At 45.2% G+C, this 144,179-nt stretch overlaps 1 protein-coding gene across 1 annotated transcript; it reads right to left on the reverse strand.

The window, feature by feature from the left end:
• Positions 1-2,125: 2,125 nt before the first annotated feature.
• On the reverse strand, positions 2,126-115,297 carry Slc12a8 (solute carrier family 12 member 8). The gene is made up of 12 exons (XM_048346800.1): positions 115,197-115,297; positions 107,578-107,769; positions 105,797-106,028; positions 60,914-61,027; positions 51,163-51,250; positions 50,147-50,234; positions 35,526-36,168; positions 15,967-16,061; positions 14,759-14,876; positions 7,089-7,149; positions 2,390-2,563; positions 2,126-2,331 (listed from the first exon to the last, which is right to left on the reverse strand). The coding sequence occupies exons 1-11, from the start codon at positions 115,245-115,247 to the stop codon at positions 2,401-2,403; spliced, it is 1,845 nt and encodes a 614-aa protein (XP_048202757.1). The 5' UTR covers positions 115,248-115,297; the 3' UTR covers positions 2,126-2,331; positions 2,390-2,400.
• Positions 115,298-144,179: the final 28,882 nt, after the last annotated feature.

Below are 144,179 nucleotides of genomic sequence, written 5' to 3' on the forward strand. Positions count from 1 at the left end.
CTGTCTGTCTGTCCCAATGGTCTCTGGAGCTGTGACTGCTCGTTCCATCTTAGCTGCCATGGGACATTCCATTCTGAGTGGGTTCTAGCCAGGGTCCACTTGATACTGAACTGCTAGACATTCTCACGTATGAGCAAACCACAGTCAGTGCCCATTCAGTGCTAACCTGTGGTTATAGGAAACAGGGACCAGGAGATACATACCTCTTGAGACAGGAATTGCATCCATCACTCCTAGGTGGCTGCTAGCCAACCCCTTATACCCCCTGGCCTTGTTCCTGTCGTCTCATTCCTATTCATCACTAAAATGGTAGCCTATGGCATCTGCTTTCTGGGGAATCCAGGCTAAGGCCTGATTAATAGTACATTTCTACAATCTAGTTGGGATTACATGAAGACTTCTGAACCTCATTAAAGGTTCAGCCTCTTTAAGCATCTGCTCTCACACTGGACCTGTGAGCTAGTCACTTTACTGAGTATAGGGCTTGAGTTCCACAACAGACTGTGCTACATAGAGAGAATGTGTTTCAAAGTAAAACAAGACCCGAGAGTGTGGCTCTAGTAGCAGAATGCTTGTCGAACGAGCAGTAGGCCCTGTGTTCAAACCCTGCATAGCCAAAAAAAAAAAAAACACTGTCCTTGGTCTTTCATGAATATAGTCTCGCTTGTTTATTATTGTGAGACAGGACGTCCCTGTTCTTCAAACTGGCCAAGCTGGCATTGAACTCATGATCCTCCTGCTTCAGCCTCCCGAGGCATGTACCATCACATACAACTCAGATTGTGTTCTTGTGTTTCTATTTCCCACATGCCTATTGCCAGCTCAAAGTTTGAGTTCTTTAAATTGTGTCTAATTATACCTAGAACTCTGTTAATTAACTGGAGCATCTTTGTTTTCCTGAAGGTTATGATATAGCTGACTCCTTACCATGACCATCCCAACTCTCAGTCACTCTAAGACCCTTCCATCTAGCAAATCAGTGTTTTGTAAATGTGGTCCAATGACAGCCAGCATCAAATCACCTGTGACACTTGTCCATCCCAAATTTTAAGAGACCCAGGGGAAAGTCAATTTAAATACGTGTGCCAGGTGATGTGAACACATCACCTTAAGAGAAGCTCTGAAACAGAAGAAATATGCAGAAGTAACCCATCAGTCCATTCTTCCCTAGCCCAGTGGTGAAACCCAACTTGGGTCAGGAGCTGAACTTATGAGGGAAGCCATTGTCCAGTCCCCCAGGCTTGGAGGCTTGTAATGAATGTCAGGCTGTGCTCACAGAGGAACCAAGAATCCTGTCCCCTCATGTCATTCATGCCACAAATGGCTGCAGAGGTGTTCAGGGAGTCAGAGTTGAAGAACCTGAGTTCACCATTAGGCAATTGACAGTAACAGGTTTTTAGTGATTAAAAAACAACAAATACCTGCACCCTTTGATCCTATGATTCCACTTTCGGAAATTATTCCTAAAGATACAGTTTACAACTGTACACATGTACATTGCAAAACTCACTATAATAGCAAAGATCAAAAAGAATTCAATTGCCCATCATGGTAGAAATGGTAAAATCGATCATGGTACATCCATACATGGGGAAAGCTACAAAAATGTCTCCAAGACTTTTAAAAAAGAAAAAAAATGTGTAGAACATACATATAACAGGTGACTGCTGTGTGTATAAAAGAAACAGTGGGATTCCATGTTCCATATACATTCATAAAGAAATGCCAGCTGGGTACTTGTGGCTCACATCTGTAATCTTAGCTACTCAGGAGACTCAGATCTGAGGCTCACAGTTTAAAACTAGCCCAGGCAGAAAACTCTATGAGACTCTTATCTCCAGTTAGACACCAAAAAGCTGGAAGTGGCACTGTGACTCAAGTGGTAGAGCACTAGCCTTGAGCACACAAGCTCAGGGACAGTGCCCACGCCCTGAGTTCAGGCCCCAGGACTGAACAAAAGAAAGTCTAGACCTGTGAAGGAGAGCAACGGTCTCCTCCATAGCAGAGATGGACACTGAGCAGGGACGGGAGAGCGCTGTTCACTCTATCGGTGGCAATACTTGGGGGCTTGGAACCATGTGAGTGAATTACCAAATTAATATACAATAAAATGTAAACCAAGCATTTATTGTGGCCCTCTGCACAAACAAGCTGGCTCTGGTTCTGCATGGGTGGTCATCCTGGAGTCCCAGATGGAGCTCTGCAGGCGAGGCGCCACGAGGAAGAAGCCACTGCCACTCGGAAGGCCACCTGCCCTAGGATGGACGTGGCACTGCAGAGCAGGGGCAATTTCTGCTGTCTAGCGAGCCAGTGGGAGGACATGCCGTGGAGTTTCTTATGGAGTAGAAGCAGCCACCAAAGGTTCTCTGAAGTGCTTCCTCCATGTGTCCAGGGCAGCTTCTAGAAAGGAGGCATCAGCTGTTCCCGACTCACGAGGGAGGAGTGGTGGTAGCGGTCCCGAGAGGCAAAGTCTGCATTCTCCTGGGTGAGCTGAGTCGTCGCCATGTCAACCCTGGCCAGGGACGGTGCCAAAATGATCTGCTCCCGGGGGGCCCGCCCAGTCCTTCAGTAAGACAGGACAAGGGAGAGGGGCACAACAGTTGGGACACACATCACCTGTATCCAGGCCACATGTGCTCGTTACAATCCTGAATCAATTATGGAGATCTACATGTGCAAAAGTCTGTGGTCTCCGCTGAGTGGGGGAAACAGAGTATCAAGGCACAAGGGGAGAGAAGCAGGAAAGTACAAAACTGTCCCTCATGATAGGAGATACCCACAAAAGAGAGTGTGTCCCTTTCAAATGGTGTCATTTGGGGGCTCAATGGCCTGGCTTTACCTTTTTTTTTTTTGGTCAAATGAGATAACAGAATGAAGTTGGAGAATTGAGAAGAGTGGAAGGTTCAAGTTCCAGTACTGGCACATGTACACACACACACACACACACACACACACACACACACACACAGATTCATTGGAAAGCAAGTTGAATGAGGAATGATCTCTAGAGAGGTGAGATTTACTTAGCAAGTAGCTAAGAGGAAATGTGTAAAAGCTTTGGATGCCAAAGTAGCCTCAAGACAAAGTTTAAGTCCCAGTATAGATGCCATTGTCCCTTCAGTCTCTGCCCATGGCTGGAATGCACCAGTAAAGACAAAAATTAGGAATCCGTGAGACACACTGGAGTAAGGAAAGCCCAGGCCAACAGCCGAGGAAGCTACAGAAGACAGATCTGACCCCATCCCTGTCCCTAATTAGCGTAGTGAGTAGCCTCCAGAAAACACTTTATCTCTAGTGCCTCTATTTTCTCACCTTCCCACAGCCCTTTCAGGCTGTATCTTGTATCTTGTACCTTGTATCTTGTACCTTGTATCTTGTCCTTAAGTCTTTCTCTGAGGCAGGGATCTCCTCATAAAATCTTTACGAGACTCAGTTATCAGTGACTCAAGCCTGCAATTCTAGCTACTTACAAGGCAGAGATTGGGGATGGTAGTTCAAGGTCAGCCTGGATATAAAATTTGCAAGATTCCATCTTGACCAATGCCTGGGTACAGTAGTGAGCACCTGTCATTCCAGAGACAAAGTCAAGCACCAATAAGAGGATCATAGTCCAGGCTACCTGGGTATAAAGCAAGACCCATCTAGAAAATATCCAACACAGAAAGATAGAGCAGCTCAAGATATAGAGGCCCTGAGTTCAAACCCCAATAATTCCACCACCATCAAAACTGGCTATTGTGCTCATACTAAGGTTTAGTTGCTCAAATCAGGAATGTATTTGAGAGTTGTAAAAAAGTACAAATCTAATGTCATAATTGTGTCAGAAAAAGTTTCTAAAACAGAAACTTCACTGATTTACTGAAAGATGTCTGTCTATATTGAAGCCTGAATCACATGGCTAAGGTAGTATAGTCATTTGTTGAGACCATACCTAAATTACTTAGATTAAGAAGTCTAAAAACTGAATGAACTGCTATATGGGTTGAGCCTTCAAAAAGTAAAAATGACCAAACTGCCATAAATATATATATGTATATATTTCTTCTTGTTGTTGTTGTTTCATTTGTGCCAGTCCTGGGGCTTGAACTCAGAGGCTAGATGCTGTCCTTGAGCTTTTTTACTCAAGACTAGCACTCTACCAGTAGAGTCACAGCTCCATTTCCAGATTTTTGGAGATTAATTGGAGATAACAGTCTCAGAGAGTTTTCTGCCTGGGCTGGCTTTGAAACACAATCCTTAGATCTCAGCTTCTTGGTAACTAGGATTCCAGGCTTGAGCCACCTGTGCCTGGCTAAAAAATATATATATATGTAATATATATAATATAATATATATATATTATCAGTGCTTTTTCGGGGAGGAAGCCTTTATACTTTTTCAAGGACTAGAGTTGAGATAGGTCATACTGTGTGTCCCAGGAGAGCCTAGAACTCCCTGCTTCAGCTCAGGTGATAGGATGACAGGTATATCCCACCACACTTGGGTTTTTCATTTTTAAAAAAGTGAAATCATATACCCTCTGGGTTTAGGGAAATGAGTACTTCATTTTCTACAATAGTTTAAGAATCTTCATCTGGGAATTGCTAGGGCTTCAGGAAAAGAAAGCCTTCTCAAGGTCAGGGTTAAGGTCATTTAGTAACTGGAAGCTGCAGGTGTAGAAGAGGACATACATTGACAAATGCTCTGCTCAAACATGTGACTACCTTGTTTTCTCTTGGTTTTGAAGGACATTTGGAGCTGTTGCGGGGGTGGGGTGGGAATCTCCACCCTATAAGACAGAAAAAAGAAGCTACCAATTTTTATTTTTAAAGGAGTCACCATTACCTGGTTCTTTCTCCTCCTGATAAAGCATCATAAAGTAAGGAGCAAGTGTGATGTTAGCCACGGCTCCACCACCCACATCAGTAGCCCAGAGACTGACATTGTGCTCTGAGAGATGTGGACTGAATTTTGTTGCAACTACAGGACTGGGTTTACCTAAGAATGCTCTTTTCCTACTCTCATCTTCCTTCCACATAGCACTGCAGTGGGGCCTGAGGAGAAGGAAGTCCCAGGAACTCAGGTACCATGGAAGGAGAAGTGGTCAACCAAGGCCTACTTTTAGATTGTATAACCAGAAATGACTGAAGATGCGCTTGCAAACCAGACACCATCAAGTATCACCATATCCTATTTGCAGCTCAAAAACTGCAGTCATCTTCTATGGAGTGTATTCTCCAATTAAATTCTGCTTTCCCTCAGGAGTAGATGGATGAGGACAAGAAATTAGTATGGGTGTGTCATCACCTGAGTCACCAACCTCAGGACTCAGGCAGAATGAATGACAGGCAGAGAGGCCACCCCTACCCAGCCAAAGCAGGAGTTCTCATCCCTCCCCAGCCCTCAGGCTCCCGCTCCCTCCCTGTGGATTTCTACAGCTCTGCTAATTGATCATTCCAGGTTCCAGACTTTTGTTTCTTGCCCCAACTTCAACAGATTAGTAGTGCTATACAGAACGGAGAGATATTATTTAATGAGGATGGAGTTTCAGCTTCAAAAAATGAAAAGATTCTGGAGATGAGCAGTACAATGTGATTGTACTTATTACTTCTGAATGTACACTTAAAGACACACGTATTATGTTATGTGTATTTTATCACAATTTCCAATGAGAGGCAAAAGGATTCTAGACTTATATCCTGGATCATTGGAAAAGCATACCATAGCAATGTGTGTGGATAAAAGATGAAAATTTTGACAAGTGCAAACTAGACATCTAGAGTTTAAAAAGCAAACCAAAAAAATGAAACCAAATAAACCCTTGGCTGAATTCTGCCTGGATTGGCACAGCCTTTGGCACCTCATTGATGTTGAAAGGACAGCATGGTATGAGTAATTCTCCAGAATCCCAAAGCCTTTAGAGTTAAGGAATTGTACCCATGGTTCACACCTGTGATTATGCTACTTGGGAGGCTGAGATTGGGAGGATCATGGTTTGAGGCCAGCCTGGGCAGAAAAATTCACAAGACTTCATCACAGTGGAGCTGAGATTGGTGGTGAACACCTGTTATCTTAGCTATAATGGACAGCCTAAAATGAGTGGATCCTAGTTCAGGTGTATTTCCAGACAGGAAGTAAGACCTTATGCCCAAACAAACAAACAGAAAACGAACAGAGCCCAAAATATAGCCAGAGGTGTGGCTATGGTAAAATATCTGCCTAGCAAACATGAGGCCCAGGATTCAAACTCCACTATTGCAAAGAAAGAAAGACAGAAAGAAAGAAAGAAAGAAAGAAAGAAAGAAAGAAAGAAAGAAAGAAAGAAAGAAAGAAAGAAAGAAAGAAAGGAAAGAAAGAAAGAAAGAAAGAAAGAAAGAAAGAAAGAAAGAAAGAAAGAAAGAAAGAAAGAAAGAAAGAAGGGAGGGAGGGAGGGAGGGAGGGAGGGAGGGAGGGAGGGAGGGAGGAGAGAAGAAGAGAGAGAAAGAAAGAGAGAGAAGGAGGGAGGGGAGGAGGGAAGAAGGGTGGGAGAGAGACGTGAGGGAGGAAGGAAGGAAGAAAAAGGAGGTGAGGAGGTACTGACTCTATAAGAGTGAAAAAGGAGGAGCGAATAGGGCCCCATGAAACATTCCTTCTCTCTGAGGCTCTCCCTTGCCTGTGTATTTGAACATGGACATTTCCACAGCAATCCTCCAGGGTTTCTATTTTATTTCCGTTCTGGGCCTCTGCACTGACGCCAATACAGTGGTGTCAACTTCCTCTAACTTGAGGCAGAGAATTGGTTCTGGTCTTATACGTCATGGGGTCTTAACCTTGTATATGATTAGGTATTGACATTAATGTGTCTTGAGCAATCAGAGTCTAGATAAAGCCTCTAGGCTCATGATGACTAAGAGAGGAGGTAACCATGGGCCAGAAGAAGCTTTGATGAGCTAAAGCTGGGCAAAGGGTGTGGTGGAAGGCAGTAAGGAGCAAAAGCTGCACCTCCAGGAAGTTTCCAGTTCCCACACCACAGTTGAGGCCCAAGGTTCTGTGGGAAGGGTGCCCCTCCACACTTCCCAAGACCCTCGGACACTCATCCATCCAGGTACCAGCACCAGGCTGGCACATACCTGCAGGCAGGGATCAGAAGAGACTTCATCCATTGGAAAAAGCTGAAGTTGGACGCTGATCCTGCAGGAGGGACATAAAAACAAATGTTTATGAAGGCTCTGTGTAGGCATCCAGAATTGCAGTCATTATAGGGCAAATGTGTGATCTTAGCACACAAGTAGGCAAATGTGCAAGTGTGTGCGTGCACGCACGTGCACACACACACACAGAATAAGCACATTAAAAAAAAAACAACTTCAATATAATGAAGCAATATTCAGTGATATTCCCTGACAGTTTAACAAATACTTTGTACCCATGTGTAGTTTCTAAAATCTCTTCGTTTATTTAATTTGCCAGTACTAGGACTTGAACTCAAGGCTTTGAGCTCTTGCTGTGGTATACTACTGCCTGAACCTTGACTTTACTTCCATCATTTTAGTGTGTTTTTTTTAAGATGACATGATCCTATACCTAAAGAACCCCATAGACTCTATCCCCAAGCTACTAGAGCTGATCCAAAACTTTGGCAAAGTTGCAGGATATAAAATAAACCCTCAAAAATCAACGGCTTTTCTGTATGCTAACGACCCGAAGATTGAGGCTGAAATCAGGAAAGCAACTCCTTTTGCAATAGCCCCAAAAAACATAAAATACCTAGGAATAACCTTAACCAAAGAAGTGAAAGACCTCTTTGATGAGAACTTTAAAAGCTTGACAAACGAAATTAAGTCAGAACTAAGGAAATGGAAAAACCTCCCATGCTCCTGGATTGGGAGGATTAATATAATCAAAATGGCAATATTGCCGAAGGCTATCTACAAATTCAATGCAATACCCATTAATATCCCAACACCATTTTTTAATGAAATAGAGGAAGCAATCCAGAAATTCATATGGAACAATAAAAGACCTAGAATAGCAAAAACAATCCTAAGCAGAAAGAACAGTGCTGGAGGAATTACAATACCCAACTTCAAGCTGTATTATAAAGCTATAGTAATAAAAACAGCTTGGTATTGGCACCGGAACAGGCCTGAAGACCAATGGAACAGAATTGAAGACCCAGAAATGAACCCACAGAACTATGCCTACTTAATCTTTGATAAAGGAGTTAAAACAATAGTTTGGAAGAAAGATAGCCTCTTTAACAAATGGTGCTGGCAAAACTAGTTCAACACATGCAACAAACTAAAACTAGATCCTTATATATCACTCTGCACCAAAATCAATTCCAAATGGATCAAAGACCTCGAAATCAAAACAGACACCCTGAAAACACTAAAGGAAGGAGTAGGAGAAACACTTGGGTTCCTTGGCGCAGGACGGAACTTCCTTAACAAAGACCCAGAAAGGCTACAAACCAATGAAAGGTTGGACAAATGGGACTGCATCAAACTGCAGAGCTTCTGCACGGCAAAGGACATAGCTTGTGAGATAAACAGAAAGCCCACAGACTGGGGGAAGATCTTTATCGGCCATTCAACGGACAAAGGCCTCATATCTAAAATATAAGCAGAACTAAAAAAATTACCTTCCTCCAAAACAAAACCTCAAAGAACCAATAGCCCCCTCATCAAGTGGGCTAAAGACTTACAAAGAGACTTCTCTGATGAGGAAATGAGAATGGCCAAGAGACATATGAAAAAGTGCTCTACATCACTGGCCATAAAAGAAATGCAAATCAAAACAACATTGAGATTCCATCTCACCCCAGTAAGAATGTCATATATCAAGAAAACTAACAATAACAATTATTGGAGGGGATGTGGCCAAAAGGGAACCCTACTTCATTGTTGGTGGGAATGTAAATTGGTTCAGCCACTCTGGCAAGCAGTATGGAGATTCCTCAGAGGGCTAAATATAGAACTCCCCTATGACCCAGCAACCCCACTTTTGGGTATTTATCCAAAAAGCCACAAACAAAATCACAGTAAAGCCACCAGCACAACAATGTTCATCGCAGCGCAATTTGTCATAGCTAGAATCTGGAACCAGCCCAGATGCCCCTCAGTAGACGAATGGATCAGGAAAATGTGGTACATATACACAATGGAATTTTATGCCTCTATCAGAAAGAATGACATTGCCCCATTTGTAAGGAAATGGAAGGACTTGGAAAAAATTATATTAAGTGAAGTGAGCCAGACCCAAAGAAACATGAACTCTATGGTCTCCCTTATTGGGAATAATTAGTACAGGTTTAGGCAAGTCACAGCAGAGGATCACAAGAGCCCAATAGCTATACCCTTATGATCACATAAGATGATGCAAAATGAAATGAACTCCATGTTATGGAAATGATTGTTACATCACAGTTGTAACTACTTTCAAGGTCTCATGTATATCTGTAGCTTCTACTATTGATGATGTTCTTGTATTACCTTCCTGTATCTACACTATATCTGTAATCTTATCTGAGTATATTGGAAACCGCCTATACTGGTATTAGAACTAGGAAATTGAAAGGGAATACCAAAATCGAGAGACACAGGGTAAAAAAAGACAAACAACTACAAAAGCAATACTTGCAAAACTGTTTGGTGTAAGTGAACTGAACATCTCATGGGGGGGGGGGGGAAGGGAAAGGGGGAGGAGGAAGGGGGGAATGAGGGATAAGGTAACAAACAGTACAAGAAATGTATCCAATGCCTAATGTATGAAACTGTAACCTCTCTGTAATTCAGTTTGATAATAAAAATTTGAAAAAAAAAAAAAAAAAAGAGCCTCATGGATTTGTCTGTATGGGCTAGCTCTGAACCTCAGTTCTTAGAACTCATACCTCCTGAGTAACTAGAATTATATATCAATGTAATCCCTAGCTACTCAGGAGGCTGAGATCTGAGGAGCACAATCAAATATAACCTGGGCAAGAAAGTCTATGAGACTCTTACCTCCAAAGCTGTAGCTTGAGTGGTAGATCACTAGCCCTGAGCAAAAAAAGCTCAAGGACAGTGCTCAGGCCCTGAGTTCAAGCCCCAGTACCAACACACACACAAAAAAACCCACCACAACACACAAAAAAAATTGATTTGAACCAAGCACTAGTAAGTAGCTCAGCCCTATAATCCTAGCTACTGAGGAGGCTGAGATCTCAAGATCACACTTAGAAGCCCAGGCAGGAAAGAGTGTGAGATTCCTCTCTCCAATTAACCAGCAAAAAAGCAAGAAGTAGAGCTGTAGTTCAAGTGGTACAGACTTGAATGAAAAAAAAACAAAACCCTAAGGGACAGTTTCTAAGTTCAAGCCCTAAGACAAACACCAAAAAGAAGAAAGAAAGGGAGAAAGAGAGAGAGGGAGGAAGGGAAGGAGGGAGGGAAGGAAGGAAGGAAGGAAGGAGGGAGGGAGGGAGGGAGGGAGGGAGGGAGGGAGGGAGGGAGGGAGGGAGGGAGGAAGGGAGGGAAGGGAAGGAGAAGAAATTGATTTGACCACGTTCAACATATGAAGCAAATAGCATTAAAGAGGTCAATGTTAGCATACTGGCTAGTATCAAGAATATGCAGCTGACAGTATGTTTACTCAATTTCATTTAAGGTTTGTATTATTAAAGTGGACATAAATTTTAGGTTTGCATTAGTATCTACAATCACAAAAAAGATTTCAAATGTAAAGAATCAATATATATTCTGTCAGATATCAGACAGCAAAATGTACATTAAAATGTAACATTTTTACTGACTGATCCTATTTAGAGTCTAAATTATCTAAATCTTAGATGAACAGTAGCCTGAAATTTGATTTCATACTCTCTGGGACTAGGTTTCTGGGAAACATTTAAATTTCTTAAAATCAGATTATTCCTAACAAATAAAACAATAAAGCCTCAGAAATAAACATTGATGTAATCACTATGTCAATTAAAATACATTCAACCCATGAAACTAGTGGTATAAGGGCCTCCTCCTAAATTACAATTTTCCTATAGCCATTATTTTTAATCCATGTAGCTTTAAGAATTGAAGTAGATTTCCTTCTAAAATATACATCAAGCTGGTTCTAATTCTGGTATACTTAGATTGTTCTGGTTCATAAAATTTAAACTTGAAACTATTTTAAAGTAAGGCACCATAGAACTTTCTCAAATAGGTTCTCTATTTTCAAAACAGCTTTGCTTTTGAGGAAAATATACAATAAATGATGCGCTATGGGTTGAATGTGTTCCTTAAAATTCCTGTATTAGGAACTTAATCCACAGTGTAACAATGTTGCAAGCAGAGAGTTTATTTATTTATTTATTTATTTATTTATTATTTTTTGCTGGTCCTGGGGCTTGAATTCAGAGTCTAGGCTTCTTTTTGCTCAAGGCTAGCTCTACTACCTGAGTTACAGTGCCACTCCTGGCTTTTTCTATTTATGTGGTACTGAGGAATCGAACCCAGGGTTTCATGCATGCTAGGCAAGCCCTCTACCACCAAACCACACTCCCAGCCCCTGAGATTTTTAATTCATAATCCCTCATGAAGGGATGAATGCTGTTATCCTAGGAGCGGGTCAGTTACCAGTGGAGTGAGTTTCTGATTACAGGGTGAGGTCAATTCTCTTCTCTCCTTCCCTCTTCTTACCCCTCCTTATTTCCTCCTCCTTTCTGCTCCTCTTTCTCCCTCTCTCTTCTCCTTTCTCCTCTCCTCTTACCACATGATGCCTTCTTCCATGTTTAGATGTAGTAAAAAGGTGGCTACAGGCAGCTTTTTAATCTTGGACTTGCTAGCCTCTAGACTTATTAGCCATATAAACATGTTGCTTATAAATTACCCAGAAACAGCAGAAAAGAGACTAAGCAGTATAACTGACTATTATTTTACTATGTTCTGTATTCTTGATGCTCTGACATTTCAGGTCTTGCTCCTAGAGGGTCGAACTAATTCCTAGATACAGCAAACAACTGGTCCATGGGTATGCCTTTGACACAGCATCCATGTTTACCAATACATTGACCTAATAATCCAGATACCACAGCCACAGCTTTATTCTCTTTCAAGTTCTAACACACCAAACCACCATTCTCCCTGGTCTAAATCCTATGAGGACTAGACAAATGCAGACCATCCCTCTGGTTCCGAGTACGCCAGAATCATTCCCGCTATTCAATCCTAACCTTACTCATTTGCCTATTATTACCTTGCCAATTATTTTTCATAAAAAGTATATTAATATTTTCCCCTACTGGCATTCTCATTTTTTCCATTTTATATTTTACTAATTTCTATCCTGACCTTTATTTTGTTGTTGTTTTTTTCTTCTTTTTTAGGGAGTTAGCTGGCTCTTCTTTTTGTAGTACCCTATGTTTAAAGCTGGGGCTCTTGATTTGAGAACTTTCTTTGATAACTTAAACATCTGATGCCGAGTTAGTTGCATCTCACAGTTTTGATATGTTTCATTTTCGTTTTCATGCAGGTAAAAATAACTTGGAATGTAACTTTATTCTCTGAACCAGTTTCTGTAGTTCCTTTAGTGTTTGTTCTTGGCTGCCTAGTGTTCTTTAGCTTCTATATTTGGGGATCATTTCAATATTTTTTCTGTTACTTATTTCTAATTACTTCCCTCTTTGGTCAGAGAACTATTTTATTCTTCAATTGACTTGAATACTTTTGAACTTATTGAAACTTTAAAAAATGTTTTAGAATATGGTTTATTCTGTGTTTTCCCTATATTATTTTACAGAATATATTCTGCTGTTGTTGGGGACAGTGTTCTATAAATACCATCTAGGCCAGGCTTGCACAGACCTTACTGATTTTATACATCCTTGTATCCACTATTGAGACAAAAGCCTTGAAATCTCTGGCTGTGATAATAGTCTTTTCTATTCCATCAGAATCTGCTTCAAGTATTTCAGAGCTCGGTTTTTAAGTACGTGTTAAAATTTCTTAGTCTTCCTGATGAATATTTCCCTTCTGTTAAAATTTACTAGTCCTGTTGATGAATTTTTCACTTCATTTGTATAAAATGATTCTTTTTAATCTGAAGATTCTCTGAAGTCTGTCCCATGTTAATACCACCAAGCTGGCACTGGTGGCTCATGCCAGTCATCCTTAGCTACTCAGGAGGCTGAGATCTGAGGATCATGGTTCAAAGCTTGTGCAGGAAAGTCTATGAAACTCTTATCTTCAATAAACTACTCAGAACAAGCCAGAAGTGGCTCAAGTAGTAGAGTGATAGCATTGAGTCTAACGAGGTTCAGGGACTGCCCCCAGGCCCTGAGTTCAAGCCCCAGGATGGAAAAAACAAAACAGCCATTCTAGTTTTCTTCTAATTGGTGTTAGTTTGGTGTATGTTTTTAACATCCCTTATTTTTTTAACATGTTTGTGTGTTTATATTTTAAAAAGAACTTCATTGGGCTAGATATGTAGCTCAGAGATAGAAAGCTTTCCTAGCATGCACAAGGCCATGGGTTTGATCCTCACTACTGCAAATACAAATAAATTTGTTAAATTAAGGAGGCTTCTTACAGGCAACAGATAGTTGGGTCATACGTACGTGTGTGTGTGTGTGTGTGTGTGTGTGTGTGTGTCTCCTGGGGCTTGAACTCAGGGCCTGGGCACTGTCTCTGAGCTCTTTTTTTTGCTCAAGGCTAGCACTCTACCACTTGAGCCACAGCTCAACTTCCAGATTTGTGTGTGTGTGTGTGTGTGTTTAATTGGCGAGTATTATGGACTTTCCTGCTCAGTCTGGATCTCTGGCTGAGATCTGAGGATCTCAGCCTCCTGAGTAACTAAGATTACAGGTGTGAGCCACTGGCACCCAATGGGTCACCCATTTCTACTGCACTGACAACCTTTTCCATTTAGTTGGATGTGATTTTACCACCTGTATTTAATCTGATACAGTGAGGCCATATAACCAACTTTCTTTATCTAGCATAATGACATATGCCTTTTAGTCACCCTTGCCTTGGTGGTCCAATGCAGGAGGAATGCACACATTCAAGGCCAGCGTGGACTATATATCAAAACAAAAGCAACAACAACAATAGCAACTCATCTTTCTCTCTCTCTCTCTCTCTTTCTCTCTCTCTCTCTGTCTCTGTCTCTCTCTCCCTCTCTGTCATGTATGTATGCTTATGTATGTGTTTCAGACAGGGACTTGCTGTGTATAGGCCAGCTGATCTAAAACTCATCATGTAGCCCAAGCTAGTATCAATCTCATGATCCTACTGCCTCAGTTTCCCAAGGCTAGAATTACAAACATGCATCACTATGGCCTGCCTCTATTGTTTTCTGTTTGTGCCAAATATCCATGATTATTTTTACCCTTTTTCTACCTTATTTTGATTGGAGTATTTTTTTCTTTCACTTCATCTCCTTGATTGGCGTAGTTGTGTTAGGGTTTATAGTCTATATATCCTAAATTGACCATAATCTACCTTCAAGTGATACATTATTTCACAAACATAATTAGAAACTTAAAACAATAAATATACTTCATTCCAACCACATATTTCCTCCCTCTTTGCCCTGTTCTATTGTTCATTTTACTTCTGCATGTCTTACAACCTATGATAAAGTGTTGTTTTTCATTTTTCACTATTTATGTGTATACCATATTTCTCTTCCTCCTATAATACAAGCTACTTAAAATCTGATTCACATCTCAGTCAGCACTGGCACTTACATGGTGTTCAAAATGAAAAATTTCAACAAAACCTACAGAGAAAAGGGGAAATGATGGAAAAATAGTTCAGCCACTTACCAAGGTGAAGCCCTGGACTGGCCTGGCCAATGTAGAAATACATGAGGGCAGCAATACCCATGCTGACCAGGGTATAGACCCACTGAGTCACAACCATGATGAGAAGGGACCCGACAGCCTGTGGAAACATATAGGAAGCACAAGTTACATATTGGTTTCCAGCAGGGCAAACATGATACAAGACTATGGCCAGAAAATATCTATCTACCTATCATCTATGTATCTATCTATTTATCCATGTATGTATGTATGTATGTATGTATGTATGTATGTATGTATGTATGTATGTATTGATCTATCTATCTATCTATCTATCTACCTATCTATCTTCAACTTCTATTCTCTGTTAAAGTCTGTATAACTGAAGTCTGTATAACTGTATAACCTCATATAAGCAGGTATTTGGTAAGACATTCTCTGAATGTCACTTTAATCAAAACTACTTAATAGCCAGATACTGATGGCTCACACCTACAATCCTAGCTACTCAGGAGGCTGAGATCCAAGGATCGCAGTTCAAAGCCAGCCTAGACATGGAAGTCTATGAGACTCTTATCTCAATTAACCACCCCAAAAATCAGAAGTGGAGCTGTGTCTCAAGGTGGTGGAGTGCTAGCCTTGAGCAAAAAAGTTCAGAGACATCACCCAGGCCCTGAGTTCAAGCCCTATAACCAACAAAAGTAAAAACTTATCTAATAAGCCAATAAATTATCCTAGATCCTTATCAAATTATCTTCTATAAGCAACAAATTAGCATGAAATTTGGTAACCCAAAGGTTATCAGATACAATTATTAAAAAAATAAATAAGATTAAAATAAGAGGGGGCTGGGAAAATGGCCTAGTGGCAAGAGCGCTTGCCTCGTATACATGAAGCCCTGGGTTCGATTCCCCAGCACCACATATATAGAAAACGGCCAGAAGTGGCGCTGTGGCTCAAGTGGCAGAGTGCTAGCCTTGAGCAAAAAGAAGCCAGGGACAGTGCTCAGGCCCTGAGTTCAAGGCCCAGGACTGGCCACAAAAAAAAAAAGATTAAAATAAGAGGTTTATAAAATGCAAAATTTAACAGATGTAGTCTCATTTAAATTCTAATACAGCAGGAAAATTAATTGCATTGCTCCTAACTAAGCCCTCTTCCCCACCAAATCACTCTTACGCATACCTGAATTACATCTCAGTGACAACTGAGGTGGAAATGAACTTACTCACCCCTAACAAAGAGACCCAGGGGTTGCAAATTCGGGTGTAGAAAGAAGTTGATCTCTGGATCTCTTGTTCCTGGAGTTTGGATTTCAGGAAGAAATCTAAAAAAAAAATGAATTAGCCAAAGCTTTGACTATCAATTTTCTTCTGTTTTTATGAGCAAATACCTATTAGCTCCTCTCTCTCAATTTCATAATTCAGCCTAAAGACAATTCTTAGCTCTTGGTCTCATAGAAGGAAAAACAAAAGGTTTGTGGCCTTCCACCAGCCAAGGATCTGAAAAGAAAGAGCAGCAGGAGAGCACAGTAGAGATGAAGCTTCCCAAAAGCCCGGGGTAGGGCTGGGGATATAGCCTAGTGGCAAGAGTGCCTGCCTCAGATACACGAGGCCCTAGGTTCGATTCCCCAGCACCACATATACAGAAAATGGCCAGAAGTGGCGCTGTGGCTCAAGTGGCAGAGTGCTAGCTTTGAGCGGGAAGAAGCCAGGGACAGTGCTCAGGCCTTGAGTCCAAGGCCCAGGCCTGGCCAAAAAAAAAAAAAAAAAAAAAAAAGCCCGGGGTACATCTGTCCAGATTTGTTGTTTGTGGGAACTGGACATTCAGATCTCTCCTCTTTTTCAGATGGAAGGGAGAAGGGTGGAATTAGACAGCCTGAGTTCATGACCCAAGCTGTGACCACTCAAATGAAAGGTCCAAGTTGGCTTTTGCCAACTGCAAGATAGTTTTCATCACTATCTAACTCTAAAAGGCAGTTCAGCTTAGCCTCATCTCAGGTATAGATCAGAAGCTGATGAAGGAGGAAGAGGGAAAGAGAATTGCTACGGTGATTTCTTCTTTTGGAAGTTGAAAGAGCTGAGGGGAAAAAAACAAGATCTGGCTGCAAACACATGCATGTTCCTACCTCACCCTCCATTAATTTCAGCACATCAAAGTGCCTCAAAGCTGTATCATGTTTTGTTTGCCTCCACTTGCTCAGCTTACCCCTGATTCCAGACACGCTCAATCTAACCATAGAAATGCATACAGATCGTTTAATAATGTGGTCTAATCACCACAAATACCATTGATTTGAACAAACAGTATGTTGGATTAACTTTGCTGTGAGTTTATATATCATTTCAACATTAAACTGTCATAGTGTATTGCTCAGGAAATATTGCTGACAGCTTAACTCTCTCCTCTCCAGTACCACAGACTTGTTTCAATCAAACTCCAGTGAACATGTTCTCTCCTCTGCTCAGCCTTTTCCACTTATGTGTCCGGATCCTGTCTTATACAGTATCTTCTTCCCAACTTCATCGGCTTTTGATGGGTTGGACCCTGAAATCCAGCTGAGATCCTCTAGCACCCTATTTGCCTCAAGTATCAGCTTATTATCACTTCATCATAAAAATGGCCCCCACCACAAAAATCTAAATTCTATTGTTAATATCTCCTTGTGCCCCTCTCTTTTCCTTCATATCACTTATTGTTATTTGTAGTTTTATGTTTTTATGTGTTTCCATGACTACTGGGTTATATATTTCTAAGGCAACATTCAAGACCTTGACATGCAGCTTGCCCTTGCTGTGCATTTCTAGTCTAAGTCCTCTGTCTTCTCACTGTTAAGCACAAAGCCATCAGGCTATGTCATGCCCTAACTATTATGTATAAATACGAAATTATCCCCAAAGGCTCATGTCCAGGGGGCTCTGACTTCATGAATGATTGAATTTGCTGATGGACTCACAGTCTGAAAAAGACTGCAACTCCAAGGGGGAAGTGGTTGGAGAAAGTACATCACTATGGGTGTGCATTTGAAGGGCGTGTCTTGTTTACTACCCTTCCTTTCTTTTTCTCTACTTCCAGTCCACCATTGAGATAAGAAACTCTTAGCACCATGTGGCCCAGAAGCAGTAGAGCCAAGGACTACGGACTAAAACCTCTGAAACTATGAGCCAAAGCAAATGATTCCTCTTTTAAAGTAGTTTCTGGTGGGGCTGGGGATATGGCCTAGTGGCAAGAGTGCTTGCCTCTAATACACGAAGCCCTGGGTTCGATTCCCCAGCACCACATATACAGAAAACGGCCAGAGGTGGCGCTGTGGCTCAAGTGGCAGAGTGCTAGCCTTGAGCAAAAAGAAGCCAGGGACAGTGCTCAGGCCCTGAGTCCAAGGCCCAGGACTGGCAAAAAAAAAAAAAGTAGTTTCTGGAGCAGAAAGTCTAACACACAGCCCATTAAAAAGTCCTTTACCAACTTCCTAGTTACTCTTGGTTCTATTGGTAAAGAGTCAGTCTCTAACTTGCCATCTTTCTATCACTACCTCATCACCATTCTTGGTAACTTTATCTAAACAACCCACCCAATGCCCTGTTTTCCAACAATCTTTTCTTTCACTCACCTTGACAATCTACTCCTATGGTTATTACCAATAACCTCTTATTTCCTAAATTGTGACTGTAAGTAATCTACTCTCAACTTGTCATCTCTTTTTCCTTTAAAAAAAAACTTTTTTAAGAATTCACTTGTGTTGAGGATGTAGCTCAGTGACATAGCATTTGCCCTGTATTCAGTTGTTAGAACTAAACAAGATCTTTGGGAGAATGTGTACCTCATTTTTAGGCTTTTTCCATTTCCTCTACCTGAAATCTGAGTTTTATAATTCTGCCTTGACATTGCCATAGGCAAGTGTCCTAGGGAATTATTAAGTCATTCAAATGAAAGGAGCCTGCTTCGCTAGACACTAGTGGCTCATGCCTAGAAGCTACTCAGGAGACTGAGATCATGGTTCAAATCCAGTCTGGGAAGAAAAGTTCATGAGACTCCAACTTCAAATAACCAGCAAAAATGCTAGACTAGAAGCATGGTGCAAGTGGTAGAATACCAGTCATGAGCAAGAAAGTCCAGCAACTGCAGAGGGTCCTGAGCTTAAGCCCAGTATTGCAAAAAAAGGAAGGAAGGAGAGGAAGGAGAGGAAAGAGAGATGGAAGGGAGGGCATAGGAAATGAGGGAGGAAAGGAAGGAAGGGGAGGAGGAATGAAAAGAGGAAGGAAAGAAGGAAGGAAGAAAGGAAGGAAGGAAAGAAAGAAGGAAGGAAGGAAGGAAGGAAGGAAGGAAGGAAGGAAGGAAGGAAGGAAGGAAGGAAGGAAGGGGAAAGAAGGAAGGGGCCTGGTTCTCTGAATCAATAAATGGAAGAATCCCGCCCCCCCCCCCCCCCACTGGAATACTCTTTCTGGACCATTAATGGAAGTGAGAAAATAATTTATATTATGTTTGAGGCACCACATTTTATTTTTATTTATTTATTTATTTTTATTTTTATTTATTTTTTTGGCCAGTCCTGGGCCTTGGACTCAGGGCCTGAGCACTGTCCCTGGCTTCTTTTTGCTCAAGGCTAGCAGTCTGCCACTTGAGCCACAGCGCCACTTCTGGCCATTTTCTGTATATGTGGTGCTGGGGAATTGAACCCAGGGCCTCATGTATACGAGGCAAGCACTCTTGCCACTAGGCCATATCCCCAGCCCGAGGCACCACATTTTAAAAATAAGTTACTATAGTAGTTTAGCATACCCTTATTAATTCATTCCCAAATTGGCCATGGCTCTTTCTCTCTGTTAATCCATTTTTCCCAAAGCTGGACTGGAACTCATGATCTTCCTACATCAGCCTCCTGTGCTAAGCTTACAGGCTTGTACTACTATGCTTGTCTTGCTCATAATCTTAAGGTCTGATGATACTGTGGTCTCAGGTAGAAATTTCAGTGCTTCTCACAATGGTCTCTCTCTCCCTCAATTTTTCTCCCTGGACTCCTCTCCTACCTTTTCCCTATGGCTTGCTGCTTTCCTATCATTGCTGAACCTCAACTGTTCTTAAAATTGTAAAACCAATTCCAGCCAATTCCAATGTGCCTTCACACATGCCATTCACTCTGCCTAGGACTCTATTTCTCTCCAACACTAACTGCTTCATACAAGTCAGTTCTCTAATGAAACATATCTTCCCAGTGGGTCTTTTCTGATACACCTATTTGAAACAGTATAACCTCTTACCTCACTCTGGTCTCTATCCCATTACCCTGCTGTATGACTCTGCATAATACTAATCACTAACAGAAACATATATATATATATATATACATATATATGTATGTATAATTTTTTTGTTGTTGTTTCATTTTCTGTTGGTTGTGGGGCTTGAACTGAGGGCCTAGGTGCTGTCCCTGAGTTTTTTTGTTCAAGGCTAGCACTCTACCCTTGATCTATAGCACTACTTCCTATTTTCTTATTTCTTATGTATTTTCCCCTACTCGAATTTAAGCCCCCTGACAGAAAAGACCTCTTATGTTCCTCCTTTGTTCAGCATGTTCCTCTAAATTTTACAACAGTGCCTGGAATATAGGTGATGTTCATATACATGATTGAATGAATAAATGAACCATTGTACCTCCAAAGAAGTCTTCATTCTCTTAAAAGATTTACCTTCATCTATGTCTCTAGCTATGATACTTAGTTTCTTATATATCGTAATCCGGAAGTATCATCTTTTATATTCCTAAATGCTAACTCTAGATATTTAGAGATCCATACATGAGTGCTCAAGAAAAGTCTCCTTTAAATTATGGATTAAAATAAAGCCTGATGAGATTTATGACTAGTATTAATAAATGCTTCTATGATTTTATTTTTGGGAAAAAAAGGAATTCTGTTATGATTGCCATGTATTAAAATTTATAAGTTTAACACTCAGTGGGTGATTCATTTTTTTCATCATCATAAGAGAGTTGTTCTTTTGATTATAAAAAAACACTATTGGCTAAAAACTTCTATTTTTGCCTCTCTGAGATTCATCAAATGTTAAGTTCACCCTTTTACAACACTGATTGGTATTCAACATGGTCCCTGTTTTTTGGATGAGCCACTTAGTTTTCCCAGTTTATGAAGGTACAAAAGTGATATACATTGAGTAGACACTGTTCCTCTTTGTGTGGATTCTGATCTTTTCTCAGGCTAGCACCATGCGTCTGATACTTTCTTGTGATGCTGGCAGTGGCAGCAAGCCACGGCTCCCAATCATCCCACAGTCACGAGGACAAATAACTCACATTCCACAGGGCATATGTTACTAAGCTGTAGTGATCAGCAATGCATTGTCAACTTGGCACACCTTCAATTTGCAAGGAGTTTATTAGGCTATAGCTCCATCAAAATCAGAAGAGCTTCTTTATTGTGCCTCAAGGGTGAGTGTGTGTGTGTGTGTGTGTGTGTGTGTGTGTGTGTGTGTGTGTGTGTGTTACCAGTGAAACTTCAGAAGGAACAGTACAAAAGGTTTGTCTTTCAGGGAAAACAATGCACTTTTATACATGGAAGGAAAATTTCACAAATGGTTCCTTAATGACATTGTGTAGGTACCACAACAGGGGCTGGCGATTAGTCATAATCCTGAGGAGCTATGGTTCCAATACTCTTACAAACTGACTGAAAGAACTGTTTTCTCTTGATGGATTTTGCTAGAAGAGGCAAGTCTTATACACCTGTTGGGGTGGGGATAATTTCTCATGCAGGAAATACTAGTAACAATCAGAAGCAAATCACATTAGAAAGCCCATAGTTATAAAACAACCAGTAAATAAAGCCAGATGTCATTTATGGTAAACACATAAAAACAATAAATACAATATATATTGACTTAAAATTTGGGTAAGAAATTCTATGCTAATGAAACACATGCAGATATAAATACTTTAAGGGTGAACAAGGAATAATCCAACTACATCCATTTAAAAATAATGAATTTAACTAATTTTTTGTGCCTGTACTGAGGCTTGAACTTAGGGTCTCGCAATCTCACTTGGCTCTTTTCCTCAAGACTGTCACTCTACCACCTGAGCCACACTCCTACTCGTAGCTTTTTGCTGGTTAATTGAAGTTAAGAGTTTCATGGAGGTTTCCTCCCTTGTTGGCTTTGAATCTTGATTCTCAATCTCAGCCTCCTGAGTAGCTAGAATCACAGGAATGAGCCATCAGCTCCTTGCTGAAAGTAAGTAATTTTATACAAATTACTTAAAGTCAATATCAAGCCATCTCTGAAAATCTCCATATTTTTAGAAGACTAAATAATTCTAATTAGCATGTAGAAACTGAAGATGTGTTGCACAGAATTGTGTTTATGTATACATGGTATTTCATCATGCTGATATTATAATTTGTTCAGCTTCTTTCTAGTGATTTCCAGTCACATACAATGTAACTGTGACAATTGTGTACACACTTTTTGTTTGTTGTTTGGTTTGGTGTCATGTCTTTGAAACACAATTCTACCAATTAAGTTTTCCAAGTCAGGCAATTACATGATCTTAATTTCTTGTTACATCTTGAAAGATCCCTGTCTAGCGGCTGGGATGTAGATGAGTCATCAAGCTTATCTAGCATGAGCAAGGCCTTGGATTTGATCAGAGAGGCCGGGAGGGCAGGGAAAAGGAAGAATAATAATGAGAAAAAGAGACAGCGAGAGGGGAAATGAAGAAGGAAAAAAGAGAGAAGAGAACATGAGAGAGAATGAACGAAAGGGACTTCAAACTATGGCAGTGTGAAGAGGTCAGTGAGCCCCTTCCCTGAATAAGAATAAAAAGAGATACAATAGAAAAAAACAACAACACACTTTCAAGGCTCCAGAAATTTCACAAATGAAAATGAATACATTTACAAATGGCAGGAGCTGAGTTCTCAGCCTGCCTGCCTGGGCTGCTCTCAACCTTCCTCAGTTCTGACCAGCATAAGCTGGTGAGAAAGAATCAGGCTTGCTCATACAGGGAATAAACAATAGGGTGAGGAGGAGTGACTGGCTTTATAAAATGAATATGATAAGCATGGTAGGAAGTGAGTGGGAGGCTGGGGAATGTGGCTTAGAGGTAGAGTGCTTGCCTTGCATGCATGAAGCCCTGGGTTCCATTCCTCAGTACCACATCAACAGAAAAAGCCAGAAGTGGAACTGTGGCTCACGAGGTAGAGTGCTAGCATTGAGCAAAAGAAGCTCGGGGACAGTGCCCAGGCCCTGAGTTCAAGCCCCAGGACTGGCAAAAAAATTCTTAATTCTTTGCTTTGCTGGTCTAAGTTGTGAACCCAGCTAGAGTTACCCAGAAATTTAAAAGGAAGATCCTGGAGATGAGAAAGCCATTGAAGGACAAGATAACCTTGCCACAGTTCCCTGTATGACCTGCAAACGCCCATGACCGTTGGTACCAGATGGAATCTGACAAAAAGCTAAAGCCTAGGAAACCAGAGCACTGCCTGGAACCCTGTGCTTCCCAACTCATACCCACACCCACCGCAGACAGCAAAAGTCTAGGTACTGCGCAGTACTGTGTACTAGAAAGCTGAGATGAAGGAATGTTATTCATGAGAATAATAATAAAAAACAAAAACCAGACTGAAGACACCCATAGCCATACTCACCCACCATGGGGGAGATGGATTCCACAGTCAAACCCAAGCAGTTTATATAAACAAAAGCAATATAAAATAAAACTCAAAAATATACCTCAGAATCAAGAGCTACTGCAATGTATCAGTTTACAACAGTTTACAACAAAAATTACATGACTTGCAAAGAAACCATTCATACTCAGAAAAAAGTAAACATCAAGTAGGCTGGGAATGAGGATTATTGGGAGAGTGCTTGCCTACCATGTATGAAGCCCTGGATTCTATTCCTCAGTATCACATAAACAGGAAAAGCTGGAAGTGGTACTGTGGTTCAATCAGTAGAGTCCTAGCCTTGAGCAAAAGAAGCTCAGGGACAATGCTCAGGCCCTGAGTTCAAGCCCCAGGATTGGCCAAAAAAAAAAAAGTGCAGGTTAAAAAAAAAACACCTTAATCATAAAAACAAAACAAAACAGTTCCAATAGGAATGAACCAGTTGATGCTGCTTCCAGCAAGGTAAATTTGATGATTACAGATCTACTATTATTAGTAGTAATTTAATAGATATGCAATGATATCTTTTTTTAAATTTATTTATTAACTGAACACAAATTTTTTGACAAGGTGTTGTGCAAAAAGGGTACAGTTACATAGTAGGGCAGTGTGTACATTTCTTGTGATATCTTACACCCTGTTTTTCTTTCCCTTCTCTAGGTCAGGTAGACATATATACAATATACAATGTATCAAGAACATATACAGTAGCCACGTGGCCACGCCCAAGAAAGTTTGCCTAGGGTTTTAAATGCAATGTCGATATTAGGCAATATGTCGACAGTAGTCTTATATGAACATACATACATAGCTTTTGAGCTATTGTATTCCACTGAGAGGTCAATTTTTGACCTTTATATGTTGAGTAGTTGTTTGGTTTTAGTTACATACTGTTGGGTCACTCCCCCAATCCTGTGGGAAATACCATTTGACAAGCAGTTTTTGGTTTCACAGACCTGGTCTCTACTGTCTCTCCGTCTCCCTTTCTTAACAGTCATATATCAGGGAGATCATGCCCCTTGGTTTTCTGTGTTGTAGGCTTGTCTCGCTCAACATTATTTGTTCAAGTTCTGACCATTTCCCTGTGAATAACAATATTTCACCATTCCTAATCGCTATGTAGTATTCCATTGTGTATAGGTAACATATTTTTTTGGATCCATTCATCTGTGGAGGGGCATCTGGGTTATTTCCATATTTTGGCTATTGTGAATTGTGCTGCGATAAACATGGAAGTACAAATGTCTTTTTGATATCTTGGGGTTTGCTGTTTAGATTCTTTTTTTTTTTGGCCAGTCCTGGGCCTTGGACTCAGGGCCTGAGCACTGTCCCTGGCTTCCTTTTGCTCAAGGCTAGCACTCTGCCACTTGAGCCACAGCGCCACTTCTGGCCATTTTCTATATATGTGGTGCTGGGGAATCAAACCCAGGGCCTCATGTATACGAGGCAAGCTCTCTTGCCACTAGGCCATATCCCCAGCCCTGGGTTTGCTGTTTAGGATAGATGCCTAGGAGTGGTATATATGGCTGGGTCATAGGGTAGGTCTAGATTGAGCTTTTTGAGAAACCTCCATACTGTTCTCCAAAGTGGTTGTACTAATTTGCACTCCCACCAACAATGGAGAAGGGTTCCTCTTTCCCCACACCCCCTCCAGCATTTGTTGTTGCCTGAGTTCAGAGTAGAGGCCATTCTAACTGGAGTGAGGTGGTATCTCAGGGTTGTTTTTATTTGCATTTCCTTTACTACCAGGGATGTTGAACATTTCCTCATATGTTTCTTTGCCATTTTTGTTTCTTCTCTTGTGAAGTCTCTCTTTAGCTCCTATGCCTATTTCCTAATTGGTTTATTGGGCTTGGAGGGGCTTAGTTTTTTGAGTTCTCTGTAGATGACAGATATTAGGCCTTTGTCTGTTGCTGTTCTGGTAAAGATCCTTTCCCATATGGTTGGCTGTCTTTCTGTTTTGGTGGCTATGTCCTTAGCTGTGCAGAAACTTTTTAATTTGTAGTAGTCCTATTTGTTGAGTCTCTCCCCTATTTGTTGTACCCCTGAGACTATATTCAGGAAGTTCCTTCCTGTGCCTATAAGTTCTACTGTCTTTCCTACTCTGACCTTCAGTAGTTTCAAGGATTCAGGTCTGATATTGAGGTCCTTGATCCATTTTGAGTTTATCTTGGTGCATGGTCTACTTGGTGCTTGGTCTATCTTGGTGCTTGGGTCTACTTTGAGTTTTCTGCATATGGCTGCCCAGTTCTCCCAGCACCAGTAGTTGAAGAGGCTATGTTTATTCCATTGTATGTCTTTAGCTCCTTTGTCGAATATCAGCTTACTGTAAGAGTGCAGTTTTATTTCTGGATCTTCAATTCTAATACATTGGTCTTCTGATCTGTTTTTATACCAATACTAGGCTGTTTTTGTTATGATGGCCCTGTAGTAGAGCTTGAAGTCTGGTATTGTGATACCTCCTGCACTGCTTTTTTTGCCTAGAATTGCTTTGGCTATTCTAGGTCTTTTGCTGTTCCATATGAATTTATGAATTGCTTTCTCTATTTTAGTGAAGAATGTGACTGGGATTTTGATAGGTATTGCATTGAATTTGTATAACAATTTGGGCAATATGGCCATTTTCACTATATTGATTCTGCCTACCCATGAGCATGGGAGGTCTTTCCATCTCCTTGTGTCTTCTTTGATTTCCCTTATTAGATTTTTATAGTTTCATTAAATAGGTCCGTCATGTCCTTGGTTAAGTTGATCCCTAGGTACTTTATTCTTTTTTTGGCTACTGTAAATGGAATTGTTTCCATAATTTCCTTTTCTGCTTGTACATTGCTGGTGTACAGAAAAGCTGCTGACTTTTGTGGATTAATTTTGTATCCTGCTACTTTGCCAAAATGGTTTATTAGGTGTAGGAGTTTGGGTACTGAGTTTTTTGGGTCCTTCAGATATAAGATCATGTCGTCAGCAAATAGGGATACCTTTATTTCGTCCTTGCCGATGTGGATCCCTTTGATGTCCTCCTCTTGCCTTATTGCTATGGCTAGGGATTCCAGCACTATGTTGAAAAGAAGTGGGGAGAGTGGGCATCCTTGTCTTGTTCCTGAGTTTAGGGGGAATGATTTAAGTTTCTCTCCATTTAATATGATGTTAGCAGTTGGTCTGTTGTATATGGCTTTTATTGTTTTGAGGAATGTTCCATCTATTCCTGTTCTCTCCAAAGCTTTTAATAAGTATGGATGTTGTATTTTGTCAAAGGCTTTTTGGGCATTGACTGATAAAACAATATGATTCTTGATTTTAGTTCTGTTTATGTGGTGAATTACGTTGATTGATTTACGGATGTTGAACCATCCTTGTGACTGTGGGATGAAGCCTACTTGGTCATGATGTATAATTTTCTTGATCAGTTTCTGGATCCTGTTAGCTAATATTTTATTGAGGAACTTTGCGTCTGTGTTCATTAGTGATATTGGTCTGTAGTTCTCTTTTTTTGTTGGGTCTTTGCCTGGTTTGGGAATGAGTATATTAGCTTCATAGAATGAGTTTGGGATTTCTCCCTCTGTTTCTATTTCACGGAAGAATTTGAGGAGTACTGGTATTAGATCCTCACTAACGGTTTTGAAGAATTCGTTGGTGAATCCATCTGGGCCTGGGCTTTTCTTAGTAGGGAGGTTCTTGATTACCTCCTGTATCTCACTGTAAGTTATTGGTTTATGTAGTTGATTTATTTCTTCTTGGTTCAGTTTGGGCAGTTTATACTTCTCTAAGAATTGGTCCATTTCTGTAATATTATTGTTTTTTACTGAGTAGAGGTTTTGGAAATAGCTCCTTATGATTGTTTGAATATCGTGTGTACTTGTTGTAATTTTTCTGGTGGAGTCCCTGATTTTACGTATATGAGTCTCTTCTCTTCTTTTTTTTTGTAAGTCTTGTGAGGGGTCTGTCAATTTTATTTATTTTCTCAAAGAACCAGCTTTTAGTCTTACTTATTTGTTGAATGGTCTTTCTATTTTCAATCAGATTTATCTCTTCTTTAATCTTTGTGATCTCTCTCCTCCTAGTCATTTTAGATTCTTGTTTAATTTCTTGTTTCTCCAGTTGTTTTAGTTTCACCGTGAGGTTATTCACCTGCTCTGCTTCCATTCTTTTAATGTGAGTGCTGAGGGCAATGATCTTGCTCCTCAGTACTGCCTTAGCTATGTCCCATAGGTTTCTTTGTGATGCATTTTCATTGTCATTGTGGCTTATGAATTTGTTGATTTCATCTTTAATTTGGTCTGTGGCCCAAGTGTTGGATAACAGTGTGGGGTTTAGCCTCCAAGAATGTGTATAGCCTCTGTGGTAACCATTGTTATTGAGGGTTACCTTTAATCCACTGTGATCAGATGTAATACATGGGATGATGTCAATACTTTTGTATTTGCTGAGGTTCTTTGTGTGGGCTATGACATGGTCTATTTTGGAGTATGATCCATGGGCTGCTGAGAAGAAGGTGTATTGAGTCTCTGTAGGGTGGAAGATTTTGTATAGATCTGTCAGATCCATTTGGGATATGGCGTTACTTAGGTCCTCAGCTCCCTTGCTGATCCTCTGGGTGTTGGATGTCTCTTGGATAGAGTGGGGTATTAAAGTCACCCACTATGATTGTGTTTGGGTCTATCTTGTTCTGTAATTCTGTGAGAATTTGCTTGACATATGTAGGGCCTCTTTTGTTCGGTGAGTATACATTTATCACTGTGATGTCTTGATTTTGGATTTTTCCTTGTATTAAAATGTAGTGTCCTTCTTTGTCTTTTTGAGTTGATTTTAATGAAAAGTCCAGCTTGTCTGAGATCAGGATAGCTACACCTGCTGTTTTGGTAGGTGCGTTTGCTTGGAAGATCTTGCTCCATTTTTTCATTCGGAGCCTGTTTTTGTCCCTTGCTGTAAGGTGGGTCTCTTATAGACAACAGATGCCAACTTTTTGTTTGCAGATCCATTCTGCCAGTCTGCTCCTCTTTATTGGAGAGTTTATACCATTTATATTCAAAGAGATCAAGGATAAGAGTGTTTTTGCTCCTTCCATTTTCTTGTTGGGCTGTTTTTTCCTCTTTTTTTTTTCTTGTCTTTAGTGAGCTGTTCTTTCTGTTGGGCTCTGGCTATTGTAGTTTCTATCTGTTTCTGTCTGTGTGTCTTGTACGATCTCTGTTGGGTGGAATTCCCCTCTTAGAATTCATTGTAGGGCTGGTTTTTTATTCACATACTCCTTTAGATCCTCTTTGCTATGGAAAGATCTGGTTTTCCCTTCGAATGTGAACTCCAATTTCACAGGATATTTAATCCTGGGTTGCATATTGTTTGCCTGTAGTACTTGGATGGTGTTCTTCCACTCACTTCGCGCTTGGTAGGTTTGTGTGGACAGGTCTGCTGTTATTCGGATCCTCTTCCCATTGTAGAAAATTTCTTTCTTCGCTTTGGCTGCATTTAGAATTTGCTCTTTATTCATGAGGTCTGAAGTCTTGAATATTATGTGCCTTGGTTGGCTTTTCTGGGGTCTTGCCTGCCAGGTGTCCTATAGGCTTTGGGTACCTGGATGGGGTCCCTTGTGAGATTGGGGAAGTTTTCTTCAATAACTTTATTGAAAATATGATGAAGCCCTCTGCTCTGGTATTCGGCTCCTTCTTCTATTCCAATTATGCGCGGATTATATCTCTTGTCTTTGTCCATTAGTTCCTGGATTAGTCTGCCCTGAAGCTTCACCGTTTCTTGGCGTGGGGGTAATTTTCTGGTTGTTGTCAGCTGCTTCATCGTCCAAGCGAGAGATTCTGGATTCCATATGGTCAATTCTTTGTGCTGTGGATTCAATTGCGGAGTTTATGGATGACAGAGAGCTATGGTTGTCAGATCAGCGCTGATCTTAGAAATTTCTTTAAAGAGTTGTATTTTAAATCTATTTTTTCATGCATTTCACTTCTCAGGATGTTAAGGTCTTCTTTAACGGAGGTTTGCATTGTATTCATTTTTGCTTCCATTTCTTTCTTGGCTTCCTGGATGTCCTTCAAGACTTCCACTCTAAACTCCTGGAATTGTTTTCTTATTTCGTTTCTGACACTTTCCATCATTTCTGTTAACATGGCCTCATTTGCTTTTTTATTCTCCATCTCCTCTTCAGTCGTGCTGCTTTTTGGAGCTGGCGAGTTGGCTTGCCCTTTGATGAACTGTGTTATATTTCCTTGTGATTTTAGCATCTGGAGATCTGTGGGTGGCTTCCCTGGTTTGGTTTTGTGCTGGTCCGTCAGTGGGAGCCTTGTGTCCTGGTGTCTTGGCTCTGGGTTTGGGTTTGGCTGTTGCACCTTGTTTCCCAATGGGTGAGCGTGACCTTCTCGGTTGTTGCTGAGGTGGTCACTCTCCCTGCACTTAGGGGCCGGTAGGTTCTGTGTCTTTCTCTGCAGGACAGTGTCCTGCCACTGTGCTGTGCTGACCCTAGCGTGCCCCTGTTGGGGGTTTGCTGGTCACTGATTCAGCGTGGCGCGGAGGCTTATCTCTTCTTTGGTTCTTTTTTCCACTCTGTATCTTGGTCAGAGGAGCTCACCTCTCAGGCAGTCGCCTTCCTGTGTGGACTGCTCCAGGGCTGGTGTTGTTGAGGGGCGGCCCACCCACTTGTGCGAAATGCGCCAAACTGAGTGGGCACGGGCCGATGGAGAGCTCTGCCCTCCTGTGTAGGCACGCCTACCAGAGCAGGCGCTGCCGCTGTGGCCCCGTCCACCTGAGAGGGGTACGCCTACCAGAGCGAGCCCCGGGTTGTTGGGTTGTGCTTGCGCACAGCTAGTCCGCTGTGGGGGGCGGTATGTGTGGGGCCCAGTGGGATCAACTGTCCAGGCATGGGTTAGCGCCCTCAGACTGTGCCTCCGCTGCGAGAGGGGCACGTGATCAGGCCCAGATGTCCCTGCTGGGCTGGTATTGCCCACCAGCGCCTGTGATTTTAGTTGTAAAAGTCCGCAAGGTCTAGGCGCCTCCTGTGGGGCTTGCACTGCCGCCCATCCCCTGGCCCCTGTTGGGAGGGGGGCAGAGCCGATTAGTCCAGTTCAGGCTCCTGGGCAGCCTTGGGGCTGCTCTGCCCTTCCCCTGCCTTTCCTGTGACTTCCCAGCCCCTGATGGGAGCTTTCCGCCTGATTTGCGGGTTCTTTGTTCCCTCGGGGTGGGGAGGGGGAGGGAGGGAGATCTAGCTTCTTTGTAGGGTTTGGGTCTCTGGTAGCTGGTCTCCCATTGGGGGAGGGGGTAATGGGGGACTCACTGGTCCTGGATTGTGTGTGTGTCCCGCGCCGCCGTTGGTCCTTCGGGGGTGGAGTTCTGTGGTGTGGCGAAAGGTCGTGGTGGCGTCCCCGGCTCTCCCCTTCTGCACCGCTGGGTTCCCCAGCCGCTTAAGTCCGTTCCCGGTGTGGACCCAAACTTCCCGTCGCCGCCGTGTGTCTTGGTCTGTACTCTCCCTAGTGTTCGTGGAGTCCCGCTGTCTGGACTCTGCACTCCCGGCAGTCGGTCTGCCGATCGCTGGGTCCCCTTTCCCAGCTTGGGCCAGGGGTTTGCTGGTCACTGATTCAGCCTGTTCGGGCCAGGGTCGGCTGGTGGGGGGAGGGTGCCCCATAGATCCTCCGGCTCTGTGTAGGTTTTCGGCTCTTCTTTTTTGCTCCTTTTTGTTTTCCTATGTTTCTCCACTGTTTCTGGCTGCTGGTTTTGCTGGGTTCTTGATGGGGTGTTGGGTGCTGGAGTTCCCAGCTTGCTATTCAGTTGGAGCGAGTCGGGGTGCCTCCCTACTGTGGCAGCGCCATCTTCCTCCTCTGCAATGATATCTTAAAGATAGCTTATGTTCATTTAGTCAATACCATGGCCCAGTTCATAACAGCTACTCACACCAAGTAGAATACATTTTACACTGAGGTTAAGAGTGCACATTCTCAAGCCAGAGAAACCCTGTTTAAATTCTATCCTGAGCAAGTGTCCAACCTCTCTAAACCTTTATGATCTGTAAAAGTCTAATGCTTAACTCTGGGTTTAGGAGAAAACTAATCCATATAAAATGTGTAAGCCACATAAGACATAACAAAGGATGACTAATTTTAGCTATTAACAATATATGCTTTAAATATAAAAGTTGGTAGCTGGGCATAGCACTTAAACCTATAATCCTAGCTATTTGAGAGGCAGAGATCCAAGGGCACCTGCCTAGCAAGTATCAGCATCAGGCCCTGGGCTCATTCTTCAGTAGGAAAGAAGGAGGGAGGGAGGAAACGAGGAAGGAAGGGAGAGAAGGAGGGAGGGAGGAAGGGAGAGAAGGAGGGAAGGAGGAAGGGAAAGAAGGAGGGAGGGAGGGAGAGAGGGAGGGAGGGAGGGAGGAAGGGAGAGAAGGAGGGAGGGAGGGAGGGAAAGAGAGAGAGAGTGTTAAGTTTGCATGCATGAAGTCTAAGCACTGATCTTTTCAAATGTAAATGGTGTCTGCATGTCTCCCAAGCTCTTTTTGGAAGAATCTGGAGTTTGACCTTCATGTTTAAAATATATAATATGTTTTCAAAGGTATGCTTTTATCAGTTGTGTTTGTCAGAATAATTGTTTCCTTCTGTGATACTGTGGTTTACAAATGTTTCTTATTTCTATTTAATCAGATCCCTATTTTATCTTTCATGAGATCCACAATAGGCAGAAATCTCTCTCACACACAGCCATTATAAATAACAAACATGTGTACCTAAGGTATAGAGACTCAAATTATTTTTTAATCTATTTGCTTTCAAGAATATTTATTCATTGTGATTCAATTCTTATCATTCAATGACATTTGGATTGTGGAAGATTAGGTTCTTGTAATAGTTTAACTCTTTCTAGTCACTTTATGGACTCATGTTTCAGGTTTTTGGCCATATCTATTGAACTGGGCTTTGCTGGCTGCTGGCTGCTTTCTGAATACTGAGTAGGCATAATGTAACGAAAGAAGATATAAAGGATACTTTGTGACCTGGGGCAATCTAGTAACAAAGGGATAGAACTAACATTTATTTTCCTTTGAGGCAGATGAATAGGGCTGCAGACAAATATGATTTCAGTGTAAAAACAAGTTGATAATAGTTGATACTACTAGCATGAGATGTTACGGTTGCACAGCGGAAGAAACATGGAATCCTCAGGAGAGGCAAACTTTTAAATGTCAGACTTTTCCAAATAGAGAAAGGAGGAAGAGGCAAGGCCAGTCTGAGGAGATGGGGCAGGATATGCAAAGACAAGTAGGACCATGGATGAGAGGGTGATCTGGCTGTGACATGTCACCCCATGGATTGCCAGGGGTGATTCGGCTGATCTGGCTGGCTAGGCAGGTGTCTCCCTTCCTCCCTCACCACTCCAAGTGCATCCCTCCTGAAGCTGCGTGCTTGCTGGGTTGAAGAGGACGACCATCCCAGATAGAGGAGGAATGGTCTTCAGTCAAGGGTATACGAATAGCTGCGCTGGCCTTCTAGAACCTCCAACCAAGCTCTCAAAGACAGGTAGGACCAGAACTTGGTATGTTTAGGGCACTGTTCTGGGCACAGTGCATGGCACTGTGAGGTGGCAGGAAACAGTGGGGCTGGATGGTGAGAAACTTTGCATAGCACACAGGGTCTGGACTTTAGATGGTGGGTATTAATTCCAGCAAGGGCTTCTGGGTAAGAAGGAAGATCATTCAGTGGGCAGTGGAGAGGGGAGTGAGGTGGGGGGAGTCTGGAGGTGGGTGGGCTCGTAGTTTGAAACAGAGATGATGAAGGTTTGTTCTGAGGTAGAGGCCAAGGCAGGGAGAAAAGGAATGGTCAACAACGGCTCTAGTGGTTCTAACACTGGGCACCTGGGAAGTAAGCACTTCATCCAAGATGGCAATCTGACCATGTAGTTCTCCTGAAAACCCCCTGAGAAGTCACAAAAGGCATAAACCCACATATGAAGAAAAGGAAGAAATAAGGCATGGTGGATGGACAGACAACAGTGTTGACTGAGCTACAAAGGAAGGGAGAGCTTGTCTCAATAACAAAACAAAACAAAAAAAAAGTGGGCTGGGGATAAGGCCTAGTGGCAAGAGTGCTTGCCTCGTATACATGAAGCCCTGGGTTCGATTCCCCAGCACCACATATATAGAAAATGGCCAGAAGTGGCGCTGTGGTTCAAGTGGCAGAGTGCTAGCCTTGAGCAAAAAGAGGCCAGGGACAGTGGTCAGGCCCTGAGTCCAAGGCCCAGGACTGGCAAAAAAAAAAAAAAAAAGTAAAGGTCTTATTCATGGGAAAGTAGCAGCATTACAAAATCAATAGAAAGCTGGCTGTTGGTGGCTCTTGTCTATGATCTTAGCTACTCAGAAGGCTGAGATCTGAGGATTGTGGTTTAAAGCCAGCCTGAGCAAGAAAGTCTGTGAGACTCTTATCTCTGATTAACCAATAAGATGCTGGAAGTGGAGGTGTGGCTCAAATGGCAGAGAACCAACCTTGAGTGGAAAAAGCCCAGGGACAGTGCCTAGGTCCTGAGTTCAAGCCCCAGTACCAGCAACACACATGAAACAAACAAATAAACAGACAAAGAGAGAGAGAGAGAGAGAGAGAGAGAGAGGGGGAAGGAGGGAAAAGAAAAAGGAGTCAAAATACCTTTTGAATAAGCAACAGCAACATGTCATGAAATGAGTTGTATGATTACTTTAACTGAGACCAACAACAACCAAAATCCCAGAACTAAAGGAGGTGAGAATTTCTGAATAAAAGGACAAACTAAGTAAGCCATTATAATGGCTACAAAAAGAAGATGACCTGAAAACTTTCAGAGATAAAAAGCAAGGATCAGACCTTATTCAAAGGCTCTCCTGGTGTGAGATGAGTGTGCCAAAGTTCTCCACAGTGAAGAATGAGCTCAAAGGGGCTGATTTTATATGACAGCAGGAAAACAAGTCAAGAAATTAAAACAACTAGAAATTTTCAGAACTCAAAAGACTCAAAACATATACTTCTTTTTCCTTTCTTAGAAAGATGCTATGTGTACTTCAGAAAAACAAAACAGTATAAAATAATTCAAGGAGAAAGAGCAGGCCTTGGTCAGAATCTACCATTAGCTGATTTACTCTTTAAGGGACTTATCAAATAAATAGTAGTGATGATAGCAGTGTTTAATGGTATAACCACTACAGAAAACAATATGGGAGTTCCTCAAAGTTTTTCCTTAATTTTATTATTTTATTTTGTGCCAGCACTAGGTTTGAACTCAAGGCCTAGCACTCTCACTTGGCTTTTTCACTCATAACTGATGTTCTACCACTTGAGCCATTCCTCTACTTCTGTATTTTGTTGGTTATTTGAAGATAAAGAGTCTCTTGGATTTGTCTGCCCAGACTGCTTTTGAACTGAGATCCTCAGACCCCAGCCTCCTGAGCAGCTAGGATTATAGGCATAAGCCACTGATGTTTTAGTATACATTTGTAACATGAGGGGACTTCAGTGTGATATTTCCATACATGCTCAAAAAATTGAAAATAGAATTATTATATGATCCAGCCATTCTACTCCTGGTTATCTAGTCAAAAGAACTAAAAGCATGACAAATGCATATGTGTTTGTGTATGTGTTATAAACTGAGTTGTACAATTTTTTCACCCTCTACGTTTATGATCAACAACAACAAAACATTCCAGGACTTGCTGGCACCAGTGGCTCATGCCTGTAATTCTAACTACTTCAGAGGCTGAGATCTGAGGATTGCAGTTTGAAGCCATCTCAGGCAGCAAAGAACTTGACATTTTGAACTCTTACTTAAGCACCAAAACCTGAAGTGACCCTGTGGCTCAAGTAGTAGAGTGCTAGCCTTGAACAAAAAAAGCTCAGGAACAGGGCCGAGGCCCTGAGTTTGAGACCTTAGGACCACACCCCCCCCCCACACACACACACTCTCTCTCTCTATCTTTCTCTCTCTCTCTCTCACACATACACACACACACACACACACACACACACACACACACACACACACACACGATCCAGGACTAAAGAATGTGATGGCCTCTGAAATAAGAGCACGATTTGATTAGGTAAGTGAGGCAATCAGGGGCCACTGAAACTAGACAGTGTGATTGATTCCAAAGTACTCACCTCCCCTCGCCCCGGGCTGGCTGCACAGCAAAGGGTCAGGCTGCTGCCTGGGTGCTCCTTCAGGACGAGTTCCTTCACTCCTGGCAATCTGCTTGTTCTGGTAGGGCTTCCACCCTTCCCAAGAGGCAGTGGGTGACCCATTGGAGTTCTCCATAGGGAAGGAAGGAGAGGACTCGATATCCAAGAGGAAGCTTTCTTGTAGGGTTTGCTTGGTGGCCTTCTTGCTTTTCCTCTTCTGATTCTCTGGGGTCCTGTTATCCTCTCCGAGCCTAGACTGGCTACTCTCAAGTTTTCTGGTCAGCTGGAGGAGCTGATCCATGTCCTTGGTGAATTCGAGCAGAGTGCCCTCCGAGACACTTCTGGCAGGGCCCTCAAAGCCAGAGCTAGGAGCTTTCTCCAACAGCAGCTGCTCAGAGCAGTGGACTTGCTCTGAGTTCTCTCTGAGCCCCGGCTCTGGTACTGGAGGGGAGTGGCAGTGACACATGGACAGGGAGAAGTAAGAGTAGTCCACTGCTATGTATGTCATCATGAAGATGACAGTGACAATGGGCGCTAGAGCATTTACCTGACCCACAAGGACAAAGGCCAAGGTCACCACGCTGCTCAGGCAGATGGCTGCTACAGGTGTTTTATTTGGCCCTCTCTGCAGAAACAAAAGTAATATGCAGGGCTATGACATTTCAGAAGAAATATTTCTGAAAATTAAGAGTATATTTGATAGAAAACTAAATGCAGGGGCTGGGAATATGGCTTAGTGGCAAGAGTGCTTGCCTCGTATGCATGAAGCCCTGGGTTCGATTCCTCAGCACCACATATATAGAAAAAGCCAGATGTGGCACTGTGGCTCAAGTGGCAGAGTGCTAGCCTTGAGCAAAAAGAAACCAGGGACAGTGCTCAGGCCCTGCATCCAAGCCCCAGGACTGGCAAAAAAAAAAAAAAAAAAAAAAAAAAAAAAAAAAAAAAAAAACTAAACATAATGAATGTCTCAGCCACTTTTTCCCATGTGCTGTTCATCTGTACACTTGAGATAATGATGCCCAGCACACAGGGTCACATGAGAGCACCTAACAAGCTAGCACAGCATGACACACAGAGCCTCCTCAGAGGCCACACGTGGTGGCTGTATTTATAACTATCAACATGGGCACCTCTGGAGAGCTTTGACTTCCCAAATAGTTTCTCCTTTTGTCTTTGACTGTGTTTGCATACCAGCCTTGGAAATCAAATAGATGCAGAGTTGATTCCCTACCTCACATATATACAAAATGGTAGAGCTTGGAAAGTATAACAAAAATCACTGGGCTGGGGGGGGGAGGGTCTGATAATAAACTTGCACACCTGCCAGTGCTGGTGGCTCAGGTCTGTATTCCTAGCTACTCAGTAGGCTGAGATCCAAATCATGGTTAAAAGCCAACCCAAACAGACAAATCCCAAAGAAATTCTTTTTTGGTTTTTTTTTTTCCAGTCCTGGGGCTTAAACTCAGGGACTGAGCACTGTCCCTGGCTTCTTTTTGCTCAAGGTTAGCACTCTACCACTTGAGCCACAGTGCCACTTCCGACTTCTTCTGTTTATGTGGTACTGAGTAATCAAACCCAGGGCTTCATGCATGCTAGGCAAGCACTCTACCACTAAGCCACATTCTCAACCCCAAAGAAACTCTTGTCTGATTTATCACTGAAAAAACCAGAAGTGGAGTTGTGGCTCAAGTTGTAGAGTACCAGCCTTAAGTATTAAAACTAAAGGACAGCACCCAGGTCATGAGTTCAAGCTCCAGTACCTGGGCCAAAAAAATAAAGTGCACACCTGCACAGACTCCTGTGCGTACTCACCTACCTGGTCTTTGTGGAAAGGGGGATGGCTGACCTTTGGATGGAAAGAGTAGGGGGAAAAAATGAATTTGCCAGGTGGGTACCAGTGGCTGTAATCCTAGCTACTCAGGAGGCTGAGATCTGAGGATCATGGTTCAAAGCCAGCTGGGCAGGAAAAGCTATGAGGCTCTTATCTCCAATTAACCACCTGAAGACTGGAACATTGGCACTGTGGTTCAATGTGGTAGAGCACTAGCCTTGAACAAAAGAGCTCAGGATAGTGCCCAGGTCCTGAGTTCAAGCCCATGACCAACAACAACAAAAACAAAACAACTGCCACTTCTAGAAACCATGAAGACACAATCCCTAAATCTGACAATATTCACTTCAAAGTCCTATCTTTTTGTCCCAAGGATGACATTTGACCTAGCTGTCACCCCTCTTCTATGGAAGACTTTCCTTAGCTAGTGTGGCTCAGTTGCTTGCCTCACTCTGCCCCTTCTCAATCCCCATCGCTGGGTCCCCCATGCCCTTGAACACCACCTCTAAGGTGCAGCCTGAGATCCAGCCCCATTTCCCTTCTCTTCTCCATCTATGTTCAAAACCAGCTTTATATTGACAACTCCCAATTTTTTTATTTTTTTTTGCCAGTCCTGGGGCTTGGACTCAGGGCCTGAGTACTGTCCCTGGCTACTTCTTTTTTCTTTTTCTTTTTGGCCAGTCCTGGGGCTTGGACTCAGGGCCTGAACACTGTCCCTGGCTTCTTTTTGCTCAAGGCTAGCACTCTGCCACTTGAGCCACAGCGCCACTTCTGGCCATTTTCTGTATATGTGGTGCTGGGGAATTGAACCCAGGGCCTCATGTATATGAGGCAAGCACTCTTGCCACTAGGCCATATCCCCAGCCTCCTTTTTTTTTTTTTTTTTTTTTTTTTTTGGCTCAAGGCTAGCATTCTACTTGATAAGGACGGTTTGTGAAGTGATACTAACATAAACTTCTCTTTGCCGGAAGACAGTGCTCACCCCCACCCCCGCCAAATGAAAAGATTAGCCACAGAATAGGAAAAGGCATTTTCAGTACATATAATGGACAAAAGATATCTAAACTATACAAATGATCATACAAAATAATTGGAAAAAGACAGGCCCTAAACAAAATAAGTAAATGATTCGGACAAGTACTTTGCAAAAAAAGACCATTAAATACTTGAAAAGATAAAGTTATTAGAGATATAGTAACTAGAGAAATACAAATTATTGTGAACCATAGCCAGGCACCAGTGGCTCACAGCTGTAATCCTAGCTACTCAGAGGCTCAGATCTGAAAATTGCTAGCCTGGGCAGGAAAGTCTGTGAGAGTATAATTTCCAGTTGCCCACTGAAAAACTGAAAGTGGAGGGCTGGGAGTGTGGCTTAGCAGTAGAGTGCCTAGCATACATGAAGGCCTGGGTTTGATTCCTCAGAACCACATAAACAGAAAAGGCTTGAAGTGGTGCTGTGGCTCCAGAGGTAGAGTGCTAGCCTGGAGCAAGAAGAAGCTCAGGGACAGTGCTCAGGCCCTGAGTCCCAAGCCCCAGGACTGGCAAAACAACACAACAACTGAAAGTGGAGCTGTGGCTCCAGTGATAGAGGCCCTGAGTACCAGCACGAAATAAATGAATAAATAAATATGATAGTGAGACACCATGAGACATCCACCAGATTGGTACAAATTTTAGTATGATAATATCCAGTGTTGGCAAAATGCAGAAGATCAGGAAGTCTTATCCACTGCCAATAGGAAAGTAAATCAGGGTAACTACCTTAAAAAAAAAAAAAAAAAGAATCTGTGTGAACCAATGTAGTCATGGTATTTAATATACACCATGTATAAAATGAACTTTGCAACTCGTGGTCAGGAACAGCAAGGGAAACAGGAGGAAAGCAAAGGAAGAGGTGATATTGCCCAAGAAGAATTGTACTCACTACCTAACTCATAGAATTATAACCCTTCCATGCACTACCTTAATCATAACAGTAGAATTGCATTTAGAAAAAGAATCTGAAGGGCTGGGGATATGGCCTAGTGGCAAGAGCGCTTGCCTTGTATACTTGAAGCCCTGGGTTCTATTCCCCAGCACCACATATACAGAAAATGGCCAGAAGTGGCACTGTGACTCAAGTGGCAGAGTGCTAGCCTTGAGCAAAAAGAAGCCAAGGACAGTGAGTGCTCAGGCCCTGAGTCCAAGGCCCAGGACTGGCAAAAAAAAAAAAAAAAAAAAGAAAGAAAGAAAAAGAATCTGAAATTATCTAATAAATAGGTACATACTCCTTCTAATTTAGCAAGTCCCCTAATGGAGCAGGCTAGAGGATGTCTGGTCACAGCTGGTACACGATGCTTACCACACAGCCATGAAACTCCTAAAGACTAACTTAATCAGGCCTCAGCTTCAAAGCAAAGTAGGGACTCTCACCAACAGAAGGGTGAGTGAGAACTGCACACGCAGGAGCCAACATCACATACACAGAAGTGTGCATGCATTTCTCTTCACAGCCTAAGTGTCTGCAGGGCAATATTCTGAATCTGAAAGGCTCCCAGATCTGACACTTTGTGAGTTTTTATCTTTGTGATATGACTTTGTGAGTCATATCAATGTATGGCAAGTGGAAAATCCCACACCATGAAAAGTTTCTCATGTGTGAAATTATGGAGAACCTTGCATGAAGTTACCTTCAGGCTAATTTAAATAAGATTGTATATGAAACAGAAATGAATTTCATGTTCGTATTTGGATCCCATCCCTAGGATATCTCATTATGTATAAGAAAAGAATCCAAAATATAAAAAGTTAAATGTGAGACACTCAGGATCCACATATTTTAGATAGGGGAAACTCAACCAGTGTTTAAAGTTCAAAAACAGGCAATATTTTGTTTAAGGGATGCAGAGATAGGCGCCAAGGAAAGGGTTGCACACGATGGCCCCTGGGCCAAATACGAGTGCTTTTATGTGTCATGAGCTAAGAATGGCTTTACATTTTTAAGCAACTGGGGATCAAAAGAATTTTTGATGACTCCTGAGAATTACATGGTATTTACATTTGGGTTCATGAATAAAGCAATGGGTGTTGCCGGTGAAAACTTCTGAGTTACAACAGCAGAGCCCAGTAGTGTCAGAGATCACAGGCCTGCAATCCCTAAGTATGTACTGCCTGATGCTTTGCAGAAAGTCTGTGGACTCCTAGAAAACCCCCAAAGCTGAAGCAGCAGATTATGATCTCTGGGCCTGTGGGAGGGAAAGGAAAGGTTCTCTGAGAGTTGCTAGGAAGTGGTGTCTAGGGCCAGACAGGGCTCCTGAGTGGAGACTCCAGGCCTGTGTTCACATCATAGTTATTCTGAAATTTTTTCAACTGATTGGTATGCCCTTTTCCATATATTGAATAACCTCAATTATTTTTAAAGTTTCTTCTTTTCCTGCACCAAAAAAAAAAAAGTACTAATAAAACTAAATTGTAGCCAGGCACTGGTGGCTCAAGCCTGTAATCCTAGCTACTCAGGAGGCTAATCTGAGGATCATGGTTCATGTATCGCCTGTTCAGCATCAGCCAGTGAGAAACAGTGTCAGATGAAGAGTTGGAATCCCAGTCTTGCACCAAAAAAAAAAACACAAAAGACTTGGGGGAACAATGGTTCCCAAAGTTAAAAGACAAATGACAAGCTAGGAGAAATATTCATAAGACATATAACAAGGAGTTAATCTTCCTAACAATTCCAGCAATTGAAAAGACAACGACTCTATTAATTACAGGAAAAAAATACAAATAGTCTTAAAAAGAGTAAAAGATGTTTAACTAAATTCACAATAAAAGGAATGCAAAGTTGATTGTGGTAGCACATGGCTGTAATCCCAGCACACAAGAGACCCTTGTCTCAAAAACTAAGGTAATTTTTTTTTTGTCAGTTGTGGGCTTGAACCCTGGGCCTGGCACTGGACTCTGAGCACTTCAGCTTAAGGCTAGTGCTCTACCACTTGAGCCACAATGCCAATTCCAATTTTCTAGTGGTTAATTGGCTTTGAACAGTGATCCTCAGACCTCAGCCTTCTAAGTCACCAGCACCCAGCTAAGGTGATAAATTTTAAAGGAATAAAAATCTCAGTAACTTGAGGTGCCATTTCTCACTACAAAAAGTTACATTTGATAGACAAAAAGTTACATTTGACAATGAGCTGTTCATTTCCCAAGTATTCACCAGCAAGAGTATGAAAGGGTCCCACATGTTCTGTGTCTAAAGACTTGCCTTTGCAAACCAAGCCAATAACCTGTTAAACCAAACCATGCCTCCAGACAAAAAGTCTTCCACACCTAGAAAGCAGGACCTTTTGGGCTCTGTCTAGAAGTAGTGCTGTCTACAGAAAATCAAGTATTTTAATACGTTGTTTCACATATTTCATATATATGTATATTTTATACATTTATAGTGTGTGTGTGTGTGTGTGTGTGTGTGTGCGCGCGCGCGCGCTCGCGTGCCAGTACTGGGGCCTCATCATCTCAGCTTGTTCATGCGAGGCTTACACTTATCACTGGTAGCCACATCTCTACTTCTGGCTTTTTATTTGGTTAAGGAGATAAGAGTCATGTTTTTTTCTGCCCAGGCTGGCTTCAAATCTCCATCCTTAGTTCTTAGCCTCTTGAATCACTAGGATTGCAGGCACCTGGCAATTTACTTCATGTTTTATTTAATTCTGGTTTTTTAGATTAGTGTCTTTCAAATGATCAGTAAGTGCTCTTGTACTAAGCTATACTCCAGGCCCTTTTAAAATTTTGTTTTGAAACTGGAACCCCCTTTGCAAACCAGTTTCAACAAGCTTCCTTGTTTCCCCTTCACTCATGCGCATAAAGTATTTTGGCCATAACCATCTCCTTCACCCTCTCCATTTGCCCTCCTCCCTCCTAGTAGTACCCACACCCTAGACAGAGCCTGGCTTACATTGCTGACCGTCATTGTTTGTTTTTAGTGTACGCTGATTATTCAAAGGAGTTTCACTGTGGCATTACACATGAGCATCTATTTTGATCAGATTGACACCCCCCTTTCCTCACCCCAGGCTGTAAGTGAATTTTATTTTGCTATCTTCATTTCACAGCTGCAATGTATTTCAGTATTGTTGACCCTCTGACACTCCTGAAAGGGAAATGGGATTCTCTGTGTATTTCTCTTTTGTCATTCCCTAGGTTTTAGGAATTTTTCCTTAGATTTTTGTCCCAGCCATGATACAACCAAGCTACTCAGTAACATTTATGGTTCACTGGGATGATGGCTCACAGGGAGCCTGGAGCCAGGGTGGGGATAATCCTTAGGTAGAGCCCTGCCAGGCACAGTGAGCCTGGAGCAGGAGTTAGAGCTGTGAGGGCCAGAGATTCTTTACTCTATGATAAACTCAGGGGATCCAGAATTTGTCTTTGCTAAAGGACGAGCAGCTCCATTTCACTGTTGCTCAACATCCAAGACACTCCTGTTCCAGAGCAGGCTTCATTTAATCCCCCACCCCTGACCCCCAGGTTGGGCCTAAGCTCGTCAAAGGACCTAGTGGCTACAAAAATGACCTCTGCACTTCCCTTTGTCCTATGCAGTGTGCTGGACCAGAGGCTTTAATCAGAAAGGGGCTTATGTTTCTCAATAAATAAAGAGATAGATGCTAGATAGACAGATACATAGTCACTCACCCCTTGCCCCAGACTGGCAAGTGCAGGAATCACTTTCTCCTGAGCAATGCACTGCAGGATCCGGGGGGCTCCATAGAGTCCCCCCATACAGGAGGCCAGGGATGAGATGTACAAGCCCAAAAGGAACAGGAAGCCCACTAGGGACACCTATGCGAAAAAGAAGTTTCATCATTGCTATAGGCTGAACTCTAAATATCCCTCAGGTCCTCGTGTGTTAAAGGTTTGGTCCCCAGGGAGGCTTTACTGGGGTGAGATCTTTAGGAGTTGGAATCTAGGGGGAGGTCTTCAGGTTACTGGGGACGTGGCTTCAAAGGGGATTATAGGACTTCCCACCCAGTCTCTCTCTTTCTTTTGCTTCTTGGGGACATAAGGTGAGCAATTTTGCTCTACAACACTTCTGGTCATTTCTCTTTGGCATCCCTATGGGAGGCAAATGATTCTGCCCAATCATGGACTGAAACCCATCAAGCTTTAAGCAAAAAGAAAACCTTACTCTATAAATTAATTGCCTCAGGAATGTTGTTGTAGTGACTGAAGGCTGATAACACAGTTATTCACTAATCAACCTTGGTTTTTTGTTTTGTTTTGTTTGTCTGTCACAGAGTTTGAACTTAGGGCCTGGGTGCTGTGTCTGAGTTCTTTTGTTCAAGGCTAGTACTCTACCACTTTGAGCCACACTGCCACTTCTGGTGATTGAGTAGTTAATTGGAGATGAAAGTCCCACAGGGACTTTTCTGCCTGGACTGGCTTTGAATCTTGATCCTCAGATCTCAACCTCCTGAGTAGCTAGGATTACAGGTGTAAGCTACCCACTCACCCACACACCACATATGTGTATATGACCTCCCCTAGAATCCACTCTGAACAAGATTTCCCATTCCCTCCTCCACCTCATTCCACTATTTTACGTTGGTCCACTACCATGCCTTCTTTGGACCACACAGGAGTTCTTTTTTTTTTTTTTTTTTTTTGGCCAGTCCTGTGGCTTGGACTCAGGGCCTGAGCACTGTCCCTGGCTTCTTTTTGCTCAAGGCTAGCACTCTACCACTTGAGCCACAGCGCCACTTCTGGCCATTTTCTGTGTATGTGGAACTGGGGAGTTGAACCCAGGACTTCATGTATACAAGGCAAGCACTCTTGCCACTAGGCTATATCCCCAGCCCAACAGTTCTTAAGTTGACCCAACATCACATTTATCTACAGGGCTTCTCAAATTTTGGGGCCCCATCCTTAGTGTTTCAGATTCCGAAGGTTTGTGGAAAAGCCTGAGAAAATGGATCTACAGTAAGCTCCCAGGTGATACCAAGCGGCTGCGAACCCCACTGAGAACCACTGGCCAACCACAACACCAAGTGGCCTCCTGCATCCATGCGCATTCTCCTCAATTCCATCCTTGGTCCCTGCCAAAGTGACAGCTCCATGCCAATGTCCATGCTGCAAACACCCCTACAGCTCCCTTAGGGTCTAATACACGGGCCTGCGCAGTCCATGGCTGTTCTAGCCCCACACTCTTCACACAGTCATTGGTCAGCACCCCTTCTAATGGCTGGGGCCCTCTGTCCAAACCTTCTAATCTACTCATTGTCTATGCAGTTCCTCACTGGGGATCAAGATTCAGCATGAACCTTATCTCTGCCATGACAGCACCCTCAATCACCCTCGCACCTATGGTATCCCCAGCACCCCCACATGAAGTTAGGATAATACGGATCACACTGTTGCAGGCTTCATTTCAGCAAGCCTATTTGTCCTGTTCACCTTACTGTTCTTGGTGCCCAGTACAGATATAAATGACGAATGAATGGATGAATGACTGAACAGAATCTGGGACCCATTTGGTTCCCAGGCACTACAGACGAACAAGAGAAGGAAGAGCCATCCTTCTTTGGTGTCAACTTGCCAAGGATCCATCTGCTCTCCATGCAGCTCTTCCAAGCTGAGCCAGAGCTCATCCCTACCCGTGGGGAAGCCTCTCTGTGTTCCCCATTATTGGTGATACCTACTTCATTCTACCTAACTTTAGGCACAGAGGCCAGAATTGTGTGTTCCACGTGCTTATGTGTCCAACTGTAACAACCAGGTTAGAGGAAACTTCCAGCTTTGTCATTTCTTGATGGAGGTTCTCCTCACCTCATTTTCTTTTGGTTTTGTCTTCTCAGCAATGTATCAGATCTAGGTCAAGCACACACAGAACATAAGCCCCTGGCAAGGTCTTTTTCCTGGCTCATAAATGATCACCAAAATAATTTGACTGCATCAATCAGGATTACTGTTCAGAAAACATCTCTCCAAGAAAAAAATATATATGGTTTTAGGACACAGAATCACAGGGAGGCTAAAAGATGAGGCTTGAAGAAGGGCAGACCAAACCTGAGACACAGGCAGCTCTTCATCAGGAGCAGGGGGACAGAGTATTACAGGCACCCCTGCCACCCTGTGGAAGACTCCCACTGGCTTTTTGTCTCCACTACACTTTGACTTGTGGGCTGGCCTCAGCCATGTGGCTTATCATGGCTGCAAAGTAACAGGGATCTTTGGGCTTCTGAATATTAAATGGGGGTGGGAGGGAGTCTTGGGAAGATCACTGGCTTGACAGACACCACTTGGGGCCACCACAGAGCCCAGCTTGTGTTGAATTCAGCGTGGACTGCCTTCCTTTAAATGTGTTCTCTTGTTCTTATCTCCAGTGTACCTCACCTGTCTCTCTTCTTCCCTGTCAGACTTTTCCTCCTCTTTCACATACCATGTTGTTACTGCAAGAAGCTCACCGCCCCTGATGTTACCCCTGATGTTGTGGTCAGCAGTGTCTTGGGATTTTCTCCCTGTGGCATGGCATGCAGAGCATGCAGAGCCCCTGAAGGGCTGGAGTTGCACACCCTGTCCTGCTCCATAGCACCGCGCATGGAGTCTGGAATTAATGAAGCCTCACCGTTTACTGTGCTCTAAGCTCTCTGTGTTAGACAAACTATCATGGTGTCTGCAGCCTTTGTTTCTGTCTTCTTAATTAAAATGTCAACTGGGATAGGGTCACAGGGGAGTGCCCAAATATAGGGATCTGTTTATGTTACTTTATCAACTGTACTTAGAATGGCCTGTACACTTACTTTTTTTTTAATGCAAACCTATTATTCACTGTCTAGGCACAAGTGGTAGCTCATGCCTGTAATTTTTTTTGTCAGTCCTGGGACTTGAACTCAGGGCCTAAGCACTGTCCCTGGCTTCTTTTTGCTCAAGGCTAGCACTCTGCCACTTGAGCCACAAGCACAACTTCTGGCTATTTCTGTGTATGTGGTGCTGAGGAATCGAACCCAGGGCTTCATGCATGCTAGGCAAGCACTCTACCACTAAGCCACATTCCCAGCCCTGTGCCTGTAATCTCACCTACTAAGAAGGCTGAGATGTGAGGACCATGGTTCAATGCCAGCCTGGGCAGAAAAGTCCATGAGACTCTTATTTCCAATGAACTGTTAAAAAGCTAAAAGTGAAGGCGTAGTTCAAGTGGCAGAACACCAGCCTTGAGCGAAAAAGCTAAGGGACAGTACCCAGGTCCTGAGTTCAAGCCACAGTGCCAGTAAAACAAAAAACCTACTCTATCCGTTTTCGGCAAAATAGATGAGATGTTGGCCTTTACATGTAGATAAATCACAGACCTTTTATAGTCCAGCCCTCTCCCACCTGCAGCCCTCTTCCTTTCTTGCTTTCTTTCTGCTCCAGGTCTTTCATCCACAAGACACAAGGCAGGCATTGCAGATACAGCAGTGCAGCTCACAGCTGTGCTCCCAGGCCTCACAGAACTCAGCCATTTCCTTGTTTGAATCATACTGAAAACTTGCTAACTGGGCTGCTGGAGGGAAAAGTGAGAATTTATCTGAGCAGATGTGTGTCAACAGTTCTCAAAAAAAAAAAAATGAGATGTGTCGTACACTGTTTTGCACCATGGCAGATAGCTATCTTCCCAAAATTTTATATGGTACAAACAATACGACTTTCTTCCTCCCCCAGTAATTACTGATGAAAAGAAACATGTATGTGTGTGTGTGTGTGTGTGTATATATATATGTACGTATATGTACATATATATATATATATATATATCTTGCTCTTGGTATTTTTGTCAGCTTCTAATTTGAGCTTCAGCCACTGAGGGACTCTACCACCACTCAGTACTTCTCTCCCTCTCTCTCTGTCTCTCTCTGTCTTGTCTCTGTCTGTCTCTCTGTCTCTCTGTCTCTCTGTCTCTCTGTCTCTCTCTCTCTCTCTCTCTCTCTCTCTCTCTCTCTCTCTCTCTCTCTATTGTTAGTCACAGGGCTTGAACTCAGGGCCTGGGAGCTGTTCCTGAGCTCTCTAGCACTCTACCACTTTGAACCACAGCTTTGCTTCCCATTTTCTGGTGGTTAATTGGAGATAAAAAGTCCCATGGACTTTTCTTCTTTGGGCTGACTTTGAACCACAATCTGCAGATCTCAGCCTCCTGAGTAGCTAGGATCACAGGTGTGAGCCACCTGTGCCGAGCTTGCTTCCTTCTCTTGAAGAGTTTGCTCAACAATTACTGGCAAGGGACTCATCTAATTCCTGTGGTCCCTGGATATTACTGGGGAAAGACATCCTGAAACCCTATAAGCCCAGGAGTATGAATGAGGCATTGCCTCAATGGTTACTAGCTTCCTCCATTCACACGTCCACAGAGACACATTTTTTTCTAACACCCTCCCTATGCCACTGAGCAGCCAGCACCTCAACTTTCAGTCAGCTTCTATTTCTCGCTGGATAAAGAGGCAAAAGCTCCTTTACCACCTGAGAGGCAGCACTGTGCCCCTGACAGGAGCAGAAGACATTTTAGCTGGGCTGGTGGCAGGTGACCCTCCTTAGCCTGGACCTCTCCCCGCGCACAGCTGCATCATGGGCTCTCAAGGTCCCTCTCGGATGGATGCATGAAATCGCCACTGTGAAGTCTGGGGAGAATTAGGACAGACTCCTGGGGATCTCCCAATTTTAACAGAGCTACTTTGGGGATGTTTGTTCTCTTTGGTTTTAGTCTGCTAGTCTGCATGTCCCAGGGTTCCTGAGGTACTTGGTATTTTGCATTTGTGATAAACATCCAATCATTTCCTAGTCTGTGTACAAGTTTATTTTGAAACATTATTTGACCTGTTTAATTCCTACTAATACTGTTCTTTATATACTCTATCACTAAATAATATTAGCATTGACTAGTTTCCTATTCAATGAAATAGTGAAGATTTGAAACAAGGGGACGTGTCCCTCAACTAAATGTCTCCATCTGTCAGAGTGCCCTCATAAGAGGTGAAGAGAAGTAAGTTTTAATAAGTACCTACTGTGCGTTAGATAGTATGGTATTTCATAGGTTACATCAGAGTCACTGCAGCATAGTAAAGATTTTTAAGACAAGATAACATTAATGAGATTTAAAGTTGGAAAAAGTTCTATTGGGGTAAGGATAAAAAGTAAGAAGAAACTTCTAGGAGAAACTATGGGTTAGGAATCAAATAAACATAGGTTAGGGAAGGTTCAGGAAATCAACAAGAAACACAAGAAACAGATTAGCTGACCAGGCACAGATCAATGGGAAGGAATCCAGGGCAGCCAGGAATGAAAAGGAGGAGGTGGGGAGGAAAAAGGAGACTGGGGGGGGGGAGGAGGGGGGAGGGGAGAGGGGAGAGGAACAGGATGGAGGCTGCCTGACTTCTGTGAAGGTCATGGTAAAGGTTGTGGCACCAAAACAGATGCAGCCTTGCTTCTTCTGGGCCCAAGAAAGTGGTGAACCTGAACTAAGTAGTTTATTAAAATCATACAGGAGCTGTATGTGTGGCTTAGTGGTAGAGTACTTGCCTACCATACATGAGACACTGGGTTCTATGTGTTTACACACACACACACACACACACACACACACACACACACACACACACACTATGTTAGGGATCCTGCTCAGTGGTAGAATGCTTGTCTAGCATGTACAAGGCCCTGGATTCAGTTTTAAGCACTGAAAAAAACAACAAAAAACTGCATCTAGGTGGAAGATGGTAGCTTCCCTTGCCCCTTCCAGCTCTGCAGGCTGCAGTTCTGTAGATAAAGTCATGCATGCATGGCCCAGCTGACAGCCTGCATCTGTAGTTAAGTGAGATCCAAAGAGGGACATTTAGGAACAGGAACAGATAATTGTGGCCGGATTCCTTGGATACAAAGCTGCCCGCCCTCCCACTCTGAGTTTTCCTTGCAAAGAAGAGGGGACAGGGAAGAAGAGCCTCATCACAGGGGATTATTTGTCTTTTTTTAAAAATCAATATCAGAGTCTCTAACAGTTGAAAGAAGGAGCCACTAGGGAGGTCCAACTTTGCAGGAGGAACTAGCCAGCACCCCAGGCACATGAATAATAAGCAGCTCCCCCCCCCCCCCCCCGCCCCTTGTGAAATGATCCTTCAAGAACTTTCTCATTCCTCTCACTCTGGCTGCTCCCCATGTCCTTCCATTCCTCTCAGGCAGCCCTTGGGGAAGAAACTCAAGGTGAGCGCATGCGTATGGATGGACATGAGAGGCATAGACTCTTTCCCCCAAAGCAGCGGGACCTCACTGCCTAAGAAAGCTGGGGGACAAAGATGTCAAACCAACCTGAGATTCATGGGAAAGCCGGCCCTGACTCACCTTCTCACACTCCCCTGCCCCTTTCTCTACCCCTCTGCCTCCTCCCTATCCCTCACACGTTTTTTCTGAGCAGCGGGCACTTTCTGTTCACAGTGGAGGAAGAAGCTAATGGTGAAAACTGCAGAGCTCTGGAAGGGGGAACTCAAGGTGACCAGATGCTTCTGCTTTTGTCCTGATTTCCCACGGGAAGGGGTGTCACTGTCACCTAGCACCTGCATTTGTGTGCCTTTCTGGATACATGCCCTGTTTCCAGTTATCCATAAGCAGAAGCCATGCCTTTTTCATATTTCTGCCAGCCCCTCTCCCTCATCCCCAAACTTCAGTCCTGGCCTTGGGGACCATATAGACAAGCCTGCAAGGAGAGAGGTGGCCATTTGTTAGCAGGAAGAAATAAATGACCTCGGCAGACTGAGACCTTCGGGTAGCATAGGACAGGGCCACCTACCTTTTGGGCTATGAGGAAGTCAGAGCGAAGGGCATCTCGGGTGCAGGTGGCACCGAGCAAGAAGGTGAAGATGATGTACAGAAACCACCTGCAGAAATCAACAAAGAGCAGAGCTGCCATCCACCCTGGCCCAGCCAGACCCCAGCCCCGGCCTGCTCAGCCTTGGGTTTCCTATGGGAACCTGTTTCAAAGTGAAACAGGAAGGCCAACCATGAGGCCTCTCCATCTAGCCTGGGAGGGCACTTTTTGTATTAATTATCTGCGTTTTTTGTTTCTTAGGTTAAGGAAGAAAAATACACAAAGGGCGTTGGAGGTGGAGAAGTGGGAGGCCCAGTTGGCCTGTAGGTTGACAAGACTCGGGCCATGGTGACCTATAGCCCCACATCAGTGGGATTACATCTTCCGGGCCTCTGAGGCCTGCTGGACTATGAATCACAGCTTGCAGAGGGAAGCCAAGTGGGAAAAGGCACAGCAGTGGCCTGGCTCTGTCCTCAAGCCACCGGGTAACCTGGCAGTTTGTGTAAGTCACATGGTTCTGAGGCTTCCCCAGTTCCCTCTGGGCAGTGGCATGATGGTTCAAATGGGGCCCTCTGGATCTGAACCCTGATCTGTCTGACTGCAAAACTCTTCACCTTCACACTGTCAGTGATCCTGGAAACTTACGGGTTAACCCCCCCCACCCCACCCCAGTTAAAAAGAAGGATGAGGAAGGCACAGGACAGGGTGGGAGGCTGAGGAAGAAAGGAAAGAAAGGACTGGGTCTGCGGATGTGCATTCGTGGCCCTCCTCCCCTCCTTCTTAGCAGCATTCCCAGGCAAGGAGCGCGAAAGGACAGTGTCTGAACCCACCAGACGTGAATTTTCCAGCCCACCGCCTGTTAAAAGGAGGATCAGAATGTGAAATAAGTTGGTCACAGCCCAGCTCTCTGGGAACAATAGGGGCAATCCCCTCTTTTGCCTGGGGTTTTTCTCTTCTCTCTCCAGCTCCCATTGATCAACTTGGTGGGGGGAACTCACGAGATGCCAACAGCTGCTAGGGAGCCCAGGGGGATGCTGGCAGCAGGCTCCCGGAGGTCACCTCCCATGTTGAAGCCGGCCATGACTCCTGAAAGACACCCAGATGGGGACAGAGTGACACGGGGCTAAGCCATCAATCACCAGGGCCACCCTTCCTCGCCTCCAGGCCCTCTTCCGGAAGCTAAACCACAGCAAGCCCTCCCATCTCAGCTCTGAAAATAGACCAGGCAGCTGGGGAGACGTCTGCATGATTGTGAAAGGGACCTTTGTGGGTTGAGTAAAGCTTTAACAACTATCAAGGCAGCTTATCACCCCGTGCAAAGAGTTTAGGGTGAGGGAAATGACAAGCCACACAAAGGTCCTGATAAGGCCTGTGGAGCTCTGCCTGCTGGACTGGGACAAGATGCTGGAATGGTTCAGCATTAGCAAGAAGTCTGCACCTTTGGTTCAGCAGATTCCCTGGTCTCTGTTGCCTACTGATTACACTGGGGCGCAAGGATCCATAGGGTCAGGTGCCATCCAAAGCCAGGATTAGAGACAATGCTTAGGGCTCCCAAGCTAACAAGATTCTAAAAGGCAATCCAGTTGCTGTCAACACTGTGTCACAATCTCCTTTTCATGATCCCCTCTAGTCCCCAAGAGTATTAGGAAAAATGAATAAGCCATCTTAATGAGGGATGAGCAGCAAGGCTGGTGGGGAAAGATGTGGCCCTCTCTTCCCTACACATCCAAGTGAAAGCAACAAGAGGTGCTCTGAGGTGGAATGAGGGCCCCACCCAAAAAGGTTCTAGCCATCAATGCAATTGGCCACAGCTAGAAAAGGGGGTAGGGTTATTTCCCTACTTTATAGAATTGTTTTCAAAGGGCCTCATTCGAACCAATAGCTCTGCAATCAGTAAGTGGCAAAGCTAGGATTCAAGCCTGGTCTTCCTCAACTCTGAGAATCCTGCTTTTGGTGTCTCTGTTAAGAGAAGTGAAAGAAAAAGAAGTAATCCTTTAGTGCCACAAAGTTACAGTCTGGCTGCTTCAAAATGAGCCTTAAAATAACAGAACAAGATTAAGGCATGCAGTGATTCCACCACTAGGATTTTATTTAAAGTAAACACTTAAGATCTGAGAAGAGATTCAGCCCAACATGTTTATAAGTACTTGTTTAGAACAGTGAATGTTACAAACAACCTAATATCTTAAAAAAAATAGGAGGCTTGGCTATGTACACGATGATATATCATTCAATAAACAGCAGATTTCAAATGTTGCTAGGTATATGCTGTGACATGGGAAGATAGTTAAAGCTATTGTTTAGTTTTAGGAATCCTATTAGAAAATGAAACATATGGTATGATCCCACTGTTTCAAAAAAAACTCAGAAAGGCAAATAAAGAATAGCTAGAACATATTCTAAAATGTTAACAATGTTATTTCTGGGTGATAGAAGAACAGATTTTTTAATTACTTGATTGTTTTCTGCAATAATAATTTTGGAATTTAGGAAAATAATTATTTTTTTAAGTTCTTTGCTAGCCAGGCACTGGTCTATAATCCTAGTGACTCAGGGAGCTAAGATCTAGAGAATCGAAGTTCAAGGTTAGCAAGACCAAAAAAAATATCTATTAAGATTCCATGCCCAAAATAACCAGTCAAAAGCAGGCTTGGGGCATGGCTCCATGGATCAAGTGCCAGCCTAGTGAGCCCTGAGTTCAAACCACAATATCACAGAGCTGGGAATATGGCCTAGTGGTAAAGTGCTCGTCTTGTATACATGAAACCCTGGGTTTGATTCCTCGGCACCACATATATAGAAAAAGCCAGAAGTGGCGCTGCGGCTCAAGTGGCAGAGTACTAGCCCTGAGCAAAAAGAAGCCAGGGACAGTGCTCAGGTCTTGAGTTCAAGCCCCAGGACTGGCAAAATTTTTTCTTTTAAAAAACCCACTTCAAATGCAGCAGTAGTATGCACTAGACACTATGTTGAAAATGAACTATACAACTTGTTAGTGGGGGGGGGGGCAGGAGGAAACACTGGGAGACAGCAAGAGAAGGGGTGACATTGTCCAAAAAGAAATGTACTGTTTACCTGACTTACATAAGTGTAACCCTTCTCTACATCACCTTTATAATAACAATTAAAATTTAAAAAAAAAAGGATAAAAACTTTAACTTGACTTTCGTATTGGAGCACAATAGTAGTAAGGGCTGGTGGCGGGGTAGGGGGAGCGGGGGGGGGCAGGCTGGATAGTGTCGGTTCAGTTCTGCACTGTTCTGTACATTCCCTGTGTTACTGTCTAAACTATGGTTTGCAAGATGTTCTGAGCCACCGGGGCTTAGAAATGGGGTAAAACTCATATGAGAATTTTTGTATGGTTTTTTACAACTGCACATAAATTGTGCATTCAAAACAAAAACCTAATTTGTTGCTTCTCTCCGAGTGTGAGATTCTTTTTTTTTTTTTCCGAGTGTGAGATTCTGAATCCATCACAAACACCCTTGCATTTCCCCACATCCTGCCCCCAGTAACCTCACTGGCACTCAGGGACAGCAGAAGGAGGGCAGACTGTCACTCGCATCACAGCTTCAGGACAGAGGCAGCCCAGATGTCATGGGGCAGCTGACTTCGGAGACAGAGCAGTGGAGCCACAAAGTAGATGGTCAGAATAGAACAGAAAAGGCCACAGACAAAGACGTGGGGACAACCTTGCTCCAGGGGCGAGGACCCTGAGCCAGCACGGACACCCATGTTTCTGCTGGCAAAGCGTGCATTTGGTGGACAGGCTTTCACGTCCTGGCTGCCACTTGCAGATTTTCATCCTTGTATTTCTGTGCAATTCTTAAGCAGATGTTCTCTAGTTGCTGAGAGTTAATTATAAATGTCTTACTTGGCAGCTTGATCCAGAGAAATTATTTTGATTCAGTGTGGGGTTGGGATTTTTTTGCCCATTGTTGTCAAATGCTACAGAAGATTCTTCGCTTTCTTTCTGCTTCCGGTGCAATTTGAAAATGTCATTGTTAATGTCAGAGCTCAATCTATACTCGGTACAGTAATACAGATTCCCCATATCCAACTGTCTTAAAAACATTACAATTTTTTAATGTCCCACAACTGAAGGTTGAGAAAGCTTTGATTAAATAAGATTGCCAGACAAATGAAGAGAAAGGGTGAGAATGAAGTAAAAAAAAAAACAAAACTCAATGTATATGTTACAAAATTAAGAAGAGAGAAGGCAGAGGAAGGTTGGGAGAGGTGGGTAAGAATGTTGAAAGGGGTGACCCTGGTAAAGACTCATTGTAATTACAAACTGCTTTGTTGAATGGCAACCACTTAAAGATAATAAAAATAAAAACAACACAAAACAAAAAGGTTTTCCAGGCACTGATGGCTCACACCTGTAATCTTAGCTATTCAGGAGGCTGACATCTGAGGATTGTGGTTTGGAGCCAGACTAATAAGAAAGTCTGTGAGACTCTTATCTCCAATTAAATCACAGAAAAATCTGGAAGTGGTGCTGTGGCTCAAGTGGTAGAATGCCAGCCTTGGGCAAAAGGAGCTCAGGAACAGCGCCCAGACCCAGAGATCAAGACTCAGGACTGGCACAAAAAAGGTTCAAGATGCCTCCAAGAGGTGAAGTGTGCAACCCCCTAATCTGTAGTTTGAGGACATCAGCATTGCTTGGGTGCTTGTCAGAAATGCAGAATACTAGGCCCCACTCATGAGTCAGAACGAGCATTTGGTGATGGGCTTGGCATGTCTGCAGGGAAAGGGTGGGGCGCTCTGTGGGGCCATGTCACAGAAGGAGGTGGCTCTTGAATTTTAGTCTTCATACTGGTTAGAATCCTGGGTCTGCCACTTGTTTCCTCAGCTGCAAGTGATGAATGGGATTATCGTAGACAATTACAACCGATAGGTTTCAGTATCCTTAATGTTTATCACAGTCAACGCACCTCTTTGCTTTATTCATTTTTTTGTTTTATCCTTTGTTGAAAAGATAAGTGCCTGATAAATGGCAAATGCTCATCAAAACTTTACAACAAAAAAATAGAGTGCCAGCTTTTTTCCTACCAAATTTACTAGTGTCTTCAATGTGTTAAGAAGAGAAATACAACACAGAGATTCCTAAAACTTATTTGGACAATGAGCACTATTTTTCTCCAGCAGGATGGGGCCTTATGCTTGTTAGTCAGGAATTTTACTATAGGGCTATCCCTTCAGCCCTTCTTGGGACTGATTATTTTTTGAAGTTAGGTCATTCTTCCATGTGTAGGCTCCCATGTACAGGTAGGAGACACCAGAATTTAGTGATATGAACACTTTTTGTTTTGCTTTGTTTTGTTTGCTGCTGGTTCTGGAGCTTGAACTCAGAGCCAGGGCACTGTCCCTGAGCTTTTGTGCTCAAAGCTAGTGCTCTACTTCTTGAGCCACAGCTCCACTTTTGGAGTTTTGGGTGTTGAACTGGAGATAAGAGTCTCAAAGACTTTGCTGCATGGGCTGGCTTCAAACTGAGACTCTCAGGTCTCAACCTCTTGAGTAGCTAAGATTACACGCATGAGCCACTGTAGTTCAGCATTTTTAATTGTTGTTTTTGTAATGAATACTTTTTAATGGAGTCTTGAAACCTGCCTGTCTAGAACCTACCTCTTCTCCACACTGGCTTACTGGCTGATCTCCTTGGCTGTTGCTACAGAAATCTTCCTCCCTGTTTCTTATTGGAGGCCAAACTGGTCAGGCCTCCATTTCCTCACAGGGATTCTGCTGGGAGAGTCAGCATCAACTTTCAAATGCCAGGACTCCAGAGAGGTATGCTGGCTTCTAGTTGGGGTGCCTCAGACACCTTGTATCCAGCGTCCTGTCCAAAGCACACAAGAAGCAATGGGGCTCACCACGTACTGAAGGGGTGACCTTGGAGCAATAACTTCTCTACATCTTTCATTCCTCATCTTGTAAAACATGCTGATAATACCACAGAGGGATCTGCTTCTATGAGGCTTTGTGTTTTAAACCTGAGATTCTGAGCATGCCATTAGAATCGGGGCTCTGGAAGGTACTCACAAGTCTACATTTCATCAGGTTCCTGGCAGATGTTAGGGTTGGAATATGACCTCGTGTGTTAGAAATTTAAATCAAAAATTCATGTTAATGGCACTTAGAGGTAGAGTGTCTGAGAAGTAATTAGAATTAGCAGAAGTCACAAGAATGGGGACCCGCGGTGGCATGAGTGACTTTACAAGAAGAAGCAAGAGCTGGAGATGAGGCTCAAGGCAGAGAACTTGCCTGGTGTGAACAAGGCTCTGGATTTGATCCCCAGTACTGTACACACACACACACACACACGCACGCACGCACGCACGCACGCACGCACGCATGCACGCACGCACGCAAACAAAAACCCCAACTGCCTAGCTAGGCATGGTGGTAGAGGCCTATAATTTCAGGAGTTAAGAAAAGAGGATCTTCAGCTCAAGACCAGCCTGAACTATATAGGAAGATCCTGTACAAAGAAAGAAAAGAAGGAAGCCACGAAAGAAAGGAGAGAAAAAGAGAAAGGGAAGAGAAAGGAAAGGAAAAGAAGACCCATGCTGCCATGTTTGCCTTATCTCTACATGTGAAGCCTTCCACATAGCAAAAAGGCCCTTGCCTGGTGTCATGCATCATACTTCGAGACTTCCTAGCCTTCAGAGCCAAAAGCCAGATAAACTTCTACATTTTATAAATTACCCAGTCCTAGGTATTTTATGATGGCAGCAGAAAATGGACTTAGCAGACTTTCTTCTGATAGAAACAATGAGGTTCTGAAGTTTAAATGAAATATGACATGAAAGGTGATCATCACAATGCCCAACATAATAGATTTTAAGTTATAGATACTTAAAATAATTTTGATAAAATTATAAACTAATTATGCAAGTAAGATTACATATAATAAAGCCCATCAAAGTCTGCCATCTTCACGTTATTCTTTCTTGGTCCTCTTCATGCATTGAACTCGGTGTGTCCATTCTGGTCCAGTGAGTGCTTGTCATTTTCCCCACAGGACCCAGAACTTGGGAGGAGACTGCCTGGAGGAGGAGGACTGGCATGCTGGATGCTGTTGGCACTCTTGGCCTGGGTGGAGGAGGCGAGTGACTTCAGTTCATCCTGATTCTGAGCATGGGTTGTGATGTGGGAGGGCTGAGGCCTTTTAGACACAAGCCAATCCAAGGGGCCCAGCCTCCTCCCAGAGTTTCCTAGCATGCCTTTGCAAGCAATGGGAGGAAGTCAAGCTTCGTAGGTCAAAGGTCATCATAGAAATAGCAGGGCCTTTGACAAGGAAGATGGTTGTGAATATTTTGGTAAAAGTTGTTGATTTCCCTACCAAATTTGTTATGCTGGGTGCGGTCAACCACAGGCCTGAATGCTGACTGTGGCCAAAAGGTTCTTATTCCTTCCAGTAAGAATTCAGGATCTGGGGACAAGGGTTATGTGACTTCACACAACTGGTATTTTTCTCAGTGAGTTTCCATTTCCTAGTTTCTCCATGAATTGTGTTCCTGGTTCCCTAAAGTAGCTGTATTTGAAGGGTGTTTAATGAAACCTCCAGAGGGAGAGATGCTTGTTTTTATTTTTTTAAGGGAAAGTCTGATGTGGCAGCTTGAAGAAGGACAGTGCTTTGAGAAACAAAGCAAATGCAGAGACAGTGCCAAACCCCCACCAGCCCCGACCCTGCAGCCCCCACAGGGTGTGGTAGAGCCCAGTGAAGTGAAGGAAAAAAAGGACCATCTTCCTAAACCACCTGGGGCCACCAACACCTCATCTTTAGCTCCTCGTGGGGAGTTGCCTGCTCTGGGGACAAACTATCTGAAGGTAGCGTAAGAGTTTGTGCTTCAATCTCTCCTTCCCACTCCACTTCCTTGGAGCTTCTCTTGTTCCAGAAGAGCATGATGTTGGAGGGAGCCCCAGCCATGACTCACTTTCAACTAATCCTTAGAACAACTATTGCCGTGGAAACTGCCAATCATCCGTGCTTTTCATAGCTTCACAGAACATCTGCCAGGGGAAAAACAAGTGGTACAACCCATTCATTCTGCCCACCGCGTTTACATTGGGGCTCCTGTTTACATTGCCCCTCCACAGCAGGGTGATGACCCAGCTCTGCTGGCTAGTTAGTTGTGTGACCTTTATCAAGGACTTCCTAAGCTTCTCTGGGTTTCTCCATCCCAGTGAGCAAAACAAACTCAGATCTGTGATTCTCAACCTGGTTGAAGGAAGAGAAGGAACAGAAAAACCCATCTGCTAGGAAGGATGGACTAAGGAAGCCTTGCATTTGACAGTCTACCCCAACAGTCTCATTTCCTATTTGGACTACTTACAAAATGCTTGCATAACTTAAACCACAGAATCTAAATCGTGACTAGAAATCTTAGGCAGTTATAATTCTCAAAGAAAGTACAAAGATACTGCTCGCTGGAGCAGAATTTCTGGTGCCTGTGAGGTTTTGAGTATGATTATCAGGAAGGAATAAAGATTTACAAGAGAGTATCTCCAAGAGGCTTAGAATGTAGCTCAGGAGTAAAGCACTTGCCTAGCATACACCAAGCCCTGCTTCCATTCCCCAGTCTGGCAAACAAAAATGGCCGCCAATTTGAGAACTGATGGACTAACTGATCTCAGAGTTAATCCACCTCCAACTCTGGGTTACATGCCCAAGCCCCCAAGCCTCTAGCTCCCCCTGAAAAGACTAGAGCGCCCCTCTCTTACCAAGACTTTGGACCCAGAGAGACATAAACTATGGACACATCAAGGTCATGTTACTGAGACAACCTCTTGGGGTGCCCAAGGACAAGCCAGTATCTCAGCCCAGGGTCCTCCTTGGCAGAGACTCCCTGTCAGGCCAGATGACCTTGGCCAGGAGCCCCTTGAACATCTGTTCCACTAATGTATGGGAGGAGAGGCGCTGGGGAAAGGTCGGGAAGCGTTTTCAGGCATCAACTTTTCTCAACCCATCTCTTTTCCACCTTTCCTTTTCTATCCATTCCAGAGGAAGCTGACCTCACATGATTTGATGACCTGAGGCAACCCATGTGGCAGAGAAGAAAACAAGCAGCCTGTATCCTTGTGAGATTTTAGAGGATTGATAAAGTAGAAAAGAACACATGGTTGGGGTGGCATGGAGAACAAGAGTGAGAATCACCACATGGGGCCCAGTCAAATAAAATCATAGGATCCATGGTTCAAGGGAGAGTTTCAGTGACAGCAAAGCACTAACTGGGGGCCCTTCTCTTCTCAGGGCCTAGTGTGAATACACTGGTCACACCCCTGTGCAGCTAGGCCTAGTGGCAGTGTCTTTCGTGTGCCAACAGAAAACTGGCCATGGAGTTGGGGTTAGCGGAGAGGACCAAAGGTTTGGGGGTAATTGGAAACCTCAAACTGTTTTCAAAAAAATGGTAGCACCATGTTACATTTCCATCAGCAATGTCTTTTTTTTTTTTGCCAGCCATGGGACTTGAGCTCTGGGCCTGGGCACTGTCCCTGAGCTCTTCTGCTCAAGGCTAACATTCTATCACTTTGAGCCACAGCTCTGCTTCCAGTTTTTCTTGTGGAGATAAGAGTCTCATAGACTTTCCTGCCTGGGCTGGTTTTGAACCGGGGATCCTCAGATCTCCACCTTCTGAGTAGCTAGGATTACAGGCATGAGCCAGCAGTTCCTGGCTGGCAGTGCCCTTTGACTGACTACCAATTTCTCCATATCCTTGCCAATACTTGTATGGACAATCTTTCTCATCTTAGATATTCTAGTAGCTTCTCCTTTTTCTACTCCTATTTGGGGAGAGGGTAATGAATAGGAACACAGCACACATAGAAGGCAGAGAAAATAAGGGTAGAAGACAAGGAGATGAATGGGACCGCACCCAGCCACATTGTCTGGATCAAGAGTGATGTGTTTGCCCAGCATTAGTGATGCACACCTGTAATCCCAACTCCTCAGGAAGCTGAGATCTGAGGATCACTCTCCAAAGCCAGCCCAAGGAGACAAGAGAGTCTTAACCCCAATTAACCAGCAAAAGCCAGAATGAGGAGTATGGCACCAGCTTTGAGCTAAGCAAAAGCTCAAGGAACCTGAGTTTAAACCCCAGTGACAGAAAGATGACATGCTTTCTTCAGTCCACGCCCTGTACACAAGCCCAGTCCCTAGCAAATGTGTTTCTACGCATTTACCTGAAGCCATGCTAGCTCACTGCCTTTCAGGCTCCTCTGTGGCCACCATAGCAGGGAAGTAGGGAAGAGTAGGGTAAGGGATGAGTTCATCCACTGCCCTTGCGACCCTGGCTGGGCCTGTATCCATTAGAGCAAGAAAAGAAAAGGCCCTTTCTCTGCCCCCTGAGAGAAGATGATGGAGGAGTGGGCGGGGGCAGGGGGGGAAAAAGGGGGGAGTTTCCAAATCTCATTCCCAGTATGAGGAAGGCATCTATCTTGTCCTGCCAAAGAAACTATCTTGCTCAGCCTTAGGAGACATATGGCCCCTCTGTTAATTTGGCCAAGGCTTATCAATGTGTAAATGTAAGGGGTAAGGAGGATCGAATCATGTAGGGGCCTACAGGAATTATGAACAAGTAAAATAATGTGAAAACGATAGATTTTTTTTTTTTTACTCAAAGCAAATGCCAGCCCTAAAGTCAGATCTACATAATAAGCGCATACATAGGCCAATTATGACACTGAATTTGGGAAAACAAGCATGTGTGCCCCTAAGGAAGGAGTGTAAGACAATCCAAGTTACCATACCAGTAGCTGCTGGGAAGAACACCCCAAATACAGTGGAAAAAGACTCCCCGGGGCTGTAGTCTGGCAGGGTGTTGTTCTGTAGCAGTTCTGGGGAATAGCCGATAAAACCATGTGCTAAAAGAACAAAAAAGAACAGATGAGCTGAGTGAAATATGCACAGGTGTCACCACACTACAGTACTATTTTATATCCCCTGAAATATTAAAAGGAGTTAGGCATTGATGGCATGCTTATTTATAGTCCTAGCCATTCAGGAGGCTGAGATCTGAAGATCATGGTTTGAAGCCAGCCTAGGCAGGAAGACCCATGAGACTCTTATCTTCCATTCACAAAAAAAAAAAAAAAAAGTCCAACATGGAACTATGGCTCTTGTAGTAGAGCACCAGCTTCGAGTGAAAAAAGCTAAGGGATAGCACCCAAGCCCCTCAAGCCTCAGAACTGGCTCACAAATAAAATATGTATTAAGAGGTGGGATATTTGTGTCAGAAGCAAAGGAGAGAAGGAACCAGGAATAAGAAGGGGAGGGAACCATCTTCTTACCTACAAGGGTTGACTTTTGGGTATCCATACGTATAGGTTAAAGATATCTATCTTGGGATTTAGAGAGCTAGGTTTCTAGAAAGGGGAAGCTTAATTTTTCCTTTCTAGACGTCATTCGTTATAGTTGTAGTGCCTTTCAGTGAGCACATATTTATGTGATTGCTTTTCACTGAAACAAAATTGATATTTTCAAGTTACTTTCCTGCTTCAAACTCTCCCATGAATCCCTATGAGCTACAAAATAAGGTCCAAAGTTCTTCATGGATATCAAACTCCCAAAGGCCTGGCGGCAGCCAACCTTGTCCTCTTCATTCTCGCCTCTACTCTCCCATGGCTCCTCTTCCCAGAGGACCACAGATGCCTACCCTGTGCCTCTGCTTGAGCCCCCTGCCCACCAGACCTTGCTCTCTGAGCACCAAAATTGTCTCACTAGCTGGGCACTAGTGGCCCACATCTGGAATCCTAGCTATTCAGGAGACTGAGATCTGAGACTCATGGTTCAAAGCCAGCCCAGGTAGCAAAGGCTGTGAAATTTTATGTCCAAGAAACTATTCACAAAAAGCCAGAAGTGGTGCTGTGACTCAAGTGGTACTGTGTTAACCTTGAGCAAAAGAAGCCCAGAGACAGTGCCCAGGCCCTGAGTTCAAGCCCTAGCACTGACTTGCAAGTGTACTTGCAAAGTGCAGGTGCATGTCCATGCACATGCGCGCGCACGCGCACACACACACACACACTCTAAGTCTCAGTCTTGAGGCACAGATCGGATGTTCATTCCCTTGGTCTTCACAACCTCTGCCTGGTTAGGATGGAATCTCCTCCTTACTGCTCTTGTATTAGCACTAGGCATGTTAGGTCTCTCCTCAACTTACACATCTCTGTAACAAGATGTATTTGTAACCTATGTAGGTGTCATACTGAAAAGATTCTCTCCAACCTTCCAGCTGATGGACATATCCCACCTCCTTGCTTTCCATTAGACTTGTTCACAGCCTAACTTTGTAGCAGCATTATCTCAGACCTGAACTCTCCTGAGCATTTTACACATATTTGGAGGTTGCCCTTTACAGAGTCTTTCAAGTGGCTTTAATCCCACAGTCAGTTTGCTGCTTTGTTGCTGAAGGAGTCACTTTGAACAGGATCTGTGAACTTGCTGGCAGATCGTGAGATGTGAAGAAAGTCAAGTGTTCTTGGCCCAGGAACGCCCGGGACATTCAGTTCTGTCTTTCAATCTCCTCTGAGAACGAGTGGCTTTGTTCCTATGAATTTTAGTTCAGGAGAAGCCAGTCTCTGCTCCTTTCCCCTCAAGCCCCACAGTCACATAGGATGGGTATCCAGCCATCACTCCACCAGCCAGAACCTTCTGTGAGCCGGGTCCTCCACCCTCCTCATAGTTTCCCTCCACACACCCGAGCTCTTGGAACTCAGACCCAGTGAGCTGGCCCCACTCCTCCCAGCTTCCACGAGTCATAACTTCATAGGAAAAATATTTTCCAAGAAAAAAATAATAATAAAATGAAAGCTCAGTGAAACACAAGGGGGCTTGGGGAGTTGGGACTTAAAAGTTATTGTCAATTGGGTTTTTTTTGTTTTGGCCTGGATACAGAATTCATCTTGGCATATTAAATCCCAAGTAGCACACCACATTTCTGAATGGTTTGGCCCCTTTGCAGCTGGTCTTCCCCTCATTAACAAAGAAGCAATAACAGCTAAGTTAACTTTAGCGTATCCGCTGGCTGACCCCTCTGACTAGTCTTTCTAAGGAGAAAACCAGCCCAGCCTGCCTTGGAACTCAACTGAGCCAAGCTGGAATGAGGACCAGGTCTGAAAGCACAGCTGAGTGAGGGCTGCGGGCTCTGCTGGCCTGCATCACATAAACACCTCATCAGATCCCGCTTACCTCCACAGCCCAGAGGCCGCCCTGACACGCGAGGGCGGGTTCAGAGAAATCAGCTGGCAGATGTACAGAGATTTCAGACCCATCATGGCAACAGGAAGCCTTTTCTCTACCTCATCTCTCCACTTGACCCACAGGCTTAAGGGGATGGGTCTAAAGGGAGGCCTGTCAGGGCCTTAGGATGTGGCTTAGTGGTAGAGTGCTTGCCTAGCACGCATGAAGCCCTGGGTTCTATTCCTCAGTACCACATAAACAGAAAAAGCCAGAAGTGGTGCTATGGCTCAAGTGGCAGAGTGCTAGCCTTGAGCAAAAGAAGCTCAGGGACAGTGCCCAAGCCCTGAGTTCAAGCCCCAGGACTGGCACAAATAAAAAGTCCGTCTCCATTCCTCTTCTGCCTGGCCAAGGAGGAATGCAACTCTGATATATTCACAAGGCAACATTCCAGTGCAACTTAGAGTATACACAGACACACAGGCACATAGTGGCACATCCCAGGCACAAGCGTACATGAACACACAGTGATACACTCATAAACACACTCACCCCTACTCTCATGACATAGGAAACTCACAGTCCTAGTAAACACTCTCGAACTGAAGTATTTTAGTCTTTTGTGTGTGTGTGGAGTGACACTGGTACCCTGAGCACTGTCCTGTAGCATTTGTGCTTAAGGCTAGCCCTCTACCACTTCTAGCTTTCTGCTAGTTAACCGGAGATAAGACTCACAGACTTTCCTGCCCAGGCTGGCTTTGAAACATAATCCTTTTTCAGCCTCCTGAAGAGCCAGGGTTGCAGGCATGAGTCACTGGCACCTAGCTTAGTGTCTTAGGAATTTATAGTTATAGGTATTTATAGAGATGTTTAGTGTCATAGAAAACGGTTATTATATATTAAGTAAGAAACTGGATAACAGTTACAGTTTAAATACAAAAAGAAGTTTTCATTTACACATTCAAGGAAAGTATAGAAGGAAACACATCAAAATACTAATTCTGGCTTTGTATAAATAATTATGGGCTTCTTTTTTTTTTTTTTTTGCTTGGACTCAGGGCCTGAGCACTGTCCCTGGCTTCTTTTTGCTCAAGGCTAGCACTCTGCCACTTGAGCTACAGCGCCACTTCTGGCCGTTTTCTATATATGTGGTGCTGGGGAATCGAACCCAAGGCTTCATGTATAGGAGGCAAGCACTCTTGCCACTAGGCCATATCCCCAGCCCCTTCTTTTTTAAGACACAATCTTGCTACATTGCTGAGGCTGGCCTTAAACTTTTAGCCCCCTGCCTCAGCCTCCCGAGTGCTGGGATTACAAGCACATCCTATCATTCTGGAGATCCTTTTTCTTTTATTTGTACAAAATGTCCACATTTCAAATGAGCATAACCTAGTTATTTAAAGAAAAAGTACCTTTTAGGAAAACCAACAAGAGATTCTACAGCTGGAAGACAGTCTCTAGTGAGCATCTCCACATGTAAATATTTTCTCTATTTTCTTTCCATTTGTACTCTCCCTGCTTCCCAGAATGATTTCAGTGCTTTATGAGAAAAACAAAAACAAGAACCAAACAGAAAAGGAACTAAGAGAGAGATCACCCTGACACACATTGACTCTGGAGCCTAAGGAGGTATTTTGTAACTGGGTTCTTTTGTTTTTGTTTCTTATTTTTTTATTTTTGTGCCCATACTGGGCTTAAACGCAGGGCCTTGCACTCTTACTTGGCTTTTTCATACTCCCTTGGCTTTTCTACTCCAGGGAAGCCCTCTACCAATTAAATCACATCTCCACTTCTGGCTTTTAGATGGTTAATTAGAGGTAAGAGTCTCTGAGATTTGTCTGCCTAGGCTGGCTTTGAACTACAATCCTTCGAGCTCAGCTTCCTGAGTGACTATTACAGGTTTAAGCCACCGGTTATAAAAGGCACCAGCTTTTATAACTGTTTTGATCAAGCCCCTTCAGGTAGAGCCCTGACCGTGGAGGTCCACCTGTCGCATCAGCCACTTCTGCATGGATGAAAGGATCTCCTGGGGCTGGCCTCATTTCCTCTCCCCTTATTCCCAGGCCTTTATGACTTCTTACCACCACCACCCCCACCGCCGCCCCCAGCTCAGGATTCCTAATCCTAAACCAACTCCCAAAGAGGTTTGCTCCACTAGTGTCCCCCCAACCCTTGGCTGGTTACCCCCCTCCTATGTCCCAAGACATAGAGCACTTAGGCTGTGCTGCCTCTGATTGTCTGGTGATAGTTAGCTGAGGTGTGGTGTGCAGTCATTGGGTCATGCCCAGGACTGAGACTCGGCATCTTCTAAGACTTTTTGTAGTGACTCCTAATCCCTGACTCGCTGATATCCAGACCAAAGGTTCCAATTCTCTTAGTCGTGACCCTATTTGAGAGTCAGCAAGCTGTGGTCCTGTCCCCGAATACACCTAGTTGCATGCCATCTTGGGGCTCCCACATCTGTGAACAGATCCCAAGACTCAATGCTGCTAGGCCAGGGGCTGTCTCTGTGGGTCCTGCGGGCACCTACAACATCCCTGATGGGGCCCCACCGCAGAGTGGATGCCAGCTCCAGGATGGACACAAGCAATGACACTGTCATATTTCAGTCCTTACCCAGGCAACAGATTGTACAGAGCCACCAATGACATTACAGGGCAACCTGACAACTGTTTACTGCATACCATTCCTTACATGGTCACTCCTGACCCTCACAACCACCATGCAGCTAAGAGGTCAGAGAATGAGACTTCATTTCTTTCTTTTTGTCACCAGTCCTGTGGCTTGAACTCAGGGCTTGGGCACTGTCCATGAGCTTCTCTTTTGCTCAAGGTTAGCAATCTACCACTTGAGCCACAGCACCACTTCCAGCTTTTTCTGTGTATGTGATACTGAAGAATCAAACCCAGAGCTTCATGCATGCTAGGCAAGCACTCTACCACTAGGCCACATTCCCAGCTGAGGCAGCTGGACCTGCCTGCATTCACCTTGACAGCCTCTACCTGGGCTGAGGGCCAGGGCTCTCTCTCTAGGAGATGGCCACCAGCCCCTGTACCAGCCTTTTCATAAAGACTCCTGTGGCACACAGCCCCTTCCGTCCAGGAAACACCCCCAGACCTGACAGTGCCTTTGTGGGGCACCATCAGGGGAGGACAGGCAGGATCCTAGCTTGCGAAATGCTGAGCTGAGAGGATATATGGCCGAATTCAACGTTTTCCACCCACCATACTGTCTGTAATTTATCCCAGAGGGTTTTGTTTTGTTTGTGTTTTGTGGTGCTTGGGTGCTAGGCAAGCACTCCACCCTTGAACTACATCCCTAGCCTAAGCTTGTTTCTTAATCTCAAAGTGTCTCTTTGCCTCAGTGGGGCTTCTGGTTCCACTGCTGGAAAAACCAGGTCACTGGGCTGGAGCCTTGTCAGCTGATGTCTTCCAGCTCTGAAAGGCCCGGATGCGCAGGGCCTGCAGCTGCTGTGTATGAATGTATCTGGCCTTGACCCGAACATCTGCTTGTGTATCTACAGAACAAAAATACTCTGGTCCCCTTTGAGCTGTATGCTTTTAGGAGGAACAAAAACAGAACAGGGAAAAAGAGAGAGAGAGAGAGAGAACAAATCCCCCTTAGACCCAAAGAAAGAACAGGCAGGCACAGGGGGAGTCTTTGAAGGTCTATGTGCAGGAAGGCCTCACATCTCCTCCCAGAATTCCGTTACTCAGGCTCGTTATGATGCTGCAGATAGGACACAGTTCTTTAGGATCTACCATCAGCTCCCCAGGGGTACTCATGGGTATAGCCCCTGCAGTCCCCCCCACTACCTTACACCACCAACAAAGGCAGTCAACTCTAGCCACAAGTAGAGACAAGGATCCGCTGGCAGGGCTGAATGGAGGCGGAGTTCACCCAGCTTCTCTAGTGAGGTGGATGCTGGGAAATTCCCTGTGGCACCTGTGGTGTCCCTGACACCCCCTGCCATGGGGATACTGCTGAAATTAGAAGGGGGAGTAGGGAAGTCACCAAGCCTCTCCATGTGGGTGTGGGGTTGCAACTGCTGACAAACTTAGCAAGTGAGGTTTCTGAAAATAAAGCAGGCCCGGGGGCTGCGGAGGGCCGGAAGGCTGGCATTCAGGCTCAGGTCCCCACCCTGCAACCTTCCACCAAGCCACAGGCCAGACAGCACTTTCCTGGGAATGGACAATGGGAGAGGCTGGTTCCACCAGGAATAGAAAGAGTGGAGGAAGGGGCCTGGAGAGAGGAAGGGAGGGAGACGGCCCAGCCCACACCAAGGGAGGGTAGGGCCTGGGAGATCACAGGAAGAGCCACTATGCAAGGAAAAGGAAAGGAGAGGCCGAGGTTCTGGGAAGGGACCCGCCTGAGGGGCGGGGGCCAGGAGCCTGCCCTGGAATCCTCACTGAAGCTGGGCTGGTCGTACCGAGGGGGCCTGGAGCAGGCATAGGCCCTTCTGTAGTGCCAGGGCCTCAGGACACCCCGCTCCCCTGGAAGCCCTACTTGCCAAGGAGCTGCAGCCAGCCTGGCATCGCGGAGGGCCCACACTGCTTCACAGGGGCAAAGAACTTGCCCGACAGGGAGAAGGGGGAGAAAGGAATATCCAAGGGAAAGTGGAGCTGTGGCCCAAGTGGTAGAGCACCAGCCTGGAGTGGAAAACACTAAGGGACAGGGCCAGTTAGGCCATCAGCAGGAGCTCTGCCCTGCGCATTCACACACGGCTCAACCCCAGCAGGACCATGATCCACAGATCAGGGTACTGAAGCAGCCCTGGGCTTGTGCACTTCCCCGCTGGCCTTTGGTGTGGGCTCCTAGAGTGGCAAAGGATAAGGTGGGTTATCAGGAAGGAGCCCAGGCAACAGAAAGCTCAAAGCATGAACTTGAGCACTGAGTAGAGGAATGGGGGAAGGGGTGGCTCTTAAATATCTCTGAGGCAAGAGCAAGAACTGGGAAGCACAATCCCAGGAGAGTAGGATTGGGGCTACCATGACTCTGGGCTGTTGGTAAGTGTCTTCACCTCAGGGGTTCTGCCTTTCTAATGTGCTCTAGGGGATGCCAAGCCCTGGCCTGCAGACCACACATCCAGTAGCAGGACAGTACGTCACTTTTCAGCACCTCTCTAGGTGGGGGGGGGGGGCAGTGCATATAAGCATGCCAGAACTGGGACTTAAACTCAGGGCTTCACACACTCACTTTTTCACTCAAAGCTGGCATTCAATCCCTTGGGCCACACTTCCACTTCTGACTTCTTGGTGGTTAACTGGAGATAAGAGTATCACAGACTTGAGCCAGGCACTGGTGGCTCACATCTGTAATCTTAGCTACGTAGGAAGGGGAGATCTAAGGATCACAGTTCAAAGCTAGACAGGGCAGAAAAGTCTAGAAGACTTGTATCTCCAACAAACTACCAAAAAGCCAGAAGTAGAGCTGTGTCTCAAGTGGTAGAGCATTCACCTTGAGTAAAAATGCTCAGACCCTGAGTACAAGCTCTAGGACTGGCACCGAAACAAAAAAGAATATCACAGGATTTTTCTGCTCAGGCTAGCTGGCTTCAAATCATGATCCTCAGATCTCAGCCTCCTGAGTAACCAAGATTATGTACATACACAACCCACCAGGCCCTTTCCAATTTTGAAAGCTACTTAATCAGAAGCCCATTCTCAGGCCTCAAGACACATCATCCAAACAAAGGGCTGACATCTGGTAGCAGACATAAAAGCCCCAACTAACTTCCCTTCTTCTGGAGCTGTGGCTTTCAATAGGAGAAGCGGTTCTAGAACTGCAGTAAACTCATACCACATTTTCACATTAATAATGCAGTATGGGGCTGGGGATATGGCCTAGTGGCAAAAGAGCCTGCCTCATATACATGAAGCCCTGGGTTCAATTCCCCAGCACCACATATACAGAAAACGGCCAGAAGTGGCGCTGTGGCCGAAGTGGCAGAGTGCTAGCCTTGAGCAAAAAAGAAGCCAGGGACAGTGTTCAGGCCCTGAGTTCAAGGCCCAGGACTGGCAAAAATTAATAATAATAATAATGCAGTATGGCTCCTAGTCACTGCCTCAGGCCTGTGTGCTTTTCATTCTGCACTCTTTAAGAGTGGGGGCTGGGAATGTGGCTTAGAGGTAGAGTACTTGCCTAGCATGCATGAAGGTTCGATTCCTCAGCACCACATACACAGAAAAAGCCACAAGTGACGCTGTGGCTCAAGTGGCAGAGTGCTAGCCTTGAGCAAAATGAAGCCAGGGACAGTGCCCAGGCCTTTAGTCCCAGTCTCCAGGACTAGCAAAAAAAAAAAAAAAGAAGAAGAAGAACACCAGTGCCCTCAGTGCCTTTCATTTGTGGAGATAAGGAAAGACTAAAGAGAGGAAAAGAGAGACAAACTGTGGGCTAGTTTCTTGGGCCATTTTAACAACAGAAGGAAGAAGTTGTAATAGGGAGGTCAGATCTGGCCAGTGCCATCATTAACTGTGGAGGGATGTCAGATTGACTCCAGGTCAGATTAGAGCAGAAGCCAACTCCATCTTCACTAAGATCTCCCCCACCCTATCCAGGGAAGTTCCCCTTCGCTGAGATAAGATTGTGTAAACTGCTTGATCACCTGAAGCATGGAAGTTTCAAGGAACGTTCAAGGTTAAACCCGTGCCCTCCTATGAGAAGGCGTATCCACCTGCATCATGTGAGCCCCGCCAAATCCATGCGCCAACTCTAACTAGAATGATAGGTTAGTTCAAATAGATACTATGAGACAGACTGTAACTCTATTGGCCACCTGTTTGCGGCCTAGCATGCTCTGTAAGTGTTGTATCCTCATTGGCCGCCTGCGTGTGGCAAGTTTGGCTGTGATGTTTGCCTTATAACCAGGCTAGAAGGCCACACGTGCACGCGGTTCCAGCTCCCGAGTCTGGGCTGCACACGTGCGGGCGGTTCTAGCTCCCGAGTCTGGTCCCTGATCCTGCACACGTGGTCGGCAGTTTCGGCTCCCGAGTCTGGGCTGCGACCAAGGCCGGTCGGTTCACTTTTTGTTCACTTTTTACTTCCCCAATAAATCTGTGTTTTTGTCATCTTGTAGCTGGAGACTGTGTGGTGGACTCTTGGGGGAACCAGGAATCCCCTCCCTTGGGGGGACCCCATTTCATTGTAGCGAACCCCCACTCTACTTCAGAAGTCAGGTGTTCAAAAGGCATGGAGAGGGCTGGGGATATAGCCTAGTGGCAAGAGTGCCTGCCTCGGATACCTGAGGCCCTAGGTTCGATTCCCCAGCACCACATATACAGAAAACGGCCAGAAGCGGCGCTATGGCTCAAGTGGCAGAGTGCTAGCCTTGAGCGGGAAGAAGCCAGGGACAGTGCTTAGGCCCTGAGTCCAAGGCCCAGGACTGGCCAAAAAAAAAAAAAAAAAAAAAGGCATGGAGAGGGCTGGGGATATGGCCTAGTGGTAAGAGTGCCTGCCTCATATACATGAGGCCCTGGGTTCGATTCCCCAGCACCACATATACAGAAAACGGCCAGAAGTGGCGCTGTGGCTCAAGTGGCAGAGTGCTAGCCTTGAGCAAAAAGAAGCCAGGGACAGTGCTCAGGCCCAGAGTCCAAGCCCCAGGACTGGCCAAAAAAAAAAAAAGGCATGGAGAGTAGAAAAGAGCACCAACTCCAATTCAGTCCAGTGTGGAGTCTAGATAATACCACGTTTCAGTTTTCCAAACTCTCTCACTGAATTGGGTCCTAACAATCTTGGTACAACTACAGGTATTCAATAAAAGTGCTTTGAATTAGAAATTAAGTTAGGTATAGTGGTACATGCCTATAATCCCAGCACAGGGCTGGGGATATGGCCTAGTGGCAAGAGTGCTTGTCTCATACATGAGGCCCTGGGTTCAATTCCCCAGCACCACATGTGCAGAAAATGGCCAGAAGTGGCACTGTGGCTCAAGTGGCAGAGTACTAGCCTTGAGCAAAAAGAAGCCAGGGACAGTGCTCAGGCCCTGAGTCCAAGCCCCAGGACTGGCCCAAAAAAAAAAAAAAAAAAATTTGTGCTTGTCTCATATAATCCCAGCACTAGAGAGGCTGAGATAGGAGGATGACTTCAGGTCAGCCTAGGCTAAAGAGTAAGACATTGGGGTTTTTGTTGTTGTTTGTCTAGTTTTAGAGGAAAGGAATGGTATTGGATTGGGCTGTATTGCCTGCGCTGATCATGGCTTTGAAAGGAGGAATAGGTCCCCCAAGGTTTACATGAGGGTCCCACGAACTTATTGGCCTGGGCACTTTCTCCAGACCATAGGCTCCTTGCTGACCTCAGGCCTGGTAACTTTGGTCTTCCAAGGAGAGGGTGGAGAGAGGATGTCAGCCGGACTTCCACACCCAAACCCCCACCCAGAGCAAAATTACACCAAGAAGGCAGGGTACCACAGCAGTGGCTGGGGGGAAATGTTATTCGAGGCTAGGCCTGTCCCGAGCCCAGGGAGTCCCACCCAGACCCCTCGGCGGTGAGGGGCAGCCCGGAGCCTCCTCAGGCTCTGGGGAAGGCCTCCACCCTGTGGGAGGATTGGCTGCTGAAAAACAATGGAAAAGACCCCAGTGTGGGCAATGTCGGGTCAGCTCCTTCAGCTGGAAGTATTCAGTGACCAAGAATGACTCCTGCCAATCTGGGGCGGCCCTGGGTGAAGCACACATTTCCTCCTGGTTTCTAATAGTCAATAAATCTTTCCATCAGCTACCCTGGGCTCTAGTTTAAATACTCAATGAACTCTTTCTGAACAATGGCCTTGGAGTCAGAAGAGATTTCTGCCTAGAGAGGCTAGCCGTAGAAAGAACGGTCAAATGCCAGGCATGGGGAAAGCCTGACTCAAGACTCACCTGGGGGCTGGGGATATAGCCTAGTGGCAAGAGTGCCTGCCTCGGATACACGAGGCCCTAGGTTCGATTCCCCAGCACCACATATACAGAAAACGGCCAGAAGCGGCGCTGTGGCTCAAGTGGCAGAGTGCTAGCCTTGAGCAGGAAGAAGCCAGGGACAGTGCTCAGGCCCTGAGTCCAAGCCCCAGGACTGGCCAAAAAAAAAAAAAAAACAAGACTCACCTGGGCCCGAGCAACAAGCAGCCAGACATCAAGGGTTTCCCGAATGAACTCATCGAAGCCTCCCCAAAGCCCCTGTAAAGAATGTGCGTTTTTTCAGGACAAGCAACAGAGACAGCGAGGTGACTGGGATTCTGACCTTGTGCTGCTGGCTCCTAGCTTGCCCAAGGATGCAAGGGATCTAGGCCAGGAGCCAGGAGCTCAAGGGTCAAACTGGGGTGCAGTGCTGGAGACTAGAGAGGCCCCACCCTGCCCAGGCCCACAGAGCCTCCAGAGGATAGGCCTGCCCAGCTCTCAGCTCAAAGGAGCCCTGAGAAAGGAAAATCTGGCCTCTTATCTCCTGGGGGAAAGGAATGCACTCTCCTGCCAGGATAAGGGGCTGTTTTGACAGGAAATCTCCACCCTGGCTGTGGGGCCCTCCCAGCCACCACTCACTCCTTCTGGCTGTCCCGTCCCCCCCCCCCCCCCGCCGCCTCTGGCATTCACTTCCCATGCTTCACCTCCTGACCCTGATACCCCCAAAATAATCCCAAGCCAACCTGAACCCCCTTCCTCCCTCTCCCCTGCCTCCTTCCTCTCCCCCCTTTAATCAGCTGCCCCTGAACAGGTCCCTGATGATCAGAAGTTCTGACCCGGGAGTCACCACCTGCCCACTCCTGCCTGGACACCCTACTCAGGCAGCGGCTGACGAGGCCAGGGGCCTGGCAGGGAGCAGCAGCACTCGGTGATGTAAGCAGGGCCACCTTCCTGCCAAGGACCAGGTTGAAAATATTCAAACACCCAGGCCCGATGCCATGAGCCTCTCTTCCGCTCCTCCAACCCACATCCTAGCCAGGAAACAAAGCAGAAGCTGGCCTGGAATCCCACAGCTTAGGGTTGGCATGTGTGAGTGCAGATCAATAGTAGAGCTATTCTCAGCATTCACAAGGCCCAGGGTTCAATTCTCAATACCACAAGAAGCCCATGGCTAAAGATTAAGTATCAGTTAGGCACCAGTGGCTTGCGCCTAATTCTAGCTACTCAGGAGACTAAGACCTGGGATCATGGTTCAAAGCCAGTCCTGGCAGGAAAGTCCATGAGACCCTCATCTCCAATTAACGACTCAAAAACTAGAAGTGGGTGCTGTGGCTCAAAGTGGCAAAAGAGTTCAGGGACAGTGCCCCAGGCCCTGAACTCAAGCCCCACACCTGACAAAGAAAAAAAAAACTATCATAGAACTTTAGATGTTAGCATCCCAAGAGTCTTATCCTCAAATTCATAGATGGGAAGGCTGAGCATGAAGAAAAAAGACACCCTACCCCCGATACACACCCTAAAGTTAGTGGCTGCTTAGTGGAGTTCAGAACCCAGTGAGTCCAAGCTTCCATCCATCATGCCCTGTGTGTCCCCACAGGCCCTGCTGTGGCATTCATCTCTGGTGCTATGTGGCTATCCGCTGGGGTTTCCACTAGATCGTGGGCAGTGTGGGGGCAGGGAATCTGCTCGCTTATTTCCTAGGGTGACTCCAGAGCTCAGCCCCAGGATGTATACTAAAAAGGATACCCCACACACTCTCTTGCTTAGGAATGTCTGTCTGGCCCCCATGGGTTCCTTTGCTAGCCTTCAGGTGTCTTTGTGACAGGTGAGGGCCCTGAAATCAGGGCTACTTCCTCCTACTTCTGGATCTCCACCTCATTCCCAAGATGAATTGTAATCATCGGGGTGCTCCATGCGTAGGGGGGACCATCCATCTTGGTGGGACGGTTCCCCTGGAGTAGTTTGTAAGCTTCTTGAAAGTGTTTTGTTCACAAGATACCAAGCTGCCTCAGACATAAGCACGAGTGAGTCAGCAGAGGGACAGTGTAAGGTAAAGGAGTCTTTTTTTTTTTTTTGCCAGTCCTGGGCCCTGGACTCAGGGCCTGCGCACTGCCCCTGGCTTCTTTTTGCTCAAGGCTGGCACTCTGCCACTTGAGCCACACTGCCACTTCTGGCCATTTTCTATATATGTGGTGCTGGGGAATCGAACCCAGGGCTTCATGTTGAAGTGCCAGACTTTGAAGTCAGGCCCCATTTTACCACATGAACCCCATTTTAGAATCGAACCCTGAGCCAATCAGATTTGTACCTGTGTCCTAATCTTGCTTGCTTGAACACCTGATTGTTGTAACCTTGTTCTTTGCCTTTATAAGCCCTGTGTAATCACAGCTCAGGGCTCCCTCCTAACCTCCGCTGTGTTGGTGGGTAGGACGAGGCCCGAGTTGCAGCTCGCTTAAATAAAGCCTTGCCTTGCTTTTGCATTTCAGAATGTCTGAGTCTCGGTGGTCTTCTTGGTGGTGGTCTCACGACTTGGCACAACAATGGATATGAGGCAAGCACTTTTTGCCACTAGGCCATATTCCTAGCCGGTAAAGGAGTCTTTTAGGGCTGGCCACAGGTGGTCCACACCTGTAATTCTAGATATTCAGGAGGCAGAGATCTGAGAAATAGCAATCCAAAGCCATCCTAAGCAGAAAGTCCCTGAGCCTCTTATCTAAGTGATAGAGTGACAGCCACCAGTAAAATTCCTAAATAAAATGCTCAGATTTCAAGCCCCACTACTGGCACCAAAAATATAAAATAAACAAATAATAGTAAATAAAAAAATAACCATGGTAAAACAAACAACTTTGGCTGGGAATGTGGCTTAGTGGTAGAGTGCTTGCCTAACATGCATGAAGTCCCGGGTTTGATTCCTCAGTACCACATAAACAGAAAAGGCCAGAAGTGGCGCTGTGGCTCAAGTGGTAGAGTGCTAGCCTTGAGCAAAAGAAGCTCAGTGACAGTGCCCAGACTCTGAGTTCAAGCCTCAGGACTGGCAAAACAAAAAACAACCCAACAACTTTGGGAGGTGGGGGTGGGGAAGGGTCTTGGGCGTGAACTAAGCCCTGAGCTTTTTTGCTAAGCAATTTTTCTCAAGGCTAGCACTCTACCACTTGAGCCACAGCTCCCCATCTGGCTTTTTTGGGTGGCTAATTGGAGGTAAGAATCTCAGGGATTATCCTGCCTGGGCTGGCTTAAGTCACAGTCTTGAGTAGCTAGGATTACAGGTATGAGCCACTGGCGCCAAACAACTGTTATTTAGTGTCGTGTATACACAAAGATAGAAATATGTAAAGCTGTACATCTAAGTTTTATCTAAATGTTGTACAAACAAATCTATGGAAGTCGTTTCATGGGTGGGGTAGGAGAAGGGAGATAAGTAGCACTGGCACCAGTGGCTAGCAGCAATCAGATTGGGTGGTGCAGTTTAGGGACCTGGAAGTCAGACAGTTAAAGTTCAAATGCTAGGTTCATTGTTGACTAGCTGTGTGACCTTAGGCAAAACACCTCCCAGAATCTGTCTTCTTATCTTCATCATAGAGACAATAATAGCACAGGTAAGCCACAGCTACTACCAGGAGGAAATAAGATGCACAGTGCCTGGTCCATAAAGAATGCTTACTAGCTGGGCTGCGGTGGCTCATGCCTATAATCCTAGCTACTCAGGAGGCTGAGATCTGAGGATCACGTTTCAAAGTCAGCCCTGGCAGGAAAGGCCCTGGTAGAAGTTCCTGTGACTCTTATCTCCAATTAACTACCTGAAAACCAGAAGTGGTGCTGTGGCTCAAAGTAGTTGAGCACTAGCCTTGAGCTAAAGGGCTCAGGGACAGTACCCAGGCCCAGAGTTCAAGTCCTATGACCAACATAACAAAACAAACAAAAAAGAATGCTCACTAAACATTAGCTAAGACTACCTTCCTTGGTCACTATACCATTTCCAAACCGCAGTTCAAGAAGTATATAGTGGGGGGAACGAGGGAGGAGGTAACAAACAGTACAAGAAATGTACCCAAGGCCTAACATATGAAACTGTAACCTCTCTGTACATCACTTTGACAATAAATAAGAAAAAAGTAAAGAAGTATGTAGTACCAGTCATAGTGGTACACACCTGCAATCCTAGTGCTCTGAGAAGACAGAGGTAGGAAAACTGAGTTCAAGGCTCTGGGTTTAAACCCCAGGCCTTCCAAGGAAAACAAGTATATAGCCAGATTAATTGACCTATGGCACCCCTCCTTTTTTTTTTCTAAGTATTGGGATTTGAATTCAGGACCCTGCACTCACTTGGTTTGCTTGTTTGGCTTGCAGCTACCACTTGAGCCATATCTCCAGCCCAACTGTTTTTTTAAATTTTTATTGTGAAACTGATATACAGAGAAGTCACAGTTTCATACATTAGGCATTGGATACATTTCTTATACTGTTTGTTACCTCCTCCCTCATTCCCCCCTCCAGCCTCCCCCATTCCCTTCTCCCCCCCTCATGAGTTGTTCAGTTCATTTACACCAAACAGTTTTATAAGTATTGCTTTTGTAGTCGTTTCAGTTTCCTAGTTCTAATACCAGTATACACGGTTTCCAATGTACTCAGATAATATACAGAGATAGTGCAGGTACACCACAGGAAGGGGATACAAGAAGATCATCAATAGTAGAAGCTACGGTTACACAAAACACGTTGAAAGTAGTTACAACAGTGATATAACAATCGTTTCCATAACATGGAGTTCATTTCACTTAGCATCATCTTATGTGTTGATAAGGGTATAGCTATTGGGCTCTTGTGATCCTCTGCTGTGACTTGCCTAACCCTGTGCTAATTATTCCCTATGAGGGAGACCATAGAGTCCATGTTTCTTTGGGCCTGGCTCACTTCACTTAGTATAATTTTTTCCAAATCCTTCCATTTCCTTACGAATGGGGCAATGTCATTCTTTCTGATAGAGGCATAAAATTCCATTGTGTATATGTACCACATTTTCCTGATCCATTCGTCTACTGAGGGGCATCTGGGTTGGTTCCAGATTCTAGCTATGACAAATTGCGCTGTGATGAACATTGTGCTGGTCAGCTCAACTTTTTGCTAGATAATTTGGAGCTGTAGTCTCTCAGAGTTTTCTGCCCAGCTGACTATGACCTGAGATCTTTGAATCTTAGCCTCCTAGGTAGCATGAGCTACCAGCATCTGGTACTTTCCTCTTCTTAATAAGTTGTTCTACTTCATTTTATTCTTTAGTTACAAGCAGAAATATGCAGTACTTACTGTTGTGGAAAGTAGTTAATTCACTCTGGGCCACTTGGTAAAGAATGTCTGACAAGGGCACTGTGGGATTCGAACATACCAAACCCATTTAGACATCTGACACTTGATGGCATATGAGAAACAGGTTTGAAAATCTTAGGAGCTGAGTAACAGTTTATGAGCCACTTGTCTTTGTAATGGGGTTCGAGGTGGGGGAGTCTCCCATCCCTACAAGAATCCACCACTCAGAGAGAGTCTCAAGTAAAAAGATGGATTTATTGGGGAAGTAAAAAGCAGACTGGCCGGCCAGGGCCGCAGTCCAGACGGGGACCACACGCCCAGGGCCGCGCTCAGGGTCAGGTTAAAAAGGCAAACACCACATGGTCAAGCTTGCCACACGCAGGTGGCCAATGAGGTACAACACTTACAGAGCTTACCAGGCCACACGCAGGTGGCCAATGGAGTAACAGTCTGCCTCATAGCAACTGTTTGAACCAACCTATCATTTTAGTTCGAGTTGGCACACGGATTTGGTGGGGCTCACATGATGCAGGAGGATACACCTACTTATGGGAGGGCGCAGGTTTAACCTTGAACATTCCTTGATGGGAGGGCATAGGTTTAACCTTGAACGTTCCACAACTCTGGCGGTCTAGCAGTTTAAACAATCTTATCACAGTGAAGAAGAACTTCACTGGACTCTGAGCAGACAGGGCACTCTCCCAACCCTGAGGCTCAGGGGTGGGTGAGATCTTAGTGAAGATGGAGTCGGCTTCTGCTCTCTTTAACTAATCTGAGACGGAGTCAATCTGGCACCCCTCAACAGCCAATAATGGCGCTGGCCAGATCTGACCTCTATATTACACTCTTAACCATTACGTGTCCTTTACACACACACACACACACACACACACACACACACACACACACCTTCTTAACACAGTGTTTTCATGGGTTGTTTTGTTTTGCTTTGTTTTTTTAGGAAAAATTACAAGATTCTCTAGGGAAGTGGGAACTTTCCCTTCCAGTCTTGTATTCGCAGTGAAAGAGAGGACTTGTGAGCCAGACACTATTTTCACATGCAAATGATGGCCACATGCAGAATAATTATGGCTCTGGGCCAGGCAGAGACCCCAGCTGTCTGTCCTGCTGTCGGGGGTGCAGTGCATATGCGTGTATATGTATGCAAGCTGCAGCCCTGAGATTAGGGGGCCAGCCACTTGATGGGAGACAATAACATGTGTGAGCAAGACAAAAAACACAAAGCGTGCTGGGACCTGTGCAGATGAATTGCACTGGGGAGGAAGACAGCTTTACTTACTGGGCTGACCAGGACTTACTGGAAAAAGTGAAATGCCAGATACTGTGCTCTGTGTGTGTGTGTGCGCACGTACATGTGTTGGTACTAGGGCTTGAACTCAGGACCTGGGTACTGTTTCTTGGCTTTTTTTGCTCAAGGCTAGGACTCATTTGAGTCACATCTTCACTTTTGGCTTTTTTCCCCCAGGTTAATTAGAAATAAGACATCACAAAAATGGTTCCCAAGTTGAACTTGATCTTCCCTTATACACAACACACACATGCACACACACACAATCAGTTCAAGCTGTCTTCTCCTACTCAATGTCCTTCTGACTTTAGTCTCTCCCCATTCCCTGTCCACATTAAACCCAGCCCAGGCAAGGTTTGCAAACAATAACTCCTATATCCATGTTTGCTCACCTAAAAGAAAATCCCACCAACCATTTGCTCAGCTTCTAGGATTTATGCATTCATCCTTATTTTGTTTGTTTGTTTGCTTTTCTAACTACAAAGACTAATAAAACTCTCAAGATAAGATATGTTCTCAAGCCTCTGTTTATATTTGGTCCAGCTGGGACTCTGACTGTTGCTATTTCAGTTTAAATGTTGAACATTCTATATACTATGAGAGCTAATTATGTTTTTTGGGGGGGGGAAGAAAGGAGGGGGAATAGAAACAGGTGATAGCCGGGTGCCAGTGGCTCATGCCTGTAATCCTAGGATTGCTATTTGAAGCCAGCCCAGGCAGGAAAGTCTGAGAGACTCTTATGTTCAATTAACCAGCAAAATGCTATTCATGGAGCTGCAGCTCAAATGGTAGAGTGCTAACCTTGAGCAGAAACCCTAAGGGGGAGAGCTAGCTAGGCACTGAGTCCAAGACCCAGTACTGGTGTGTGCACACAGACGCACATGTGTGCACGCGCACACACACACACACACACACACACACACAAGCTATAATAAAATAGGCTTTCTATTTCACATTGTAAAAACTAAACACATATTAATCTTAATGCAACTAAGTTAAAACCTTTACTTAGATGCACTATCTGATTACAAAGATGAATACAATATGCAAGGCAAAAATACTGGGGGAAGGGGAATGCACTGAGAATGTCAAAGTTCTTCCAATATTGGACTCCCTTTTGCTTTTCTTCATTTTTCTGAGATAAGCATCTATTGTTTTCGGAAAATGCAACTTTGGGTTTGTTTTCCAAGGTGGCCAACTCTGCCTGGTTCATGGGATGATGACCCTGACCTGACTGTACTGTCCCAACCACGTTATGATTTCCACGTGACTACACAGAGGTTGTTCCCAAGGGAGCCCACCAACCAAGACATTTCTCACCAGCCCTTGTCCAATCAGGTCTCTCTCTGAAAATGAGGGGGGCAGGTGCTCCTGAGAGAAAGCAGCAGGGGAAAGCCGGTGCCAGCTCAACTGTGATCTGAGTAGATACATGTAAACCTTCCATTTCCCACCGAAGCCTTGATAGAAGACCTAGGAAGCCACACAAGCCCATCCAGCTACGCAGCTGCAGGCTTCCTGGGCTGCTAGACCTCCTCAGGAAACTGGCTTCAACTCTCCTTGAACCCCACGGAGCCTGACTTCCTTCTTGCCCTCTCTTACTCCCCTCCCTGCACCAGGCTCAAGTTCCACTCGATTTCCTGCACTTTCTGGTCTTCTCCATATACTTTCTCTTCTCAGAGTGTTCACATGAAGAGGTCGCCCTGGCCAGCCTACTCACTACCAGGTAAACTCCTGGATGTACTTCAAGGTGTGCTTTCTCCTTGAAGACACCCTAAGGTGAAGGTCCTTTCATTCTCCTCCACCAAAAAATGATCAATTATTATTGATGATGTTCTTGTATCACCTTCCTATGGTTGTACCTACACTATCTCTGTAATCTTATCTGAGTATATTGGAAACCATGTTTACTGGTATTGGAAATAGGAAAGTCAAAGGGAATACCAAATTTGAGAGACACAGGGTAAAAAAAGAGAAATAACTACAAAAGCAATACTTGCAAAACTGTTTGGTGTAAGTGAACTGAACACCTGGGGGGGGGAGGGAAAGGGGGTGAGGGAGGGGGGCATGAGGGACAAGGTAACAAACAGTACAAGAAATGTATCCAATGCCCAACGTATGAAACTGTAACCTCTCTGTACATCAGTTTGATAATAAAAATTTGAGAAAAAAAAGATCAATTATACTGTCCTTTATAACATTTAACTAGGATACTTAGAGGAGAGACTATACCTTGTAGATATCTTAAACATCTAGCTTTGGATCTGCAAAGAGAGGCACTCAAGAAAGTGTTTTTACAGACGAATGGATCCAAAAAATATGGTACCTATACACAATGGAATACTACATAGCGATTAGGAATGGTGAAATATTGTTATTTGCAGGGAAATGGTCGGAACTCGAACAAATAATGTTGAGTGAGACAAGCCTAGAACACAGAAAACAAAGGGGCATGATCTCCCTGATATATGACTGTTAACAAAGGGAGACGGAGAGACAGTAGAGACCAAGTCTGTGAATACTGTATATGTTCTTGATACATTGTATATTGCATATATGTCAACCTGACCTAGACAAGGGATAGAAAAACAGGTTGTAAGATATCACAAGAAATGTACACACTGCCCTACTATGTAACTGCACCCTCACCCTCTTTGCACATCACCTTGTAAAAAAATTTATGTCCAATTAATAAAAAAAAAAGAAAGTGTTTTTATAACTGATTAAGTAAAAGGGAGAAGGAAAGGAAGGTGGGGTTGGGATAACAAAGGGGCTATGGAAGAACAAGGTAGACATGAAGGAGCCAGGGAAAGAATGTTGATAAGACAAGCTGGGCACTGGTAGCTCACAGCTATAATCCTAGCTGCTCCAGAGGCGGAGGTATGGAGGAAAAGTCTGTGAAAAAAGCAGGGCCAGAGGTTTCGCTCAAGTTGTAGAGCACTAGCCATACCAGCAAACCACACGAGTTCCAACTCCAGGACCACCACAAAGAAAAGAGACAGATGGACAGATAGGGGAGGTGGGGGTGTTGGTAAGACAAAACCTGAGTATGTACCACAAAGAACTTTCAGGTGCTGAAGTGTGGCTCAAGTGATTCAGTGCCTGCCTAGCAAGCACAGGGCCCTAAGTTCAAATCCCAGTATCAACAAAAACAAAACACTTTCAGGAACAAATGTATTTCCCTTTCAACCTAATTTTTTGGCAAGTGTGGTGGGATTAGAGACAGGTCTTGAAGTGCCAGACTTTGAAGTCAGGCCCCATTTTACCACGTGAACGCCATTTTAGAATTGAGCCCTGAGCCAATCAGATTTGCACCTGTGTCCTAATCTTGCTTGCTTGAACACCTGATTGTTGTAACCTTGTTCTTTGCCTTTATAAGCCCTGTGTAATCACAGCTCAGGGCTCCCTCCTAACCTCCGCTGTGTCGGTGGGTAGGATGAGGCCCGAGTTGCAGCTCGCTTAAATAAATCCTTGCCTTGCTTTTGCATTTCGGAATGTCTGAGTCTCGGTGGTCTTCTTGGTGGTGGTCTTGCGACTTGGCACAACATTTGGGGTTTCGTCCAGGATGGCCCCAGAGACCCCCGAGACCCCAGACTCCGAAGGTAAGAAAATAGGGCTGTTCATTCTGTGTGTCTGTGTCTGTGTGATTTGTAGTTTTGTTTTCTGTTTAGGCCAGCCGCTTGAATCTGAACCTGTAGGTAGTGAAGGACCAGCCAGAGTGGACACGCTCGTATGGTCAGTCCTGGAGGACTTGGGAAACACCTCAAGCCCTCCACAGGGGGCTCAGGCTTCCCACTACCACCCTGAACCTGAAGGACTGGACTGGGAGGCCTTTCTAAAGGGCACCCGTCTAGTCCACTCTATATTCGGGGTTGTCTGGTCCGCTCCTACACAGGAATGGGAGAGAGAGAGCCTCAAGACTGTGTGGTCTGCCCCCTCACAGGGGCAGGAGAGACTCAGTGAGACTGTGTGGTCTGCCCCCTCACAGGGGCAGGAGAGACACAGTCGAACCTGTAAGCCGCGGCTCCCTAAGTCTGTCTGTAAGTGTTGTCTGGTCTTTGTGCCTGTGATTTTTTTGTGTGTGTTTCTTTCTTGTGCTGTGCCTGACTGACAAATGGATGGTGGGGAACGTTCCTTCCTCTCCCCTGGACTTGACTTTAGCTCACTGGAAAGATGTACAGGTAACAGCCCACAATCAGTCAATCAGTGAGAGTGTCCGCAAAAAAGAACTCTAGGGGGACCCCCACCCAGCCTTCTTAAGCAGCAAATTGTTTGGTGTGCTAAAATGTTTTACTAAGACTAAAAATGTTTTACTAAAACTATCAAGCCCTGGAAAATGAGGCTGGAGAATGCTAAAATCATTTGTTAAAGGTTTTTGTCTTAAAATGTACGGCTGATGCTTATTCTGCGCGCTTTAAGATCTTTTGAAAATGTATGTGTGTGCATGTGTGAGTGTGAACATGTTCAAGACTGCAGTATGATGCAAAACTAAGTTTAAGTTTAAACTCAAAGGGTCATCAGTTGGGGCATTACCAAATGCTTTAAAGGATTTCTCAGGATTCTTTAATTAAAATTTAAAAAAAATCAGAGCTAAGTGTCAGAAATTTGGATTTAAAAGGATATATATATATATATATATATATATACTAAACTAATGGGGATAGAAGTAAACTCTCATTAACTCTATGTATGTAGGAAGAAATGGCAAAATGGGCCAATGTTTCTCACTAATATATTGGAAAGCTGAATGGATAAGTATTTCTAATTGTAATTCTTGCATTAAGGAAAAATTCAAAGGTCTTCATGCCATGCAGTAACTGGGACTGAAGAAAAAAAAAAAAAAAAGAGGCTCTTTTGAAACAAGCAGCCCGTAGACAAAGGGCAGCATCTGGTTTCAGAATGCCTGTGAGCTTCAGTTTTTCCAATGCAGGTAAAAGCTAAAGTGTTGTGTTAGTGTTAAAAAGGCTTTGGAAATCAAGAATACATTTCTAGATAAGAAATTTGGAAGTAAAATTGTCCTAAATAAGTATTGCAAAGTGAGAAAAGGAGAATTATGGCTACCAAAATGTTTAATTGCCATTCCAGCTTCTTTGTAGGTTTTTTGTAACCGTTTCCAGCAGGCCCACAGAGAAGCACAGGTGATTCCTACAAGTTTGTCAAGCTCTAATACTGACCCTTAATAAGTTCCAGGTAAGAGAGCATGCTTAAAAACTACTTCTGTGTGGACCACCTTGTTGCTTCTAATTGGAGTAAAGTGGCCCCTTATAAGACTCACTGATCTGAATCTGCGGTTCGAAGCCAGCCTGGGCAAAGAAAGGTCCCTGTGAGAGACTTGTCTCTAAGCAGCCAGCAGAGTGCTGGGAACGGAGTTGTGTAGAGCTCAAAGTGGTAGAGTGCTAGCCTTGAGCTGAGAGCTGGGGAACAGCACTCAGGCCCTGAGTCCAAGTCCAGTGGAAAGTCACTCCTCCTGGGACAAAAGTGATGGAGCATCCAGAGGCAGTAAGCCACTGCTTGGATGGCAGAGATGGTGTCAGATCCTAGAGTCACTCCTGTTTGGTCTTTCAAAAGTTAATCAAAGCCGGGAAGTCCTAGAAGAATAGTTCATAAGCATGCCTTTCCAATGCCCATGTCTGTCTACTGGGCAGGAACTTGCCAGTCATCTGTGATAGTGGTTAGTAAGGGTAAGTTTGTCAAATTAGAGGATAGATTAAAATCTCAACCCCCCCCCCCCCCCGCATTTACTCAAAGCTCTGACTGGCAGTGAGAATTTTAAGCTGATACATCTGTTCAGGAAAGAAAGCTTGTAGACCTGAGATTGTGTCCTTATTGAGATCTGTTAAAGGCCTGTCAGTTTGCCAATGCCCCCAATCAACAGATTACTAAAGGAGCTCGCCTCTGTGGGAATAGGCCAGGTGTGTATTGGGAAGTAGATTTCACAGAAATTACAAATATTTGCTAGTTTTTGTAGACACCTTTTCAGGATGTGTTGAAGCCTATCCAACAAAGCATGAGACTGCGAATGTAGTGGCTAAGAAGATCCTGGAAGAAATCCTACCTAGGTATGGCTTCCCATCCACCATTGGGTCGGACAACGGACCGGCTTTCGTCTCAAAAACCAGGGGACTGAAATCCTTAGAACCACGGTGGAAGGAACCCTAGACGGCATTGCCACTTGGGTTCATTGCTCCCACGCCAGGCCAGCTGACCCCTTTGCCCTGGACTACGACTACCGTGGTGGAACATGGGAGGTCTCCAAGCACCTGACTCAGCTGCTTCGCCTTCGCCTCAAGAAAAGAAAGTTAGACTGAATATTTTTATAATTTTCTTTTTGCATTCTTTCCTTACTACCCTGGCTAGTGTTGATGTTATTTTGGCAGCTCACTCCAAAGTGAGGTGACCCCCTTATTTTAGGTAGTTTTGGGCTTGCTCAGGAATACGGGTATAGCCACTCGACCCTTAGAGCACAGCTGAGAAGTTTATGTATTATTTTGTTGCTTACATTTGGATACTAAACACTATACAGCTAATGGTAAGTCTGTATAGCTGAAAGTTAATTTTCAGTTTGCAGTAATCCTGCAGTCCCTTGGTAAAGTAGACTAAGGTTATAGTTTCCTGGGTAGGTAAGGTCAACGCCCCTGAGTCAGCCTGAAGAAGTTACAGAAGATGGATGATCTTCACCCATCAGCCCCCCTTTAAAACTGAGGGACCAGAGTTGTTTTTGGGAAGATGAGGCAGGATAAACTAGAGGCATGCAAAACAGAGGTACAGAGACTGTACTTGTAGGAAATGGTGACAGGCCCTTTGGTTACTACATTGGGCCCTACTGGCCCATGCCTTACCTCTATATCATCCCCTAGACATGCAAGCCATTGAAATTGACAGAATGGAGCCATGATTGGCTCCCAAGGTACCAAAAAGAAAAAGGGGGAAATGAAGTGCCAGACTTTGAAGTCAGGCCCCATTTTACCACGTGAACGCCATTTTAGAATTGAACCCTGAGCCAATCAGATTTGTACCTGTGTCCTAATCTTGCTTGCTTGAACACCTGATTGTTGTAACCTTGTTCTTTGCCTTTATAAGCCCTGTGTAATCACAGCTCAGGGCTCCCTCCTAACCTCCGCTGTGTCGGTGGGTAGGATGAGGCCCGAGTTGCAGCTCGCTTGAATAAAGCCTTGCCTTGCTTTTGCATTTCGGAATGTCTGAGTCTCGGTGGTCTTCTTGGTGGTGGTCTTGCGACTTGGCACAACAGTCTCACGATATAGCCCAGGTTTGCCTTGAACTCCTCACCCTCAGGCTGCCACTACTAGAGCCGCCACTACTAGAGAGGGCTGTGATTATAGATGGGTGCCACTGCACTCAGCCCTAAATTTTCATTTCTAAATAGATCATTTCTCTGCTTATTTTTATTCCCAGTGAGACCCCAGGCCATCTGGGCTTATATAATTATAACATATTCAACACTTAGAGACGACAACTGTTTGGACAACCTAAGCTTCTTGCTCTCTTCCCCTAGATACTATTTCTGTCTATTTTAAGTATATTTTCCCCCAGAGCAACACCTAAAACTTATTTCTCTGTAACCTGCCTGTGGGTGAGAGAAGCTCCTGCAACCATTAGAAAGGTTTCCACAACTCTAACTTGCAGTTCCTTATTACTATGATTAAGTATCATCCCACAAAGTCACATCATAAATGTGCTCTAAATAGTTATGTCAGAAATCATACTGCAATCATTCACCAATAGAGAATATTCTTGTTGCTTCTATAACACCATCCCGAAAGACTTCCAGAAAGGTTCAGAAACCTTTGATTTACAAAATTTCATTCAGGTTTTCACAAATGACCCCCAGAATCTCAGCTATAAGCTACGGGGGGTGGGGGGTGGCAGTCCAAAATACAGGACATTTAGCTTTCCTTAGCAAGAAAGATAATGTCTCACAGAGAGACCTACAAATACCCTTCAATAGATGGGAAAATGCAACTTCTTGAAGAGTCTCGTTATTATAGCCCAGGGTGGCCTCAAACTCATGTTTTTCCTGCCTCATTAGGATGACAGAATTAAGTGAATGAATATATGTGGAGCAGAATAATGGCTAGCCTACCTGCTTCAGGATGTATTAGCTGTTACTATTACCACTGTCACTGATAATCATCTGTCTGACCACTCATGACAACCTTCTTCCTACAAAAGTTCTTTCTACTCAGAGGTTCACAAGTTCTGGGCTGGGTTGTGTGCTCAGTCCTTCTCCTCATAGCTGCCTAGTGCTCACGGCTTCTACTAACTTCCACAGAGCTAGTTACAGAGTTTGGACAAAACAGGTGGTATCTGTTGCAACTTGCCTAAGTCCTTTCTCACTCAGGATTAAAACATGGATCCCTAAAAGTTGGAGACTCCGCTTGCTGGTCTGTGGAATGTCACAGCTGCCTGTATCACCAGCCAGCATCAAAAGGCTCCCTTGAAATAGAGCTAGCACACACAGGCCATCAATCACTTGCAAACATAGGTGGTCACACGGATCTGGGATCTCCTGGTAGGTCAGATTGGGAGTTGGGAACAAAGGTCACTCGACCTCCATGAGCCTAAGTTCCTCGCGCACAGAATCAGATAGGTGATCCAGATTCCTGGAGACTAGATCTGGGGTTGGAAGTATGCATTATTTTCCTGATAAATCCCATATGATTAATAAATAACAGGGAAGAGAGGTCAGTCAGGGGCCAATGAGTCTACTCAAAACACAACCCAGCAGTCCAAATCTGACTTCAGAGCTAGTGTTGGCGGGTTTACGTTTCCCATCCCCTTGTCTGGGCAGGGCCTGTAACAATGTTATCACTTTTTAAAACATATGCCTAAACTCGTTCCTATTCCAGACAATTGGCAGGTGCCCAGTTAATAGATTATTCCACCAGACAGTTGAATACATTGGCCATTGGTCAAGAATGAGATCACTGCGGTCCTATGTGCTGAAATTGGAAGGGCCTGATGAGAAGCAATGGCCTCATTTTTAAGGAATAGGGGTCTATATCCCACCCACCCCCAACTTGTCCTGCCTGGCATCTGGTTTGGGAGCAAAGGAGAGATTCCTTTAAGATCAGATTGGTTTTGCCCGTCTTGATGGGTGTGTAATTGCCCACGTGTGTTGTATATCAGCAAATCCCCAATCGGATTCCGGCTGACCTGAGGCAGTGCTGGCTAACACAGCCAGATACCTAGTCTTTTCAAACCTGTACAGCTGGAGAGAACATCAGGAGACACCTTGGTCTTGGCCGTCTGGCTTGTTTAATTGATTCACTTACACCCGGAAGAGGTGGGAAGCATGTGGTCTGGAAGCAAAGCCGGGAAGGGCTCTGAGGAACATGACGGCCACGTTACCGGCAGCTGCAAGGTCTCCCGGGCCTTCCCAGGCAAAACTGTTCCTGCTGACCTGGGGCTGGGCAGGCGCGCTGCCCAATTCATATGAGGTGCCCACTCTTCCAGCGAGGGTTGCATCCCCATGCAATTCCACGCACAAAAGAAAACCCAGGAAGGAAGCTCCCAAAGCCCTAGCTTCTTCTAAGCTGCAACCTCTTCCTTCGTTCCTTTTTCTTCCTTTTTTCCAAGAAGGTCTGACTGAACTAGCAACCGGACCCCACCCTGGGCAGGGCCCTCCTTGCCAGCACTGTGTGATCCCCAGACCAGCCGTGGCCGGTGCAGACAGAGTACCTGAGAACGGCTGCCAAAACAGGAAGGTTGGCGCCTCCCCGAAGGGAGCCTGGGGAGAAGGCGATGCCCAGGCCCGCAGATAAGCAGCCCAGGGCCAGGGTTCTGCACACCTCCACTGAGGCTGCAGGGCCTCCCTCCCCACGCCCGTCCCCCTTGTGGGGGTCTACTCTGTCTGATTCCTTCTTCATTAATTCATCCAACAACACATCAGTGCCTGCTCAAACTAAGTCCTGGGCTGATGCCAGGGGAAGCAGAGGTGACAGAGGTAAATCCCAGGGCCTGCCCCACCCTCAGGCAACGTTGCTGCCCCCAGCAGAGCGCCTTCGATGAGGTCACCCAAATAAAGCAAATGGGCAGGCGCAGGCGTGGTGGTACATGCCGGCAATCCCAATACCCAGAGGTTGAGGCAGGAAGCTTGTAAGTTTGAGTCCAGCCTGATCTACATAATGATAGTGAGATTCTATCTTAAAAAAAAAGAAAGAAAGAAATCAAATGGTGAATGGGAACAAAGGGAATAGGCAGGAGGCTCCCAGCTTCAACCCCATCTCCTAAGTTTCATCTCTTAGCACCCGAAGGCTTAGGTTCAAGACCTTATCTTGTCATAGCCAATGGCAGGCTGGCCATGGCAACCGGCCTATGTGGAGCTACTACATAACAGGTGCAGCCTACTTCCAGATCTTCATAAAGGCAGCTCATTACCTCCATTCTTGATCCATGGAATAAGTCTTAGCTAAGTAACAGCTAGTTTATATACTTCATAGCAACACATTTGCTTTATGGAGAACAATAGGTAGGCTCCCAGGCCAGACCAGAAACCCCCATGCCAAGGATCCAGTCATGGATAGAGGTAGAGGGAAAGAGATCAGAGGAAGCAAGCAGAAAACAAAGAAGGGAGCCAAGAGAAAGAAGATGAGGGATGTGCAAAGGCAGCCAAGTCATGCTGTTTCCACTTCCCATCCTTGCCACGGTGGCCACAGATCCCAGCCGGTTTGTGAGTCCCACCAGCAGTGACTGCAATCCCATGTGCACCTGAATAACTGACACCCCTTTCCAAGGAGTCACCCTGGAAAACAGCAGAAATGCTCACCCATCTGGGATGAGGCTGCCACTAGCGGGGCTGGACACAGCAGCCTGACTCCAAGATGGCTTCCCCTATGCTACATGGGCTACATTCCTGTCTAGCCTGAAACCATCCCTGCCTAACTTACGGCCTCAATTGCATGCTTGTGGGCTGAGCTTACCCAGGGTTTCTGTTCCTGGTCCTACTGGGGGAACATATTTTATCCATTCTCAATCCTGACCTTTAGAGCCCTCTGTGTCCCTTTCAGAGGGCTCAGCTTGGATCCTAATCACTGACAAGGCGGGAGAGGCCAGCAGAGATGGAAAGGCTCTCAGACCATCCTGACCTTATTAAAGGACCAGGGCAGCTGTGCAGGCTCCAGAATCTTCCTCCAACATGAGGTGAGACAAGAGGTACAGCACAGTAGCACTATAGAGAGAGCACAGGGCAAATAGGAAACAGCCCCTCACCAGCTTCAGTCCCCCCATGAGCTTATACCCAGTTCAGTGAGGACAGTGGTCTTTTCTCTAGATTTCTTTTTGGATGCCAGTACTGAGGCCTGAATGCAGCACCAGGGCACTGTCGCTTAGCATTTTTGCTCAATGTGGTACTCTACCACTTGAGCCACAGTTCCACTCTCAGGTTTTTTTTTTTTAATTGTTATTATAGGGGCTGTGAATATGGCCTATTGGCAAGAGTGCTTGCCTCACATACACAAAGCCCTGGGGTTGATTCCCCAGTACCACATATATAGAAAATGGCCAGAAGTGGTGCTGTGGCTCAAGGGGCAAAGTGCTGGCCTTGAGCAAAAAGAAGCCAGGGACAGTGCTCAGGCCCTGAGCCCAAGGCCCGGGACTGGCAAAAAAAAAAAAACCACAAAACAAAACAAAAAATTGTTATTATAAAGTGATTTACAGTTATATAAGCCAGTTAAAGAGTTCATTTATGTAGGGACTATGGCCTAGGGGTAAAGTGCTCCCCTCGTATACATATGAAGCCCTGGGTTGGATTCCTTAGCACCACATAATAGAAAAGGCCAGAAGTGGCGCTGTGGCTCGTGGTAGAGTGCTAGCCTTGGGCAAAATGAAGCCAGGGACAGTGCTTAGGCCCTGAGTTCAAGCCCCAAGACTGGCAAAAAAAAAAACCACCAAAAAAACAAGAGTTCATTTCTTTTTGAACAGTGTCACCTCTTCCCTCACTCTCTCCTGGCTTTTCCCTCCCATCCCCACCTACAAGTTGTCTAGTTCATTTTCAACATAGTGTCTAGTGAGACCACTGTTGCATCTGTTCACTCCTTGTGCCTCCGCTTCTGAGCCCCCTTGTCCTCCCAAAGGCAGATAAATGAACAAACAAGACAAAAAGAAAAGAAAAACAGCAACAAAGAAATCACCCTCTTGTTTCTATTTCCTGGAGTTCATTTCGATAAATATTATTTTGTATGACCAGATGCACATAGGCGCTGCACCTTTGCGTTCCTCCCCTAAGAGTATCTTCCTTCGGTCCCATCATGCTCATTTTTCTGCTGGTTCACTGGAGATAAGATCACTGGCTTCAAACTCTGATCCTCAGACCTCAGCCTCTGAGTAGCCATGATTCCAGTGAGCCACCAGCACCCAGCTTTTCTCCAGGGTTCTGTAAGCAGGGACATGGCTTTCGTGCCTCACTGACCACAAGTGCCCATTTCTGCAGATGCCAAAGCACAGCCCAACCGTCAGCAGCTGGGAGCACAGCCAGTGCTCTGCCCAGAGGTGCTGATTTACTTGGTCTGGGATGGGGCTTGGGATTCATCTCCCACCCCTCAGGTTCCCCTCAGTACTTCTGAGGTGCACACAGGCTTAACATCCTCAGGCACAGTGCTGGAATATGACTGGGACCCTCAGCAAGTGTTCCTCAGCTGTTTCCAGGTGTATGTTCTCTGTTGAACCAGGAAGACTCCAGCCCCCGAGGCCTGGGTTCTTGGAAAGGACTCCCTGCCTCTAGGTGGTGGTTCTCATGTCTCTGCGATGGAGAAATCATTCTGCCTGGCCCCTGTCATAGACAGTTTGTGGGGTCACCTGAGGGTAACTGTGAAAATCTTTGCTATACGTATAGCCCCATCCTGCACAGCCCACAGATGAAATGTAAGTGCCAGACACACAAACCCCTCCACACAAGGGAGTCTGAGTTTCCTCTCAGGTCCTCTGTGGGCAGGGAGGACGGACTGAGCCAGCTGCCCTGGTCAAGGATCTCCAGCCAGCACAGGACACAAAGCAAACTGTCAGAACTGTGACTCCCCACAGAGGCCATGCCGAGCACTGCAAGGCCCATGGCAGCCTGGAACGCTCTTCCTGCGACGCGCAGAGGAGCTGGCCACCGGCCACAGCAGGCAGAGAGGTGCAAGGTGCTGCCCAGAGCCTCAGCCACGGTGGTCACCCCAAAACAGCAGAGTCCAGAGAAGGGGGTGTGGCAGAAAAGGCCATGCAGTTTTCGAACCTTTCTCTTGTGTGTGTGTGTGGGGGGGGGGTTCATCCCCTTGTTCAAATTATTTAGGGAGTATGTCTACAGCCGGGCACTACGCATTCCAGAAAAACTCAGGCTTCATCCCCCTTCATCTCCATGCTGGCTGACTTCAATCGTAAGGGGTGACCATGACGTCTGTATGTTCATTACGTCCCGCACCCAGAGGCCACTGAGCAGAGTCTGGGCTCAGGTGCGGGGCCTTACTCTCTCACTCTGGTACTTAGCCACTTTGTAGGCATGGAATTTTGAATGAATTTTAAAAAAATACAGAACAGTAGAAAATGCCTCTTCAGGATAGGAATATGGCTCAGTAGTGCAGTACTTGGCCTAGCATGCACAACACCCTGGGTTCAATTCCCAGAACCACACACACATGAATTCCCTCTCTCACTCCCTCACTGTTCTATCCTCCCTCCCTTTCTTTGTCCCTCCCTTTTTCCCTTCTGGGAATTAAAAATTCTATCTTAATATGGTTCTTACTCCAATATGGTTCTTATCTCCAAAATCAGTAGACTCTCCCCAAGCAACTTCATCCCACCTCACTGCTTCATAAGACTTTATCCCAGGCCTGACCATCCTCCAGCTCCAGGCCCCCACATCTGGCTGCCTACGTCAACCTGCTCCCACTCCCAGTACCTCACCATCTCCACACCTGTCGCTGCTGCCATATTCCTCCCACATCACAGAGCCCAAGGCCACAGCCAACTGCCAAATGTCTTTTCCATGAGCCATCACCCCCCGAAGCCCATCCCATCCCATCTCTCTTTAACCCATCTCCCCTCCCACTGGGTCATGGCATCATGTAGGCTCTCGTAGATGACCTTAACAGTCTCCTTCTCTGTCCCTCTCCCAAGCCATGTTCCACACTGGGGCCAGGGCAACCTTTCTGAAATACAAGTGTGATGTGGTATTTCCCACTGCCCCAACATAAAGCAGAGGATGAAGCTTCTCCTGAGCTGTCTCCAGGGCCTCTGAACTTGCCCTTTCCGCTCTCCTCCCAGGGCTCGCAGATCTTTGCAAAGGCTGCCTTCCTTGCCCTGATTCTCCAGCTGTGTTTGTTACACCAACCCTCCAGAGGAGCCCCTAGTGCCCCCTGCAAACAGCTGTCCCTGTACCCATCCCTGTCTGGGTCTCTCATGACAGGCTGGACAGTCAAAACAAATGAAATGTGGCAGCATACGGCGACACAGATATATCTAAAAATCTATTTGATGAAAAACACAAATTGCAAACTCATTGATGCATTTCCTGCCGAATATCTTATCTAGAATCCATGTACATTATTAAATGTTACCGGTGATACAACTTTCAAGCAGGAGACAATTGAGGTGGTTGCTTGTGGCCGTCTGTGTGTGATAGAAAAATACAAACGCAGGGGGATGGCAAACAGCACTGGAACTGGAAGGGAGAAAGTGGGGCTCTCCTTTAAAAAAATTTTTTTAATATAGCTCTGAAGCAAACAGAAAAACATTATCTGCTAAGTTTAGGTGGTGGAGAAGTGAGTGTCACATTATTTCCTTTATATTTGAAATATTTCATCAATAAATTCAAAAAGGTTTCAACAAGGAATCAGTGACAAATATCCTCACTGATGTCCCCGGGGCCTGAGCAGCTGCGCATCCTCACAGTTGGTCCACAATGGGAAAGAAAAAGGGGCACTTTTTTTTGTTTTGGTTTGGTTTTTTGGTCATGGGAGTTGAAATCTGGGCCTGGGCACTGTCCCTGAGCTTTTTAGCACAAGGCTAGCGTTCAACCACTCCAGCCACAGCACCACTTCCAAGAGGCACTTTTAATCAACTGTAGCACTGACAGAATTGGAGAGGAGGGTCTAAGATAGATGGAGAAGTAAAAGCTGTTTTCCCGAGGGAAAAGCTGGGAGAGAGCAAAAGAAGAAATGACATTATCCAAAAAGAAATACTCATTACCTAACTATTTGAAACTACCTAACTACTTGAAACTATACCTATTATGAAACTGCAACGCCTCTATACATCACCTTTATAATAACAATTTTTAAAAAAAATCACAGCCAGGCACCGGTAGCTTACACTTATAATCCTAGCTACTCAGGAGACCAAGGATTATGGTTCGAAGCCAACCCCAGGCAGGAAAGTCCATGAGGCTCTTATCTCCAATTAAATCACAGAAAAAGCCAGAAGTGGTGTTGTGGCTCAAGTGGTAAAGAACTAGCTTTGAGCAAAAGGAGCTCAAGGATAGTGCCTAGGCCCAGAGTTCAAGCTGCAGGACTGGCAAAAAAAAAAAAAAAAAGGTGTTTGCCCATCTTCCCAGGCTATAGGAAACAATGATAGACATTCTAAAGCTAAATGTAAGCACAGTGCTGGTGGCTCAGGCCTGTAACCCTAACTGCTCAGGAGGCTGGGATCTGCAGATCATAGTTCAAAGCCAGCCCAGAGAATAAAGTATGTGAGATTCTTATCTCCAATGAACCACCAGGAAATGAAGTGGAGGTGTAGCTCAAAGTGGTAGAGCTAGTGCTAGCCTTGAACACAGAATCTCAGGGACAGTGTCCAGGCTCTGAGTTCAAGCACCATCACCACCACCAATAACCAAAAAAAGCTAAATTATTTATTTGATTGTTGGTTTTAGTTTCTTTTGTAGAGGGAGCGAAGAAGAGGTCACATAAAGGATAAGGGAAGTTGCTGGCCTTTAACTCAAGATGGTACCCAGATACCCAACCAGAGACTTGAAAAAAGTTGGCAAGATGGGAGCCAACTTCAAGGAAGCTGGGGTAGCAGAAAACCAGGGTGGCAGGTAAGGTGGAAAGCTCAGGAAATGCAGACAGCAGGGGACTGAGCCTACCTCACAAGAGAGACAGTATGATCAGAAAGAGAGCCCACACAGTGCAGTGTCAGCAAAGAAACAGGAAGAAGCTGGGCATGGTGGTACACATCTGTAATCCTAGCACTTGGAAAGCCAAGGCAGGAGGATCATGAGTTCAAGGCCAGACCAGCAAGACCCTGGATCAAGATGAAATGGGGCAGGAGGGAAGGGAAAGACTATCTGAAATCAGCATAGGTGGCCAATGGTGCAAAAGGAGTCAAGAATCAGAAATGAGCAAAGGTCCTAGATTTGGAGATGAATAGGTAAGAAGAGCCTCAGTTAGCGGGAGAGGCAGGCTTGCTTGCTTCGCCCTTTTTATAGCTCCCATGTACCAGTCCCTCCCTCACCTGCAGTTGTCCGTGGCTCTACTGGCAGGGCCAGCAGGGCTTCAAGGTGGAGAGAAGTTCAGACCCAGCTGTGGAGTGAAGGGCACAGGGGCAGGGAGCAAGGCTCTCAGCTTCCTAGAGAACCAAAGGATTATGCTCCATGCTACATGACTTCAAACGCAGAACACAGAGACCCACGTCATTTTGTTTTCTAAAATGTGTTCTCTCTGTAGTCGCCTGACTTTTGTAGCAATAAGATCATTTTGGCACGACACTCATACACAAATGGAAAAATACATAGAAGCCAAGAAGAGAAACAGACATTTTCAGAGTGTTAAGCTAAACACGCTTGAAAGTGTCTCCTTTAAACTGTCACGCCATGTAGCTTTTCGCAGTAGTGCAGCTCTGGGTCTGCAGAATCTTCTGCCACCATGCTTATTTTGGAAGGTAGGACAGAAGGTGAAGGAAAGGAAGAGGAGCCCAGGCTGCCAGCCGGAAGGGCAAGGTGCTGGAAGATGAGGAAAGAGGGGTGATGAAGAAAATCCATGGTGATGGGAACTTTGGGGAAAAAATAAACAAGAGACACAGAGAGAGACACACAGAAAGAGCTTAAGGCAGGACGCGGTAGGAGAGAGAATATACCAGATAACTAATGACTAAATTAAAGTCTCTGCCCTAATCATGTGCCTCCCAGCTCCTCCTCACCCTCCACCCTTGCTAATCTCAGAACTGCATCATCTAGGCAAGTCCCTGGAAGAAAATGGGAGAGCTCTGTATCAGAGGAATGACTAATAGAAACTGACCAGATTAGTCCACTTTATTTTGCTACAACAAAATACCTGGAGTTGGGGGCTGGGGATATGGTCTAGTGGCAAGAGTGCTTGCCTCCAATACATGAAACCCTGGGTTCAATTCCCCAGCACCACATATACAGAAAATGGCCAGAAGTGGCGCTGTGGCTCAAGTGGCAGAGTGCTAGCCTTGAGCAAAAAGAAGCCAGGGACAGTGCTCAGGCCCTGAGTCTAAGCCCCAGGACTAGCCAAACAACAACAACAACAACAACAACAACAACACACACAAAAAAACAAACAAACCTGGAGTTGGATACTTAAAAAGGAAAAAGAAAACCAGGCACTAGAGCTCATGCCTGTAACCCTAGCTACTCAGGAGGTTGAGATCCAAGGATCGCAGTTCAAAACCAGCCTGGGCAGAAAAGTCCCCATGAGACTCTTTTTTTTTTTTAATTAAATTTTATTGACAAGGTGATGTACAGTTACATAATAAGGTAGTGAGTGCATTTCTTGTCATATTTATTACACCCTCCCACATATTTCTTTCCCTTCCCTAGTTCAGGTAAGCATATATACAATATCCAGTGAACCAAAATCCCATGAGGCTCTTATCTCCAGTAAACTACTCAAAAAAGCTGTAAGTGGTGCTGTGACTCAAGTGGTAGAATGCTAGCCTTGAACACAAAGAGGCTCCGGGACAGCACCCAGGCCCTGAGTTCAAGCCCCAAGACCAGCAGAAAAAGAAAAAGAAAAAGAAAAAAAAGAGAGATTTATTTAGCTCACCATTTTGAAGTCTGAAAAATGCAAGCTCAGCCTCTGTTAAGGGGCTCCAAGACTAGATCACAACATGGTAGAGAAATAGAGAGGGAGCAACAGAAAGAACAGGTGTGAGATGGGCATCACCATACACACCTGTAATCTCAGCTACTTGGGAGGGTGAGGCAGAAGGATTGTGAGTTCAAGGCTCCCAACAAAATAAACAAATAAAAAACTCAAAAACACATAATAAACAAAGGGGAGGAAATTATCAAAGCAATAATTGAAAAACCCCAGGCAGAAAATATCCAGACCAAAGAATAGAAATTTTCACTCTGATTTTTGGAACAGCATAGTAAAGGGAAGAACTCACACTTAGAGGAGAAACAGTAATCTTCCATGAACAGGAATCAGAAGAGCATTGAACTCCTGAGATCTGAGGATCAAGGTTTGAAACCAGCTAGGACTCTTATCCCCCATTAATCAGTCTTACTTGTCTATATGTTTTTGGGAGGGCAAGAGGAGGCACCGAAATGGAGGGGGGAAAGGTGAACAAATACAGCAGTGGCACTCACTGAACACTATATTGAAAATGAACGGTATAACTTGTAGGTGGGATGGGAAGGGAAAACTGGGAGAAAGCAAGGGAAGGGATGACATTGTCCAAAAGGAAATATACTCTGCCTGACTTAAGTAACTATAGCCCCTCTGATTTTAGCACTTTCAAATAAAAAAATGTTTTTTGCCAGAAGTGTAGCTGTGGCTCAAGTGGTAAAGTATAAGCCTTGAGCAAAAAAGCCAAGCAAGAGCAGGAGGCCTTGAGTTCAAGACCCAGGGAATAAAAGGAGAAGGCAGGGCAGAGCAGGGGTCCTGGATGCCTGGGGGTCCACAGCGATGACCCTGGGCACTGCAGCTGGGACTCAAGCATGGGGACCTTCCATGTAGGAGAAACAGGCCAATGGCAGGCCTCAGCAAGAAGAATCAAATTCAGGGAACACTAGACATACTAGGAAGTAGTGGAAAACTCTCTGGACCATTTTCAAATGGTCCTCACATCCTAGAAAATGGAGCAATTTTTTTAATGGAATTAAGTAGGTAAAATGGTAACTTTAAAAAATGTGTCCACATCTCCACTGCAACAACCTGTGAGGGTGAGCTTGTCTGGAGAAAGCATTTTTGCAGATGACCTTAAGGATCACTCAGAGAAATCAGCCTGGACTCCCCAAGTCAGACCTTTGTGCAGTGACAAGTTGCTCAGAAACAACAACGAAGACAGACAGAAGCAGAGATTGGAGTACTGCAGCCACCAGCCAAGCTAAGAAGCACCTGGGGCCACCAGAAGCAGGAAGCCGCAAGGAAGAACTCGACTCTAGGGCCTTGCAGTGGAAGTGGCCCTGCCAACACTTCTGACTTCAAGCTTCCAGAACTACAAGAGAAAAACATTTCTGTTGTCTTAAGTCCACAGTTGTGGCAGGTTTGGGGTTTTTTTTTGTTTTGTTTTGTTTTGTTTTGTCAGTACTGGGTTTGAACTCACACCTCATACTTCCTCTGCTGACACTCTATCACGTGAGCCAAGTCTCCAGATCAGATTTTTGCTGGTTATTTTAGAGGTGGAATCTCTTGAACCTAGATCCATTCCGGTTAACATTGAATCTAGGTCGTCTAGATCCCAGTCTCCTGAGTGGCTAGGATTACAGGTATGAGTCACTTGTACCCAGATTATAAAATTAATTTTACAAGGACAAATGACATTGTTAAAAATGTTTCAACATGTATAACAAATGCCTGACACTAATATAAGCTAAACAAATATTCATTTTATGTTGGAGTCATTGCTAAGACAGAAGAGAGCCTGTTAATTATTAATGAATAAAATAGATTCAGGAAAAAATTAGATAAAGGTTATGTAGATAAGACCAAAATTTAATGCAAATTGTAATAAAATATGAAAAAACAATCCTCATTAATGATTTAAGAAAAGCAAATTAAAAGGATTATTTTTATCCACCTGGCAGAAATTTAAAAGATTAAGCCTTCCCAATATTTTCCAAGAAATGAATAATCAATAACCTTTTCTCTTTTCTAATACAGGGCTTGAACTCAGGGTCTAAGTACTGTGTCTGAGCTTTTTGGCTCAAGGCTGGTACTCTACCAACTTGAGCCATAGCTCCACTTTTGGCCTTTTGCTGGTTAATTAAGATAAGAGTTTCACAGACTTTCCTACTCAAGCTGGATATAAATTGTGATCCTTCACAAGAGCCCAATAGCTATATACCCTTATTAACACATAAGATGATGCTAAGTGAAATGAACTCCATGTTATGGAAACGACTGTTTTATCACTGTTGTAATTACTTTCAACATGCCATGTGAAACTGTAGCTTCTATTGTTGATGATCCTCTTGTATCCCCTTCCTGTGGTTGTACCTGCACTATCACTGTATCTTATCTGAGTACATTGGAAACCGTGTATACTGGTATTAGAACTAGGAAAGTGAAAGGGAATACCAAAATCGAGAGACACAGGATAAAAAGACAAACGACTACAAAAGCAATACATGCAAAACTGTTCGGTGTAAATCAACTGAACAACTCATGGGGGGGTGGGGAGGATAGAGGGGGGAATGAGGGAGGAGGTAACAAACAGTACAAGAAATGTATCCAATGCCTAATGTATGAAACTGTAACTTCTCTGTACATCAGTTTGACAATAAAAATTTAAAAAAACAACAACAAATTGTGATCCTTGGGTCAAAGCCTCCTGAGTAGTTAGGATTATAGCCATCAACACTCAGTTGAAGAATCAATAGGATAAATCAATAGAATCAATAGGAATCAATAGTATTTGGGAGAGTTCAGGATGGAACAATCTTATTGGAAAACAATTTGTCAGAACCTAACAAAATTCCAAATGTACTTGATCTTTGGGTTCTATTTGTAAGATATGATGCTGCAAAAACAAGCTCCAACTTTTATACAAGATAGTCACAACAACTGTATCTGTAATGGTCAGACACTAGAAAATTCCAATATCCATTACTAGAGCAGTCTTTAAACATAAAGCGTTCTAAGATCTGCAGTATAATACGCTATACAGGTGGTAGAAAAGAATGAGTTCATCCTAAATGTACTGACAAGTAAAGATGCCTGTGACACATTATAGAGTATGGGGGTTGGGGGCAGACAATGTAGAATTTAAGTATATTTTTACAAAGAGATATGCCTTATGTGTTTGTGTGCCTGCCCCTGTGCATGTACAGGTAGGAAATCAACTGCAAAAGATATGGATCAGCCAGGCGCTGGTGGCTCACACCTGTAATCCTAGCTATTTAGGAGGCTGAGACCTGAGGATTGCCATTCAAAGCCAGCCTGCGCAGGAAAGTCCATGGCTCTTATTTCCAAATAACCACCAGAAACGTGGAAGTGCTCAGAGTGGTAGAGTGCTACCCTTGAGCAAAAGAGCTCAGGGACAGTGCCAAGGCCCAGAGTTCAAGCCCTACGACCAAAAAAAAAAAAAAAAAAAAAGATATGGATCCATCTCCTTTAGAGGTTTTAGGAGTTCGAGAATGGAGTGAAGGGAGAAATTTTTTACTTTCTACAGATTTCAGGATTTTTTTTGTTATAATAACAAAAAACCATATTTTGTATTTTGGTTTTTTTTTTTAAAGGGCCATACATGGTAGCCTAAGCCTATAATCCTAGCTATTTGGGAAGCAAAGCTAAGGAGATTACGGTTCAAGGCCAGCCTAGGCATAGAAAGTTCTCAAGACTCTTGTCTCCAGGAATGGTAAGGCATGCAGCCATACGCCCTCATCCCCCTGGCTGGGGAAGATGGCTTTGGAAGACATCTCCTTTCAAAGGCCAACACAGGCTTTCCACGCGGTCCAGCAATCATACTAGCTAGAACCCATGCTGCCCAACATGCTGAGCAAGGGGGTTCATGACACGTTTATTCATAATGGGTCCAAACTGGAAGCCAGCAAGCTGTCTTCCAGTAGATGAATGGATAACCCATGGTACACACTTTCAGACAACAGAATATTTCATTTTTGTGTTTTGTTTTTGTAAGGTTCACAGGAAAGAAAACCCAGGCAGAGAAGAGTTTATTGGGGGGAGAGCAAGCTGCCAGCCCATACAAGATGGAGACAGAGGTGAAGGAAGAAGAGAGAGAGAAAGAGAGTAAGAGAAAAGGAAAGAGCACAGGGACTCAAGTTGAGCCAGATTATATAGGGAAGGGCCGGAGGTATGGCCAGGTGGATTGGATGTGACCTCAGAGAAGGAGGTAACTGCCTCCAGGTATGCCAGTTACCTAGGTAACTCAGGTACTGGGCCCAGACTTAAATAGGTGGGGGGTACCTGCATGGAGCCCTCCCTGGGGTGGAACTTACAGTCTTTTTTTGTTTTTGTTTTTTTCAAATTTTTAGAACTTACAGTCTTGTCAGGCTTGTTTTGAGACAGGGTCTCACTATGTGGCTCAGGCACCATGACCCCTTCAACTTGCAATCCTCCTGCCTCAGCCTCCCAAGAGCTGGGAATCTAGGTGTATACCACCAAGACCAGTCAGACAATAGAATACATAATTCGGTGATTTAAAACAACAGCAACAAAGAAATGAGCTACCAAGCCACAAGAGGACACTGAGGAATCCAAAGTGCATATTTCCTGGTGAGAGAAGCGGGTCTGAGAAGGCTACAAAGGATATGATTCTAGCTACAGGACATTCGGAGAAAAGGCAAAGAAAGCTCTGGAAACAGTGAGGAAGGGGAGTGTTTGTCAGGTGTTTGCAGGGGTGGGGAGGTGTAAGAGCCCCAAAATCCAAGCTGTGAGACCCGGAAAGGACTGGGAGTTTGGAAGGCCTTCTTCCAACATACACTGGCAGAACACTGAGAGTTTTCTGGAAAGGTCAATCAGTCCTGGCTTACCCAGAACTCAAACTTCTATCCTGGGTGTGGGCCACCTCCACCCTAAACTGTGAGGGAGATTGAGGGTAGACTTGGGTTTATGCAAATGGTAAGCAGCTTACTGTTTGGCTCTCAGCCCCAGGATAAGAAGGTCATCTACCACCTGTACACAAAAACACGTCACTGGTAAGTCTGTACCTTAATTCCTTGCACAAGACCAATAAAACCCTTGGTTCATGGAACCTTGGGATCTGAAGCTGGAGGAAGGCTACCGGTCCCCTTGCCCCCCAAACCTCAGTTCCCCATCTGGCCTCCATTATTGCTACTGTGTAGTTCCTGGTCACAGTGGATTAAGGAGCCCGTGGCAGGTTTCAACAGGGATGATTCAATGGAGCACAGGTTTGTTTGTTTTGGTTGGTCGTGGGATTTAAACTCTGGGCCTGGGCGCTGTCCCTGAGCTCTTCAGCTCAAGTCTCATTCGCCACCACTTTGAGCCACAGCTCCACTTCTGTAGCACAGGTTTTGGGTGGGTTTTTTAGGGCACTCTGGATGATGTGGCTACACTCCGGATGATGTGAATACACAGCGTGAATGCCCTGTCAACACAAACAACATGGACAATGCCAAGCGTGAGTCCCAACTGTGGGCCTTAGTTAACAACGCGGTGGTAGTGGGTCATCACTCGGTAGCAGCATTCCGCACTAATGCACCATTTTCATAGTAAGGGAAGCTGTGGTGAGAAGAGGAGGAACCATCTGCTCAACTGCTCAAAAAATGCCTGTTATTATTCATTTTTAAACAGTAACCCTAGTCAGTGGAAGGGAAAAGTATAAGTCAACTTATACAGGTGCACACAATGTCAATCCACAGACAAACACTGTAGGACAGGCAGAGTTCCTTCCAGTCATTTTTCAAATGTCTATGTATATAGACGTGTCTGTTTGGGTTTTTCTGTTGTTGTTATTGTTTCAAGTAGTGAAAGTCACTCTGCTAAATTCATTCTGAAGGTTTATGGTCTGGTTTCAGTTTGAAGTTTTAACCACAAAGAAAACCGAGCATATAAAGCACAGATTCTAGAAGGGCTTGTTACTATGCAAAATAGTGAAAAGAAATGTTGGCTCACACTATGCCTTGCTAATACACTGACCAGAAGGAAAGGGGGATATTTGGAGTCACTCAGAAGACCAGCCAAGAACAGTTCTGGTCAACTAGAAGGAAAACACCTGAGTCTATTAAGGCTTCAAAGGGGCCATCAGTGTCAACCTGCATTTTAACTAATACATTCTTTCAGGGGCTATGTGGACAGATGGGAGAGTACTCAGGAATCAAGGACGAGAGTAGACTCTGTTTCTCCTTCACTGATAGCTTGGCAGCCCCAAACCAGTATGCCTTGCTCCGTATGGGCTCTCTGGAGACGAGACTAGATTAAACAACAACAGCTAAAAAAGAAAACCCTTTCAGCCAGCTGCTAGTAGCTCAATGCTTGTAATGCTAGCTACTCATGTGGCTCAGATCTGAAGATTGCAGTTCAAAGCCAGCTTGGGCAGGAAAATTCATGAGTCTCTTATCTCCAATGAACTACAAAAAAAAAAATCCAGAATATGGGATTGGAAATATGGGATTGGGAATATGGCCTAGTAGTAGAGTGCTTGCCTCGCATACATGAAGCTGTGGGTTTGATTCCTCAGCACCACATATATAGAAAGAGCTAGAAGTGGCACTGTGGCTCAAGTGGTAGAGTGCTAGCCTTAAGCAAAAAGAAGCCAGGGACAGTGCTCAGGCCCTGAGTTCAAGCCCCAGGACTGGGAAAAATAAATCTAGAAGTAGAGCTATGGTTCAAGTGGTAGAGCACTAGTCTTGAGCACAAAAGCTCAGGGTCAGTGCCCAGGCCTTAAATCTAAGCCCCAGGCTGGCATGCATGTATGTGTGTATGCATACACACACACACACACACACACACACACACACACACACACACACTACCCTTTCTCTCCAATGGAGATGCTCCAAAGAGCTAGCACCCTGCATGGGATCCTGTAGACAAACACCCCATGGCCCTTAGAGCTGGAGGAGTCCTGGAATGCCTTCAGTACAGGACTTAAGCTTTACATGCAGGGTCATGGCACCGCTAAGGACTCTGGGTTCAGGTCTGGAATGCCAGAGGATAGACGGCATCCAGGGATTTCAGAGCAATCACAATTTTCCAACAAAATAATGATAACATATAAGGAAGCAGTACAGCCAGATCAGTGTGCATCAACTGACTACTGACAATCTGCAGCCAACATAATTATGATCAACCAGAGTGTGCAAAGCCAGGTGCTGGTGGTTCACATGTGTAATCCTAGCTACTTAGGAGACTGAGTCTTGCAAGATCATAATTCAAAGCCAGCTTGGGCAGAAAAATCTGCAAGACAGCATCTCTAATTAACTAGCAAAATGCTGAACTGGAGGCATACTTCAAGTGGGGGAGTATCTGCTGTTAGTAAAAAAAAAGCTTAGAGTATGGGGCCCTGAGTTCAATCCTCCAGTACTCACATACACAACAAATGCTCAGAGCACATATCAAGGGCATCTTGGGAGTGGAAGAGCAGAGTTGCTATTACAAAAAGACTCACATACAAGGAAAAAGTAAACCAGGTCGACTTCCCACTTTGGGAAATGGCTCAGCTGCTCAGCTGTTCAGTCAAACATCCAGTTTCAAATCCTAGTTCTGCCATAAGTGTTCACAAATGATAGCTTCTTTGAGTCTCTGTTTCTTCATCTGCAATATGGGCAAACTGCTCTTATCTCAAGCAGTGATGATAAGTAAGATAAGCCAGGTAAAATCTAGGGACAACACCGGGCACAGCATGGCTGCCTGGGCAGATTTCCTTAAACATAGCTGCCAGGCCCCCCTCCCTTTCCTTGTCTGTATTCTAGTGCTGACGCCGCTCACCATGGCCATGTCCAGACAGAGTCCCTGAAATGCCAGAGAACTGTCAGGCTGTTGTCTCTTTTCTACAAACATCCCAGGAACAGCTCTGCTAGCAGGAGAGAAGCAAAGACGCCTTGGATGGCAAACTAGAAAGCTACAGAACTACAGAAGCGCACACATAGAGCAGAAGGATGGAGGGTTGGACTGGCCCAGCCTCCTGCAGGCCTCGGAGACCCCGGGCTCCAGTACACAGATAGGATAAAATAAAAAAAACTATACCTAGGTGGTCTTTTTTTTATCCTTTAAGCTTTGTCAAAAGATTCATAATTTCATTTTGAAAAAATAATTGATACAGAAAATGATAAACACAAATTATTAACATACCGTCAACATTTGTTAATAGTTATATCAGATCTACCCCACACAAACAGAAAGTCTATTTTTCTTCTCTAACCTCATATTTATTTATTTCTCAGTCTCCTAGTCACTGTTAGGCATAGCATCTTTTTAGGGGGGGGGGATTGTTTAACATACATTTGCTGGGCTTTGTGGTGTTTATTTTACTGGTATTCTTATTGTGGTGTTTGTACCGGTACCAGAAGCATCACGCTCACTCTGTTTTGCTATGTAGCTGGTGCTCTACCATGTGAGCCATGCCTCCAGCCTAGCTTCTTGCTGATTAATTGAAGAATAGAATTTCTCAAGATTTTCCTGTACAGGCCAGTTTCAAACTATGATCCTCTGATCTTAGCCTCCTCAGTAGCTAGAATTACAAGTTTAAGTTTTTTAAGGAGGAAGAGGATGGGGTAGGGAAACAGACAACAATTAGAAAATAAGTTACTTTATTATTTTTGCAATACTAGGATTGAACTTAAGGACTTTCTGCATGCCAGGCAAGGGCTCTATCCCACTGAGATACATCTCCAGTCCCAGGGTTGTGTTTTAAATGGAAAGAAAAGCAAAAGAAATATGGAAATGTCCAGAGTGGAAATGTAAGGGTGCAGAAAGCTTTGGGGCCCTCAAGGCCACACTGAGTTGTCACGCTCACCTGATCAGGAGTGGCCCACCTGAGTGGTAGGTAAAGCCTAGGAGCAGGGGAGGAAACTCTGCCAATCTACTCCTTGAAATACTACAAAGCAGTGCAGATCTGTGGGCCGTGGGTCACATATGGAACTCCAAAAGGCTTACCGGGATCCAGGTGTGTGAAAGAGCCCACTACAAAGTCTAGAGTGGACACAGCCAGCAGGAACAGCAGCAGGAGCTGGAGGCGGATGATCCATTTGACCCCTGCTAGGTTGATCCCCAGCAAGGCCAGAAGTACAGCAACTGAAATTCCTCGCACGGCCCAGATGTTCCTGAGACTCAGCAGATCGGAGATGGATTCAGCAAAGCCGGTGATGTACATGGCTCCTGCAACACACTGCCCCGCCAGTCCAAGTGGAAGAAATGCATGGGACCGAGGAACATCAGGAGCCTGAGGGCAAAACCTGCAAGCCCAACACTCACAGCAGACTCTTGGGACACAGGGAGGGGTAGAACCTGCCCTTGCCACCACTGTATCTGCCTTAGGCCCCAGTTTCTGCTTGCTCTTTCAAGGCTGGCGTTCAATCACTTGAGCCACAGCTCCACTTGTGGCTTTTTGCTTTTGGGTGGTTAAAGGGAGATAAAAGTCTCAGGAGCTTTCCTGCATAAACAGGCTTTGAGCCATGATCTTCAGATCTCAGCCTCCTGAGCAGCAAGGATTACAGGCGTGAGCCACCTGCACTTGGTTTCCTGGCTGTGGTAGCAAGAGGAAAAGCTCATGGGAGCAGGAGGAAGAGATGCACAAGAGGCACGAGAGGCCTTTGGACTGCTCTGCCTGCTGTCTTCACCAACAGAATCTAAGTTTAGATCAAGAATATGCTGGGATCCCAAAGCTGCAGCAAATCAGTGTTTCCATTTCTTTGTAGACTGTTATTAATATCTTAAATATCTAATAGATGGAAATAGAAATGACAGCATAGGGCACATCTTTTCATCTGAAACTTTTATTTATTTGCTGGGTAGGCTTTTTGTTGTGAAGGTCTTGATACTGTAGCCCAGGCTGGCTTGCACCTGAGATCCTTCTGCCTTGGCCTCCCAAGTGCTGGGATTAAAGGCTTTTGCCACCTACACCTGGCTCCAGAATCAGAACTTTTTGAGCCCCATTTGATAGGATGCTCCCAAAGTGTCATAGGTTTCAGGTTCCTAGATTAGGCTCAGCCTATACTGTACTTAAAGATCTTTCTCCAAAATGAGGCAGGTACCTTTTGTTTATTTATAGTACTGGGGATGGGTCCAGACCTCAGTGCAGGCAAGGCAAAGTCTGCATGGAGCTACCGCCCCAGCTCAAGGAAAGCACCACTGAAGAGTGATGGAGTCCAGACCCGGTGGCTCACACCTATAATCCTAGCTACTCAGAAGGCTGAGATCTCAGGATTGAGATTCATAGCCAGGTTCATGAGACTCATCTCCAATTAACTACCAAAAAGCAGGAAGTAGAGCTGTGGTTCTAGTGGTAGAGTGCTAGCTTTGAGCAAACAAAGCTCAGGGATAGTGCCCAGACCCCAAGTTCAAGCCCCAGGACTGGCGCATGCATCACACACAAGGACTTGCTACCAAGCCCCCTTGCAAGCCCTCAGGTGTGTGTTAGCCCAGGTGGGCAGGGCCTACTTCCAGAAGAGTCCTTGGACAAGGGACAATGCCCTCCTCTCAGAGCATGAGAGGCTGTGGCCCAGGCCAGTTGGCTGCTACCTGGGCTCCAGAATGGAGATAGGCCAAGTGGAGTGTAGGAGTTGTAGACGAAGGGCCCAGGGCTGTGGCTTGGCTCTGCCTGCTTCCCTGCTCATCTCTATAGTGGGGCCATCATGCCTCCCTCTGCCTTGAACCAAGTATAATATGAGGAAGGGGAAGAGAGGCTGGGGGCAGAGTAACAGGCACTGTGGGCTCACCTGTCCAAACACATAGAGCAACCCAATGGTGCCTCCTGTCTGCCCGCCGAGGACGGAGGAGATCATGGAGTAGACGCCGCCACTGCCCACACGGCCATGCTCCCCAAGGCCAATGCCAGACAGCACAGTGACGAGGGCCACGAGGACGATAGAGGACACCAGCAGCATGCCCAGGGGCACGCCTGTGTTTCCCTGCAGTGAAACAGCAAAAAGCGTGGCCGGGGTCAGGAGCAGCAGGTCAGAGCAGACCCCTCTGGGAGCCCTAGGCACCCTCTCCACCCTGCACCCGCCCAGGGTTCTAGGGAATGGAACACATGCAACTCTACTAGCTCTCCAGTGACCTCCCAGGGCCACTCCAGTTACGCATGGGGCACTTCCTAATTTGTCCCCCGAAGCCTGGCATGCAGGAACGGGCTCTCTCCTTGCTGCCTTCCTCCCCACCTGGCCTCCCTGCCTGGAAGGCCTTTCCTGCTCCTCTGCCTGGAACTCCATTTGCAAACTCCAGTGTGTCCTTCTTTAGTTTGTCTGTTTGTCAGCTGTGGGGCTTGAACTCAGGGCCTAGGCGCTGTCCCTGAGCTCTTTTGCACAAGGTTAGTGCTCTACCACTTTGAGCCACAGTGTCACTTCTGGTTTGTGTTTGGTTTTTTTTTTGTTTTGTTTTGGTACTGGGGATCGAACCCGGGACGTTGCACTTGCTAGGCAAGTGCTTTGCCACTGAGCTACATCCCAGCCCTCACTTCTGGTTTTTGAGTGGTTAATTGGAGATAAAAAGTCTCACCAGGACTTTCTTGCTGAGCTGGCTTCTAACCACGATCCTCAGATCCCAGCCTCCTGAGGAGTTGGGATTACAAGTGCATCCTTGAGAGCTTAGGGGTTAGGATTTTCTCCCCCAGAACTGTTCCTGTCGCCTCTCCTCTTTGCCCTTCCAGTCCCAGGGCTTAGTACTTATCACAATTCTTGCTGTACCAAGTTTCTTTCCAGATTTGCCCCTCTAGGCTGTGAGCCCTCTGGCAGCAGGAGATTTTATTCTCCTCTGCTGAGCTCAGCCTCTGCACACGAAATGTTCATTAAATGCTTGCCAAGAGAAAATACACACACACACACACACACACACACACACACACACACACACACACACAGGCACATGCAGGAAGACACACTTGAATGTACAAAGCCAGAGTCCCAGAGGGGGAATGGACTCAGCTTCTGGCTGATGCAGTACTACCTATTTCATAAGGGCAGGGTCAGGACATTCTGGAAGGTGAGACTCCAGGGTGCTGGGAGTAGGGGAGAGAATGAAGAGTGGGCAGCACCAGATCTAGGGTTGGGGATTCTCTGTTCTGTACATGGGGGACACTGGAGTTCTCCTGCTGGCCTGTGAGTCAGAGCTGAACAGCTTTCTGCTCTTCTATTTCTGTTCCCAACATTTTGCTACCCCAGTCCTACTGGTTTATATAAATCCTGCTGATTTATATAAATACTCGGGGATATTTGCATTTGACCTCATTTATTAGCTAGTAGACCCAGGGGAATAACTGCTTCTGCCCACTGTCCCCTCAGAGACCCCTGGAGGACAAGGTCCTGGGGCTGTGATGTTCCTCTGGCTTTCGATGGCCTGCATGAGATAGCTGGCCGGAGAAGCTCTCTCTGGGAGGAGAGAATGAGCTGCCTTCCCCTGCCTTGGTGATACCTGTGCCATCTCACTCTCATGAGTTTTTCACTTCGTTTTTAGCTTGAAGTGTTCTGGGTCTTAAGGAACCATATCAGACTCCTTGGGAGAATAAAACAGTATAGAAGTAGAATGTGTGGCTGGGGGTGCGGTTCAGTGGTAAGAGTGCTTGCTACTGTGTGTCCCTGGGTCCTATCTCCTACACCAGAAAAAGAGGACTAGTTGGGAAGTCCTTAGGTCACACCAGTAATCCTAGCTACTCAGGAGGCAGAGATCTAAGGATGAAGGTTCAAAGGCAACCCAAGCAGAAAAGTCTTTGAGGGTCTTTTTTTCTTTTTCTTTTCAGATGAGTTGGAAAGATTTATTTCATTTTGGGATGGAAATCAGAAATAGCTCTAGGGATAAAGTCGCCCCTTGAGCCCTAAAGGTCTGCTTTTTATTCACAGGTCAGCTATCTTGAGGAAGAAGAGAGGGTCTGAATGGGGGAGATTTCATGAGTCCCTGGGCAGGCTTCCTTTCCAAAGGTTTGATCCAACCATAAACTGCCTTCTAGACAGCCACCAGTTCAGTCTCCATCTGTTCCCCAAAAGTGTATTTACAAAGTTTCTCTTTGCATTTGGGTGTTTTTCAGGAAGAATCAAGTTGGAGAGCCAAAGTACTAAACTTGAGACATTCTAAAGCACCATTTGAATCTTGTTGGAAAGTTGGGAGTGGGAAGTATGACTCTACTTACTTGCTTAGAAGTATCTATTGCAGACAGGGTCCTATGCACTACAAATTTTCTTTCTCCTTTGGGTTATTATGTTCTCTTTGAGGTTCTTAATCCAAAGATCTAGCAAAAAGCCAGAAGTGGAGCTGTGGCTCAAGTGGTAGAGCACCAGTCTTGGGTGAAAAAGCCAAGGGGAGAGCCTGAGGACCTGAGTTTGAATCCCAATACCAGCTTAAAAATAGATGGATGGATGGATGGATGGATGGATACATGCATGCATACATACAATCTAAATATATGAGAACTTGAAGGCTGCATCAGGATGTGGTAAAGCAGCTGAGACCACGTAGAAGTGCTCTGTATTACCCAAACAAATCTTTGACCAAGGGGAGGGGTCTTTGTCTGACCCAGCATGGGAGACAGGAAAGAGAAGAGGGTAGCGCTGAGGACGTGTGAGTCTAGCAATGGACAGGTGTGTGCACTGAGGTAGAGCTCTCCATGTAGAATGTGTACTGGAGGCAGTGTGTGAATACAAGCTGGGCAGGGCCCACTCAGAGGTGGAGTGGCCTTGAAATGAACAGACAAGGGAACTCCTCCAACAGCAGGTAAACGGACACCACCGCCCTGTGCTCACATTCCTCTTACAGGAAATAGAGATGATGATAATATTTATCTCACAGGTTGTCAGGAAATGCTACATTTTAGACAGATTGGAGACACAGAATGCACTTTGAATGCCATCTGTCACACTTGCGCTTGATTTATCTTATTTGCCCTATTCTTATTTTGCTGCAAATCTTACACTGTTACAACTAGTGTTCATCTCTGTAACTGTGCAGCGTATAAATATCCCACCCACTCTGTCTCTTCCTTGATGGCTGCACTGGAGCACAAGGCTACGAGTGAGTTCTCTCAAGAAGTAGGGTGCCAGTGACCTCACGGGAATGTGTACAAAATCTGGCAACTGCCAGCTGAAGGCCAGCACACTGGTGTGATTTCTAGGGGTGGTAGCAATGAATGACTGTTGGTGAAACAAGAGGCAGAAGAACTGACTGGAGTCAACCAAAGTGCCCAGTTTCCTTACCACTCCACCCATCAGCCCAGCCCTGTGCCCCGCCCCCCAACACAGAAGCCCTCACGCATGCCATCTGAACATGTGTGCTATTGGTTTTATAGAAATTAATGCTTTTCTCTTCTTCCTGTGTCCATGCTTCCAAATGGCCTATGCACGAAAAGAAATATTCTATAGCAATATCTTTTCTTATGTGTATGCTGCTTCTGTGGATTGAACTAAGGGGCTGGGTACTGACCCTTAGCTTTTTTGCTCAAGACTGGTGCTCTACCACCTGAACTACAGCTCCACTTCTGGCTTTTGCTAGATAACAAGAGGTAAAAGTATCAGGCTGGCTTTGAACCTCAATCCTCAGGCTCCTGAACAGCTAGGATTATAGGTATGAGTTATTGGCATCTGCTTATCACAGTATCTTTTAAGTTTTCACACCAGAACTGTTACATTACTCTGTTGTTCAGATGTAAGTATGTCTCCACATTATTCTTTAGAGTTAACATCTTCTATTTAAAAATAATTTTGGCATAAATTCTACTAATTTAAATTTTATGTCATTCCCTAGAAGTTCTGTCTTATGTTGAGGATTTCTCATTTGCCTTTGTTTTCATAAATGTAATGACAGAGCTAATACTAGAGATCATTCAAAGGCAAAAGGGATGTGTTTGTGGGGTAGATAGCCCCCAAGATGGTCCCCATGATCACCTCTTCATTCTGCCTTTGTGTGATCCCTTGCCTTTGAGTGTATCCTGTACCTAGTGACTCACTTTTTTTAAGAATGCAAATCTTCCATTAGTCATTCAAATGATCACATCAGTTGCAACTTACTTAATAGGGTTTGGTTTTTTTTTTGGTCTCCATTTTTGTAACAGCTCAAACATTAAAAGGCTGAATTAAAGCTCAATGTTCTAGTGAAATCTGCTGAAAAGCCAATTTGCTTAATACCCTTGCTTTATCTTAAGCCATCCAAAGTTCACATAAAACTGTCACACGTTTTTTAACTGAAAAGATTTATAATCCCAACGGCAAAATTTTATATTAGCATCATAAATTTTTCTGTCACTATAAGCTATGATTGTCCTTACACACATTTTTATGTATGAAAGGTTGTTTCTCTGAAATGAAGACTTCAAGGTCATATTAACACTTAAAAATCTATTGCAAATGCAAGGGGCACTGATTGATTGATTGTTATCAATCCCTAAAGACATGATCAGCCCTTTGCCATTGCAGACTTATTTTTCTGTCGTCTTCCCAACTGTCTAGAACATTCTTCCAGTTTCTCTTTTCCCCACTTCCATCACTATAGCAGAACACAGGCTACTCATGATCCCTAATCAGTAAAGTGAAGGACAGTAAAGTGACCAAAACATATGACTCCCTCTGGTGACAGATGACCTTAGGGCCTTGGGTCAGTTCTCCACAACAGAGCTGTATCAAATTAGTTATGACTACCACAGGTGGAGTACCCGTAACCAGGAGCCATACATTTTGTTAACTTGGCTGTTATTACACTATCACTGTCTTTCCTGCTTCAAAGTTTTAAGAAATTATTTGAGAAATAATTTCCCACAGAAGACAGGCACTGGTGGCTCACACTTGTAACCCCAGCTGAAAGCTGAGATCTGAACATTTTAGTTCAGAACCACGTCCAGGAGACTCTTATCTCCAATTAACCAACAAAAAGCCAGAGGTGGCGCTGTGGCTCAAGTGGTAGAGTGTTGGCCTGGAGCAAAAAAAAACAACTAAGGGACAATACCTAAGTCCTGAGTTCAAGACCCAGTACTGACATATGCATATGTGTGCGCACGCGCGCGCACACACACAATCCCACAAAGACGGAAATATTAGTATAATTTATAAGCTACTAGAGCAAAAAACAGTCTAATTTAAAGGGTGTTTTCTTTGTTTATTTTGGTGATTCCGGTAGGTTTGAGGACCTTGTGCTTGCTAGGCAGGCACTCTACCACTTGATCCATATCTCCAGTGAATAGCTTTTGAAGTATAAGATTAAACATGCCCATGCTTTCATTTTATGGCTCCTGTTTTAGTCATGTAAGTGACCTGCTTTTAGTGACTAGTGATGGGATGTCACCTCTGAGATCAGGATATTAACTACACTGTGGCTTCTGTACCCAGCAGGTGCATGCTCTCATCCTCTCTCTCGCCTTGGTGGAAGTCTGCTGCCTTGTAACAGGCAACCCTATAGATGAGGACCAAGACCTGCCAACCACTACTCCTGTGGTCTTGGCTACAGGCCCCTTTGCCAGTGGAAACTTCAGCTGAGACTGCAGCCCTTACTTGCAGCTTGACATCAGCCTCGTGACAGATCTTGAACCCATGGATTCCTGAACCACGGATACTGTAAAAGAATACAAATTTGTTGCCTTCAGCTGCTAAGTGTTGGAGTAATTTGTTATGCGGCAACAGATAGTTAATATAGCTTGCACCCACAGTTAGGGACAGGAGTAATACTTCCAATAGCCATTTCTTTTTTTTTTTTTTGGCCAGTCCTTGGACTCAGGGCCTGAGCACTGTCCCTGGCTTCTTCCCGCTCAAGGCTAACACTCTGCCACCTGAGCCACAGTGCCCCTTCTGGCCATTTTCCATGTATGTGGTGCTGGGGAATCGAACCAAGAGCTTCATGTGTAGGAGGCAAGCGCTCTTGCCACTAGGCCATATTCCCAGCCCTCCAATAGCCATTTCTATAATAATAACAACAAAATAGTAATAATTAAATGTATAAAGCTACTTTCTTTCCTCCTGCCTTCCCATAAACATCTCTAAACAGGGGCGGAGCCAGGGAAGTCCATGCCATCACTGGCCAGATCTCTTCTGCCTCAGAGGTCAGGTTGATGGGTTTCCCTGAAGTACAAGCTTGGCAGTAGGTGGTCCCAAGGAAGAAGAAAAACAATGTAGGTATCAGAAGCCTGAGACTATCTGCCATGATGAGGGATCTCAGTTAGAGCCTTTGTACATTTTTGTTGTTGTTATTAATATGTTTTGTTTTTGTGCCAGTCCTAGGGCTTAACTCAGAGACTGGGCACTGTCAGTGAGCCTTTTTTTCCTCAATGTTAGTGCTCTACTTCTTGAGCCACAGCTCTACTTCCCACTTTTTGGTGGTTAATTGGAGATAAGAGTCTCACAGACTTTTATCCCTGGGCTAGCTTTGAACCCCAATCCTCAGATCTCAGCCTCCTGAGTAGCTAGGATTATAGGCGTGAGCCACTGGCACCTTTGTGTTTTTATAAGTCTAGGGGCCCTATGTATTTGAGACCACAAGTTCACAGTATAAACTACCAGAAAGTTTCCTGGCCCTCAATCTAGGTTTTCCATCCATTAATCAGAAAAGTTTCAGCCTCACCCAGTTTATGGCTAAGGCTAAACCCTAAGCTCAGAGCTGGGGTATGGAGGAAAATGAGCTGAGGAATCTCTCCTCTCCTGCAACTGCTAAGGACTCTGTCTATCCTGCCACCCACAGTGGAGCTTTAATGCCCTGCAATGTGTCCATGGGATAGTTACTATTATGTATCAACTTGTCTAGAACACAGGAACCAGTGGCTTAGTAAGTAAACTACTGGCTTCGATGGTACTATAAAGGTGTTTTTATTGATTTGATTGACTGGTGATAAGCATTCACTATGTAACTCAGACTGCCCTGGAACTCTAGATCTCTTGCCTAAGACACCTAAGTCCTGGAATTATAGGTGTGTACAACCACATCTTTCTTGTAAGGATATGTACATACATATATGAGGTAGGGCACCTACAACTCTGACCAAGCATTCCCCTGCACCATACCACAAAGTGCCATCTGGGTGAGGAACTGGTATAGGATGCCACAGGTGATGATATGAAGAACAGCAGGAGAGGCAGAGAGGTCAAAGGCTAGAGGTAATGCCCCTACCCATCTCTTTTAATCTCTCTGCCCGGCTCTTGTCCCGCCCATGATGTACCCTGACTTCCTGGAGTTAAATCCACAGGGGGGCTCCCATCTGAAACTGAGAGATTGCAGTTCACAGGATTCTCATCTAAAGATCAATACCTGCTATGCCCCGCATGGCATCCTGTTTCTCACTTCGGAAATCTGATGCCTGCATGTGGAAGGCCAAGGATGGTGGCTCTCCACGCCAGCCGCCCACCAGAGGCTCCTGAGCCACCAGCTCGTCACTCACCACCAGCCAGCCAGTCCTCAAGAAAAGGACAACCCCAAAAATGTTGATCATGCAGGATGTGAACACACCATCCCAGGTTCCGAACAGCACTGGCTCCCACACGAATAACTGGATCTTCCACCAGGGCTGAGGCTGGGCCAGGGCCCCCTGTAAACAGAGTGCAGAGAAGTCAGCTGGGTGGTCACTGGAGGGCCAGGGAAGGGAAAGAGGAGTCAGGAGTAGTACAGGAAGAGGTAGGAGACCCAGCTTAAAAAGAATACTCTTACCATATTGTGCCAGAGCAGACCTGTATGTGCCCAGGTCATGAGTGTGGATGCACGCACACACACACACACACACACACACACACACACAGAGAGAGAGAGAGTTGAAGACTGACACTACAACAAGATCCTTGTTTTCTCCTAGCAACATGGATTGGTAGTAGTAGTTCAACAAACTCAGCCCCCTTGCCTTCTGGATGCGCAGGTAAACTACAATTCCCAGCTTCTTTGCAGGTATTGTCATGTGACTCGGTTTTAGCCAATGGTATGCAGGTAGAAGCAACTTTGGAGTGAATGTGGGGTTGGAGGCCCCAGTTAAGCCAATGTGGTGCTTTGGGCAATGCCCTTACCCTTCAGGGCTCTAGTTGTAGGGGTGAGGAAGGGCAGCTAATCCTCAGTGAACCTTATTCTACACTTTTTGCTCCTTCAGTTCTTCTAACACTGTTGTAACCATCCTGTATATTCAATTCCCTGCTTAAAATAGCCAGGCAACAGTGGCTCATGCCTGTAATTCCAGCTACTCAGGAGACTGAGATCTGAAAATCATGATTCAAAGCCAGCCCGGGCAGGCAAGCCTGTGAGACTCATCTCCAATAAACTAGCCTTGAACAAAAAAGCTCAGAGACAGCACCCAGGCCCTAAGTTTAAGCCCCAGGACAGGTGCAAACATGCAAACACACACACACACACACACACACACACCACACACACACAAATAGTACCATAGTTTCTGTTTTTCCTGTCTGAACCCTGAAACTCTGACTTCTATACCTCCTATACCTTCTTTTCTTCCAGGCCCCTAGGATTTTAAAACATTATTGGGTAATTTTTGAGAATCAGATGCTCATTCATTTTTTCAACGCATGCAACAAACTAAAACTAGATCCTTATATATCACTCTGCACCAAAATCAATTCCAAATGGATTAAAGACCTCGAAATCAAAACAGACACCCTGAAAACACTAAAGGAAGGAGTAGGAGAAACACTTGGGCTCCTTGGCGCAGGACGGAACTTCCTTAACAAAGACCCAGAAAGGCTACAAATCAAAGAAAGGTTGGACAAATGGGACTGCATCAAACTGCAGAGCTTCTGCACGGCAAAGGACATAGCTTGCAAGATAAACAGAAAGCCCACAGACTGGGAGAAGATCTTTACCAGACATTCAACAGACAAAGGCCTCATCTCTAAAATATATGCAGGGCTGGGGATATGGCCTAGTGGCAAGAGTGCCTGCCCCATATACATGAGGCCCTGGGTTCGATTCCCCAGCACCACATATACAGAAAATGGCCAGAAGTGGCGCTGTGGCTCAAGTGGTGGAGTGCTAGCCTTGAGCGGGAAGAAGCCAGGGACAGTGCTCAGGCCCTGAGTCCAAGCCCCAGGACTGGCCAAAAAAAATAATAATAATAAAATAAAAAAAATAAAATATATGCAGAACTAAAAAAATTACCTTCTTCCAAAACAAAACCGCAAAGAACTAATAGCCCCCTCATCAAGTGGGCTAAAGACTTACAAAGAAACTTCTCTGATGAGGAAATGAGAATGGCCAATAGACATATGAAAAAATGCTCTACATCACTGGCCATAAAGGAAATGCAAATCAAAACAACATTGAGATTCCATCTCACCCCAGCAAGAATGTCATATATCAAGAAAACTAATAATAACAATTGTTGGAGGGGATGTGGCCAAAAGGGAACCCTACTTCATTGTTGGTGGGAATGTAAACTGGTTCAGCCACTCTGGCAAGCAATATGGAGATTCCTTAGAAGGCTCAATATAGAACTCCCCTATGACCCAGAAGCCCCACTTTTGGGTATCTATCCAAAAGACCACAAACAAAATCACAGTAATGCCACCAGCACAACAATGTTCATCGCAGCACAATTTGTCATAGCGAGAATCTGGAACCAACCCAGATGCCCCTCAGTAGACGAATGGATCAGGAAAATGTGGTACATATACACAATGGAATTTTATGCCTCTATCAGAAAGAATGACATTGTCCCATTTGTAAGGAAATGGAAGGACTTGGAAAAAGTTATACTAAGTGAAGTGAGCCAGACCCAAAGAAACATGGACTCTATGGCCTCCCTTATTGGGAATAATTAGTACAGGTTTAGGCAAGTCATAGCAGAGCATCACAAGGCCCAATAGCTATACCCTTATGAACACATAAGATGATGCTAAGTGAAATGAACTCCATGTTATGGAAACAATTGTTATATCACAGTTGTAACTACTTTCAACGTCATATGTGTATCTGTAGCTTCTATTATTGATGATGTTCTTGTATCACCTTCCTGTGGTTGTACCTACACTATCTCTGTAATCTTATCTGAGTATATTGGAAACCGTGTTTACTGGTATTGGAAGTAGGTAATTCAAAGGGAATACCAAATTTGAGAGACACAGGGTAAAAAAAGAGAAACAACTACAAAAGCAATACTTGCAAAACTGTTTGGTGTAAGTGAACTGAACACCTCGGGGCGGGGGGAAGGGAAAGGGGGGGAGGGAAGGGGGTATGAGGGACAAGGTAACAAACAGTACAAGAAATGTATCCAATGCCTAATGTATGAAACTGTAACCTCTCTGTACATCAGTTTGATAATAAAAATTTGAATAAAAAAATAAAATAAAAACAAAAAAAAATTATTGGGTAATTTTTGAGAATCAGATGCTCATTCATTTTTTTCAGTTGAAAAATAAAGTATTTATAAACACTCAAATGGAAGCCCTTTACTAAAAAGATGAAAAGCATGTGAGAATACTAAAATGATCATAAACAAAACAAGTAGCAATTCGTACTGTGAACTTAATCTAAATTTAGGTGCCAGTAGATTCTTCCAGTCCCCCAGAACTATGCAGCAGTGATGAATGGTTCCTAGCTGGGCAGGGTGGGTGGGAAGGGAAAGTGCTCAATTCAGAGTTACTATGTGTAGTGAATCTGTAACTAGTGAGTATGTGTTATCTATCAACATAGGGGGGAAACCAGACAAATCAAGAATAACAGGAAAAATATCTTCACAGAGGTATGGCCCTTTGGTACGCAGGACAAAGATGTACTCATGACCAAGGGCCACAGCTGGGAACAACTACACCTGATCAAAACAAAGGGATGCTACTCAGGAGGCAGAGACCTGGAGGATCACAGTTGAAAGCCAACCCCAGGGCAGGTAAGTCCATGGGACTCCATCCCAGTTAATCAGCAAAAAGAGGGATTGGAGGTATGGCTCATACGGTAAAGCACCAGCCAAGCAAGCTTGAGGCCCTGAGATCAAACCCCTGTAAGAGAAAGAGAGAGGGAGGGAGAGAGAATCCTACCAGCTCTTCTTCCCTCCCATCGCATACTCAGATCAAGAAAGTGGTCACTAAAAGCTGGGAAGGGAAGGAGAATAGATGGAGGTTGAATAATGGGTACCAACATGCAGTTAGGCAGGAGTAACCAGACCTAGTGTTCTACAGCACTATAGGGTGACTATAGTTTATAATAACTTGTGATACATTCCCAAATAACTACAAGAGAGGAGCTCAAAGATTCCCAAAACAAAGAAATGACAGATGTTTGAGAAGGAGATGCTAATAACCTGACATGATCATCACACATTGTGTAAATGTATCCAATTAGCATACTGTACCCCATAAATATGTACAAATTTTATTGTCAGTTAAAACTTCTGCGTGTGCTGGTACTAGGTCTTGAACTTAAGACCACTTGCTGCTCTTTAGCTTTCTCGCTCAAGGCTGGCACTCTGTCCACTGCCTCCACTTACAGCTAGTTAACTGGAGAGAAAAAGCTCTTGAATTTGTCTGCCTGGGCTGGCTTAAAACTGAGATCCTCAGATCTCAGCCTACTGAGTAGCTAAGCTTACAGGCATGAGCCACCAGCAGCTGGCTTCAAGGAAAAATTTCTTAATTTTAAAAGATACATCAGGAAAAGGGAGAAGGGAGAACAAAGGAAAGGAGGGAGGGGAAGGGCATTTAAGAAAAAAACTGGAGCTGGGTGTGGTGGTTTAATTCTAGCACTCAAGGAACCTACGGCAAGACTAGAAGTTTGAGGCCAACCTGAACTACAGAGCAAGATGCAGTCTCAAAAACAAAACCCAAATGGCCAGGCACAACTTCATACCTAATGAATCTCAGCTACTCAGGAGAGAATGGGAGAATTGTGGTTCAAAGCCAGCCTTGGAAAAAAAGTTCATAGAGTTTAACCAATGAGAGTTCAGCATGGTGGCATGCATCTGTCATCCCAGGTACATGGGAAACGCAACTACTATGATGCCAGTGCAGACCAGCTGGGTCATAAACATGACACCCCAGCTAAAAATAACTCCAAATAAAAAGGGCTGAAGGAATAGCTCAAGTGATAGAGTGTCTGTCTAGCAGGTAAGACCCTGAGTTCACACTTCAGTACTACAGGAAGAAAAAAAAAAGGAAGAGAGTTGGGGTACCCACTAAGGCACACGGGACAGGCAGTGGGGGGACTCCTTGGAGTCCCCGTCAAGGGGACTGCCGAGGCTTTGGCTCCAGCCTGAATATCTATTTTTGTGTGTATATTACCGTTCATCCATCTTTCACAAACCACAAAGTCAACAAATCCAGAAAGTGAACAAGTGTAACAAAAGCCATCATGACTCAGAGCCAGAGACTGCCAATCTCCGCTTATCATGGAGGAAAGGTACGGAGGAACTTGTCACGGTTTTCCAGGATCCTCATCTCAAATTTCAGGACACAGCCCACTCCCTATCTGCCACGCTGAGCTTCCTATCAGGGCCTGGCAGAGGCCCGTTATTATCAGCACAGCAATAGCAGCAACAATCAGCCCAGAAAGGGGGACAGTTGGAGAGCACACCCAATTTCCACAGCAGTCTTCTTCTTCGCACTGAGAGAGGCAACTGGGAGACATTGTGGGCCTAGGGCTGCAATGATACCTGACTGCGCTGTCTCCTAGACTGTACAATATGTACTGTCTCCTGCACCCCGCTTACCTAAAGATGACTTGTCTTTTTCTCCCCTAAATTATTTATTTATTTTTGGTGCCAGTCATAGGGCTTGAACTTGGGGCCTGGGTGCTTTCCCTAAGTGTTTTAGTGCTCTACTACTTAAGCCATAGCTCTACTTCTGGATTTTGTTTTTAATCAGAAATCAGAATCTCACAGACTTTCCTGCCCAGGCTGGCTTCAAACCATAATCCTCAGATCTCAGCTTCCTGAGTAGCTAGGATGACAGATATGAATCACCAGCACCTGGTTGGTTCTAACTTTAAATTTTACTTAACTACACACATCTTCTTTACTCAGAAAAAAAATTTGTGGTTTTGTTCTTATTTTGTTAAGGCTGTTTAGTTTACAGTGCTCATTCCTGTAATTGCAGATACTTGGGAAGTGAAGACTGAGAGAATCAGGGTTCCAGGACACCCTGGGGAAAAAAGTTAGTGAGAGCCCCATCTCAATAAATGAATGGGGTATGGTGGTTCATGTTTGTGGTCCCAACTACACAGGAAGTACAGGCAGGAGGAACACCATCTGAGGCCAGCCCCAGAAAACCCTTAAGATCCTACCTGAAAAAAGAACTAAAGCCAAAAGGGGTGGGGCTATGGCTCAAGTGACAGAGCATTCTGGAAGTGCAAGGCCCTGAGCCCTAATCCTAGCACTGCCTAAAAGAAGAAGGAGAAAGAGGAAGAGGAGAGAAAAAGATGTAACAGGTTTGACCTGGGTTTGGTGATTGAGTGACACAGCATGTTTCAGGATGTTTGGGGATGGCCGGGGTAGGAAGAGGCTGGTTTTCACATACCCACCCCTCTTGCAACCCCTATGTTCTTAGAGAGTGAGATACCACCATGAGCGAGAAAGACAGAAGGCAAGAGGAGGGAGAGTCAAAGGCACTGAGAACTCAGGATGAAATACCACATAGTAGAATGGCAGTGCCAAGGCCTACTTCTCAGCCTTCTGGAAATGGCACTCTGCCTCTCAGGCCCTGGCACAGGAACACCAGCATGGCCATCACCAGCTCCTTGTTTGGTGTTACCACTTGTGAGATGCCATTCAGGGACGCTGCTGCCTTTCCTGCAGCCTAGACCCAGCCAGCAACCCTCATATCAGTGTTCCAGTGGGCTGAGAGGCAGAGACACCACCTTCGGTACAAGCAGGCCCTGTCACAGGAGGGCGGAAGGTCAGTTCCTGTGTGGTAGTGCCCCTGATACCCGCACGCCCACCTCTTCCTCTAGGGGAGGGAAGGAGCGCCCCCGCCCCATAGGGTCTATGGCATTACAGATGCCATAAGACTGCCTCTACCTAGGCCTTCCTTTCCTTGCATGGTAGGCAAAGAAATGGGTATATACCAGACTTTTTTTTTTTTGCCAGTCCTGGTGCTTAGACTCAGGGCCTAGGCACTGTCCCTCACTTCTTTTTGCTCAAGGCTAGCACTCTACCTCTTGAGCCACAGCACCACTTCTGGCTATTTCTGTGTATGTGGTGCTGAGGAATTGAACCCAGGACTTCATGCATGCTAGGCAAGCACTCTACCGCTAAGCCACATTCCCAGCCCCAAACTTTTTTTTTTTTAATTTGGCAGTACAAGTGTTAGAACTAAGAGCCTTGTGCTTGCTAGGCCGACACTATAGTGCTGAACCATACAGCCAGCCCTCTATCTAGTAGGTTCATTTGTTTTTGTTTGTCTTGTCCATACTAGGGCTTGAACTCAGGGCCTCACACTCTTACTCAGCTTTCTTGTTTACAGATGTTGCTCTACCACTTGTGCCGTACTCCTAGTCTGGCTTTTTGCTGGTTAAAGATATTGTGTCAAAGATTTTTCTGCCTGGGCTGGCTTCAAATCTCAAGTCCTCAACCTCCTGAGTAGCTAGGATTACAGACATGAACTACACATACCCAAGCACCTACACGTTTCTATTGCCTAGGGGAACAGAGAGCTAGGATGAAGGAAGATGGTTAGGTCAGTTTTGGGTCATGAACTCAGGGCTGGTCCATGGGTGATAGCACGTATATTGCTCACCAACAGAATCTTCCTTTCCAAACTCTTAGGACAAGCAATAGGCCCTGCCCTCTGTGTGCAGGGGCCTGCACCGAGAACGCTGCAAACACTGCGGAGCTTTTCTCCGGAGAACAGAGCATCTCCAGACATGAGCTTTGTCGAAGAGTGAGAAACGCATTGAGGAGGGAATGCTTGTCTGCCCACTCCCGGCAAGCTGAGCTTGGGGGCTCGAGCCTTTTGCCTCTGAGGACTGCCTGCCAGCCTTAATGAACACACCTGAAACATGAAGTGACATCTTCTCCCTCTTCTGGTAGGTGAAGGGGGAAAAAAAGAAAAGGTCGGGGAGAAATGTCCACTTTTGCCCACTCAGGTCAAGGATGGGGTAAAGCAAGATGCACCTGCCCCTCCCCCTCAGAGGCCCCCTGGAGAGGTGGGTTCTAACCCCACTTATACTTTACATCCACGAGCCAGCAGCTGGTTTTGGGACCTGTTAACTATTTAATTGCTCACTAGTCCTCAGAGAAGATGCCCCAGCTGCTACTGGACTGAGAGCCAGGGGGCAGACGGAGGAGCCTCAAGGCTTCCTCCTGGCCGCGAACCTCAAGCTGGGCAGGGGGCTGACGCGGTCAGGGGCTGCGGGGGGAAGGAGCCTGGCAGGCACCTGCCTACACACCTGGCTTGTGGGGGTTTGTGAAGTTCAAGTGAGACGCTTTCTGTCAGTTCCCCCCAGCACAGATGGGTCTCGGTGGAGGTGGGGATTTCTTCAGGGAAGTCGGGAGATGTCTGGTTGGAAGGGAGCCCTTCAAGCTAGCTCGTCCTGGCAGTGAGGTTGGCATCTGTGGTCTGCAGCGCAGTCCTGGGAGCAGCCCAGGCCAGGCTGCGGCAGCTGGTCCTTGGAGCTGCACAGGCCTTCCTGCATGGGCTTTGGTGGCTGTTAGCAGCCCACTGATGTGGGCACGGAACAGGCTCTGCAGGGGAGCATGATGGTGCTGATGAAGCAGAAGTCCAATTGCCCTGGCCTGGGAAGTGCCCCATCCGTGTCACTTAGTCCTTCCTCCATCTCGTCTGCCATGAACTAGCTAGAAAGCCAGTGTCCAAATCTAGTGGTGTTCTGGTGGTAGTGATCGGTGGAGGGGGTGGGGGGGCTTAAACTCAGGGCACTGTCCCTGAGCTTTTCTGCTCAAGGCTAGCACTTTGAGCCACAGCGCCACTTCCAGTTGTTTTCTTATGGCTTGTTGTAGATAAGAGTCTCAAGGACTTTTCCTGCTTGGGCTGGCTTTGAACCATGATCCTCAGATCTCAGATCCTAAGTAGCTACAATTATAGGCACAAGCCACTAGTGCCTGGACAGTGGTTCCTCCCTCCCTCCCTACCTCCCTCCCTTCCTTCCTTCCTTCTTTCCTTCCTTCCTTCCTTCCTTCCTTCCTTCCTTCCTTCCCTCCCTCCTTCCTTCCTTCCTTCCTTCCTTCCTTCCTTCCTTCCTTCCCTCTTCCCTCCCTCTCTCCCTCCCTCCCTCCCTCCCTCCTTTCCTTCCTTCCTTCCTTTGCCAGTCCTAGGGCTTAAACTCAGCCTGGGCACTGTCTCTGAGCTTCTTTTTTGCTCAAGGCTAGCATTTTACCACTTGAGCCACAGCTCCACTTCTGGCCCTTTCTGTGTATGTGGTACTAAGGAATCCCCAGAGCTTCATGCAAGGCAAGCACTCTACCACTAAGCCACATTTCCAGCCCGAGTGGTTTCTTTGTAGCTGCTCTGTGTCCCCTCCAAGCTGTTCCTCCTCAGCCCTGCCCAAGGCTGTGGCTCTCTCAAGGGCACACGTTGGCTACACAGGGGCACTGCCTCAGACTGGCAAGACCCTGAGAGGCTGTGAAAATGATGAGACCAATATAGAACCCTGAGTGTTCTGTCTGTCTCAGGACCAGCAGCCGCCTTGCCAAGGGCAGCCCCGCCTCCCTCAGCACTCAGAGCTCGTGGACACCCACTCTGCACACTTGATGCCATCCCACAAATGACAGAATCCCAAGCAACAGCAAGGCCAGGGCCACCTAAACAAGAGCCAACCCTGCCCTTTTGACCTCTATGGCAAAATCTCCTTGCGAAGATCACGTTCCATGGGATGTCTGTCAAGAATTACACTGAGAGAACAGCTTCCAAACATTCTACAGAATCACTGACCTTCGTGCTCAAAAAGAGAAGTCCAAGTCAGGAAAAGCAAAGCAAGGGCAGGAAGGGTTCCAGATTAGAAGACAGTAAACAGATCTAAGTGAGCTAAGTGCAGCTGTGATCCTGGACTGGACCCGGACCAGGGGGTTGCAGGGAGAGCCACAGCACTTTAGTGAGTGGAGAGGGGAGAGAGCCAGAGCACTGGGGTGAGTTGAGCGGGGAGAGAGAGCCACAGCACTTTCGTGAGATCATTGGAAAATTTTGCATATGGAACTATAGAACTACAATAATATTTCATGATGTTTACAAATGTACTGTGGTTGGGGAAAAACTCTTGTTCTTAGGGAATATTCAGTGAATTATGACATTTATGAATAAAGAGACATGTCTGCAAGCCAGTGTGAATGCTAGTACAATACTAACTCTAAATAAACGGCGGAAAGTTTACAGTGAATAGTAAATCACTACGACAGCCATTCCCAAACTTCCCAGTTTCAGGATCTCTTTGGTTTTGCTCAAACTGCCAGGGGTAATCCCAAGGCCTCTGCCTGCTAGGCAAGTGTCATTAAATCCCAGCCCTCCTTACATTCCTAAAGATTATTGGGGGCTAGGAATGTGGCTTAGTGGTAGAGTGCTTGCCTAGCATGCATGAAGCCCTAGGTTTGATTTCTCAGCACCACATAAACAGAAAAAGTCAGAAGTGGCGCTGTGGCTCAAGTGGAAGAGTGCTAGCCTTGAGCAAAAGAAGCTCAGGGACAGTGCTCAGGCCAGAGTTCAAACCCCAGGACTGGTTAAAAAAAAAAAATGTATTGGATGCCCCAAAGACTGGCTTTATCAGGATATTTAAAGTAATTATTAATTTTATATAACACCATGAAACTCATATTTTGTTAAAATAAATGACATTTTTATTAAAGAATAATGATTTTTCCAAAATAAAATCGTTTTCTCTTTGTGAAAAGAAAAGCCTTCTGCAGATCTTCTTTATGTCGAGCCTGATAGGAGACAGCTGGGTTTTCAGCTCTCTTTCTGCATTCAATCTGCTGCAAAATGGCGTTTAAACTACATTAAAAAAATACAACTTTCCACAGTTTTGTTTTGGGTTTTTTTGCCAATCCTGGGGCTTGAACTATGGGCCTGGGCATTGTTCCTTGGCTTTTTTTTTGCTCAAGGCAAGTGCTCTAACACTTGAGCCACAGTGCCATTGCCATTTCTGTCTTTTTTGAGTAATTTGTTGGAGATAAAAGAGTCTCATGGAGTTTTCTGCCCAGTCTGGCTTCAAACCGTGATCCTCAGATCTCAGCCTCTTGAGTAGTTAGGATTATAGGCATGAGCCACCAGCTCCCTGTTCTTCCCACAGGTTTTAAGTTAGAAAAGGAAAGGCTCATTTACTACTCCTGATCTATTGTGGAAAAATGCAGTCCAAAGAAAGGTGGGGGAAAAAAATCTCCAGAGAACAATCAATGACAGGGTAAAAGAAACAGTGGAAGCAGGGGAAGTGCATGAACTAGAATTAAAGGAAACCTAAGAGAATTTAAGACCTTCAAGTAGAAGAGAGAATTTAAGGCCGTAATAATGAAAGACTGTTTTATTCTGATTACTGTACCTTACCTGGTTAGATACACACACACACACACACACACACACACACACACACACACACACACACAGAGAGACCGTTATGAATGCTGTTTATCTGTCAGGCCCCAGTGGCTCACACTTGTAATCCTAGCAACTCAGAAGGCTGAAATATGAGGATCATGGTTCAGTGCCAGCCTGGGCAGAAAAGTCCATTAGACTCTTATATCCAATTAACTAGCAAATAGCTAGAAGCCATAAGTGGAAAGGTGGCTCAAGTGGCAGAGCATCAGCTTTGAGCAAAAACACTAAGGGGCAGCGCTTAGGTCCTGAGTTCAAACTCCAGTACCAGAACAAATAGTGAAATAATAAATAAATGCTATTTATTGGTTTAAAATTTTTTGAACCAATTACAATAAAGACTAAATGTTCATTACAGTCTCAGAAAAATGAAATGTTATAAGTTTCAATGATGTAAAAATAATCCAACTAACAAATAATTAGAAAGGAAATGGGAGAAATAGAATAACAGGTAAGTGTGTCAATGTGTGTATCAGGAAACAATAAGTAAACTGATAAACATTGAGGTGAAAGTGTACTAGGGTGACCACAATAACCTTGGAGGAAATGAACCCCTTGGGGTACTTGGCCCTGGGGAATGGCAGGGATGAGGAAAAGGAAGAGGACCTTAACTGTATTTGTGTGTATATATGTGTGTTTGTGTGTGTGTGTGTGTGTGTACTTTTGATACTCTCTCCTGTACATGTATAGTATTTCCTGTACAAAAATGAACCCCATAATTAACTCCAGTCAGATCAAAGACCTCAAAGTAAGATCTGAAATTTTAAATCTAGTACAGGAAAATGGCTGGAAGATATAGGCCCAGGTAAAATTATCCTGAGTAAGACTACAGATGCTCAGAGGATGGGAGCCAAAATATACTAACTTACTTTTTTATTTAAAAAAGAGAATTACCACACTATTAACATTTAAAAAATACATTAGCCTTTTTTTTCTCTGCTGCCCTCTTGTTAGTAATCCTGTTGATACCTATATTTGGTGGATTCATTAACTGAGATCTGGGATCTGAGAAACATTTTAAATGCATGATCAAGTGGGATGCTGGAAATGGGGAACAAAAACTTTTGTAAAACTAATGCCTGCCCTAGGTTTTTATACCTTTCTTTCTTTTACATATTTTTTTCTTTTCTTTTCTTTTCTTTTATTAGCATGCATTAGCGGTAGAAGGGAATCTCATGGATTTTCCTGCCCAGTTTGGCTTTGAACCACGATCCTCAGATCTCAGCCTCCTGAGTAACTAAGATTACAGGCATGAGCCAGTAGCACCCATCCCCTAGATGGATGATTGTTATCCTGATATCTTTTTCTTTCTTTTTGCCTGGTGGGACAAAAACATTCACCAAAATAAAAGTAAGGGAAATATTCTTAGGGCTTAATAGATAAATAAAGATTTGGTCCCCAGGATAGTTAGTACTAGGAGATTCTGTGGATTTTCTAGAGGAGAGGCCTAATGGGAGGTCTTTAGGTCACTGGGTGCATGGCTGCAAAAGAGATTATGGAGCCTCTGTCTCTCTTTCTTCCCCCTTTCTCTTTCTCTCTGATAGATACCAAGTGATCTCTGTATACGATCTTCTGTCCTCTGCAAAATCCAGCTGTTGCAGGGACCATACCTTTGAACCTCCCAAATTGTGAGCTAAATAAAACTTGAGCCAGAGAAGCCATGCTTAAAAAGCAAAATATCCACCAACCACTGGTGGCTCACACTTGGAATTCTAGCTACTCAGGAGGCTGAGATCTGAAGATCATGGTTTGAAGCCAGCCCAGGCAAGCAAGTTGGCAAGAAAATCAGTAAGACTTATCTCCAATTAGCTACCCAAAAAGCCAGAGGGAAAGCTGGGGACTCAAGTGGTAAAACACTAGCCTTGAGCAAAAAAACAAAACAAAACTCAGTTCAAACTCCAGGACAGGAAATAAGTAAGGAAGCAAGCAAGTAAATAAATAAATAATTCATATTCTTACTTATATGAGGATGCTAGACCTAAAAGGCATTCATACTTATATTTATGGACATGTATATAAGTATAAATATCCATATCCATAATTACTTACATTGTTAAACATAGAACATGAAGTTAAGAGACTACTCAGGAGGAGGGGGACAATAGAAAAAGGAGGAGGGTGAATAACTGTGAAACACATCGCAAGTATTTACCAGGGAAACACAAAGAAACTCAACAAAAGTTGATGATCAATAAATAGGGACGAGGGAGAAAAGAATGTAGGTGGGTGAGGACCAAAAAGAGGGGGCTGTGGTGGTAGGGAGGATACGGGAGGTCGAATACTGTCAAAACAGACTGTTTGCAACTATGACAATGGAACAATGAAACCTGTTTGGGATGCCTTTCTTAAGAGGGAATGGTACAGCATAATGCAGGGGGTGAAACTGATTGGAATACAGTATGAATGCATGGAGACAGAACAATAAAATCACTACCTCCTGTATAACTGATACAAGACAACATGAAAGTAAATTTTAAAAATAAAGAGAACTGCATCAAAGCTTGAGTGTGGTGTGGAGAGAACAATGGTACATGACAGGACACACACATACATTTCTTGTCACAGTCTGTCTGGCTATATTGGTAATTTTATATGGCCTGAAAGTGATGATGTTATAAATATCCATATGGCCCTTACAAAAAATAAGATCCCTTCCTCTGCAAGACTTGTGACATCAAACTATTTCTAAACCACCATCACTACAAACACATCTTTTGATTAAGACATTAAAACTCAGGAAGGAGCAAGGTGCTAGTGGCTCACTCCTATAATACTAGTTACTCAGGAGGCTGGGATCTGAGGATCGCAATTCAAAGCCAGCCCAGGCAGCAAAGTCTGTGAGATTCTTATCTCCAAAAAACTACCAGAAAAATGGAAGTGGTGCTGTGGCTCAAGTGGCAGAGCACTAGACTTGAGTAAAAGAGCTCAGGGACAGTGCCCAGGCTCTGAGTTCAAGTCCCAGGACTGATACATACACCAAAAAACCCTCAGGAAAGATTACAAAGCAGAATTAAGGCTTAGATCAAATTACCACAGACAATGACTGCAGATCAAAAAGAGATAGTGAACTGAATTATACTGAAATGGTGTGTAGATTTCAGTCTACAACTCATTTATATTGTTTTATGAGTATAGACCTTTCTGGTGTTTAAACCCTTATTTGGAAGACATACATTTGGGGCAGAGAGAGTGCAATACAAGGCTAAAACTCAGCCCTCTCCCCTAGGAAGCCCGATGAGGCAGTGCTGACCACTGCAGAGGTAGCCCAGGGACAGTAGAAGCCACATCCTGGGACCCAGGCCCATCTCAGACTCCAGGAAGCACCTCCTAGTCCATGTGGATTGAGATTCCTGCCCATCCTCTTCCACCCAACTGGCTGTACCCAGTCATGCATTTCTTTCTTACTGGTTGAACCTGGTAATTTATATCACTACCTCATAGACTAATTCACAGTGCCAAACTTAATTTATTCCTAGCCACCATGTAGTGAATGCTTCCTATACACAGATTATCCCATTCAGTCTTTTTTTTTTTTTTTGCCAGTCCTGGGGCTTGGACTCAGGGCCTGAGCACTGTCCCTGGCTTCTTTTTTCTCAAGGCTAGCACTCTACCACTTGAGCCACAGTGCTACTTCTGGCCTTTTCTGTATATGTGCTGCTGAGGAATTGAACCCAGGGCTTCATGTATACGAGGCAAGCACTCTACCACTTGGCCATATTCCCAGCCCCATCCCTGCAGTCTTCTTAATTTTCTAGAATAGACTCTGTGATTATAGCCAGTTTATAGGTGAGCAGGTGGAGGCTCAGGTGATAACTTGTCTAAGGTCACAGAATGATAGAGCCAGAATTTGAACCCAGGTGGCACACATACCTGTGGCCACCAGGCCATTGAGCTTTAGATCTCTAGCCTGTGCTCAGCAAGTCCATTTGTGACTGACCAACCTATACAGAGCGGGAGAGAGAGAGAGAGAGAGAGAGAGAGAGAGAAAGAGAGAGAGAGAGAGAGGAGAGAGAGAATAAGAAAGAGACGGGGCAGAGACAGAGAGCAAGGAAAGAGATATATACTGTGTCTGATCCTAAAACAAAGCAAAATTCAAATCCATCCACTTATTTGCCAGTCACTGTCTCTTCTATCAAAATATATTGCTTAAAAGTTCCTGCTTTGGGGCTGGGGATATGGCCTAGTGGCAAGAGTGCTTGCCTCGTATACATGAGGCCCTGGGTTCGATTCCCCAGCATCACATATACAGAAAATGGCCAGAAGTGGCGCTGTGGCTCAAGTGGCAGAGTGCTAGCCTTGAGCAAGAAGAAGCCAGGGACAGTGCTCAGGCCCTGAGTCCAAGCCCCAGGACTGGCCAAAAAAAAAAAAAAAAAAAAAAGTTCCTGCTTTGGTCTGGTGGCTTGGCTCTTGTTAAGGAAAAAAGGGGGGCTGGGAATATGGCCTAGTGGCAAGAGTGCTTGCCTCATATACATGAAGCCCTGGGTTCGATTCCTCAGCACCATATGTACAGAAAACGGCCAGAAGTGGCGCTGTGGCTCAAGTGGCAGAGTGCTAACCTTGAGGAAAAAGAAGCCAGGGACAGTGCTCAGGCCCTGAGTTTAAGGCCCAGGACTGGCAAACACACACACCCACACACACACACACACACACACACACACACATACACACACACACACAAGGAACTGCTTTGGAATAAGAAAGGATTTTTGAAATGTAAGGTTTTTATCTTACACTGGTTTCTTTTCAAGATGGAATTACATTTTACCCTATTTAAACTAGCCAATCATGAGCAGATTATAAACCTGAGCTCAACCAATCTGAGCAGAGGGGCGAGGTGGATAAATACTTGAGCAGACTGCTTGCTCTGTGTGCTTGCTTGCCACAGTTTTGACTCACAGCTCACCCTTCAGAGCAAAAGTAAGTTTTACCTTGATAAAACAGGTCTTTATTTTCATGTTTATTGTTGTGACCCCAATGGTTCTTGGATATATATATATGTTGGGGATTCATCTTGGCCTTAAGGGGGGAAGGGCAATAAGAGCACTCCAGAGACACTGCCCTTCCCCCAGCCCTGGGGCAGTGTGGAAGTGAGCCACACCTATCTCCTTCTGGGTCCGGAACCAGAAGGGATAGCTTTGAGAACATCCCCCACCTTGTGCCAGCGAGCACATGTGCTCCCTTTTCGCCGGCTTTGCCCAGAGGGCAGTACTATGGGAAGTGACATTAGCCTATGAGGGAGGTCCTTGGGAACTGCTCTTGGATGGACAAGCTCGCCAGCCTATCGCCAGCTCATGCTCAATCCTCGTCATCATCATTATATTACTGTAAGCCCCTCCTGGTTAAACCGGATTGCTCTCCGAAGTGTCTCCGAGATCCGTCTGTGCCTGGCTTCCTTGGTGGGTAAGGAGGGAGGAAAAGGGGATCTCGTTCGCCCGCGTGCACTTTAGGCTTGCCTGTGTCCCTTCGCTCCACCTTGGCCGCCCGCGGGTCGGGCGCCCAGGGGAGAGGGTGAAAAGGGGAGCACTGATAAGGGAGTAAGCTTAGCATCCCCGCACCAGGGGAGGTAAATCTAGCCCGGCATATATATATATGTGTCCCTGGATTCTTTTTGCTCAAGGCTAGCACTCTACCACTTGAGCCACAGCACCATTCTGTCTTTTCTAGATATGTGGTGCTGAGGAACCAAACCTAGGGCTTCATGTATACAAGGCAAGCACTCTACCACTAGGTTATATTCCCAACCCGGAGAACCATGTTTATAACACCATGAGCAACAGACAGGTGAAGACTACAAGATCTGGTATACCACTCAGCTACAGGCATGGCTTATTTAATCCCATGTTCTTCAAGCCCCAAGCTCTTAGCAGCATTCCTGATGCCCAAGACTGGAATAAATGTGAAGAAGAGGTTCACATGAAACTCAATGAAGGTCAGTCACTCCACAGTTCAGCTTCCAACGCACTAGCTACCTTTGATCTACCATCTGGGTGGTTTGGCTTACACCTCTAGAGCAGGAGACATACAGCAGAAAAAAATGAAAGCTTGGGCCTTGGCCTCACACATGCCTGCATTCAAAGTGCTTCAGTCTTTGATTTATCAGACTAAAACAACAGTTGTGAAGAGAACACATATACAAAGTTCTGGGAACACAGAAAGTGCCCATTAATTAGTAGCTTTGATTACTTTCTGACCCTTTCAACCGGGTTGTGCTTCTAAAATCCACCATTCCACTTCTACCAATTCTCCTAAGGCTAATATGGCACCACCAGCCAGCCATGATGAACACCTTGTATCTCCTGAGTGCTAGGCCAGGTTTGGGGATGTGACTTGGTTAAGCCATGCATCTGAACTGAAGGAGATGGGGAAGACACAGCTCACTGCCAGGCCTCACTGTGGGGTGTGATGTCTGGGCTGCAGAAACAGGAAGCTGGATGGGCCCAGGGCAGCGACTTTGAAAGCCACTCAGTGCACAGATGGATGCCTTAGGAAAGGATCGCTTTATCAGCCATGGGAAGAAAGACATCAGAAAGGTATGAATCAGCCAAGAAATAGTATCCTAGACCAGACAGTGAACAGGAGAAGGAAAAAGAGACGGGTTGGGCTGGGAATGTGACTTAGTGGTAGAGTGCTTGCCTCTTAGACATGAAGCCTTGGGTTCTATTCCTCAGCACCACATATATAGAAAATGGCCAGAAGTGGCACTGCGGCTCAAGTGGCAGAGTGCTAGCCTTGAGCAAAAAGAAGCCAGGGACAGTGCTCAGGCCCTGAGTCCAAGCCCCAGGACTGGCAAAAAAAAAAAGAAAGAGAGACAGATTTCTATGTGTCCAGACAGTGAGCACCACAAGCCTCATTGACTCTTCACAATGTCCCAGTGTTTAGACACTGAAGGAAGAGGTGACATAGAGGCACCTGCCACATCACCTTTGAAAAGTCAACATTCTCTTCGACACAGTAGGGAGGATAAATCTAACCGGCACCACCTTGGCCATGTGGTGGATGATAGGGAATTGGGTTTAACTGGCAACATCCAGTCTTCATGGTGGAGGCAAGCAAGTCCCACCTCCCAGGTGATGGGCGTGCCTGAATTCCTAGAGGCAGAAGGGGGATTTGGACAGTCTTGGGTTGTGAACTCTCAAGCTCCCTATGACCCTGCCCCCTGCCCTGGCCCTATGTAGACCTGGACCATCTCAGGCACTAGAATGCCATGCCTCTTGTCCTGTGTCCTCCTGTGTCCTGGCTCCTGGCTCTTCCCCAGTCAGCATAGCATATCACTTCAGCTCTCCACTGGAGCTGAATTGGTTTGTGGGTGCTGTATTTCTGCTCTCTCTTTCCTCTTCTGCTCTCATGGCTCAGTTTTCTGACAGTGTTAAGTGTATTCACAGGGATGCAGGTCTTTGCAACAAGAGCTCTGTGGCTTCTCTGTTTTCTCACCATATAACAGACAACTGACCTTGCACTGCAACGGTGTGTGGTTTGTTCATTTGGTCAGTCAACTACACCCATTGTCTACCTAAATACCAGGTGCCGCCTTAGGTACTGGGAGGGTTCCAGTGACAAACCTGTTCTGTGTTAAGATTCAGTAAAGAACAAAGAAGATACAAGCACTGGGACAGGATGTGGTTTGATTGACAGGTGGGGAGCATGGGCATGAAGAGGAAAATGGGAGAAATGCAGGCTTGGTCAGTAAACACAGGGCTAGGCTAGGAACTGAATTCTGGGTGGAAGACAAGAGGAGCCACGGAAGATTTAACCAGGGGACAGAGGATCAAACAGAGCATTTTCTTTTTCTTTTTTTTTTTTTGGCCACTCCTGGGCCTTGAACTCAGGGCCTGAGCACTGTCCCTGGCTTCTTCCCGCTCAAGGCTAGCACTCTGCCACTTGAGCCACAGCGCCACTTCTGGCCGTTTTCTGTATATGTGGTGCTGGGGAATTGAACCCAGGGCCTCATGTATACGAGGCAAGCTCTCTTGCCACTAGGCTATATCCCCAGCCCAAACAGAGCATTTTCTTCTTTTGGAAACTCAGGACCTCACACTTCCCATCTAGGACGCTTTATCATGCTTAGCACTATTAATGCTTAGCATTGTTAAGATCTAGTCAATATCTGAGCACCAGTGGTTCACACCTTCAATCCTAACTACTGAGAAGGCTGAGATCTGAGGACTATGATTCATAACTAGCTGGGAAGAAAAGTAGATGAGATTTTTATCCCCAGTTAACCACCACAAAGCCCGAAGTGGAGCTGTGGCTCAAGTGATAGAGTGCTAACCTTGATCAGAGATACCACTCAGGCCTTGAGTTCAATACTGATCCTCCCAACCCCCCCAAAGAAGAACTATGTCAATAGAGAGAGAGAGAGAGAGAGAGAGAGAGAGAGAGAGAGGGAGCATAAACAATGTTGTACGGTCTAGATGTCCAGAGAAAACACATGGGAAGTATGTGTGAGACTGGCCGCGTTCAATAAATGTGAGTCCTCTGACAATTGAAGCTCTCTGAGGGTCTCCAGTCACCCAAAGAACATGGTCCAAGGCCTTTTCACCTGGGATTAAACACTTCATGGTAGGACTATTGAACAATTTTCAAGGAGCAATTACAAGCTGCCAGTTATTCATTTCTAAGCAGCTTAACTACTTCCTGGGCAACCTGAGAAGAGCTAAGAACTGAGAAGGAGCACAATTGAGCTGACAGGGAAAGAGGAGGAATGCATCCCAGTGAGCACTTTCTGCCTGTCAGCCAGTGTGCCTGCACTTTCTCACATGGACTTACCAGCCAACCTGGACTCCCCATCACACTTAGTCCTATCTTCTTCACCATCCCCTGTCCTCTGGCTTGGGACACTTCTGGACCATGTTCTTTTCTTTGGGGAAGGTTATTCTCTCTTTCATACTAGGAAACCCTCCTGCCCCTGTCTATACAGCATGGAGAAACCCAAAGAGCAGTTAAAACTTTGAGTGATCATGGCAGCAGAGATCCTGTGAGCAAGTAATCTCCTGATAAACAACTAAATATGGTTTGCATTTCTACCAGAATTAACTGTTTCTGGGGAGAGCCACATCAATTCCATACCTATGGGATGAATATTTACCATGTCTAGTTAGATATAAATAGATAGAGGGAGGGCTGGGGATATGGCCTAGTGGCAAGAGTGCTTGTCTTGTATACATAAAGCCCTGAGTTCAATTCCCCAGCACCACATATACACAAAATGGCCAGAAGTGGCGCTGTGGCTCAAGTGGTAGAGTGCTAGCCTTGAGCAAAAAGAAGCCAGGGACAGTGCTCAGGCCCTGAGTCCTAGGCCCAGGACTAGCAAAAAAAAAAAAAAATAGGTAGAGGGAAAACCAAGTAAGAACCTAGCAGACATCTGGGAATACCAGAATCCACTTGTCTTCATTACCTATGAGTTTTTCCAGAAACAAATTTTGCTTCTCACATTGATTCGGGGTTAAAAGGATTAATATTATCTGTGTCTTCACCCTGTACATGGAGAGACTTCCCTCGATGAGGTGGAAGGGTGAGAACCTAAGACAAAATTCACTACAAAAATGCACACACACACCCAATTCCTGCACACAGGTGATGAAGAATTGTCTGTAATATTTTCTCAACTAAATCCCAATGCCAAAATAAACTTCAGAGATAATCACTTGTAACATCCTCATGTCCCTATGATGCTCCCTGTCTAGTGACAGGTCTCTAGAAACTGGAAGGCCACTCCACACATCCCTCCTACCTGCTGGGCTGCCTCGTGGAAGAGTTCCAGTGAGGAAGCCATCTGGAGTCAGGCTCCTGGAGGTGTTCTGGGTGAGGAGACACTTCTGGAAAGTAAACACCATCCTTGGTGAGCCATCCTTCCTCTACATTGGGCAAGGCCGTGCATGAGGAAGGGTGCCTTCAGACGCCTCTTTGGTACCTACAAAGACCCCAAATTCTGCTGTCCTAAAGCCACAGCACCCCCAACTCACTCCCAAATCCCTTCACTATGTGGGGCTCTATCCCTGAGGACTTGGCCTCTGTGCTCCTCCTCCATCCTAAGGGTCCTTGGGCACCAAAAGATTCATGCCAAGGTGTAGAGCAAAGACACCATTAGCTCGGGTGGACGGTCGGTGGACGGTGGGCAGACGGTGAGCGCGGGTAGGCTGGACCTAGCCAGGCGGAGACATTGGGGGGACTGTCTTAGGAGCTCCCAGGGACAGGGCGGGATAGGGAGGGCCGGTAGACACGGATGTCAGCGCGTTCTCTTGAGGGCCCAGTCCTCGCCCCCCACCCCCCAAGGGTCCTTTCTGGCTTTCCTGGTCTCTGGCGCCAGGGACGACATCTTCGAGGAAGGAGGAATGAAGAGGATGGAAGAAGGGGTGAGGTGTGACAGCTGGCCATGCAGCGCTGGGGACGAAGAACCCCAACTTAAGTTCACCCTTCCCCACCCCGGCAGGCTCTGAAGCAGAGGCCCGATGTCCCGCGTCCAAGGCCTCGCCGCACCTCCACCCCAAGCCCTCGGGGACACCCGCGTTGGGACGGGCACCGAGCGAGCAAGCGAGCAAGCGAGCGCAGCCCAGGTGGCCGCGCATACCTGAACGGAGCAGGGAGACGGGGGAGCCCCGAGCCTGATCTCTCGCTGCGGGCCAGGACTCCTCCGAGGAGCGGCCCCAGACCAACCTCGCCCTCACCTGCTGCGGGACCGCGAGCTCCGAGCACCCGGCCCGCCCTGACCACGCCCCCTGTGTGACCACGCCCCCTCCGCGCGGAGGCTACGCCCACCTCCACGTGGCCGGCCATCTCCCAGCTCTTCCGCCCCAGCGTCCTGGGGCCTCCGCTCCCCCAGGCGGCCGCCTGGGTGGGAGGGGCGGGGAAACGGGCGATAAGGTTCTGGATCCGCCCTGGCAGCGGCCCCCTCCACCGGAAGAAGCGCTGTGTAACCGGCTCTGGTGCGCTGCTGGGCTTGGGGGGTGGAACACCGAAAGCTCCCCCCCCTCACCAGCCCGCCACTGGAGCACCGCGCGCGCGCGCGCGCGCGCGGGAGAGGCTCCCTGCAGGTGCTGGAGCAGCACGTGGGCAGGGGATTCGACCCTGAGCATCAGGCCTCGGGGGCCCGCCCCCTCCTCTCCGCTCCCCAGCAGGCCGAGGGGTGGAGTGGGGTGGGTGGATTACCCTCCCCTGCCACCAGACCCACAGCCACTTTCCCAAGTAGGGGTGAAGTGAGGTTTCCAGGGCTTCCGCTGGCAGAGAAGAAGAAAAGCCAAACTACCACACAGAAAGATTAAATTATCTCCGGTTCCAGTCTGGCAGAGTTCCTCCACTTTAAATAACTTTGCCCGGCTTCCATGTGGGCTTCAGAGAAACAGGAGGGCAGCTGGGAGCACTTCCCACGCCCACAGGTCTTTGTGCGAAGTCCCTAAAAATAGAGGATGTTCCCTTAAACACAAAAGGGACGCCAGCAGAGAAGTCAGGCCACGTGTGAAGGGATTTTACTTAAAAATTGCCATTTAACCGAACAGTGATCAAAAATCCAGTCACACGAAACACATTTGCCATGTTGTGCAACCATCACCACTCCCTACTCCCCCCACACCCCAAATTTTTAAAACAGAAACTTCATTAAAAAAATAAAAACAAAAACTATTCCCTTCACCCCAGGCCTGCTCAGGCCCTAGTGACCTCTCATTCACTTTTTTTTTTTTTGGGGGGGGGGGCTGGTATTGGGGCTTGAATTCCGGACCTGGTTGCTGTCTCTTAGCTTTTTCATTAAAGGTTGCTGCTCTACCACTTGAGCCAAAGCCCCTCACTTCCAGCTTTTTGGTGGTTAATTGAAGAAAAGGGTCTCATGGGTTTTTCTGCCCCCAATGGCTTTGAGCCATGATCCTCGGATCTCAGCCTCCTGAGTGCTAGGATTACAGGCTTGAACCACTGGCAGTGCATCTAATCCATAGTCTGTCTCTCTGAATTGGTCAGTTTGGATATTTTGTATAAGCAGGATCAGACAATATCTGTCCTTTTGTGTGTGGCTTTTGCTCTTAGTGTAATGCCTCCCAAAGTGAATCTATGATATAACACTTCAGAAACAATTGCCCCAAAGGGGTTTTCATTTGTTTGGGAGTTTTGTTTTTGTTTTGCTTCATTTCTGCAGTGCTGGGAAGTGAGCCCAGGATCTTCTGTCTGCTAGGCAAGGACTTCACCACTGAGCAACATCTCCAGTCCACAGCACACTAAGAGGTTTTTAAATATCCCATCTTGGCAAAAGGAAAGAATCCCAGGATAAATTTTGGAGTAGCCATCTGTGAACAAAGGATGGGTAAGCTGTATTATTCGAATCCACCATGTGTCCTTATATTTATCTGTGTGACCAGGAGAGCCATCTTTCTGACTCTGGGCCCACGCATGATACTTTTTCTTGAAGCAGGCATCCTGTTTGTTATCACCTGATAAACATCACCTCCCTCTAAGCATCAGTGTGAACGCTGAAGAATCCACCTTCTTCAAATCCATATTAGCTTGAGTTTTAAAAGGAAGTTACAAAAGCAAATCCACCCCTCTGCATAACCATCTACCTTTTGCCACTCATCATTTTCTAAATAAGTGAGATGTTCCCTTCAATGCTGCTCAGCATCATCTGTCCCTTGGAACAGGCGTGCTTGCTTCTTTCTCTCGTGTTAAGTCCAAACAGAGAAACCCATTCATCTGCAAAGATAAATGTGTATCCTGCTTAGTGTAGATTTAAATTATAATAGTGATACCTCTAAAAACAGTCTTGTAAAAAACAGTCTTGTACATCCTTAGAACAAAACATTTCCATTTCTAAAATTCTACCCTTCATGATCTAATGCCAGGATTGTCCTTGTATTATGAATTGGTAATAGATGAAAAATGAAAACCTAAAAATCCATCCATAGAAGACTGATTAAAGTAGTTGTGGCTCAGCCACCGGAGGAGAGCCAGCCATGAAAGAATTTGGTGGTTTTATATAAACCTACCCAAAACTCTGTCTATCCTATAATGTTGAATAAAAGCAGCAAGTGGCAGAATAATGTGTATGCTGTGTTGTCATTTGTATATTTATATAGGTACAGTGTATATGGAATAATGACACTAATATATGTATAGTGTATCTCTAGGGAGTAGAGTTGAGAGAGCAAATTTGGAGAGAAAATTCTGGATTTTATTCACTTTTTTCTTACAACCAGCACATGTTACTTTGAAATCTAAAGGAAAACAAGGAAGAAAGTGAAAATAAAAAGCCAAATGCTATGGGACAGATTATATTTCCCAAAGGTGGCTTTAGGAATATATGCCATCTCATATGCTCCTCTTATAATCAAATGTGGAGATTCTTGTGTTTTACAATACAAAATGGAGATTTCTGTGTTTTCTCTCAATGAACCTAAGTTCCTTGACTAGCAGTAGAAATGAAAGAAATGAATGGCACTGCCTGTCTTCATAGGCTTGATCATAAAAGCACGAGGGAGCCCATCTGGCTTCCTCTGTATGGTGAGGAAGGTGAGGCCACATAAAGATGCCTGTCCATGTGGGCAGTCCAGGCAATAGCCATTTCCAACCCCCAGACAGTGACATGGTAAAATAGGCTTTCAGATGATTCTAGGCCCCAACAGAGGTCCAAAAAGAGAAAACAAGCTCTGCTTGCTGGGCTCTACCTTAAGTCACTACATTTTGAGGCACTTTGTTATGCAGCAATAGATAGTCAATGCATAATACATCCAATCAAGGTAACAGTAGTGAGGGTTTTTTTTCCCCAAAGTATTATCTACTTCACTGTATGTAGCCACTTCACTGTTATTGTAGCTTTTATACATGGAGCCAGCTGACTGTAATCTTCCTATTTGTGCATTTCAGAGTCACCTGGATGAAAGGCATGTACCACCATGCCAAGCTATTGTGCCTTCCCTATACCTGGGGTCACAGGCAATATACCACTGCATCTAACCATTGGTTGAGACAGAGCCTTGTACAATTTTATGTAACTTGGGCTGGCCTCAAGCCACCCTGTCTTCTCTTAACTTCCAACTGGCTAAGATTACAGGCTTGAGTCACTGTACCAAGCTTCGTCTTTTCTTTTTCTTCTTTAAAAGAAAATAGTCAGCAACAACTCAAGCTCCAATTGAAGCTCACATGCCTGAGTCCCGCCTGTTGCTCTGTGAACCTTACCCTGCTCCCCTGCAGACAAGATCTTCCTTCACTTCCTTCCTTCCACTAGTTGGTGTTAAGAGCTGCCTCTGTGTGAAGATTGGCAAAGAACCATGTTTTGCAGATGACCTCATTTGTCCAGAAAGTTGGAATCCGGGGGAAGGACAGAGCTTGGACAGAATCAAACAGCAGAGAAATGTGAAAGCATTCCATCATCCTCTAAGTGTGGATGGATGTGAACGCACGTGTCACCACCCTTTCCCAGAACCAGCAGCGATATCAAGACTCTGCTCGCCTGGTATGTGCTTTACGACCCTGGCCATGCCACAGTTACCCAGTGGCTCAACAGCGGAAGGATCGGCACACAGAGTCCCACTTCCTGAAGCGTAAATGATCGGGGCGAGGCCTGGACATGAACATTTTATTTAAGTTCTCCAGTGCTTCCAGGGTGGAGGCGTTTGTACATTGTGGAATTGCTAACTCCAAAGGTTTCCTCCTTTTCTATATATACCTAAAGAGACAGAAAACAACCTATTAGCAGGGATATCTCATTTGAGTTGCAGTGTTTGAGAGGGCTGGGAAAGCTGTCCCAGAGAGAGCCACAGGTATTAAACTATGTGATAATACAGTCATTGTGATTCGCCTCCCAAGAGCTACCTATTAAATAACAAAAAGTCAGGACTAGCAAGCAGCTCAGTTGCAATGTGTTTGCGTAGCAAGTACCATGTTCTGGGCTCCACCCCCCCAAAAAAAGTAAAAAGTCACAAGAACTCTATACACACTAGAAAAATTTGCTGGTCTTGAGCGAGGAGGTAGGATTTGAACCTTAGACTGGTTGGAATAGCAGGTTTCCTATCCTATGCAGCCTGTTCTATCCAGGGGAGGAAATGAGACTGAAAGAGGTCCTCTTCTTTCCTAAATTTTGAAACGTGTTCCAGACTCAAGAAGGAAGTCTGTAGAAAAAGCTGCTAGGCATATGTGGAGGTTACAAGAGGATTCGTGGGGTGCAAGCCTTACATAAGCCCCTCATACAACCAGAGAGCTCTGGACCTCCTCGAGTAGGGGCGGAACTCTAAGAGACCACAATCCTGCTCTGGCTCTCAGGGTGGGGCCAGAAGAGAGGGAGGGGCCACCACTGTCCTGCTGTCAGATGTCCCTAGCTCCTACAGCCAGTTTCTCCACCAGGATCTAAAGTATTTGTTGACTCTGGAGGTTTGCCCTGTAACAAAAAGTTATTCTCCCTGTATCAGTCACCTGGCACCTGGCACAGGTCAGGACCTGGTGGAAGCAGAAGAAAGCATATGATGCCAAGAGGAGCTTAATAAGCAGGGTCCTGTTTGCTCTAGGACCACAATGGCAGCTCTTGTGGACTGTGATGGAAAGGTGATTGGCACTCAGCATTTCCTTAAGTATCATGTATGGGAGACTCAGAAGCAGATCTGCAGGGAGTCAGGTCTGAACTGGAGTCCTGGTTCTCTTTTCACTATATTTTGTTTGGTTTTTGCCAGTACTGGGACTTAAATTAAGGGCCTGCCCAGTGTTGGTTTTAAACCACGATCCTCAGATCTCAGAGTGGCTATGATTACAGGCATGAGCCACTGGCACTCGGCTCAGGCTTGAGGTTTTTAACTGTGTTTGGAGCTGGTTTTCCCTCTTCATAACATGAAGTTAGCAGTAAGACCTGCCAAGTCTACCTGCCAGACATTCTGGAATTTTGCTAGGGATTGAAATCAGTTGTTTTCATAATCCACTATCCTTCTTTCCATTTTGAAAAGCATATAACCAGTTTTTGGTTCCTATTGCTGGTGTCCCTGGCCTGGCTTCTTCCACAAGATCTGCCAGCTCTCTGTGCCCTCGTGTATAACTCACAGCGTTAGGCCTCTCCTCTCCAGCCACACCCATCAAGTAGCTGCGATCAGCAACCCTGAAACCAACACAGAGTCCACATCAACAGAAGACCACAATGAAGACAGCCATTAATCAACTCCCCACAATAATTAGTGCCGCACCGCAGCTAGCCACATTGGAAAATAGATAGGGTGGTCAAGGACTGAGATAGTTGAAATGATCTTGCCAGAAACAACAAGATACGCTTTTTCTGAGGAAGTGTTGCTAGGGCTGAGATGTGAAGGACAAGGTGGGGACTGGGGATTTGAGAAAGAAAACAGTGCTTTAGTCAACAGTGAGAGCCCGGAGGGATGGGATGGAAGAGGTTGCTGTCACCCAGCAGATGTCTGTGCAGGGCCAAGGTGCAAAGTTTCATGGCTTAGCCAAACAGCACCTGGGACCTTCTAAAGGGCTTTCACCTGGTTGGTGGTTGTCTGGAGCAGAGACTGGCAGCCAGCAAAGGGGAAGCACAAGAGTGGGTAAGCAGGAGCCTGAGGTGGCTTGGGCTGGTAAAGGAAGGGAAGGTTGCAAAGATCACAGAAATGGCTCACAAGACTGGTCCCCCAGGTGCTGATGGTCTGGTTGAGCAGATTATAGAATACTTACCCAACCAAGTCCTGTCCTGAGCAAGGTCATTTCAATGACCAAACATGCGGACTCTGCTCTCTCTCTCCTTATTACCGCCCCTCCTTCCCCCCCTCCCCCAGCCCATCTCTGCTTTCTTTGTTCCTTGGCAAGCAGGGTGGGAAGAGAGATGAAGACCTGAGCACTCTACCCTTCATTCACTGTCATCTCATGCATCAAGGGCGATGCCCTGGTTTTCCAGATGGTGGCACAGGGAAGGCACAGGGAAGATGGTGGCTCTGGAAGGTCACACTTCCTGCTCAGTTACTGCTAGGTTTGGGAAACACTCGGCCCAGCACAGATTAAGAAGATATGTCACTTTCTGCTAACCTGGATTTCTTCATATTTTTCTTTGTCTTTTTTTTTTTTTTTTTTTTTTTTGAGATAGGGTCTCTACTACATAGCCTTGGCTGGCCTCAAAGTATTGTTCTTCTTTAGCCTCCCAAATGCTGGGACTACCTTAATGTGTTATCATACTCAGATAGGCTGGGATTTTTGGTGCCTCCTGTGCCATCTGTTTACAACCCAGTTGTGGTTGAGATTGGAATTGTAACAAATATTTCGACCAGGTCACAACATCATCTCAATGTCAGCGAAGCTCCACCAGCACTTCTAGTACCTCCAAACATCACTTGTAAAACCATGTGTGTGTATGTGTGTGCCAGAACTGGAGCTTGAACTCGGGGCTTGTTCAAGGCTACCACTCAAGCCACACCCCCATTTTGGCTTTTTGCTGGTTAATTGGAGATACATATCTCACTTTCCTGCCTGAGCTGGCTTCAAACTGAGAACCTCAGATTTCAGCCTCCTGAACAGTTATGATCACAGGCTTGAGCCACCAATGCCTGGCTCTACATTACACTGCTCCTTCACTTAGTCACACTGGTAGTTCTGTGAATAAAACTTTCAAGCTTACAAAGTAACCCAGGGGTTGCCCAATCTTCCTCCATTGAGCCAGTTAGCTCCGAAATTTCCTAAAATCTCCATACTAAAAACACCTAAGTAAACCTAACTCACATGGAGCAGGGTATTACACACCGTGTTAGTTCTGCTTGCACCTACCTGGGATGATGGCATGTATGCAGTTGCTAAGAAAGACAGAGCAGCATAGGAACTAGCAAAGAACAGAGAATCATGGTGAGTGGATACAAATATATAGAAAACACCCACCACCTCCACACAGATGTGCATAGAAACTGGGGGCTTTGACCCCAATATATTTCCCTTTATAGGGAATGTGCTGTAATTTATAGCAGTATTTAATT

Source organism: Perognathus longimembris, chromosome 5 (assembly GCF_023159225.1).
Source record: "Perognathus longimembris pacificus isolate PPM17 chromosome 5, ASM2315922v1, whole genome shotgun sequence".
NCBI classification, from domain to species: Eukaryota; Metazoa; Chordata; class Mammalia; order Rodentia; family Heteromyidae; genus Perognathus; species Perognathus longimembris.

Bases quoted from the DNA above. Each gene is read 5' to 3' on its own strand.
- Slc12a8 (XM_048346800.1), bottom strand. From the start codon at position 115,247: ATGATCAACATTTTTGGGGTTGTCCTTTTCTTGAGGACTGGCTGGCTG. The intron at 106,029-107,577 runs GTGAGCCCACAG...CTGGCGGGGCAG, and splicing joins TGCTCTATGTGTTTGGACAG to TGTGTTGCAGGAGCCATGTA. The intron at 61,028-105,796 runs GTAAGCCTTTTG...TTGTTCTTTTAG, and splicing joins TTTCACACACCTGGATCCCG to CACATGGTTTTATCGGCTAT.